This window comes from Coenobita brevimanus, chromosome 32, assembly GCF_032717465.1.
Source record: "Coenobita brevimanus isolate Jiangsu-jjx chromosome 32, ASM3271746v2, whole genome shotgun sequence".
NCBI classification, from domain to species: Eukaryota; Metazoa; Arthropoda; class Malacostraca; order Decapoda; family Coenobitidae; genus Coenobita; species Coenobita brevimanus.
In genome coordinates this window covers 4,068,425-4,212,603 of record NC_136985.1, presented here as the reverse complement: position 1 = coordinate 4,212,603, position 144,179 = coordinate 4,068,425, and the positions used below count along the sequence as shown (strand labels likewise).

At 42.0% G+C, this 144,179-nt stretch overlaps 2 protein-coding genes across 2 annotated transcripts; one reads left to right on the top strand and one right to left on the bottom strand.

Moving 5' to 3' along the window:
- Positions 1-27,281: 27,281 nt before the first annotated feature.
- On the bottom strand, positions 27,282-112,425 carry LOC145395654 (glutamate receptor-like). The gene is made up of 13 exons (XM_080269220.1): positions 112,347-112,425; positions 111,914-112,017; positions 70,497-70,619; positions 69,314-69,534; positions 67,160-67,318; positions 65,090-65,194; positions 44,315-44,405; positions 39,117-39,393; positions 36,705-36,922; positions 35,587-35,767; positions 28,385-28,484; positions 27,702-27,831; positions 27,282-27,404 (listed from the first exon to the last, which is right to left on the bottom strand). Exons 1-13 carry the CDS (start codon positions 112,423-112,425, stop codon positions 27,282-27,284), a joined length of 1,911 nt encoding a protein of 636 aa, XP_080125346.1.
- A 26,948-nt stretch (positions 112,426-139,373) lies between these two features.
- On the top strand, positions 139,374-143,443 carry LOC145395652 (glutamate receptor-like). The gene is made up of 6 exons (XM_080269219.1): positions 139,374-139,641; positions 139,845-140,062; positions 140,807-140,987; positions 142,135-142,234; positions 142,894-143,023; positions 143,321-143,443. The coding sequence occupies exons 1-6, from the start codon at positions 139,374-139,376 to the stop codon at positions 143,441-143,443; spliced, it is 1,020 nt and encodes a 339-aa protein (XP_080125345.1).
- The last annotated feature ends 736 nt before the right edge of the window (positions 143,444-144,179 follow it).

Genomic DNA, 144,179 nt, shown 5'->3' with positions numbered 1-144,179 from the left:
TTATGCTAATTTCCTAGATATGCTTTAGTGCGATAAATGCAGGAAAACGTTACTATAGAAGCCGTGAAAGCACACTGGGAGTGACAGCATTCATCTCATATTTACAAGTCTTTAGCTGCACCTTTGGTTTGAAAACCATAAAATTAAGTTTTCTAAAAGAACAATGCTTCATCTCCAAAATGCTGAAAAATATCTGTAAAGTTATTCACATGAAAATTGTACAATGTTTAAAGCCGAAATCGTGCAGAGACGAGACCGCCGGGCGAAATCCGACGATGCCGAGGGCTCCAAAATACCGTACATAAGTCTAACCAGCTGGGGTTTTGTGTACCCTGAACAGAGTATTCCTCTAGACTTCAGGAATAACTTCAGTCTAGACAATATCCATTTTTCTATGCAGTGGTTTTCCAGGATCTTTATACAGCAGATCCAGGGGGGCAGTAGACACATGTGAGTTTATTTTTGACCGTAACGTACGATCTTCAGCCGTGTCGTGCTATATTCCTTAACGGCGAATCGTTACACGTTTCTCGTAACACTATTTATTTTTGTTTTGACGGACAAATACATGAAATGGATGTAAAATAAAGCTTATCGATATTTAAGGAAGGAAAGACTAATAACCGTCCCAATACGGAGATGGTAGACTCAGCCCACCAATTTTTTATTCTGTTTGACTATATTAAGGCCTCTCTTCCTTGCAGCAATGAGTAAAATATTGTTGTTATAATTTCTTCCTTCCTTTTTGTGACAAAGAGGGCACATAAAATGAACGGGGTTCAGTTGACCGACTTTTTATCTGGTGAAGAGTGGCAGTTTTTCCTTGGTTAGTGACATCGGGAATTGGACCAATATGACCCTAAGTTGCCCTGACTCGGCTGACATGGCTGTGATGGGCTTCATTCGACCTAGGGCGGCAGTGATGAATTTCAGTGACCAAGTTGGTTCAAAATGACCCTGAATTAACTTACATTGACGACGTACACTGGAAGCAATGGGCCAAACTAAATAATATATGGCCTAAACAGACCTAATTGGTCCGCATTGATTCTGAATTCCCTCAGCAATCAATAGCTGACTTGACAACACTGGACAATGATTATGGTGAATGTAAATGAACATGAATAGGGGAGACCGGGGCAAGTTGGCAACAGGGGTAAGTTGGCACATCTGAAATATTTCCATTAATTACCGCTAGATAGCGTTGGTACTCACACAACATGATCACCGGGTGGATCCTCAATTACCAACAAACAGCCACGCGTGAAGGTCACATGACTTGACTGGAGTGAGGAAAGGTTCAATTTTGATGCTGCTAAGTAAATTTTCACTTCCCTACATTGTTTGTTGTAACATGCGTTCTCTTATATATGAGTGATATTCATTTTAGCCATAATTTTACTTAGTTAAGGACTGCTTACCCTTGAAACAGATCATACAAGATTTCTTAGTGTATACGAAAATCGTTTGTTAAGAATAATGTTACGGATGGGGCAAGTTGGCTCAAAGAAAATGGGGCACATTGGCACAGTGCCAACTTGCCCCATATTATATATGAATAACCTTTGGCTTATTTTTTCCATTTCTATTTTCAGATTATAATTGATTTATATTATTTTTGCGATATATTTATCTTGGTAAATTTATTGTTTAGCGTCTTGCACACCAGTAAAAAATCACTTGAAAAAGAATCAGAACACAAAACATATAAAACCAAAAGAAACATATTTTCAGAAACGAGAAAGAAAAAGCAATCAAAGATATCAAAACTTGTTCATGTTGACGAGGAAAACTCAGATGAAGAGGACACTCTCAGTTTGGTGTGCATGGAGCCTTTTTCCAGTAGCAAGCCACGAGTGTGTGGATCCAGTGTAGAATGTGCAACTTGTGAGCTCACGAAGATTGCCCCGATAAAGATTTGTTTTATAGATGCCATAACTGTGATTCAGATGATTTAATTAAGTCAATGATCTTATATGCCATTATTATCTGGAAATATAATTATTTTCACCTCAATATACGAGAAAGAGTGTTTATTAATTTTATAATAAAAAGTTGTTTACTTTCCTTACTAACAAAATATTTTCCTCTTACATTGGAACTGGATCTTCTTGAAATTAAGCTTCACGGATACTCTGTGTCTATACTAACAATTACATGGGTCGAGTTTGCTATTTATATGTATGTGATGTACCAATTTACCCCATAGTGTGTGCCAACCTACCCCGTATATGGGGCATGTTGGCACAGTTATTTTTTTCTAAAGAATGCTCTGCTTTAGTTTGGAAAGAAAACCATGCTTTTATTTCATGAAAAGTAAGAGGAATGTGTGTATTATTCAATGAAAAGAATAACAAACCAAAATTCTTCGTAGTTTTTCTTCTATCACCGAACAGGTAAAAAGTGTGCCAACTAGCCCCGGTCTCCCCTAACACGACAAATACATCCCAATTTACCAGCGGTCTATTCTGTCATCATGTAGTTCACTTAGAACGTATGATAATGATAACGTTGCTGACGACGTAAGACATGTCTGATAATGATGTTGTCGTTCTGAAAGGAGGTAACATCGAATAAGGATAAGAAACGGGTGATTATGAATACATATTTACATGTGTATTTTGGTTGCCAAATAATTATCCCGACCAATGGCACCAACTTTTAGGTAATGTGACACTCAGGCTTAGAATTGGTGGCAGAGGTCTACGGGATCTGCCTGGCCAGCCTATCAGAGCTACCACCCACAACCTATCATTATCCAGCACAGCCATCCATTACAAACCCAGCAGTAACACCTCTCATTTCTGGCCTCACCCATCATGACCGCCTCAGCTCCCACCGCAGGCCACCCACTTAGAGAAGTGGGTCTGGTTTCAGTACCGACAGTAATGGAATGGACTATTACATTCACAGGTGAAGAATCCTAAAGCCAAACCCTAACAAGAGAGGCAAACCACTCTGAGAAGAGAAGTCGTAAAGTCTAACCTTGTTGACTTAATACGAACACGAGGGAGTCAGCAAGATTCAGGCGGGAAATGTGACAGCACTTGATGAAGGCCCTGTAAATGGTTCTTCATACGCCCTAACCTCATTTTCCCTGCAGCACTCGCAGCCACAGCCACGTCCAACTGCAGCAGATACTTCAGCAACAGGACTCCTCCACACTTGCCACCATGTACATGGAACCTGTCCGTGCCTTCTACTGCAACAACGTGAAGGCCATGGCCAAACTGCTGCCAACAGTCTCACGCCCCTCATCGTCCCTTCGTTCATCTTCACTTCGTCCACCTTCACTCCAGCAGAGCACAAGCAAAGAACAATAAGAAGAAAAGAAAACAAAGAAAAACAAAGAGAGGAAAAAAGAACGAAGAAAAAAGAAAAATGAGAAAAAGAAAACAACAACAACAACAATAATAATAATCCATCCATCCATCATCCAGTCCTACTTCGCCCCATGAGGAGCGTAGGAGCCCGGGGCTAGGCAAGATGGTCCTGACATTTAAGATGAGAGTGACCAGCCTCGTTCATCCCTGAATGGCATCACATGAGCAATAATCCCCAACCACCCCTTGGATATAAACCTTCACCGGCTCAATCCGATTGGAATGCCTTAATTCCCCACTAAACCAACAGGCGCCATAATTTGGTTATATGGTTACCACCCAGCATAGTAAATGGTTTCCTGGTGTACAGGAAACCATTTGGCTTGTCACTCAGTGTATAGTCACCCACAGGCAGAAGGAAGAGGAAAGAATGAAGGAACGAAAGACAGAAGTGGGATTGTAAAGTCACCTGTAGGCAGAAGGAAGAGGAAAGAATGAAGGAAAGAGGATGGAAGGAAAGAAGGACGGAGGAGAGGAAAGGGCAGACACCTGAGAGCAGCACTACATCAAGTGAGTGAATGGTGAGCACCCTCACTGATGATACTACTACTACTACTACTACTATTAATTATAATAATAATAACAACGACGACGACGACGACGGTGACAACGAAAAGGACGAAAAGGAGGAACAACGCTTCCATCAACCACACCAAACATCATATTTGTGACTACAGCTGGAGAGGCCCCTTAACCGGGCCAACTTATCGCCCCTCCCCCAGTAGCCCAGAAGACAGCCAAGGAGGTTCAAGTACATGAGACAAACATCATCGACGACTGATACTACGAATGTCTGTGGGCCTTTGCTAAATTTTGGCAAAAATTTTGTCAAGAACTCCAATTACTCTGAGTGCAGGAGGATGTCAAACACCAGGAATGGGAGCTCGAAGAGGAAATAGATGAGGAAGCAGCCGAAAATAGCGCCTCTCACACCATATGCAGACCAGGAGCCGCACAAAGGCCAACACCATCAGGAAGTTACGGACCTGCCACTGCCACTAGCGGCCACCAGTGCCCATAGTCGTCTCCCAGACAGATCCAGCATCGATGACGACACCACAGACTGATCGAGAATGGCACGAAAATGAATACTTCTGAGAGAAGACCCAAGAATCCACATCGATATTCCACAACAACTCGGACAACCCCTATCTTGTTTACCTGCGATTGCTATTATTAATTATTAACTAACTAATTAATTAATTTAATATTATTATTATTATTATTATTATTATTACTATTAGTTAGTCAGTGATCATCATTGGTGATGATCATCATCACCACAATAATGACTGATGATAATGACCATAATGGGCTGTTTATACCTGCAGCTCAAACGAATCTTCCACGTCAAAGTTGTTAACGACGTATAAATAATGAACTGAATATGAACATACAAGATGCCCTGAGTGCCTGAAGTCAATTAATTTCTCCAGTACAATGGTGGTTTTATATTCTGCTTAGCAAGGATCTACAGTCATGTATGAGGTAATGAAAGGATACCTCTAATTCCTTTGGGTTAAAGAAATCTCCCCTCTGCTAAATAAAATCATCTATCTCCAAGGATAATATACCAGAATACGTCATCAAGGAGTACATTTATAGTAAAGGGTTTTAGTTAGGTTAACTAAATCATCAGGAGCTGTACCCGCCGCCAGGTAACTTGTCTCTAAGTTCTTTCACCTCACCCACCGCCCAGAGAATGAGAGGCCATGGACTTGAAATCACGACTTCAGGAAGTGAGAGGGGTTTAAAACTGATTAACTAATTATTAAGTATAATAAAAATGCCGTCGGACATGCCGATAAAAGACGCATCCCCCCCCCCAAAAAAAAAAAAAAAAAAAAATCCACACTCAGAACGTAGTTAAAATTTTTTGGTAGACATACAATACTGAAAATGACAACTTCTTGAAGAAGTCGAGGTGTAGAATTACTTGGAGCAAACACTAAAATTAATGAAAGACCATGAGAGCAAAATAAAGATGCATTACAATATGATGGAAAGCTTTCAGTAACAAATAGAGACATTATAAAAAGCAGCTTGCCAATTTATATGAAACGAAAAGCATAAAACGAATGTATAATTGCAGCTATGACGTACGGTTGTGAGACCTGAAAACTGACAAAATCTATGGTAAATAAACCAACCAGATCTCATAGAGCAATGGAAAGGTCAGTGCTGGGAATATCTTTAAGAGACAGGAAAAACATGGGTGAGAGAGTAGACTAAAGTCAAAGACACTATAGAAGTTATAAAAGAATGAATATGGAGGTAGGCAGGCCATGTAGACAGAATAAGAGATAATCGATGGAGCAAGAGACTCACTGACTGGACACCAAGAGATTGTAAGCGTAGCAGAGAAAGGCCAGACAGGAGGTGGACAGTTGAGACAGAGAATTTTGCAGGGAAAGATGGCTCAGTCAGCAGTGGACTTGTAATGTCTCTTTGAAGTTTTATATCAAAATAGAAAACAAAGTTATATCAACAAAACTCTATGATAAAAGACATTACTATAATTCTGAAATCGTATCATACCCAAATTTTTCGGCAAACATACCTAGAGTTCCAGCGTACCATGTATACATGTCTAAATTGCTACGGGTCACAAATGCACGTACATATTTGGAAAACTTTACTACAAGAATCCAGCAGTTCACAAGAGTATTCCTCAGTCAAGGATTTTTCAAAACAGAATTATGTAAGACATTAAAGAAAACGTATCATCGTCACAATAACTCCTTTGAACACCTGAAAAGAGAAATACACAGTCTTACAAGAGAAATATTTGATTCTGCTACAGATACAATCGTGTCCCAGGGCCGTTGACGGAGAGAGGGTGCTCACGGGATCCCCCCTGACTCTGTAGCAAATTAAGACCGACTACAACAAAAACCAATAATACCTACCAATTTGGACTCAACTGCATGCTTCATAATCGACCATAACAACAACAAACTGTTCCTCTCAATTACAACGACCAGTTACACCTACCAATTTAGACTCAACTGGGTGCAACTTAATCGACTATGACAACAACGAACCGAGCTCCACTGTAAATGTATTTGTCCTATCTTTTCATATATATATATATATATATATATATATATATATATATATATATATATATAATCATCATCATCAGCCGTTTGAGTATCCACTTCAGGACCGGCCTATCCCAACTGAAGCGGGGACGATACAGGCAATGTATCTCTACCAAGTGGCTTAGGCTGTCTGGTAGAGATTGTATGTACGGTAAGAAGTGCTTGTAAGTGAAACTGTAGTGTTGGAGTGGCTTTGGATGTGTGTGTAGTCTGTGAACCAAGTGGAATCGGCCAGCGCAAGCCGACTGGGTGCAAGCATATTTTATAGTAAGTGACACTGGTTCAACCACAGCACGCCTTGTGTCCGCCAATGCAGCACATGGCCGGGTGAAAACTCCCAATGTTTTATTACCCTGGCGGGGTGCGAACCCTGGCTGAACCGTGCACGAGACGCACACTCTACCACTGTACCACAGAGGCTCCATATATATGTGTGTGTGTGTGTGTGTGTGTGTGTGTGTGTAAGAAATACTGTTCATATGTTTATTGTATTTTTGTATATATGTACGTGTGTGCATTATATATATACTTAGGCACGTGCGTATGCATATTGTTACATAGCCTATGATTTTATCATCCTTTGTGTAATTCTAACGTACTGTATGCTGCATGTTTGATCACGAGCATGTTCTACCTCATTCCCCCCTTCTACCCTTATCGTAGAGTAAGTCGTTCTTTCTGTTGTGCAGAGCAGGAGTGTCAACTCTTTGTCCCCTCTGGCTTCATTTGCGCGTCCTTCTTACAAGTTGTATCAAGCTCTGCCGGCCCCTATATAATGAGCTCTGTCTCTGCATTATGGCCACTTAGATCTACTCCTCATTTTGTTCACATCTCTGTCCTCCCCTGTACAGTTGTTATTATTGTGAGTGCTCAGGAAGTCTCCAACCATCTAGCAGCTGTGTAATTTGAGTATAACTGTTATTGCATTTTTTCTTGTATTGTGTAGCGTGGGGTGTTAATTCTTAGGCCTAGTAAGGTTTTTGTGATTCATGTGTTTTGGGTGTCAGCCCTTATTAATGATATTTTGTATCTGTAATAATATATATTTCATTCACTGAGTATTATCCGGTATTATCATTTTATCAGGGCTGACTTAGATAAATTTACTCTTGCTAATTTCGTGTTAATAGAGGCTATTGTAGTTCGTCATATATTTAACCTGCTTTGTGCCATTACATTATCTTTATGAGTCCTGAATGTTTTGTTGTTAGTTTGAGCATTAAACTTTAACTTGTAATTTTACCTAACTCTTTTGTTTTGAACCTGGAACTTTACGGGACAGTAGTGATTTTTAGTATTCTCACTTAAAGTGTACATTATCTTATTCTGTTCCGTAACATAAATTTGGCGACCTCTTATCAGGATATTCAGGATATTATCATAAGGATATTGCTTGATATTTTGTGACTGTGATTTATTCATGATGTCTACTATTACTATGCTTGATGAAGCCAAAGATTTTTTGTCAAATGTGCAAACAGTCTGTGATGTAGAAAACAGAACAAAGAATGAACTTAAGCTTGTTGCTCAACAATTGGGAATTGCTGTTCGCTCTCATCATTCTAAAGATCAAATTGTTGACGTGATTAATGAAAGCTTGTTTAATGTAACTCCTCCAAATGAGCAAACGCAGATTGAATTAGCTAAGTTACAGCTAGCCCTGCAGGAGGCCCGTGCTAAGGAGGCTGAATTTCAGGCAAAAGCTAAGGAGGCTGAGTTTCAGGCACAAGTTGAACTTGCTAGGATTCAGGCAGACCATGAGTATCGCATGAAACAAGGTGGAACTGGATCATCTAGCTCTAATGATTTTGATGTGGCTAAAAATGTTAAACTTGTCCTTCCTTTTAATGAATCTGATTTAACAAAGTATTTTCAGTTGTTTGAGAGGGTAGCTACAGGTTTTAATTGGCCCAAAGAGTATTGGCCAGTACTCCTTCAAACTGTTCTCACCGGTAAAGCTCAAGTAACTTATGCATCTTTGCCTCAGGATCAATCTGATAATTATGATGTAGTTAAGAGCTTGATTCTTAAGGCCTATGAGCTTGTTCCTGAAGCCTATAGAGTAAAATTTGGGACAACTTATAAGCAAGATAAGCAATCCCATGTTGAGTATGCAAAAATCAAAGAAGATCTGCTAGAGCAGTGGTTAAATTCTAAGAATGTGGATTCTGATTTTGACAAATTTAAGCAGATGATTTTGCTGGAGGACTTCAAAAGGTGTATTAATAATGATGTAAGCCTATATCTTGATGAGAAAAGAATAGATAATTTGTCTGATGCTGCAGTTTTAGCTGATGAATATGTTCTCACTCACAAGAGATATTCTAAAGAAAAAAGGAAAGCTGAGAGTAAGTACGTTGCCTCTACTCAGAGTACAGGTAACAGGAAAGAGAATAAAGATGATGTTTCTCAGGAAGTAAATACCAGCTTCACCTCTAGGTTTCAGAAAAGTAAATGTACTTATTGTAGTAAGCTTCGTCATACTACGGAGAAATGTTTCAGGAGACAGCGTGCTGTGAACAAAAAGGAGCCTTTAAATATTCAGTCAATTGGTCTAGTGTCCGCCCTTGAGAGTTCCCAGAATTCTTTAACTGAGTTAACTGAACCTGCTTTGAGGGGTAAATTAAATCCTCATGATGAAGCTCCTCTTTTGAGCAGTAACTTGGGTGACACTCTCAAGAGTTCATGTGCTAATTTCCTGTCTGATGGGTTTGTCAGTCCTCTGGACAGTAATGACAGGAAATCAGTTAAAATATATCGTGATACAGGTGCTTGCCAATCCCTTATGCTGACCAGTGTTCTAGGCTCTAATGTTAATTCCTCTGATGAAACTGTAATCTTACAAGGTGTAGGGAATAATTACTTCTCTGTTCCTCTGTGCAGAGTGAATTTAGAGTCTGGTTTTGTTAATGGTTCCGTATGGTTCCGTTATGGTTGGGTTGGTTGAGACACTCCCAATGTCAGGTGTAACTTTCTTACTTGGAAATGATATTGGTGGAAGTCAAGTGTGTCCAGCTCCTCAGTTGTCTAGTGAGCCAGTGGCTGCGGCCCAGGATTGTGATGTCCCTGATGTGTTCCCTGCATGTGCTGTCACTAGGGCTAAGTCTAAAGTTACTGGTGACTTAGAGGATAATGATGATGATGATGTTATCCTATCTGACACTTTTCTTGCTAATTTGGACCACTCACCAGATGAGGCAGTACCCCATAGTGTTGATAATTTGTCTCGTCAAGAGTTGGTTGAGTTGCAGGTTGCTGACCCTGAGTTGAAAGGTCTAGCTAACTCTGCTTGCAGTGAGGAAGAGTCAGCTGGTGCTTCTACTTGTTATTATATAAAGTCAGGAGTACTTATGAGGAAGTGGAGACCCCCAACAGCATCAGCCGACTGTGAATGGGAGGTTGTACATCAAGTTGTCATCCCTCGTGTTTGTAGGCAGGATATCATTAGAGTGGCTCATGATTCCAGTTTGGCAGGACACCTTGGAGTGAGGAAGACTGTGGCACGCATTTTAAAACACTTCTACTGGCCAGGTATCTTCAGGGATGTTTCCTGGTATTGTAGGTCTTGTCACACCTGTCAAGTTGTGGGGAAGTGTAATCAGACCGAAAGGTTGCACCTCTAGTTCCCATTCCTCCTTTTGAGGCGCCATTCACCCGTGTGTTGGTGGATATTGTGGGCCCTCTTCCTAAGACTTCTTCAGGATTTTCTTATGTGTTGACCCTGATTGATATGGCTACTCGTTATCCTGAAGCCATTCCACTTAGAAATATCTCAGCAAAGAACGTGGTTAAGGAAATGCTAGGGTTCTTCACAAAGTTTGGTCTGCCCAAGGAGGTACAGTCAGACCGGGGAAGTAATTTCATGTCAAATGTTTTCAAGCAGTCTCTGAAAGAGTTGGGCATCACCCAGATCACGTCTTCAGCTTACCATCCCTAGACCCAAGGAGCGTTGGAGAGATATCATCAAACACTCAAATCGATGCTCAAGAAATACTGTTTGGAACATCAGAAAGACTGGGATAAAGGTTTTCCATTCGTTGTATTTGCCACAAGAGAATCTCCAAATGAATCACTGGGCTTCTCACCTTTTGAACTACTGTTTGGCCATGAAGTAAGAGGACCACTTAAGTTACTCAAGGAATGCTGGCTGTCGGAGGAAGATGTCAACTTGCTGGAGTATGTGATGAAGTTCAAAGAACGGCTGTCCACTGCTTTACAGCTGGCGAGAGAGAATTTAGGAGCTGCTCAGGAGAAGATGAAGACTTGGTATGATAAGAAGTCCAGGTTATACCACATTCAGCCAGGAGATCAGGTTTTGATTCTGCTACCGGTGCATGGGCAACCTCTTCAAGCCAAGTTTAGTGGCCCTTATTTCGTGGAGAAGAAACTCAGTGATGTCAACTATGTCATCGCCACACCAGATCGTAGAAAGAACAAGCAACTTTGTCACATCAACATGCTAAAGTTATATCACAGGCGGGACGAAAATAACCCAGTCTGCACTGTAGCTGTTCCACCCGAGTCTGCAAGTGAAGTTCTCCCATGCAGCATGAGCCTGAGTGATAGTTTGGGGAAGAATCCTGATATCATGAATGATCTCCAGACTAAGCTTTCTCATCTACCTCCCGAGGAAAGGCAGGAGTTTTCGGCATTACTGCAGGAGTACCCGCAAGTGTTCCTTGCCACTCCAGGAAGAACCACTGTGTTGATGCATGATGTCGATGTTGGAGACGCAAAGCCAATTAAATTGCCTCCTTACCGTGTGAACCCAGTGAAAGTTCCTCTCATCCAGAAGGAGCTTGGCTACCTGTTGGACCACAAGATGATTGAGCCCTGTCAGAGCGAGTGGAGTTCTCCTGTCACTCTAGTCCCTAAGCCAGGTGGGTCACAGCGGCTTTGCATCGACTACAGACGTGTTAATCAGATAACCAAAACAGACACTTACCCTCTCCCTCGTGTGGAAGATTGCATAGACAAGATCGGAAAGGCTAGGTACATAAGTAAGTTTGATTTGTTAAAGGGATACTGGCAAGTATCTATGACTGAACGTGCTAGGGAGATCTCATGTTTTTTAACACTAGGAAAGACTTTTGCATGTTCTGTAATGCCATATGGTATGAAGAATGCATCAGCCACATTTCAGAAGCTCATGAATGTTGTAACAGAGGGTTTGGCAGGGTGTGTTGTTTATATTGATGATTTATTAATCTTCAGTGACAACTGGAAAGATCACCTATGTCATGTCAGTAAATTTCTTGAGCGTTTGGTTCAGGCTAATCTTGTAGCTAATTTATCAAAGTGTGAGTTTGGTCAAGCTAAAGTTCAGTACCTTGGGTACGTAATTGGTGATGGACATGTTGCACCACCAGGTTATAAGTGATCTTCCCAGACCTAAAAGTAGGAAAGAGCTACAAAGATTTTTGGGAATGGTAGGTTATTACAGGAGATTTGTTCTTAACTTTTCAATTCTTATATCACCACTTACAGACCTACTGAAAAAGGGAGTTAAATTTGTCTGGACCGATAACTGTGAATCCTCTTTCAACAAACTTAAAGCTATCCTATTAAGTCAGCCAGTGCTCGCTACTCCAAATTTTGCTAAACCTTTTAAGATGGCTGTTGATGCAAGTGATACAGGAGCTGGGGCTGTTTTGCTGCAAGAGGATGATCAGGGTATTGAACACCCTGTATCTTATTACAGTAAGAAGTTCACTCCACCTCAAAAGACCTACTCAACTATTGAGAAAGAGCTTTTGGCCTTGATTTTGGGTTTACAGCATTTTTCATTTTATTTGTATTCTGGTTTTGACCCCATAGTCATTTATACCGATCATAACCCACTGAAATTCCTTAGTAAGTTTAAAGATAAAAATCAGAGATTGACAAGATGGAGTCTACTTCTTCAGGAGTATTCATTAGACATACAACATATCAAGGGGAAAGAAAATGTTATTGCAGATTGCTTATCTAGACTTTAGACAGATTGTTTTAGAGTAATAAGAAATTTCCTTTGTAAATTTCTTTTTCCTTTGTGAGGAGGTGTTACATAGCCTATGATTTCATCATCCTTTGTGTAATTCTAACGTACTGTATGCTGCATGTTTGATCACGAGCATGTTCTACCTCACTCCCCCCATCTACCCTTATCGTAGAGTAAGTCGTTCTTTCTGTTGTTCAGAGCAAGAGTGTCAACTCTTTGTCCCCTCTGGCTTCATTTGCGCGTCCTTCTTACAAGTTGTATCAAGCTCTGCCGGCCCCTATATAATGAGCTCTGTCTCTGCATTATTGCCACTTAGATCTACTCCTTATTTTGTTCAAATCTCTGTTCTCCCCTGTACAGTTGTTATTATTGTGAGTGCTCAGGAAGTCTCCAACCATCTAGCAGCTGTGTAATTTGAGTATAACTGTTATTGCATTTTTTCTTGTATTGTGTAGCGTGGGGTGTTAATTCTTAGGCCTAGTAAGGTTTTTGTGATTCATGTGTTTTGGGTGTCAGCCCTTATTAATATTTTGTATCTGTAATAATATATATTTCATTCACTGAGTATTATCCGGTATTATCATTTTATCAGGGCTGACTTAGATAAATTTACTCTTGCTTATTTCGTGTTAATAGAGGCTATTGTAGTTCGTCATATATTTAACCTGTTTTTTGCCATTACATTATCCTTATGAGTCCTGAATGTTTTGTTGTTAGTTTGAGCATTAAACTTTAACTTGTAATTTTACCTAACTCTTTTGTTTTGAACCTGGAACTTTACGGGACAGTAGTGATTTTTAGTATTCTCACTTAAAGTGGACATTATCTTATTCTGTTCCGTAACAATATACATGTAAATAAACAATGTATTGATATTGTATAATACATGTATTTAAACAGATTAACCATTTTTAATGGAACTGAAATTATCACTATTATTATTATTATTATTATTATTATCAGTCCATTTGTCTGTAGATAGATAGACATATAGATTATTATCAGGCGCCTGGTGGTTTAGTGGGCAATTACGGCACTCCAATCAGATTGAGTCGGTGAAGGTTTACAGCCAAGGGATGGGTGGAGTTTATTGTTCACATAATGCCACTCAGGGATGAGTGAGGCTGGTCACTCTTATCTTAAATATCCGGACTAACTTGCCTAGCCTCGAGCTCCTACGCTCCTTATGGGGCAACGTAGGATTGGATGATGATGATGATGATGATGATGATGATTATTCTCTCTCTCTCTCTCTCTCTCTCTCTCTCTCTCTCTCTCTCTCTTTTCCTCCACCTGAGAAAGTCAAAGAAGGGTATTGTTATCAGTGGTGTCCGTTAGTAAAGCTGGGCAGCTTGGCATAGAGATTTTCGTTTCCGTAGCAAATCTCAGAAAGTATTTACTATAGAGTTAAGAAACTTCACATAGTTCTGTGACTCATAGTGAACTGGTACCTTTTGATAGAATGCTGTGTCTTGTGTAGTTTTTTTTTAATTAAAAAAAAAATCAAAGAAATTTGTTCGTGACCTCAACAAGAAATCTCAAGCCATTAGTCAAGAAGTAGTAGTAGTATTTGTTGTTCCCTAGGTAGTTTGGCCGAAGAGCCCGAGTCCCTAAGGAAGGCCATGGCCGAGAACGGGCTTTCCCACAGAGCTCTGAAGGAGTGAATGTTGTGTTGTTGGCGTAGGTGATTGTGTGCAATACAGTCTTCCATTATGTGCTTAATAATATGGGGTGCTGTGTTACAACCTGGACAGGCATCAGTGACGGAGTCATCCAGCCTCTTCTGGTAACTTAAGAGGGCTGGATGATGCCCACATCTCAGCCTGGCCAGGTGGACCCTGTCCTCACGAGGGAGATAGGATTCAGAAGGGTGGGTATCAGGAGGTCGTGCATGTAGCTGTGTGTTGTCTTTAAATGACTGAATGGAGCGGCTAGTGATTTGAGTATGGATATGCTACTGGAGGCTGGTCTGAGGCGGGCGAGGGGGGAGAGATGACAATATTTGTGAATGATATCGTGTGTTGGGTGTTGTTTTGATATTCCTTGGTGTGTGTGGATATGCTGCCATGTAGTGTAGTGGATGTTGTGGGTTTGTGGAGGCTACAGCAAGAATTTGGGTGCCTTTCATGTCTAGGTGATCCTTGACTTTGAGGACTTTGGTTTCATGATGTAGGTGGTCTGTAGGTGTAGTAGCTGTGTAGCCTGTGATTATTATTAGGGCCTTGTTCTGTATGGTCTGTAGAGAGTTGTAGTGTGTTTAGGAGGGCTCACTGAACGTATATATTATTTGTATACTGTGGTGGTGGTTTCTTTGTTGTGTCCGAATGTTGTATGGGCAAGTGACCTCAAGGCATTGAGTCATAGTGTTATTTTATTTTTAATGTTTGTAATGTGTTGTTTAAGTGACATTGATGTATTGTATGTAACACCAAAGATTTTGTTCTTACCTTACCTAATTGTTCTTACCTAATTGTATCTTTACAGGAATGAGTCAAGCTCGTACTGTCCCGTGTCCTAAACCATATTTATCGTACATATCCTTAAATTTGTGAATTGTTTTGGCACACACTATTTCATTCGGCAGTGCATTCCATTGATCAATTGCTCTGTTTGGGAAACTGAATTTCCTTACGTCTTTATCACCTCTCTTCTTATGCAGTTTTTTGCAGTGTCCTCTTGCTGATGCTTCTCCATATGTTAAGTAATCATTTATGTCTATTTTCTCCTTTCCTGATATGCATTTATATAGCATTATCATGTCACCTCTTTTCCTTCTCTCCTGTAGTGTTGGTAGATTCAGTTTATTTAGTCTTTCTTCGTAGCTTAGGTCCCTTAAGCTTGGTATCCATCTTGTAGCGGCCCTTTGAACTTTTTCAATCTTGTCTATGTGCTTTTTGAGATGAGGACTCCAGACTACTGATGCATATTCCAGGGTTGGTCTAATGAATGATGTTATTATCCTTCTTAGCATGTCTTCATTTATGTATGTGAATGCTATTCTCATATTTGCAAGCAGTGTATACATGTGCCGTACCTTCTCGCTGATGTGGTCAGCCGGAGATAGTCTGTTATTGATAATCACACCTAGGTCTTTCTCTCTTTCTGATGTATATAGGGTTTTACTTCCTAACTTATAATCCCAATCAGGTCTTTTTCCACTTTTTCCAAACTTGATTACATGACACTTGTCCACATTGAATTCCATTTGCCATGTACTACTCCATTCATGAAGTTTATTTAATTCTTCTCGTAGCTCCCTACAAGAGTCTGTGCTAGTAATTCTCCTTTGTATTTTTGCATCATCTGCAAACATATTCAGATAGCTCTCATTTCCAGTGTTACTGTTTATATCATTTATATACACTAAAAACATGATTGGTGCCAGCACTGAACCCTGTGGTACTCCACTAGTCACTTCTTTCCATGATGAGTAGTTTCCTCTTAGTACTGTCCTCATTTCTCTTTTTATGAGAAAGTCTTGCATCCAACAAAACAGTTTGCCTCGAATTCCTCCTTGATGGTACAGTTTCCATAAAAGTCTTTGGTGTGGTACTGTGTCAAAAGCTTTCTTGAAATCTAAATAGATACTGTCCACCCATCCTTCCCTTTCCTGTATTGTGTTTGTTACTCTGTCATAGTAGCTCAACAGATTAGTAACACATGATTTTCCTTTTCTGAAACCAAACTGTCTTTCTGTTATCATACTGTGTTCTTCTAGATAATTTACCCAAGCTTTTCTTATAAGTTTTTCTAATACCTTGCTTACAACACTGGTCAGTGATACTGGTCGGTAGTTGAGTGGATTTTGTCTATTTCCTTTCTTGAATAAGGGGACAATATTTGTTTTTTTCCAAATATCAAGTAGTTTACCTTGACTCAAGGATTTCTTGAAAATTAAAAAAAATGGTTTACATAACTCCTTTGCACATTCTCGTAATACCCAACATGAAATTTCATCAGGACCACTTGCTTTTCCTCTGTCTAATTTACTTAACTCCTCCTGTATTACTTTTTCTGCTATTTGTATATCTGGTAGTATGTGTGGACATGCGTGTTCCACATAGTCCCTCTCAAAATTTTTTTCTTCTGTAAAAACTAATTGGAAATTCTTATTTAGTGCTTCACAAATATCTTTCTCTTGTGTATAAGTGATTCCCTCGTCCGTAATGGATTGTATTATATCTTTTACTTTAGTTTTGCTTCTGATATAGCTGTAAAACAGCTTTGGTTGATCACTACTTTTATTTATTATATCCTCCTCAAACTGTTTTTGGGCTTCCCTCCTTATTCTTGTATAGTCGTTTCTTGCCTGTTTGTAATTATTGTACGCCCTTTCACTATTGTGTCTTCTGTATCTATTCCACAACAAATCTCTTCTTTCTTTTGATTTTTTACATTCTGTATTGAACCATTTCTGTATTTTCTTATCTGCTTCTTTGTGCTGTGGGATGTACTTCTGGACTCCTATTTCAAAAATTCACAAAATTTTTTATATACAGCATTTAAATTTTGTCCTCTAAGCTCATTTTCCCAATCAACTTCTAAGAAATACTTCTTTAGGTCTTGATAATTTCCCTTTTTATAGTTTAGGCTCTTTTTGTAACTATCATTGCTGTTTACTATGTCATATGCTATCCTGAAGTTATAATTTAGTACTGCATGATCGCTTTTGCCGAGTGGAGGGTGATATATTAAACTGTCAATATCATTTTCTTGCCTTGTAAATATTAGATCTAGCACTGAAGGTACATCAAGTCCTCTTTTTCTGGTGGTTTCCCTCACATGTTGCGTTAAGAAAAACTCTTGTACGAGATCCAGGAGCTTTTGGTCCCAACAGCTTTCTTGGCTATTTATATCTAGAGTATTCCAATTTATAATTGTATTGAAGTCCCCAGTTAGTATAATTCTTTCCGATTTCTCTTCCATTTTATGTAGCAATGATCTTACACTCTGAATTGTACTTTCTGCCAGGTCTTCATATTCGTCTCTTTCCCATGTGTTTGATCTGGGTGGCATGTACAAATTGGCTACAATTACTTTACCTTCAGATGTGTCGATCTCTACTGCAATCAGTTCTACTTGTGATGGTATATCTAGTTTCATTTCCTTGACTTTTAGATTTTTCTTAGTTAATATTATAATTCCTCCTCCTTTTTTTTAAAATATCTGTCTCTTCTCCATATATTGTATTCCTCTAAGTTTAGTATGTCATTTGATATCCTTGGTATTAATTTTGTTTCAGTTAGGCATATTATTTGTGGTTCATTTTCTCTGACATAATCATTCATCTCTAGTAATTTAGATACCATTCCATCCACATTTGAGTACATCAACTTTATCATCTTGTTTATATACTTGTCATGACATGGTTCTACTACCTTCCTCCTTTTTCTTCCATCTTGTTTGTGTACCACTTTCGTACCTGCAAGCCTATTACTTTGTAAAAAAATTTCTTCTTGTCCTCTTCTGATCTTCCCTCATTTTTTGTTTTTGCTTCCTCCCTTTTCTCTTTCAGTAATTCCAGTTCCTCTTGTGTTAGGCATCTTTTTATCCATACATTTTTGAACTCCTCTTTTTCCTTAAGATTCTTTGCATTTTTTAGTATCTCTTCCACAGTGTTTACACTCTGGAAAGTCACCTTTAGAGGTCTTGTCTTGCTTCTCTCGTATTTCCCTAACCTTTTGTGTTCCTCTATGTCTTTACTACAGATTTCCTCTGATACTTCTTTCAGTAAGCTCATTACATTTGCCATCTCCTTTTTGTCTCTTGTGATCTTGTTTTTAACTTCATCCTCTTCTATACCGGTGATTACTATTGATTTGTTTATCTCTACTGAATCTCTGACTAACTTTGGATTGTTTTGGATTATTCTTTTCACCTCCTTTTTAATGCTTTTTTCCTCCACCCTTGTTTCTAAGTCTTTCTTTACTTTCACCATTTCTGCATACGTGGTTTCTACATCATTTTTGTAGCTTTGCACAACTTCATTTACTTGTGTTATCTTCTCCTCAATATCACTGCTCTGGTCAATAAGACTGTTAACTTGCCTAATTGTCTCTGTGTCATTTTTGAACTCTTCCATAACACTCTCGTGATTGACTACTGTACTTGCCATTTCACTAATTTTCTTCCCAAGTGTACTCAATTCCACGGTTAGTTCACCGATGGTTGTGTCTTTCTTATTGGCCTCCCTTCCTAGTTTTTCTATTTCTTCCTTTTGCAAGTGCATCTGCTTCTTTATTTCATCAATTTCATTTTTGAAAGCCATTTCTAGTTTGTTTACACGTTCAACCAGTCTATTGTGGGTCTCTACTTCAACCAGTTCTTGGTAGAAATCATCATTTTGCTTTTTACCTTTATCCCTTTTCTTTTCCAAATTTGTTTTACTGAAGTATGTATCCATTTTGCAATACTTAAAGTGCAAAGCATATACTTACAATCTCCGTCCTGTTGTAAACAAACCTCAGAGATGACTCAGCGTATTCTTTCGTCTTGGTTCTATTTCCTGTTTTTACAAGTCTTGTTGAAACTTATTATTTTTTTCCTTTTTATAATGAACAATCATTTAGTCTAACCTGGTACTGAGCTTGACTCATACAAAGATACTATTTAGGTAATGCCACTGGCCGTGATGATTTGGTACGGAGCGCCGGTGTCACACGTCCACCTAGATTGAATCCCTGTGTGTGTGTGTGTGTGTGTGTGTGTGTGTGTGTGTGTGTGTGTGTGTGTGTGTGTGTGTGTGAGTGTGCGCGGTAGGGGAGTGTTGTTTATGGTGAGGCGTGGGATGTGAGTGTGTTCTGCTGTCCAGTTTGTGAGAAGGGTCACTAAATTTGACTGGGGCTATTTTGAGCCTGTTTGCGGTGAACCATTCGTGTAGTGTGCTGAGGTAAAATTGGAGGATGTCTGCAGCTGTGTTTGTGTTTTGGTGTGTACATGTAAGTGTTATATCATTTACATAGGAAGCTATGTATATCTGTGGTGTGTGGGGTGTGGGTATGTCGTGCATGTATAGGTTAAAGAGTATAGGGGACAAAACAGATCCTTGGGGGACGCCATTTGTGAAGTTTCTGATGTTTAAAGACTGACCGGCAAATGTTACATGTGCACATCTGCCTGCTGAGTAGTTTGCCAACCATATTTTTGCGTTATTGTGCATGTTTGTGTTGAGTATTTTGTTTGTGAGGTTGTGGTGGGGGATGGCATGAAAAGCTTTGCTGATGTCTAGTGTGACTAGGAGTGTTCTGTGTTGTGGCCTAGCTGAATTCATGCTTTCAAAAACTCTCTGTGTAAGGTCGGTAAGTAGGGTGTTTGTGGAGTGTAGTGGCCTAAAGCCATGTTGCGATTGGGCTAGGGAGATATGAGGTGTGACTAATTGTAGTACCAGTCGTTCAGTGACTTTAGAGGGGGTGCAGAGGAGTGTGATGGGGCGGTGTGAGGAAGGTAACGTGGGGTCTTTGTTGGGTTTAGGGATAGTGATGATATTGCCATGCTTCCAGATGTTGGGTATTATGTTGTGTGAGTAGCTGTAGTTTGATATGTTAGTGCTTGGATGCCTTGTGGTCCAAGGTATTGAAGGTGAATGTTGCTTATGTTGTCTGGTCCACAGGCAGATTAGTGCTTAAGGTTGCTAATGATGTGCTTCGTCTGGCTGTAAATGAAAGGTGCGTAGTCTGGGTCTGTGAGGAACTGTCTCTTTCGTCAGATGATACGTCGGTCGTCACGACGGAAGTTTAGATGGCTGACTTGTGAAAAGTGATTGATGAGAGTGTTTGCTTGTTGTTTGTTTGAAGGTATGTTGTCTGTTGTTGTGATGGCAGCATGTGATTGTGTGGTGTTGCTGTCGGAGAGTGTGATGCTGTTTAGTATTTTGTAAAGTTTACTGGTGTTTGTTTTGTGGTCAAGTGTTTGGAGATAATTATTCCAGTTTAGTGTTTGCTGTTCTGATATTTTATTGTTTATTTGAGTGTTGAGTTCTTGTATTTGTTGTACGGTGTCTTGTGTATGGGGTGTTGGGGAGTGTCGCAGTGTGTCCCGTTGTCTGATGAGGCCTTGAATTTCTGGTGTGAAGTTGGGATTGTGTCTCATTCTGTTGCTTGTAGGGATGTGTCTCATGTCTGCATTTCGTATAATTGTATTGAAAGTGTGCACAGTGGTATTGACGTTTGTGATGGATGTACTGTTTAGTGTTTCGAAATGTTGTTCTGTTTCAATTGAGAAAGCCTCCCAGTTGGCTTTCTTATAATTAGTGTAAGTGTGTTTGTGGCCAGCTGGGATGATTCTGGTTTTGGTAGTGATGATGACTGGGAGGTGATCAGAACCAAGGATTTTTAGTATAACCATGAAATTTCACATAGTTATGTGCCTTATAGTGAAGTGGTTCTTTTTCATAGGTAGAATGCAGTGTCCTAGGTAGTTTTTTTTATTTTTTTAATAATGAAAAGTAAAAGAAAAATATTCTCAGAGATTTCAATGGTACCTTCTGTCTGTGTTATACAGAGGGAGGAATGGGGGTAAGGGCCGTTATGTGCTTGGTTAGGCGTACAGGGAGGTGGTGGAGTATGTGCTTGGTCAAGTGGAGGGTTGCAACAGCATAGCATTGATGATGATGGTGGTGGTAGTGATGATGCTGGTGGTGGTGATGATGATGATGGTGATGGTCGTGGTGGTAGATGATGATGGTGGTCGTGGTGATGATGATGGTGGTGGTAGTGATGATGTTGGTGGTGATGATGATGATGGTGGTGGTTGTAGTGATGATAGTTGTGGTGGTGATAATGATGATAGTGATGGTGATAATGATGATGGTGGTGGTGATGATGGTGGTAGTGATGATGGTAGTGATGGTTGTGATGATGATGAAGATGTTGGTAGTTTTTCACTTCCTAACACTTTTTCCTATTCCATATCACTGATTCTTGAAATTTTAATGTTTGTTATATAATGGGGGGGGGGGTTATGCGCTAGATTAGGTGTGCAAGGAAGCGGTGGTTATGTGCTTGGTCAGGTTGAGTGTTGCAACAGCATACTGTTGCCTATGTTTATACTGTGTTATCATACATATTTGTATAATAATGTGTGAAAGAATAGGTAGTAAGAGAGACAGTCTGTGTTCTAATGCAGGAAATTCCTATGAGCTGAGTCTGAAGTGAACCCTGACGTAAAACAGTGTTTTGACGATATGAAACACGAGCCTTGCCATCATGTTCTCCCATCTTCTTCTGCATCTGCTGCTTGAGATTATTTTTCTCCTCTTATTGTTAAACTGATTTAGCGTTGTTAGAAAGAATACTGGTATATTGTGGGGGCTGCAAGATGCATTGTATTTGTGGTGAAGTGGGCTCCATGTGTTACCAAGGGTTGTCGTGCCTTTAGGAGATGATTTTATGCCGGATCCGTGGCCACACCTGATTCCCTCTCTTGGATTGTTAATGAAGGACGCTCCCTCTCCATTCTGTGAGGATTGCTTGGTCCCCTTGATTTTTTGGCACATGCCAGTAGAGTGCCCTGGACTTTGGGATTTACGTAGTCAGTACCTTTCTGAGCACCAGTCGTCGGGATTTACGCAGCCTGTGCCTTTCTGAGCACAAGGCGGGTGTGGGTTGCACCGTCTTTCATCGGTGCTGGGGAGGTTGCTTTCTGTATGGGAGGTGAAACACTGAACTTTTTGGAAGCAAAGTGGTTTACATTTCAAGATTTAGTGTTCAGCTTTCTTTTCCTTTTTACAGTGTTTATTACTATTGTTTTATTAGTACATGTTTTGTTTTGTTTTTCCTATGTTTTAACTTATTGTCTGCTTTGGCTTTTTGGTACCTTTTTTTTGGGGGGGAGGGGGGGGGGTCAGGAGGACTTATGGCCTGACAGTTGCACCGTCTGGTTTGTTTCTGTTCAACAGTCAATATCCACGAGCCTAACCACATGTCATGTTCCTATTTCTAACGTCACATACACATATAAAAAATGATATGCTATGAGTTACGAGTTTTAAGTAGTCTCGTCCGGTGCAAGAGGAAGGAAGGGTCACTGCTTTAATGACTAGAACTGATATACGAGTTTGAGCTTCAAGAAGTCCCGCCTGGCGAGGACAGGGAGGGGGGGGGGGGGTCACTTCTGTAATGACCACATAACTTAGCTGATCCCGAAACTGGAAGACTCCGATTTTGATACTGTGGCTTGTCTCGCTGGTGGAGAACAGCTTTATGTCTCCTGTGCAGCTATATCCGGTTCTCTCATCCCCATTTAATGAAGGGCACTCCCCCTCCATTCTGTGACACTTGCTTGGTCCCCCCTCACTTTTTGGCACTTGGTGGTAGAGCGCCCCAGCCTTGTACTGTCACCTCTGCGATCCAGACTTTTACATGGTCAAAAGGAGCAGAAAACAAGCCACTATTGATGACCACTGTGTGCTGGAACGGTCAGGACTCAGATTGATGGAGACTCTCTCCCATTAGCGGCGTCTTCGGTTGCGTTTATTATATTTCAAGTGGTCAAGTTAAAAATGATAACATGCCAAAATGACGGGGCCAGTCTCCAACTAGGCCAACCCAAGTCCAACCTTCGCAGTTGTCCAGAATGCTTCTAAGTTGTACATTAATAAACTACTAGGTAAGCTCTATACCACCAGTTCTCAAGGGTTATACAAACAATAAAGTTCGAGTGGGAGGGAATGTGTATTAACAAGACCAAAAAGTAGAAATCTTCCCCAGCTACTTGCTTTACAGATTAAACCTGAATCAGTTGGCACATTGTTCGGAAAATATATCTCTATATAGTCCTAATATCAAATGCACAAAACTTAGCTCCTCTGTCCCGGTCCAATGTGTTTCTTCATAATTGTCCCTCTGAACACCTAGTTCACTGGTCCAGTCCTCTGCCACTCCCGACCTTAACTTCCACACTGGGACTTTGATTCACTGGGACTTCAACCTCCATGCCTGGACTTGGACTCTCACTGGTACTTAGACCTCCACACTTGAATTTTGACTCACTGGTACTTCAACCTCCACACTTGGACCCGCTAGAAGTAAATATGAATAATGAATAACTGCTCTCCCCAATGCAAGTAATTCCTTCACATGATCAGGAAAGTCTCATAATAAAGAAACATGAGTTACAACATTCGGCATCTCAAGTAATAGCAGAATAACACAGGGCACTACAGACACATAGGTCTGCTCAAAATAATACTTGTAGGGATAATATATAAAAAAAAAACTAACATACACAGTAAGCATAAATAACTGTAACTCTAACCATGAAAATCATCACTACATCAATATCATTGTGCTTCACAAAGTAACTACGTGAACATTTACTCACAACATAGCCCTAATAAGTACTAAATTGCAAAGTCACTTTAACACAATAATAAACAATTCACAGTCTCTGGGCACCTGATACTTGGCCTACAAAAATCACACATTTCTCTGAGGCTCAGACAGAACTCTGTAGCATTTCGTATTCCAGTCACTAAATAATAATATAAAGTATAGTACACAAAAATATAAGAAATACCTCACTATCCAATCAAAAATGTAGGGGAGTTGACCGGGAATACAGGACTCGCTTCTCCAAAGGCTAATGGCGTCACCGTTACACTCCCTGAGGAATGACAACACTTGACTCTACCCGAGTCCGTTTCTTAATTTCGTCACTATTATCACTTGTGAGATATCACTATTCGCGCTTCAACGTATCAGACATATCATTAATATCAAATTACTTACAGAATTCCTTGGAGGGGGGTGGGGAGAGGATGACGACAGCACCGTCCACCTGCCACCCATCACGGCCGGTGAGCGAGTGAGACGCCAAAATTGCGTGGTGCAAAGTGAAGGGGGGGGATGACGGCGTATGCAGTTTAAGATTTTAATTATTACAGACTCGAGATAGACTCAGAGTGATGTCTTTCCCCTTACAGTCGATTACTAAAAAAAAAAAAATAAAAATAACATTCTCTAGTTACAATAATTACTCAACAACACCTCTCACTTTATACCCTTACATCGAAAAATAATGAAAATTATCACGCTTTACATCACTTTGCGCACGCGTACATTATGCTGGATTATGTGAACAAAGGCACATGTTCCCATCGACTCGAGATTTTATATTATAAAGAGACTAATTACTAGTGAATTACAGTAGGAAAAAAACAGTGACTTAGCAACTAGGAAATTAATCTATGTTCTGGACACGTCCGCATGGTAACAGCCATGCCTCGGCCACTCTCTCTCACTTAACCGAACTTTTGGTCAGATAAAATAAACGAGATACAACTCATTATCACTTCCGGGCACAACAGCCTTGGAGATTTTCTCCGTCAGTATCTCTCCGAACACTGAACGTGTGACTAACTCTAATGGTCTTTCTTCGGTGCTTGAAGAGGGTGTCCGTTGTATGGTAGGGGAAACCCGCTACATTGTGAAGACAGCCAGGCTATTTTGAAGGATTTTCGTCTTTATTTTAATGCATCGCATTATTTATTAGCGGCCTGTAGCACCAGTCGAACAGGGAGATAATCCGAGATGGATGGATAGCTGGTGATTGAGAGAGGTGTGGCTCCCGTTCCATCAGCCCTCAGGACGTATTCGTGACCATCTCCCTTTGCTGAATATTGTCAGTGTTTTCACTATCATAGAGTAGGCCAGCATACTCTCATAAACCTCTGCCTCCAACTGTCTAAGCCACAGTACATGCACATTACGCATCACACCTTTTATTGCCATCCCCTTTGATATTTTATGAATGGAGACAGCCTGTAATATGGTATATGGATTATTTTAAAATTTATTTTGTTTTCCTTTCTCTGTTCATCTTCTGTAAGAAAATAATAATAAACACTGTTTTAACCTGAGTTCTAATTATTGTCCCTTGGTGTTGGCGGCATGAGACCCTGGCAGTTGTGCCACCAGTATTATTTTGACCAGTCATTCGATCAGGCTGGTTTTGATACTCGGCCTAGTCAGACTCTTGGAGTTATTTATGTCTCCCTTTGTTCCTGTTCATCGAACTGCACGATTTAGGGCCTATTGATGCAACATAGACTAATGCAGGGCGCATGATATGGGAATATATGGTATCAGCAAAGACTTGTCATCCATCTTTGATTGACACCTCGTATAATTTGATAATGCTTAAATTTGTAAAGAAATATTCAAAATATCGTAACAAACGTGAATTAACGAACTGATCATCGAGAACCCATTCAAGTTCTTGCTTGCTGTTAAAATAGACGATTTTATTAAGCTCTAAAGATGGTTATTGTACTGAAGGTTAAGACACTTGCTTTATAAACTCCTCCAGTAAGAAAGACCTCTAGTAACTCTAAAAACAAAATCTGAGAGTAGCAAGGAAAGATATAATAAATTGCATTATCTGACTCATAGGGTTTATTGATGTTGATTTCTGCGATAAAGTTGCACACAAATGTGAAACACAAGCAACGTCTTTCAGACACTTAAGGTTCAAGGTGGTTGAGTTTGTTTTCTGTCACGTCCTCTTTCCAGTCCATTTAACAGAAAATGAAGCTTGCTTCAGCATTTGCTCCTCAGACAACCAGAGGAAGTTTAGTATAATGTACAGAATATGCCGCAGAAGAATGTCTTACGAAATCACCAATGCCCCATGGAATATGACCCCATGTTTTCTCAGCGTAGCATTTAGAAGGGAAAGTTACAGCCAGCCATATGTGGCTGTCCTATTAAGCATGGTTGGCGAGACAGCACTTCTCGCTTTGTCTCACCAGTCCCCGTACACATTTAGGACAGACTAATTACAGGTTACAAGTTTAGAGGGTGAACTGCTTGAAAGGGTACAACAAGGAAGAAAGGTTGCTTGTTTCTTGAAAGCAGTGATAAGAAACAGGGAAGTAAGCATGGAAGTGAAAAAGTTACTACGTGATAGTATTGTGATACCAACTCTAACGTATGGAAGTGAAGCTTGGACCTTGTTGGAGGGACAGCAGTCAAGAGTGAGAGCAGTGGAAATGAGTTATTTGAAAGGAGCATGTGGAGTCACATGGCGAGACAGACTGACAGATGAAGATGTGAAGGAGCATTGTGGTGTGAATGTGGATGTGATAGGAAGCGTTGGGAGAAACACATTGAGATGGTTTGGGCATATGGAGAGGATGGAGAGTGAGAGACTGACGAGGAGAGTGTATGTGAGTGAGGTGGAGGGAGGGAGAGGGAGAGGGAGGACGAGATGGACGGAGGAAGTGGAGGGATATATGAGAGAGGGGGGCTGAGCTGGGAGCAGGGCAGTAAAATGGTGGGGGACAAGGCGACATGGAGGCGATTTGTTTGTGGTCACTCCTTACTGGATTAGGGCGTCTGGTGATAGATAGATAGTCTTTATCAAAAAAGGAAAATATCAGAATATGTTAACCATAAGCAGATATTAAAGACGATGGGGTACATAATTTCTGTATTGCAAGATGCAGTGAAATAATCAGGTATAAGACCGACTGCAGTATTTTTTTTTTTCACAGATTAAAAATGTACCCTCTCTATAATATGAAGATTGTTGTCTCAATACAAGAAATTTAATTATACGATTTTCCCATGGCTTCTAGCTGTGTAATATCTAATTATTGCTGTGCCCAACTCATATACGATTATCATGATGGTTTAGTCACATATGACAAAAGGTCCAGTGTGATGAACTTCCTTCTATCGGTAAGGGGACTCTCTTATGAAAATAGCACCTCGGTCTAGTATCTTTCTCAATTCTGGGTTATTTTAAGTATATTCAGCAGTGGAAATTAGTAATAATTATACATATCTACTACTCTGAACTGTTCTAGTCTTCTGTCTATGCAGCTCCAGCACTATTCTGTCCTGGAAATGAGTCAGCGTAGAAACGATGAGTCAGGAGTTCCAGGGTGAGGGAGATGAAGCTGGCAAATGCTCCTCCCACCAGCACAAGCAACATTCCCTGGTGGAAAGAGAAGGCTGATGAAATTCAGATTGTTCATTTGTGAAATATGGTTTTGTTTTAGCTTCTTCTTGAGGATGTCTTATTAATGTTATTCGTTTTACTTACAGACGATTTCACTCAACTTAATTTCTTGTAGAAAATGGGGTTATGGGAAGAAGCAATTAAATAAACAAATAAATGCCCTTAGCTGAATAAAATTTTCCAGGGAGTGTACTAAAAATTTAAGAATTTCTAGCTGAATGGGTGTGAACAACAGCTTAGGTAACTCGCTTTCACTGTTATCATGATCGTTACCCTAATGTTTGTAATGCCCAGGGAAGTCTTGAGAGCTACTCTTGTTGATGGGTTGAGACAGGAGGTGTAATTTGGAGTGTGCATCTTTGTCAGCTGATTGAACAAACCAGCCTCGTTGACACGCATCAGCCTGGTGGAGATATATTGGACAATGAATATTATTATGCATTATGATGAAAATGACTACACACACACACACACACACACACACACACACACACACACACACACACACACACACACGAGAGAGAGAGAGAGAGAGAGAGAGAGAGACAGAGACAGAGTTCATGTGACAAAAACAACAAACATTGGGTGAACTTAGATACACTATGAAAGAGTCTTAATTATACGGTTGGGATGTTTGTGGTGCTCACAGGCGAAGGCAAAAAAAGATGCAGAATATGTTGTTCTAGATTGTCACGGAAAACTGTAACCTCATGTCATTGACACTTGTCTCCCTTCAGTTCTAAGTGCCTCATACCATTTGATTAATAGAACTGCAGTATCCATTACCTAATAACCTTTTAGTAACTATGTAAGTCCGACAAACTTGCATCTGAGAAATAAAAAAGGGTGGCCATTGGATTGATTCACAGGAAGGAACAGTAGGCATTTATCCAGCATGTATGCAATCTGAAAAGTAGTTCCTAATAACCTAATATTTATACAGCAACCCAGCTAACCTGCGACTGAAAGCAGGAATCAGCGGGGAGCCCACTGGGCCAGCTAAAGACAACATCATGGGCAGAAACTCTTCCCGAGACAAATAGAAGTCACAGCTGCCTGTTAAGAGAAAGTAATTGTAGGGAAAATATTGAAGTGTATGTCTGTGTGTCAGCAGTGAAAGTACAGTACCAGTGACGATCCTTAATGTCATAACAGAAAGGCGCAAATGCTAGTTACTTTCGGGTATATGATCCACCTAGCACAGTTACTAAAATATCGGTCCACTTAATAGCCAAAGAATTGTGAAACTCTTCGACAATGTTGGCATAAGTTTTTTAGGCTCGAAAGATTGCTCCTTTAAACTCCAAAAGACACTGGTCACTTTATCATTATGCATCATTAGTATTGTATCGATATGATGTTTCACAACTGTACCTCACACTAGATTGGTAAAGTATCATAGATATCCCATGATTAGTCCACATTAACTCTTATTAATTTACTGAAGCGGGATTAACACCTTCATTCGGATAATGACGTGTATTGCACCATATCGCTACCACTAGACGAGGATATTTTGCCCAGGAAAGACATGCTATGTTGAAACGGAAGGGATTGCCATTAACCCATAATCCAGGAAAATCCCTACCATAAGATAAATACAACCGTTTAACGGATGAATAAAGCTCAGTATTGTTTAGTGCATAGTAATATCTAGTCATGTTGACATAGGAATGGTTATCTAGGTGCCAGCAACAACACTCCTACAGTAATGGACAGGACTCGAAATTATTGTGCAATAAAGTTATCTGTTAGACATTCAAAGTCAGACCTCGTCTATCTATCTATATACCTAGGCTGCTTCCCCCAAGGAAAGGGAGGTAGCCGAGACAGGACGACACACTCCCCATTTACTCATCCATTGAAACACATTCTTTCGCATCTTAGCTTCAAGGGGAGAACGGACAGATCCTCACCGCACCACACCGCACAAGGGTCAACTGCGCAATGCAATCAGTGACATCCGCAGCAGGATCCGACAGCAGAGCTGGTTTACCCCTGCCACATCATAACAGACCCATCCCCTTACCTGCACCTGACCTGACTAGCTGATCAGACCAAATGCGGGAGAATATCCCCTCAGGGCTGCGTCATCACTTATTCATTCACAATTTCTCCTCATTTATTTCTGTCACGCACAGCCACTCTTCCTTGCTCAACAGACATCCCTCTCGCATCCAGTGCTCTCTTCACACTGTCCATCCATCCTATTCGTGGTCTTCCTCTCAGCCTTACACCTCTCACATCAGATCTAGTTATCTTTTTCACCAATCGCTCATTATCCATTCTCTCCATATGCCCAAACCATCGCAACACCCTCTGCTCAACTCTACCAGCCATCTCCCGAACAACTCCAGTTCTCCTTCTCACTTCATCATTTCGCACTCGATCCATACGCGTCACTCCACACATACTCCTCAGACACCTCATCTCCATTACATTCAACTTTTCCTCTCTGCTACACCCATATTCCATGTTTCAGCCCCATATAACGCAGTCGGTACCACAACACCCTCATACAGCCTTCTCTTTACATCCATTCTAAGCGAACGACATCTAAACACTTTTTTCATTCCTCCCAGCACCTTTCCTACTTCATTTATTCTAAACTTCACTTCTGCATCTATTCTTCCATCCACAGCAACATGTGACCCTAGATATTTAAAACACCCTACCTCCTCAAGCAACTCGCCATTCAAAACTATATTCATCCCCCTACCATCTACCAACCTTGTACAATTCATCACTGTACTCTTATTCTCATTTACTTTCAATTTCCTCCTTTCACACACCCTTCCAAACTCCTCTACCAACTGTCTCAATCTCTCCTCTGAATCAGTCACCAGTGTAGTATCATCTGCAAACAGCAGCTGCTTCAGATTCCACTCTCCACCATCAACATTCACCAGACTCAGACCTCCACCTAAAACTCTTATATTCACCTCCCTTACAACACCATCCATGTTAACCCTCTCGCGCACGATAAGTTTCAGTAAGTTTTCTGGCTCACGATTTTTCACTACGAAGCCGCCCGGCCGGGGAGCGCGCGCGTGGCAAATTTGAGCGAATGAAACACATTCTTGCCTTATTTTCGCTACCCAAAAATCCATGTATTCCCATGAAACCTTCCTCAAGGTAGGCATCGATGTTTGTTCTATCTGATAAACAGGACCAAAACACAGGAAAACACCAGCAAAAAAAGTTATTAGCCCTGGAAGCATGGTCGAGTAAACTGTTTTCACTTCCCAACATCGCCGTTTGAATGTTTTCTATCATACAGGAAAATGATCTCATAAGTTTTTATAGAGAATTTCATCAGCTTTCTAACGAAACAAATCCGGTTGAGATATGATGTATACTTTTCGAGAAAATGGCCAAAAACTGAAAGCCATTTTCGGAAAAAATTCACTGACCTCTGATAGCTAAATTTTCCTAGACACCTTATGTTTTTATTACATAGTAATATGCCCAAATTCACCAGCTTTCCCCATCTCAAATATGAACCCCATACGCCTCATAGTTCTCGAGTAAATCGAAAGAAAGTACTAGGCACTCCGTCCGTGATTGACTTTCGTGATGCGCGCAAGTCGTACGCAATGTTCCTGCCTACGTAACAACGAATTCTGATCATAAATATTGCATAGTTATGTATTGTACATACGTAGAATTTACTGCTCTTTATTATGGTTCAAACGTGAAACCGATACGTCCAATAGTTTTCGAGTAATTGGCCGACAAAGTGAGAGTATTACTACGAGCGTTAATCAATGGTAACAGCCGCGAAGAGACACTCATTTCCACCGCCTTTTCTCGCACAACACGTAACATAATGCTTACATTTTGGTATTGATCATACGTAGAATTTAGTGGTATAGATCATGGTTGTTACAGAACATCGATAAGTCTAATAGTTTTCGAGTAATTGGCTGACAAAGTGAGGTTAGTACTCCAAGCGCTTGTCACTGATAACAAACGCGAGGAAAAAGAAAAAAAACCTCGCCTTTTACCCCCCAAAACGCTACCAAAGGCTTACGTTTTGGTATTAATTATACGTAGAATTTAGTGGTATTGATGATGGTTGTAACAGAAAATCGATAAGTCTAATAGTTTTCGAGTAACTGGCCGACAAAATGATGTTATTACTTCGAGCGCTTGTCACACAAAAACCGCTAGGAACAAAAACATTTCTCTCGCCTTTTACCCCTCAAAACGCTACCAAAGGCTTACATTCTGATATTGATCTTACGTAGAATTTAGTAGTATTGATGATGGTTGTAACAGGAAATCGATAAGTCTAATAGTTTTCGAGTAATTGACCGACAAAGTGAGGTTACTCTTCCGATCGCTACCAGCTTTTACACACACTGTTTTTTCCTTGTACACCTGCCTGAAGACTATGCTACCAACTTTTTTTCCCCCTATCTGTACAGACTGTTACATCTTCCATGGATGTTTTCCTATTGTTATAACCTACTACACATAAACATAACTCTTCTATAGTTACTGCTGTGGAGATTTACTTTCTTTCATATGTGTAATCTGTAGGAGAAAATGGTTATTTGTCTGAAAGTTGGAGAGGTAATGGTAATAGATTATTATATATATCAACAAAATTTGCAGAACTCACTTCCTCCAGGGGTGTTGATCCAGTTAGACCAGGGATTTGAAGATGAGGAGTTATGTAGTGTGTGTGTGAGTCAGCTTCTCCCTAAGAGTATGAGACAACGCTATTTTTAGCACACACCACACTCGTTCACGGAAACTTGCAGCTTGTTTGACGTATATTTCATACAATTCCATACGCATTTACACTATCAGAATCACAATAATTCCAGCCCTAAAACACCGGTAATTCTCCCCTCCCGACTTCAGGTTTGCCCCTTCACAACACTCTGTTTCATGCCGTACGTAACGCTTGCTGGCTCCATAATTTCACCAAGCCATCCACAGTAAGTTTCACACAATATATATTTATGCCTTGGCTTCATTTATATACGTATTTCCACTCACGCCATACGGCCTACGGGGGGGCGGAGTGGCGAAACCCCGCTACACTGACCATGCGTCTGGCTCCAAGACCCAACGATTGCTAACGGCCAGAATTGCTTTTCAATACATATATGTATGTTCCATCGACAATATCACGTCACTATATGTTCACATACAATGTATTATCTCACTGAGTCAATAGAGCCTTTGCCTCGGTAGAGAGGGGGAGAATTATTGACGATTTAAAGGGAACCACTAGCTGTCAAACACCACCGCCTGACTGCTCGACAAACACTGAGGTTGGAGGGAGCGGGGTGAGGGAGATGAAGCGACACAGCATTGCCAATGACTTACTTCGAGAGAGCTTTGGCGACCCTATGACGCGCCCAAAAATCACGCAAATCGGCCTATAAGTTTTTTTCTGATGAATATTTTGATGCTTAAACCACGCGATTCGAGTGACTGTGCCAGATCTAAAAGAAGGCGACGTCACGCGAATCGAGTGAGTGTGTCTGGGAGGGTAAATATTAAACAACCAAGGCGACATCACACATCCCTGTCACAGCCCCACTTTCACAGGAAACCAGTCACTCACAGCATTTCCCACTCTTACACACGCTCTACTATTTACATAAAAACTTTTCACTCCTTTTAGTAACCTACCATCAAGTCCATACAATCTTAAAACAGTCCACAAAGCCTCCCTATCAATTCTATCATACGCTTTCTCTAAATCCATGAATGCCCAAAACACATCCTTGCCTTTTGTTAAACACTTTTCACACACTTGTCTCACAGCAAACACCTGATCCACGCATCCCCTCCCTCTCCTAATGCCACACTGCTCTTCGCCTGTCACTCCCTCTGTACCCTCTCTAACTCTCATAATTAACACTCTACCATAAACCTTACCTACAACACTCAACAGACTTATACCCCTAAAGCTAGTACATTCATACTTATCACCCTTGCCTTTATACAACGAGACCACACAAGCACTTGCCCAGTCAATTGGCACCATACCTTTCACAAAGCACACATTCAACAATCTTACTAACCAGTCAACAATGGTCACTCCACCGCTCTTCAGGCATTCAACAGCACACCCATCCATACCTGCAGCTTTCCCTGTTTTCATCACCTTTACTGCCTTCTCCACTTCCTCCTTCGTGATCAAAGAATCATTCAACTCTCCCAACACATTTATTCCTTTCACCCTTCCATCTGCCACAATCTCAGCCACCCTTTCCTCCTCTACATTTAACAATCTTTCAAAATACTCTGCCCATCTCTTCCTTACTGCATCCATCTCAATTAACATCCTTCCATCCTCTGCTTTTACTCGTTCTTCCTTCCCAAACTCTCCCTTTCGCACCCTTTTCACCTCCTTCCAAAACATTTTCTTATTCTGTTGAAAATTTTTTGTAAGCTGCCTACCCCACCCCTCATCTGCTGCCACTTTAGCATCACGCACTGCCCTTCTCGCCCTATTGCTCTTTTCCTTATACCTTTCATATGACATATCATCCTTCCTCTGCAGCCACACTTCATATGCACGTCTCTTCTCAGCCACAGCCATACTTACTTCCTCGCACCACCATTCACTTCCTTTTCTTACACCACCACCCACACTCTCACACCACACACCTCTTCTGCATGCCCCACCACAGCACTCTTAAACAACTGCCATTCCTCCTCCACACTACCATTTTCCTGATCTTTCAGTGCGTTCCACTCATCTTTCAATTTCTCCTGATACTCTATCTTTTTCTCTCGTTTATCCAACTCACTCACTTTCAAAACCTCCCTGCCACACCTAACCCTCCTAGCTCTCACCCATCTCTTACCTACTCTTAACTTTCCCTCCACCGGGTAGTGGTCGGACATACCTCCACCCTCCCCTCTCAGAACTCTCACATCCAACAGTCTTCCTATTACATTCCTAGACACAACCACATAGTCCATCAAAGCTCTATCAACAACCCTTCCACTCTCCTGTCTCACCCATGTATACTTATAAATATCTTTCTTCTCAAACAGCGTATTTCCAATCACCATCTGTCGCTCAACACACATCGCTATCATTCGTTCCCCGTTTTCATTTCTTCCAGGCACACCATGCATACCAACTACACCTTCATCTGCTACATTTCCCACTCTAGCATTCAGATCTCCCATCATTACCACATTCACATTCGCTCCAAAACTCTGCAGACACTCATCAACATCATTCCAGAGAGACTCCCTCTCTTCTCCATCCCTTTCACTACCAGGCCCATATGCACTCACAAACACCCACAACTCACATTCAAATTTCGCTTTCACCCACATCAGTCTCGATGACACCTCCTTCCACTCAATCACACCCTGCTGTACTTCCGGACTCACTAACAAGGCCACACCTTCTCTTGCCCTTCCTCTATCAACACCTGACAATCTTCCATTCACACTTCCAAACATAGACTCACCCTTCCCTTTCATCTTCGTTTCACTCAAAGCTAACACATCCAACTTTCTTCTCACATACATTCTCCCAATCTCCTCCCTTTTAGGCTCAATTGTACTACATCCACGCACATTCATAGACCCAATCTTCAGGGTACGGGGATAACTCCATCCCCCATCCCTTTCTCTGGCCTGTCTCTTTTTAGGAACTAAAAAACGGAGGAGGGGATCCCTAGTCCCCTCACCCCGCCCCTTTTAGTCGCCTTTTACGACACGGAGGGAATACGGTGGCAGTATTCTTCCTAACACAACCTGGCTGCAGAGTAGTAGTACCACCCCATAGTGCGGCCAGATTGTGTCGCCCCCGCCACAGGGGGGCCCGTGAAAGACTGTATCTTAAATTACTGATCAAATTTTATGAAATAGAGGAGTAGGTTTAAGGATGAATAAGAGGAATGACAAAATCTTGAATAAGGGAAATGAAAAGAGTCTCACAACACATCCTTTTTGGAAATGACAGTCACATACAACACAGTACTTATTAATAAACTTAATGTGAACTTTATACCAGCACATTGGTAATTATGAGTCATCATCATTATAATCAGGCCTGATTTGGTGACGAGAATGTGGCAAAATATAGTACCTAAGAGGAGCACTGCTGTCACACAATATTCATAGTCCATCATCAGTAAATAATAATGAACCATTTCCACTGCATTACCTGTGTAAGTGAAATCATTGGCCATCATCGTCTTAATCTGGGTGGCTTCGGTGATGAGGATGTGGTCGCCCTGCCTTACAACTTTGTCTAACTTGGGTACAAACTCTGCTGCGTAAATTGTCTCAAGGCGACCTTTCTTCTGCAGGTCACCCACTTCACGCATAATGCCCTGTTCAGCACCCTGCATATCGGATAGTACCCTACAATAAAGCAATATGTATTCCCTTACGTAAATGTGGCATACTGTAACTACAAAGTAAACAATTTTTACAATTTGACCATGTTAAGTGGGTTAGAGCGCTCCGCTCTGACCGAAGGGTCGGAGGATTGAATCCACCCAAGGGTCTTTGGTAGACATCAGGAAGGACATCCGGTCATAAAATGCTACACGCTCCAGTCCAAAGTCCTCTACTCAGGGGCAACTCCTTAGCCTGTTGGGGATACCTGGCGTAAAACCAAATTATTATTTTATTTTAAGATGAAAATCCTGTTAGAATACAGACAGAGGTCGACATATCTCAAACCCATTCTAGTTCCAGATATGAATATACGAGTCTTTTAAGTCCAAGTCTGCTGGCCGTACCGTTTGTTGATGCAAAACAACTTTTCTCATATTTTAAAAATGAAACAAATGTCCATACTTGAACTCACTCATAGTCACACTCTTAGTCATAGTAGAGGCTACTATGACGAAGGAAGGTATATTTCATTTTCATTTATCTATATATATATATATATATATATTTTTTTTCTTCTGTTGAGTGGCCATATGAGAAATCATAATAATGCTATTTCATTGTGCCATTTGAACGTTAACATGACTTGACAGTATATTCAAAATGACAGTGAGGCAACAAAATAAGTATGCACCAAGGTGGCATCACAACCCATCAGCTAGGTACCACTGCTTTATACTCTGTGCTGCCTATACACCACATAATACTTATGTCTTTTATGCTTTCTACGTATTTTTCTTCAGTTTCCGAGTATTTTAGAGGTATTCATTAAAAAATGCATATATCCAGAGCAGGAAGGATAAAATAATAAATCAGGGTTTAAAAAGTAATGGCTTAAAATTGTAGTCACGAAACTGGATTGGAATATGAAAAAGTATATACCAGAAAAGCATGAGCGTGAGCAGAACCTCTATGTAGTAGAAGAGTGACGGGGTTGTCCACCACATCCCTGAGTGACTGTATTGGCATGGGAATGAATCTAATGGTCAGGAGGGACATGAGGTTGCCGGCGTAGCTCCGCGTGAACACCAGCGTGGCCAGCATCCACACACCCACCAACACACGCTCACACCACAACCACTTACCAGATTCATCTATATCTGCAGGAAGTACATAAATAATTAAAACATCCGAAAGAAGATGATCACCTCACCAAACTAAGATAAAAACATCTCTTGAACTGTCCACTTTGCATTAACTCCTACACCGCGGGCTTGTTTACCAATGACTTGCGTGTGCCACGGGGTTTTTTGGGCTCCGAGAGACTCTCAAAAAATATTTGCCAAAAATCAGTTATTAGTCCTAGAATAATAAAATTACATATGCTTATGGCACATACCTTCAGCTTTCTCCTGGAATGATTGTTGAGCCTTCGTCTGTTACCGTAGGACTTGTGGAGACCTCTGAAGTAGGGTAACGAAGTCTCCACTTTACACTTCCCGACAACCCGTAATATGATTACCACAGCCAGATACAAACACTATAAACACTATTCTACAATTTTCAAGTAGTTTGGGATCTATACTAAAAAAAAAAAACACTGTGAAAGCAATGGAAATTACGAGCGCGTCTGATCATCGCACTGGCACTAGTTACTGGCACTTTTGTCGCACTGGCACTTTTGTTACTCTGTCATTTATTATTCATAAAACCCCTCACACTTTATATTTCTATTACTATATAACACTTATATATATCTACAGTCTTTATCCATAAGTTTCCTTCAGTAGTATTAGTTTATTGTCACTGTAGGGATTCAATTTCTTTCAGTAAAATACGTAGGATTCACTTTCTCGTCCTGTATACTGGCATTGAGAGTGAATGTCACTTTCATCTTCACTCTCATAACTCATAGCATTCAGACATGCTAGAGTGAAACTTTCACTTTCATTACTCCTAGGGTATATACTCGTATTCTTATAATACTACTCATTTACATTTCTATTTACGTTCTCTATTTTATTTACGTTATTTACATTTCTATTTTATTTACACTGTGTTATGCACTGTCACTTGAAATAACTTATAAAACTATTTTCCATTGTTCACGTATATTTACATTCATTACTTTCACTTGCTGTTTACACATTATTTACACATTATTTACAATTCCACTTGCACTGTTTTACTCAATAGAAAGATCGTAGTCACTCTTTTATCAATTGTCAGCCCTTTACCTCTTTCCACACGAGGTTTAGTAGGGGGTAAAGGTCACAGGGCCATTTGCATGGGGGTGAAAAAAGGCCTTGAAGTCAGCAAGAAGAAACAGACGTACCCTCGCTTCGGAAGATGAGAGTAAACTGATAACGGAGGGCCAGCGTGGAGGCCTGCTTAGGGGTTATTCAGAGTTACCAATATTGGTTCTTGAAACAGCTAAGTCTAGCACTGATATGACTGGCAGGAAATCTAGACAATACATTATAAATTTGGTAGTTCCAGGTGAATGTAAATATCACTTAGGCTTCTCCCTTCCCTCCTTACATGTATATTTATTACGAAAATAGATTAGAGGCCTACTTAGGAGATATATATTCAGAGCTACCAATGTTAGATCTTGAAACAGCTTTGTCCAGCACTGATATGATTGGCAGGAAATCTAGACAATACATTATAAATTAGGAAGTTCCAGGTGAATGTAAATATCACTTAGGCTTCTCCCTTCCCTCCTTACATGTATATTTATTACGAAAATAGATTATACGGCATATTTCAAGGGGAAAAAAACAGCGAAAATTAGCGAACGAGTGCACGTGAGGTGTTGTCAGGTGATAATTAGCCAATTCCAGGTGTATGGCACTCTCACTTACCTTATTTCTTTCTTGTATATATTATTTGGTATAAGAATAGGACATAGGGCTTATTTCAATGGATGAAATCAGTGAAAAATTCCAGGGAAGATTTACTTAGTGTGGCACGGCCGGGCAGGCGAGAGGATAGGGTAATGGAGGGGGGGTAGGGAGGGGAGTCAAGAACGGGGAGAAATGGCTAAATTGTCAACAATGGATGGGAGTACAGATGAGATTAGGAGTGCTGACTAGTGTTGGACATTGGCAGTACTGATAGATGATACAAGCCCCCACTTGGAAGCCCGGGTGAATTCAAAATAACAGAATCACAAAAGCGACGCCCCGCAGTATGATCCCTTGCTCCCAAGCGTCACGAAAGTGACGCCCCGCGGTTAAGGGGTTAAACAATATGGGGTTCATATGACAATTTGCTACATTATAGTATAAATCCTCTCCATTAGTAATGACTACATGCGTTTTATTAGTTCATTAATTAACTATAGCTTACCTTGCTGTAAAAGCACACAAATAAAAATGCCTGCAATACTCCGAGTCCTCAAGTCTGCAGAATAGCAAGACTGAATCACCATAATGACAGCCAACACTGCAAGGATCGCCACCCAAACCTCTGGGGCTAAAGGCATCAAGAAGCCCCAGGGATCCACCTCTGGACTGCCTCGACCACTGATTGTCCTGGCATGACTAAAGAGGGCAGGGAATGTGAAGTCCACCACCTCAGCTCGTTGGGCAGTCACACCGAAGGGACCCACAGCCATGTCCACCTCCTGTCAGAATTGAAGACAATAAGTCCTGTTTGTGACTGATTCTAATGGCAAGTGGGTAAACTGAGTAAACACAAGATTTGTTCTCTAAACATTCAGACTAATTAAACTCAGTGTCACAAAGAAAATAACTGTATTTAATCTCGTCCATTGTATTCCAGCATTTAACCACAGTATTATCAATAAAGGTGTAAGAATCCTGCTAGATATAACAAGGCATTAGCATGAATTAAATATTGTCACTATATTCGTGTCCTAAGGCTAGTGAGGACCAGTAACAAACAAGCCAGTGTTGCATTTAGAAGTGTTGAATTGACATAGTAATTAGACCTCAGGAATTGGGTACCAATACGTTGGCTTACACTTTGGCAGGATATGAACCCTAATGCACTATCATACAAGTTGTAGTGGATTAAGGCATTGAAACGATCTATAATAATATCCAGAAACTTTTCTTATTAACTAAGAAAGTGTTTGAAATGCACTGGCTTAACGTAGTGAAAATATAAATTATTTAAACTGTTTTGTGAAGAATTTGGCGTCTTTATATGTATAGAGATTATAAAAAGTTAGGGTGCAACCATTACGTGATAAACAAATTACTCTTAATTAACTCTCAGTACGGTAAGATTCTATTCACCTCAAATGCAACTTTTCAAATCGAATGAGTTTGCTTTTCAACGATGAATAAAATGGGCTTCCTCCAACGCTTATAGTTGATAGACTTTATTTACCTTTCTTTGTATTATTTAATCATGGAAGCAGATATTGATTTTGTTCTAGTATCTTTTTTGGAGACATATGACAACATTTTTGACACAGTGATTTAGTAAATAATTCAGTTCTATTCGAAGCCGAGTCAGATCTCTGGGAAATACCACAACTAACACAATACATGTTGTTACTGTACTGAAAGAGTCAAGTTAAATATCCATGAACCAAATCAATTATAAAGACATGGAGGAGGATGCAATACTCCTGAGGGACGATTTGGGGATGTTTGAGTGAGTACAGTGAGATGAGTACAAGGTTCATGTGAGGTAGAGGCTGTTCCAAGAGTGATGGGTGATAGTCATTATCTGTAAATTAGGTTGTGGCAAGACTACAGAGAATGTATAGATAAGACAGCGAGAAGACTACAGAGGACATTAAAGATGATGATTATTATTATTATTATTATTATTATTATTATTATCATTATTATTATTATTATTTCTACTACTACTACTACTACTACTATTCTTGTCGTTTTTGTTGTTGATGAAGATATGGCCATTAATATTATTGTATTTTCTAGTACCGAATGCGGATATTCACCATAAAATAACACACCTGGAGGAAGATTTTTTTTTAATAGATAATGAATGGGAAAAACAAAGGGAAAAAAATAAGTCCATGTGCCTAAAGGCATCCTCCATTCATAAAATATTTATAACAATTGGATTTGAATTGAAGTGGATTAAACGTTTGTGGGATGCAACTCCCAGGAAGTGAATTCCAGAGAGTAGTAGTTCTGGGGATAAATGAATTTTGATAAGCTGAGGTTCTGCATTGCGGGGGAGAGAGTGTGAATTCATGGGCGCTCCCAGCTGACCGAGTATTTCGGAAGAAAATGTGACGGGGAGGAACAATTGAAGCCAGTTCGTCAGAACACTTACGATAAAAATATCTATAAAATAATGCTAAAGAAGCAACATATCTACGTACTGATAATGGAGGAAGGTCTTGCGCGATGGCAGGATTATTGATTAATCTAATGGCTTTATTTTGAATTTTGTCCAACTGCCTCAATGCAACCGCTCCACATCCACTCCACAGTGGTGAACAGTATTTGATCTGAGAACGCACATGACTTTTGTATATTGTGGCCATCTGCTCGTCAGTGAAGAACTCACGAACTCTGTACATAAGTTCCAATTTTTGGGAAGCATTTTTAGCCAGGGATTTAACATAAGCTGTCCAGCTTAGGTTGGGGTTTATAGTAACATCTAGGATATCAATTGTAGTGGATATGGGAATACTGACATCATTTAAAATTATGTGAGAGTCTGAGGGATTCTTTCTGTTGGAGAAATTAATGTAATTAGTTTTCTGAGCATTAAATGAGACCAGATTTGTTTGTCCCCATTGATTAATTTTAGAATGGTCCTGGTTCAGAGAAACTGCTGCGTTTATTTGGGAATTTATAGTATCATATTGTGTAAAGGTGGTACTAAATGTAAAAGAACTGTGAAGGGTCGAGTCATCAGCATAAGAGTGTATTGGGTTGTGAGTGACAAATAGGAGGTCATTTTTATGTATGAGAAAGAGGGTTGGCGCCAAAACTGATCCCTGAAGGTTGCCAGCATTTATGGCATGAAACTGAGAATAAATACCATCTACCATGACCCCTATTTTTCTCTCATGAAGGTAAGAAGAAATTAGAGGAACCAGTGATGCAAGGCCATAGTGTGACATTTTAGACAATATGGACCGGTGCCATACTCTGTCAAATGCTTTTGGAATATCAAATGCTATTGTGTGTGTTTCACAATGTTGGTCTATTGTTTTGTTAATCTGATGGGTAAGAAGGCAAAGAATGTCTATAGTTGAACGCTCTTGTCTAAATCCATACTGCCGATCATTTCTCAATTTATTGATTTCTAGATGCTTGATTATGTGTTTGGTAATTAACGTATCAAAAACTTTACTGAGAATGGAAGTTATTGCAATTGGTCTATAGTTTGATGGATCAGAAGTTGCCACCTTTTTAGGAACAGGATGGATATTTGCCTCTTTCCAAGAGCTCTGAGCTGAAATAAAATAAATCTTCTCTACGCTTGAGAAACTTGCTTTCTCTCAGCATCAATAAAATATGACATAGCCAAGAAGGGGCTAAAAAGAGGTTTTATAGTTTGCATCCCATGTAAGTATGACACCTTTACTACTTCATCAATAATAAGTCCACCACTGCCATGATGTTTTACTAGTTCAGTTCTTTTTGATAATACAAGGAAGAAGGAACCAAAGGCCAGAAACCCTTAAGACTGTTCCCTCCAAGAAAAAAATAAAAAATAAAAAGATAACAGAGAACCAAATTCAAAATATGTTCATTTCGAGATGCCTGGACACACTGCATTTGGAAGACTGGAGGTCGTAGGCAGTAGGAAATACAGACGTAGGAAGACAGTTTCAGAGTTGACCTGTTGCATATATGAAGGATTATGGAACAGTTAATGTAGACAGTGTACTGCACCGTCACTACACATACTTTCTCCAAAGATGAAATAGTTTGGTGTAGCAGAAACTTACCTAATGTCATTGGCTACACAGTGTGTGTGTGTGTGTGTGTGTGTGTGTGTGTGTGTGTGTGTGTGTGTGTGTGTGTGTTTATTTTGAGTTTGTTGTGTGTACGAGTACCTGAGTGTTTTGTATGTGTGTGATTTGTGTGTGCATGTGCTTTGTGTGTAAGTAATATCATATGTTTGTGTATGTGTGTTTGTATTTGGTGTTTGTGTTTGTACATGTGAGTTTTTGATGGTTACGTTTGTGTGTGCTTGTGTTTTGTCTGCATATGTTTGAGTTTGCTTGTTTGTCTGGTTGTGCATGTTTGTTTTTCTTGTTCGCATTTTTTGTCTGAGTTGTGTTTTTGTGTTTGCGTTTGGTTGTGATTGAGTGTTTGAGTATGCTTTAGTGTTTGGTTAGTAGTTTTTTCTTTTGTTTTTATTATGTATTTAATTTTTTTACGTTTTGTCTTTGTGCGTTTGTTTTCTTTTGTGTTTGTTTTGTTTGTGTTTCTGTTTTGTGTTTTTGTGTGCTGTAGCGTTGAGTTCGTTTGGTGTGTTTTAGTGTTTGTGTGTTTTTGTGTTTGTTTTGTGTGTTTATGTTTTGTGTATTGTTGTTGTATTTGTTTTAGTTTGTGTTGTGTTTGCATTTTGAATTGTGTTTCTTTGCATGTTTCTGCTGATTGTTCATGTTTTTTTGTTTGTGTGTTTTTTTTATTTTTGTGATTGTGTTTAGGTATTTGTTTTTATTTGTTTCTTGTGTTTCTGTGCTTCTGTTTGTGTTTGTTTTGTGTGTTTTTCTTGTGTTTGTGTTTAAAGTGTTTGTTTTCATGCGTTTGTTTGAGCATTTGTTTTTGTGTGTCTGTATTTGTGTTTGTTTTGTGTGTTTCCATGTTTATGTCTTCTGGGTGCTTGCTTTGTGCTATTGTTTTTGGTGTATTTGTGTTTTGTTCATCTGTTTTGTGTTTTAGTGTTTATGTTTGCGTGTATGAATTACGTGCTTTTTTTTAATTATTTTTTTGTTATTAATTCGTGTTTGTTTTGTGTTTTGTGTGTGTTTGTTCTTTGTGTATCTGTGTGTTTGTGTTGTGTGTTTGTTCTTTGTGTATCTGTGTGTTTGTGTTGTGTGTTTGTTCTTTGTGCATCTGTGTGTTTGTGTTGTGTGTTTGTTCCTTGTGTATCTGTGTGTTTGTGTTGTGTGTTTGTTCTTTGTGCATCTGTGTGTTTGTGTTGTGTGTTTGTTCTTTGTGCATCTCTGTGTCTTTGTGTTGTGTGTTTGTTCCTTGTGCATCTCTGTGTCTTTGTGTGCGTTTGTCTTTGTGATTATGTGTGCCTTGTATTTCTATGTTTGTGAGATTGTGTGTTTGTGTTTTTCTGTTATTAGTTGTGAATTGTTTTCTTGTGCTTTTCAGTTTCTTTTTGTGTCCGTCACTGCATTATTCTGTCTTTGTGTTTGTGTGATTGTTTTTGTGTATCTGTGTGTGTGTGTGTGTGTGTGTGTGTGTGTGTGAGAGAGAGAGAGAGAGAGAGAGAGAGAGAGAGAGAGAGAGAGAGAGAGAGAGAGCGTGCATATGTCTGTTTGTGTCTATATTTGTGTGTGTGTGTGTGTGTGTGTGTGTGTGTGTGTGTGTGTGTGTGTGTGTGTGTATTCTCCTCCTCACCTGCCTCGTCATCATGCCAATCATGCCGTTCCAAGACCCATCCTCTTGTTTGACGCCCCACAGAAAGTCAGCAGGTGCAATGTAGGTATATCTGGACAAAGAAAACATTGTAACATGTACATACAGTACACCCAGTTAACCCGCACATGGTCGGAACAACACGAGTATTGGTTCAGCAAACGCTAAGAGATTTTATCAATGCAGTAAGGAAGAGATGGGCAGAGTATTTTAAAAGATTGTTAAATGTAGAGGAGGAAAGGGTGGCTGAGATTGTGGCGGATGGAAGGGTGCAAGGAATAAATGTGTTGGGAGAGTTGAATGATTCCTTGATCACGAAGGAGGAAGTGGAGAAGGCAGTAAAGAAGATGAAAACAGGGAAAACTGCAGGTATGGATGGGTGTGCTGTGGAATTCCTGAAGGGTGATGTGACAATTGTTGACTAGTTAGTGAGATTGTTGAATGCGTGCTTTGTGAAAGGTATGGTGCCAGTTGACTAGGCAAGTGCTTGTGTGGTCCCGTTGTATAAAGGCAAGGGTGATAAGTATGAATGTACTAGCTTTAGGGATATAAGTCTGTTGAGTGTTGTAGGTAAGGTTTATGGTAGAGTGTTAATTATGAGAGTTAGAAAGGGTATAGAGGGAGTGATTGGTGATGAGCAGTGTGACTTTAGGAGAGGGAGGGGATGCGTGGATCATGTGTTTGTTGTGAGTCAAGTGTGTGAAAAGTATTTAGCGAAAGGCAAGTATGTATTTTGGGCATTCATGGATTTAGAGAAAGAGTATGATAGAATTGATAGCGAAGTTTTGTGGACTGTTTTAAGATTGTATGGACTTGATGGTAGGTTACTGAAAGGGGTGAAAAGTTTTTATGTAAATAGTAGAGCGTGTGTAAGAGTAGGAAATACTGTGAGTGATTGGTTTCCTGTGAGAGTGGGGCTGCGACAGGGATGTGTGATGTTGCCTTGGTTGTTCAATATTTATATGGATGGTTTTGTAGGGGAGGTGAATATAAGAGTTTTAGGTGGAGGTCTGAGTCTGGTGAATGTTGATTGTAGAGAGTGGAATCTGAAGCAGCTGCTGTTTGCAGATGATACTGCACTGGTGGATGATTCAGAGGAGAGCTTGAGACAGTTGGTGAGGAGTTTGGAAGGGTGTGTGAAATGAGGAAATTGAAAGTAAATGAGAATAAGAGTAAAGTGATGAACTGTACGAGTTTGGTAGATGGTACGAGGACGAATATAGTTTTGAATGGTGAGTTGCTTCAGGAGGTAGAGTGTTTTAAGTATTTAGTGTCACATGTTGCTGTGGATGGAAGAATAGATGCAGAAGTGAAGATTAGAATGAATGAAGTAGGAAAAGTGCTGGGAGGAATGAAAAAAGTGTTTGGATGTCATTCGCTTAGAATGGATGTAAAGAGAAGGCTGTATGAGGGTGTTGTGGTACTGACTGAGTTATATGGGGCTGAAATATGGAATATGGGTATACCAGAGAGGAAAAGTTTGAATGTAATGGAGATGACGTGTCTGAGAAATATGTGTGCAGTGACGCATATGGATCGAGTGAGAAATGATGAAGTGCGAAGGAGAACTGGAGTTGCTCGGGAGATGGCTGGTAGAGTCGAGCAGAGGGTGTTGCGATGGTTTGGGCATATGGAGAGAATAGATAATGAGCAACTGGTGAAAAAGATAACTAGATCTGATGTGAGAGGTGTAAGGCTGAGAGGAAGACCACGAATAGGATGGATGGACAGTGTGAAGATAGCATTGGATGCGAGAGGGATGTCTGTTGAGCAAGGAAGAGTGGCTGTGTGTGACAGAAATGAATAGAGATAAATTGTGAATGAATAAATGATTACGCAGCCCTGGGGGGGTATTCTCCCGCATTTGGTCTGATCAGCTAATCAGGTCAGGTGCCAGTAATGGGATGGGTCTATTATGATGTGGCAGGGGTAAACCAGCTCTGCTGTTGGGCTCTGCTGCGGCTGTCACTGATTGCACTGCGCAGTTGATCGTTGAGCGGTGTGGTGTGGTGAGGATCTGTCCGTTCTCCCCTTTGGGGCTAAGATGCGAATGAATGTGTTTGAATGGATGAGTAAATGGGGAGTGTGTCGTCCTGTCTCGGCTACCTCCCTTTCCTGGGGGGAGCAGCTTAGATAAATAGATAGATATAGATAGAATTTGAGTACAAGAATCTGAAAGTGATAGTACTGTTGTCAGTAATACTCAAAATATTAAATGTTTTGTCACATTCCATGATGCATCATCTAACAATACTAAATGTATGCCTGTAAGAGAAGTAGGTCTGAGAACTCGTTCAGTTAATTTGCCTACATTTTCTAGTATGCAAAATTTTACATTTTTACCATTTTCTCCTAAGAATTTGTAAAACTGTCGAATTAGACGTTAGTTTTAAGCATATTTCGTGTGGTTCTGTTTTTCCTTTATGTTTTCTATAAACTGTGGGAAGATTAATTATGTTTTTAGCCAGTCATATTCTTTGTTCTGTATTTCCTGCATGTTAACCACTTGAGCAAGATGGTTTTATTCACTTCTAGAGAGACTTTTTTAATGGCAGGGGCTATAATTATACCTTAGAATCACCTTGATCCTGGGAATGATCGCCTAAATACAGTATTATTGTAATTAGGTAACAAGAATATATAAAAGCAGGACGTCCTCGGACTGAAGGTTAAAGTCCCTCGCACACCCAAAAATGTCACGTTTCAGCTACTCAGTCCCACCCACTGTTGTGGTATGCATGACGTGTCACATTCAGGACAGGTGTGGTGGTATATCAGGCACGGGGTTCGATCTCTAATTCTTCAACTTAATTACCAGATATTGATATGAAGGTATGCAATATGGAGTTGCTTTGCAGGATCTGCAAACCCAAGAAAAACATAAATAAAGTTATATTTACAAAATATTTATAAGAACACGACACCATTACATAATATTAAAGGAAATAAGTGGAGGATTCACCTGGTGTGTGTTTCCCAGGTATAAAATGATAGGGCAACAAAGTGAACACTAATATGTTTATGTGGCATACGAATGGGTGTAATGTAAGTACGTCATGTATTGGTAAAGGTAGATTAGGTCTGTCAGTGTTTGCAGGTTGGGTGTGTGTAACGTGGGTATGGGTGCACGTTAAAGGCGTCAGGCATCTCTTCCGGGATTCCCTAAGTTTCAGACAACCAAAATAGGAAAAGAAGTGAAGATGGTGCCGAGAACTGACCGCTGTCACCAGGAGACTGCAGAAGAAGAGGCAACCTGTACAGATCATGGTGAGGGTATACGCAAAGCTGAATCAGGACCTGTATCGAGTCTTTAAAGCCTGAATGCCCATCAGTCCAGTGTGCACAATAATAATTTGACATTGTTCCAGTGTGTCCCGAGGGCACGTCCACACGTGTGCAGGAAAAAGTGTTGGCAACATGTAAACAACACAGTAACACAGTGGTTTCCAACCTGTGGGGTGCGCCCCCCTAGTGGGGCACGAAGGGCTGCCTGGGGGTGGGGTGAAGGCTTGATAAAGAGGGTAATTATATTTGAAAACTATGAATTACGATGGAATTCAGTAATTTCTAAATGTGGAGAAAATAATTCAGATATGAATAAGAAATCAAGTTATATGAATATGTAAACAATTTCAAAGATTAAGAATCTATGATATTTATTGACATGTGCCAACTATGCCAGTAAAATACAGTATTTCAGGAAGGGGGGCACAGGGAACGTGTCATTCAGTGAGGGGGGGAACAGAATTAGAAAAGGTTGTAAACCACTGCAGTAACCAATAAGCTGCAAACATGCTCTGAACACCAGCGTCCACATCATTTCGGCAACATCATGAAGTCTCATCTGCCTCTTATGGAAACATTTATTGCATCACATTGCTGCAAGTAAATTCAAACCTGCAGTGAAACATGTTTGTATAATATCTGTCCAAATACTGTTGCAATTACAGTATGTATCCAAACATGTTGCCTGTTGTGTTAACACATGTTCGAGGATACGTGCAGACGCGCCCTTAGATGAACTGGCTTTGTCAAAAACCTGCCTCTGAGCTTAGTCTGAACATTCAGTTGAATTGCTGATGTGAAGCTTTACCATTTCACGGGTAGCACTAAGCGCAGGTGGTTTTTACTGATAACTTCAAATGAGGAATGGGGAAGGTGACGCTGTCTTCATCTCGGAATGGAAGGTTCAAAAGTTAGACTGCACTCATTCTAGTTATCACGTGTTACAGCTACAGAAATATTGTCTTCCCAGTTGCAAGGACCATCATTGCCACTAGGCGTGACAGTCGGTTGAATTGTCGTCCACAGAGTCAGAAGAGGCAAAATGAAGACACTTCAGAACGTGTCATGACATGAGACCGTGTCTGCTATCCTTGTCTAATCCATTTCCCATTTAGATCATGAAGGAAAGCACTGTTCAGTTGTGAATCGTGCGGACTTGCAAAAATTACTCTCCACAGTCAGGTTATAATTTAAGACTGATGATACATGCATTGAAATACTGCGTGGGAAATATTTTCCCCCAGTGCGAGTATCTGTTCTAGTGGTATTTGTGCTCTCCTTTTGAAACAGTTGTCCCTGTTAAAAGCAGAGAAAAAAAAAATCTTGCGGTTTAATAGCCCAGAGATTTAACTTTAGTTCTTGTGAATAATTCATATCATTAATAAAGCAAATACTACTGCATTTAACCCTTGTGGACAACTATATTGTAAATACACGTAAATACTTAGGAAAATTCCAGTGTCATGACTGCGCCTGAGTTGTAGGATTATGTGTATCCTGACGAGAAAACGGAGGAAGGTCTAACACAACTTTACGTAAATAAAGTGAATATTTGACTTTAGTTTTATTTTAAACTAAAATTAACTTAAGTTGGATTTTCCTTGTAAATTACATGAAGTAATTGACTGTATTGATGTGCCTGTAATTAAATAATATTTGGCATCTCTGAATCTTATGAATGGAAAGAGACTCGCCAATTTTTTCACTCTGTTCCTGAAGCTCATTCGAGCCGCACCGTGTACAAATCGCACCTAAGGACGTTTGGAAATTCCCAGTCAAACCGACCAAGAATTAACTCCCGTCGTCATCTGTTATTTCAACTCTATGTAGCTATGTAACCTTTATGATTTGACCAAGTCGGGGGGATTAGCTAGGATATAAGATAATTATTGGTGACTTACAATATTAATTATACCCAAATTTCCTAAGAGACATGTTTTATTTAAATTCAGTGTTTGTCTTTGTTAGACTAACACTTGTCAGAGAAGAGTGTATAAAATTTTTGTCATTTTGGTGTCCCGAGCGAGGAATACAGATGTGTGCTGAGGCTTTAGGAGAGTTCAATGCTGGATTCGTGGGTTCAACTCTGCACTGTAGTATCAGACCACGAGCTCCGGGCAGAAAAGCTGGTTCCCTATCAAATGCTGAGTGGCTGTGTGCTGTGCAGGATTCGTGGGACAGAAACTGTATTATCCTTTTTGGGGAAAGTCCAAGGCTGTATTAAATTACCATCTGGTTCTGAGCTCAGGGAAATTTAGTTTATTTTAGAAATGATTGTGGGGTTGAAGACATAGCCCAAGGTGTTTAACAACTCAAGGAGGTTTAAATCCAAAACCCCATCCCTACAATCGTCAAAATTTGAAATGATCAAATTTGTTTTTAGAAAATTAAATGCAATAATAGTAAATCAGAAATCAGTCAAAATGTCTATTTCCTTGTTACAGAAGTAATGCAGTGGTAAGGCAGGATGGGTAACGAGAGCCATAAATGACTGTAAGGAATTATTAGATGAAATACTGTACCTATGTCAAGAAAGAAATTAAGCAGTATTATGAACATACTAAAAGACAGACGGACTAAGTATAAAGAAAGCTACACTAACTTAGAAGCAGCAATAATGAAAGAAAATTGTAAAGATCTGTTGGAGTCGGAGGCTACCAAGTATGACAGTAACTTAGAGGAATATATAACAATTGTGAAGCTGTTCAAGTCAAAATTAGCTAATACCACCACAGAAACTCAAGCTGCGGAATTGTTGAGTAAAGCTGCACTACCATAAATTATGTTTCCAGAGTTTGATGGGGAGCAAAATTGGAGATCCTTTTGGGATCAGTTTAAACCCTTAGTCCATGACAGAACAGACCTCTCCAATGTAAGTAAACTCTTCTATCTGTTAGGACAGGTTAAAGGCACACCTTACAAGCTGATAAGGAAATTATCTATTGAAGGAAATATTTATGAGGCGGCCTAGACTATCCTTAGAATTACGATGATAGGGCTCTAATTGACTGAAGGCTCTAATTGACTTACCAATGCCTAACCATGATTTTGAGTCTTTGCAAATTTTTCGGATTGCAGTGAACCGTAATTTAAAAGCTTTAGGTACTTAGGAAGATCTAAAAGCAGCAGATTGGGTGCTTTCTAGAAATGTATCCTTAAAGCTGCTATCTAGAACCAAGGATTCCTTGTATGGAAGGTACCTAAAAGATGATTTCTCCTGTGAGGAGATTGAGGAGAGCTTAATGCAACTATGTAAACATTTGCAAGGAACAGTAAAGCTCGCTGAAAGTAAACAGAAGGCTCAAATATGGAAAAGAACCGCTGAGAAACCTAAGTCGGGGACTGTTAAGCCTGTAACTAAAGAAGAGGTTGGTACTTTTCTTAGTTCCTTAAAAACTGAGGGGAGAGTATGAAAGACAAGGAACAGACAAGGTGATGAAAATAAGGAGGTAAAAACTTCCATGGTAAAGGACAGGAAGGTTTGTGCGTTTTGTTGTAAACAACATTCCAATATATCTTGCTGGTGTTGTCTTGATAACGCTTCTAGAACAGTGAGGCTGCAGGAATTGGGGTTTTGTATGATTTTCAGGAATTCAGGACATACAGCCACGGACTGTGAAAAATTACATTTTTGTTTCAAGTGCAAAAGCGATAATCATCATAGTGCTTTAAGCCCAAGTATGAGTTTCCAAAAACCGCAAGTGTCAATATGACGGTTCCAAAGGCAAATACCCCAGTATCAATGACAGCTGAAGTTCCAGCAGCAGATGTGAAAGTTATGACAGAAAATAGATGTACAGTATATCAGCATGTACTCTTTTTGATACGGGTGCACAGAAAACCTTCATCTCTGCAGACATTGTGGGGAAATTAAAGTTATCTATTATTGGCAAAGTAAATCTAGCCATTACAGGATTTTTTAACTACTAAGGAAACACATCCCTTTTAGTTAGACCTTTAATACAACTTGGCAGATATAAGTGCCATATAACAACAGCTGTACTAGATAAGATGGAAACAAGTACATACTGTGTGTGTGTGTACACATACATACGTACATGCATACACACACACACACACACACACACATATATATATATATATATATATATATATATATATATATATACACATTGTTACGTCCTGGTCCCCACACTGCCACAGGCTCCAACAGAAGTAGTACAGTACAGGAAGGACGTTGCCCAGTGAGTTGTTCTTCCTAAGGTCAGCCTTTCGGTGTGCAGTACACAAGATCAGCTGAGGCGAAAATAAACACTGGCTTCTTAAAGTTCACTGTCTTTATTTTCCAAGTAATTCCACTTTAATGCTCTTCAGTTTCACTGTTCTCATAAGCACTGGAGCTATACACACTTTACTGATTGCCGTTACACTTAATGTTTAATAACACTTCACAGTTAGTACAGTTAATGCTTGCTAAAACTTCACTTATTACACAAGTACTGAAAATAATCTTCACTGACAATAAGTACACTTAATACACTTCACTGTCTTCTCAGTTCCAGTGATATACAAACTTCAATGACCCGTCACTGTTTGCCACTGTTTTCACAAGTACCAAAACTATACAACCTTCACTGACACTGACACTGCACTAAACTCAAACTGAACCAAAACTAACTGCACTTCGCTCAAACTGACTTGACACCCGACTAAACCTGTAATAGTCTCTACACAATCTTATATAAGCTTGCATTACTCTCGAAACTTCTACATTTTACAAGAACAACAGTTGCCAACTCGGATATCAAAACATGTAAAGAATTTTCTTACATTACATAACACTCTAAATCATTTACCATACGAAGTTAAATTACATAATTTAACAAGCAATCACTTAAACAAAACATTATTGAGAAAAAGCACATTAAATTAATGCATAACTTACGAAATAACTATGCTCACAAACAGCAGGCTAACTGGCAACTTTGACTCGTACAGGAACTTACGGTAACAGAAACGTCTCGAAGGTACGAGACTTCCTAACTGGCAAATCTCCCTTCATAACACAACCCCCTCCCTAGTTCTTTTTCGTCCCGACAAAACTATACAGTATATACAAACATAAACCTTAATCCTACTGAAATCTCTAACTATACACAAAATAATCTTTCAACTTATCAGGTTTTCTTCTATGCCGCTTCTGACGATGTCCTTGCTCCTCCATACAAACCACTCCTCCTGGAAGATCTTGGTCCTCTTCTTGACACAGAACACATCACAGGTCTGACACCACTCTTCAACATCCTGACGCATGCCAATCCAGTAGAACTTGAGTCGCAGCGGGCTTAGAATTGTCTTCACTCCCAGGTGCCCACTAGTGATCTGGTTATGGGATTCTTCCAAGATCTCAGGCCTCATCTTTGTCAGAACCACTAGTTGCCAATACTCGTTGACGCCATTGTGTACTGTCACCTCTGCGATCCAGACTTTTACATGGTCAAAAGGGGCAGAAAACAAGCCACTATTGATGACCACTGTGTGCTGGAACGGTCAGGACTCAGATTGATGGAGACTCTCTCCCATTAGCGGCCTCTTCGGTTGCGTTTATTATATTTCAAGTGGTCAAGTTAATAATGGTAGCATGCCAAAATGATGGGGCCAGTCTCCAACTAGGCCAACCCAAGCCCACTTTTTCAGTGTCTCAGTTACACAGAGAGTAGGCCAGCATGCTCTCCAGTACAAATTTCTCTAACTATCTACACCAAACTACATGCACAGTACACACTACACTTCCTATTCAAAATTCAACAAAAATGGCGTCTCTTCATCAAGCCTCGGAGTCTCCAGGGGGGGGGGACTATAAAGGCCCCCACCATCCGCCCCTCTCCCGGTGACGACTCGAGGTGCCTGGAACCACTGTCTGACTCTCTTCATTTCTGCAACATTCGCGGCCTTTCCTCTAACTTTCGCTCTGTTGAGCACCACCTCTCCTCCTCTAAACCTCACCTTCTTTTTCTAACGGAGACTCAGCTGTCTGAGTCAACTGACAGCAAACCCTTTTCTGTATCCTCCTACTTTCTTTATAATCATTTCAAAGCCAAAGGTGGCTGTTGTGTATATATACGCAACGACTTATCTTGCTCTCGTCTTTCTGAACTTGATTCTTCTGAATTCTCTACACTCTGGCTTCGGCTTTCCTGTCATTCTCTAACTAAATATATCTGTGCATTTTACTTATTCCCTAATTCTACTGACTATCAAAAATTCTTCGACTATCTTACTTCTACGATAGAACACATTCTATCCATTTCTCCTTTCTCTGAAATCTCCATTCTAGGAGATTTCAATGTTCACCACCAACTTTGGCTCTCCTCTCCTTTCACGGATCCACCTGGTGAACAAGCCTAAATCTTTTCTATCTTTAATGACCTAGACAGCTTGTACAGCACTCTACCCGTATCCCTGACCGCCTTGGGGAGAGCTCCAACATACTTGACCTCTTCCTCACAACTAATCCTTCTGCTTAATCTGTTAATCTTTTCTCTCCATTGGGCTCCTCCGATCACAACCTTATTATCTTAACCTGTCCTATCACTCCGGTACGGCCTGTGGACCCTCAAGGGAAACGTCGTCTGTGGCATTTCGGAGCTGCGGACTGGGAGGCCCTCAGGCAGTACTTCTTTGATTTTCCCTGGAATGATTATTGCTTCCATGGCCGGGAGCCATCTGAGTGTGCCTTGCGCATTACGGAATCGTGCTAAGTCTGTTCTTCGCTCTACTAAAAATAATTTCATCCATACTAAATGCTCTCAACTCTCCAACTCGAATTCTTCCCGCTCCTTCTGGCACCTTGCCAAAAATCTTTCTAACAACTTTACCTCATCATCCTTCCCTCCTCTTTTCTACTCTGATGGTTCTGTAACTATTTCTTCTGCTGATAAAGCAGATCTCTTCGCACAGACTTTCTCCTCCAATTCCACCTTAGACGATTCCGGTGCTGTTCCTCCATCACTTCCCCCCTCTGACTTCCTCATGGCTGACATTAAAATTTCTTCAGTTGATGTATTTTCTGCCATCACTGGCCTCAGTACTAACAAGGCATATGGGCCTGATGGGGTCCCTCCTGTTGTTCTCAAGAACTGTGCTTCTGTGCTTACACCCTGCCTAGGCAAACTCTTTCGCCTTTGTCTGTCAACTTGTACCTTTCCTTCTTGCTGGAAGTTTGCTCTCATTCAGCCAGTCCCAAAGAAGGGTGACCACTCCCAACCCTCCAACTATCGTCCAATTGCTTTAACGTCCTGTATTTCAAAAGTTTTCGAGTCAATTCTCAATAGGAAAATTTTAAAGCATCTTTCCTATCACAACCTTCTTTCCGATCGTCAGTACGGGTTCCGTCAGGGACGCTCCACTGGCGATCTTCTCGCCTACCTTTCATACTCCTGGTCATCCTCCTTTCTGGACTTTGGCGAAAGCTTTGCCATTGCACTTGACATCTCAAAGGCTTTCGATCGAGTCTGGCATAAATCTTTAATTTCCAAACTGTCCTCCTACGGTTTCTATCCTTCTATCTGTGCCTTCATCGCTAGCTTCCTTTCTGGTCGTTCTATAGCCACTGTTGTAGACGGCCATCGTTCTTCTCCTAGATCTATCAACAGTGGTGTTCCTCAGGGCTCTGTCCTATCACCAACTCTCTTCCTTTTATTCATCAATGATCTTCTAAGCTGTACATCTAACCCTATCCACTCATACGCTGATGACTCCACCCTTCACCTTTCCATTCGGTTCCCGCAACGCCCATCTCAACAGTTACTTCAACAAACAAGGGATAAGGCTATGGCACACCTAATGTCTGACTTGGCTCGTATCTCTGTCTGGGGTAAAAATAATATGGTTGTTTTTAATGCATCTAAGACTCAGTTCTTACACCTATCAACCCGACAAAATCTTCCACAGGTATACCCACTAATGTTTAATAATATTCATCTTAATCCTGCATCATCCTTGAACATGCTTGGGATTTCATTTACTCGGGACTTATCTTGGAAAGATCATATTACATCTCTTGTAAAATCTGCTTCCAAGATATTGGGTGTGCTAAGCCGACTCCGCTCTTTCTTTACCCCTGCACAATTGTTGACTCTATACAGGGGTTTTATCCGCCACTGTGTGGAGTACAACTCTCATGTGTGGGAAGGCTCCCCACATACAGCTCTTCTCAATAGGGTGGGGTCAAAGGCTTTTCGTCTCATTAACTCTCTTCCTCTTACTGACTCCCTTCAACCTTTGTCTCTTCGCCGCACTGTTGCATCTTTATCTCTTTTCTATCGCTACTTTAATGGTCACTGCTCCTCTGAACTGTCTGCTTGCATTCCTCCACCTCTATGACGGGTGCGTAGCACCCGTCTGGCAGCAAACTCTCATCCCTTTTCTGTCCAACTCTCTAATGCAAGAGTTAACCGTTACTCCCAGTCTTTCATTTATGCAACAGGTCAGCTCTGGAACTGTCTCCCTCTGTCTGTATTTCCTGCTGCCGATGATCTCCAGTCTTTCAAATGCAGTGTGACCAGGCATCTCAAAATGATCGGATCTTGAATTTGGCTTTCTTTTGTATTTTGTTTTTCTCTTGGAGGGAACTGTTACTGCGGGCTCATGGCCTTTGGTTCCTTCTTCCTCGCATAAAAAAAAAAAAAAACTTCGCAGTTTCCCAAAATGCTTCTAAGTTGCACATTAATAAGCTACTAGGGAAGCTCTATACCACCAGTTCTCAAGGGTCATACAAACAATAAAGTTCGAGTGGGAGGAAATGTGTATTAACAAGACCAAAAGGTAGAAATCTTCCCCCAGCTACATGCTTTACAGATTAAATCTGAATCAGTTGGCACGTTGTTCAAAGAAAAATATATCTCTATATGGTCCTAATATCAAATCCACAAAACTTAGCTCCTCTGTCCCAGTCCAATGTGTTTCTTCATAATCGTCCCTCTGAGCACAAATTTCACTGGTCCAGTCCTCTGCCACTCCCGACCTTAACTTCCACACTGGGACCTTGACTCACTATTCAGGGACTTCGACCTCCAAGCCAGGATTTGGACTCACTCACTGGTACTTAGACCTCCACACTGGGACCCGCTAGATGTTAATATGTATAATGAATAACTATTCTCTCCAATGCAAGTAATCCCTTCAAATGATCAGGAAGGTCTCATAATAAAGAAACATGAGTTACAACACTCGGCATCTCAAGTAATAAAAGAATGACATATGGCACTACAGACACATAGGTCTGCTCAATATAATACTTATTGTAGGGATAACATAAAAAAAAAGTACTATAACAAATACAGTAAGCATGAATAACTGTAACTCTAACCATGAAAATCATCACTGTATCAATATCATTGTGCCTCACAAAGTAACTATGTGAACATTTACTCACAACATAGCCCAAATAAGTACTGAATTACAAAGTCATTTCAACACAATAATAAATAATTCACAGTCCCAGGGCACCTAATACTTGGCCTACAAAAATCACACATTTATCTGAGGCTCAGACAGAACTAGCTAGCATTCTCTTGCCTCAGTTACACACTAAATAATAATATAAAGTACAGTACACAAAAATATGGGAAATACCTCACTATTCATCTAAAAAATGTAGGGGAGGTGAGTGGGAACACAGGACTCGCTTCTCCAAAGGCTAATGGCGTCACCGTTACACTTCCTGAGGAATGACAACACTTCGATTCTACCCCGAGTCTATTTCTCTATTTCGTCACTATTATCACTCGTGGGATATCACTATTCACGCTTCAACATACCAAACATAATTAATATCAAATTACTTACAGAATTCCTTGGAGGGAGGGGGGAGGATGACGACAGTACCGACCGACTGCCACCTACCAAGGCCGGTGAGCGAGAGAGCCACGCCAAAACTGCGTGGTGCAAGAAGGAGGGGGGGATGACGGCGTATATAATTTAAGATTATTATTATTACAGACTCGTGATAGACTCAGTGTGATGTCTTTCCCTTTACAATCGATTACCTGATAAAAATGACATTCTTTAGTTATAATAATTACTCAGCAACCTCTCTCTCTTTATACCCTTACATCGAAAAACCATAAAAATTATCGTGCTTTACATCACTTTGCGCACGCGTACATTATGCTGGATCACGTGACCAAAGGAACATGTTCCCATCTCACTCGAGTTTTTATATTATAAAGAGACTTAATACTAGTAAATTACAGTAGGAAAAAAAAAGTGACTTAGCAACTAGATAACTTAATCTATGTTCTGGTCACGTCCGCATGGAAACAGCCATGCCTCGGCCACACTCTCTCAATTAACCGAACTTTTGGTCATATAAAATGAACTAGATACAACTCATTATAACTTCCGGGCATTACAATTGGGTGTCTCCCACTGACGCTCCAGTAGTCCGTTGCAATGAAGAAGTTCCCACTGACACCAGCAGCTCCCGGTTGCAGGGCCCAACCTGGAAACTTTTCCCCATGATGGTCACACTGCACTCCGCTGCAGCCACTCCAGCACCAGTTGCAAGTCTGCACCCTCCATCTGCATCCTCCCCAGGTCTTCTCCGTCCGTCGCCGGCCCCATTACTACGGTACAGCTGCATTTCTTCCTACGATTCCCATTCCTACTACACTCCCTGCAGTCTGTTTCTCTGTCTTCTCGCACACTATTCATCAAGGTTCTCCTGCATTTCTTCGGTGGTGGTTCTTCTGCAGCCTTCTTCTTATCATCCCAACCATTCTGATCCGCAAGTAACTCAAACCGTGCAGGGTAAGCTTCCCAAGATACTCTACCATCACTTTGTTGAGGTTTCTCTTTAACTGGACTCCCATTATAGCCATGCACTTCACTGGTTTGGGGCCTAAAAACTGGGGCATCATAATTAAGGTCAGGACTTAAATCTCCTGCATTCTCATTATTTAACCCTATAATGCCATCTTTAGATGCTTGGGATCTGTCAAGATTCACCATACACTGTCCATTCCTTTCATATGCTCTCTGTACACCAACCTGAGGCCCAACAGTGCGATATTTCTCTACAGCCTCCATATTCTCACTAATTATCTTCTCATGATCGACTGCATGCTTCAGCTGGCTATCTTCATGCTGTCTGCACTCTATCACAGTTCGCTTGCTAATCTTCAGTGGGTAGTCCACATGCTGTTTGCACTCCGTCACTATTTCCTCACTAACTGTCTTCAGCTGTTTGTCTACATGCTGTTTACACTCAGTCACATTATTGCTTACCTCATACTTCTGCTGCTCTAGCTTGGCATCTACTTCCTCTTTAAGCTGTTGCTGTTCTTCCTTCATTTCCCCCATGAATGCATCTGGCTGTCCTTGCATCCTCTGCTGTAATTCCCTCTGTTGCTCCTCTGATTCCTCTTGAAGTTGCTCATATCGTTCTTTTTGTTCTTCACGTTGTGCCTCTAGTACTTCACTATTTGCCTTCAACAGTACACTTCATGCCTGAAATAGTTCTGAGTTCTTTAGTTTGTTCCTGTATTAGTTCTTTGATTTTGTTTCTGAGCTCTTGATTTTGTGTCTGAAATAGCTTCACGATTGTCGCCAGGGAAAATTCCTCCTCCTGTCCAGCTCGAGACCTTGTCTTCACACCTGCTGCTTCCATGTCGAAGGTTAGACTCACTGCAGCACTGAAATAATCCCACTCCTGACACCAGTGTTATGTCCTAGTCCCCACACTGCCACAGGCTCCACCAGCAGTAGTACAGTACAGGAAGGACGTTGCCCAGTGAGTTGTTCTTCCTAAGGTTAGCCTTTCGGTGTGCAGTATACAAGATCAGCTGAGGCGAAAATAAACACTGGCTTCTTCAAGTTCACTGTCTTTATTTTCCAAGTAATTCCTCTTAATGCTTTTCAATTTCACTGTTCTCACAAGCACTGGAGCTATATACACTTTACTGATTGCAGTTACACTTAATGTTTAACAACACTTCACAGTTAGTACAGTTAATGCTTGCTAAAACTTCACTTATTACACAAGTACTGAAAATAATCTTCACTGACAATAAGTACACTTAATACACTTCACTGTCTTCTCAAGTTCCAGTGATATACAAACTTCAATGACCCGTCACTGTTTGCCACTGTTTTCACAAGTACCAAAACTATACAACCTTCACTGACACTGACACTGCACTAAACTCAAACTGAACCAAAACTAGCTGCACTTCACTCAAACTGACTTGACACCCGACTAAACTTGTAATAGTCTCTACACAATCTTATATAAGCTTGCATTACTCTCGAAACTTCTACATTTTACAAGAACAACAGTTGCCAACTTGGATATCAAAACATGTAAAGAATTTTCTTACATTACATAACACTAAATCATTTACTTAAATTACATAATTTAACAAGCAATCACTTAAATAAAACAGTATTGAGAAAAAGAACATTAAATTAATGCATAACTTATGAAATAACTACGCTCACAAACAGCAGGCTAACTGGTAACTCTGACTCGTACAGGAACTTACGGTACCAGAAACGTCTGGAAGGTACGAGACTACCTAACTGGCAAATCTCTCTTCAAAACAGTATATATATACGGAATGGAAGAAACCTTTGATCACCTACAGAGCTCAGAGATAAGATTGGCTAAACAGAATGTGAAATCAGATGGGTCCCATAAAAATGATAACTGGTTCAGATTACTGTGGAAGATTCCTACATAGGATTTTCAAGAAGAATAAAGTACAGTTGTTCAAGAGTCCAGAAGGTAACCTTATTATGGGTCAGCTGCCTTTCCCAAAGCAAGCCAGAGGAGAGGCCAAATTAGCAGACTCAGTCTCTATCACCCCCATACAGTCATTGATGGTAGCTAGAATAGGTGCCGAAGTAGAACCTACCTGTACACAAATTGTGGGACCTAGACAGTGTAAGAATACACTCTGAAGAACCAACGCCTGAAGATAAAATAACTTAAGATTTGTATAACCAGTCTGTGGAATTTAGAGATGGACAGTATTGGGCTGGATTACCATGGAAACAAAACCATTTGGAGTTACCAAGAAATTACCATGCAGCTAAGACTAAATTAAATTCTCTTCTAAAAAAGCTGCGAGACAAACCAGAACATCTATCCATATCTGATAATATTATGAAAGATCAACTGAAGAATAAATTTAGAGAAGAGGTAGAATTCCCTATTGACCATAAAGATGGACTTTATTTACCACATCATGCTGTAAGCAAGGTTTCAGGAACAACTCCCAGAAGGATAGTTTTTAATTATAGTATTAAAGTGTCCACAGGATAAACTAGCTTGAACGACTGCCTATACCATGAACCTAAACTAACAGAGAAGTTGGAGAATATGTTACTAAGATTAGAAAGAAACCTTATGCTTATTCAGCAGACATTAGTAAGGTTTTCTTTGAACAGGAATGAGAGAAAGGATAGGATGTTTACAAAAATCCTCTGGTCTCAAGACCCTCAAAATGAGGGTAGTCCATTGGAAACTTACTGTTTCCGATCGGTGCTCTTTGGCTCTTCTGCTAGTCCTTTCCTACTTTGCAACACTTTTAAGCATAATTTTGAAAATGCCAAATGCCCAGAAATAGGGCAGGCTTTCTATATGGATAATTTACAAGGTGCTGCTGAAACAAAGACGGAAGCATTGAAGGCTTATGAAGTTGCCAATTCTTAATGTGGGAAGGCAAATTTGCCATTAAAGAGCTGGAATATAAATTCACCGTTTTTATGGAATAAAATACGAGATTACTATCCAAATAATGACATTCACAAAACTCCAAATGTGTTGGGTCTTAACTGTGATACAAGAGTGATGAAATAAGTTTGAAATTAAGTACTTTGATGTCACTCTTACCGGAAGTCCTTGACCCGTTAGGATTGGTCAGTCCTATAGTTATTGGGGGCAAATGTTTAGTGCAAGAGGCTTGGCGAGAAAAGTTGGACTGTGATACCGAATTAGGTGATGCATATTTTGAACAATGGGAACAGATTAGAAAGGAATTTAAAATAGACATCAAGCATATGTATTCCTGGGCAGATAAACAGCAGTGAGAAGTCACATTTGCACATATTTTGCGATGCTTCTCTAAGGACATACGGAGCAATAGCTTGTTTTGCAACAGGAGATGATAGTATGATTTTTATGTCCAAAGCCAGAGTTGCACCAACTAAAGGAAGAATCCTGCCTCAAATGGAATTAGTTTCCATAGCAGTAGGAAATAATTGGCCAGGTGTTTAACCACTACTCTTGATATTCAGTTTGAGGATATTTACATATGGACTGACAGTGAGATATATTTTTACTGGATAGGAATGGAAGACAGTAAAATTCCTTTCGTCCGCAATAGAGTAAAGACCATCAGAGAACTGTCTGCCCAATTTAAAGTTATGCATGTATCCTCCAAGCAAAACCCAGCTGACCTGCTCTCGAGAGACTCTACAGTAAAGAGACTAATCAAAGATGACTTATGGTTTAAGGGTCCTAAACGGTTACTTACTAAGGAATGGTTTGAGCAGAAACAGTATATCATTGTTGACGTTTGTGTTGTAAACTTGGACCCTGTAGTACCTGAGCCAGATGTACAATAATAGAAATCAGTAGATTTTCATCAATACGACAACTCAACAATACTAAAATAGTTGCAAAATTTTTGAACAAGAAAGTGGGGTCTGAGAAGCTTGATTTCATGGAATATAGGCTGAAAAAGCATTAAGAGACATATTACGGAGAGATTTTTGATATTTTATGCCAAGGTACTCGCAGCAATAATAAGCTATCTATCTATCTATTGCCAGACGCCTCAATCCCGTTTGGGGTGGCCACAAACAAATCGCCTCCAAGTCGCCCTGTTCCCCGCCATTTCACTGCCCTGCTCCCAACTCACACCCCCCTCTCTCATATACCTCTCCACCCCATCCCTCCACCTCATCCTCGGCCTCCCCCTCCCTCTTCCCCCCTCCACCTCACTCACATACACTCTCTTTGTCAGTCTTTCACCCTCCATCCTCTCCACATGGCCAAACCACATCAGTGTGTTCCTCATAACGCTTCCTATCACATCCACATCAACACTACAACGCTCTTTTATATCCTCATTCGTCAGCCTGTCTCTCCACGTGACTCCACAGGCTCATCTTAAATAACTCATTTCCACTGCTCTCACTCTTGAATTGTGTCCTTCCAGTAATGTCCAAGCTTCACTTCCGTACGTTAGAGTTGGTATCACAATACTTTCATGTAGTAACTTTTTCACTTCCATGCTCACTTCCCTGTTTCTTATCACTGCTTTCAAAGAACCAGCAACCTTTCTTCCCTGCTGTACCCTTTCAAGTACTTCACCCTCCAAACCTCCATCCTTACTCATCACACTACCCAAGTACTTAAACGTACTCACATTTTCCAATTCCTCACCATACAACCTCGCTGTACATTCACTAACTTCACCTCCCTCAAAGACCATCACTTTACTCTTCCCTACATTCACCTTTAGATTCCGTTTCTTACACACTCTCTCAAACTCATCCACCAAGCCTTGCAGCTCCCCTTCGTCTTCACTCAACAACACAGTATCATCTGCAAACAACAGTACAGGGAGTTTCCAAACACTATCCTCTCTCACCAGGGCTACTCCAACATCCACTACCCTGCCTTGTACCTCTTTTATTACCCCATCCATGTACAGATTGAACAACCATGGAGACATGACACATCCCTGTTTCAAACCAACTTTCAAAGAGAAAAATTCACTTAGTTCACCATCCACACGCACTGCAGCCTTCGCACCATCGTACATACTCTTCACAGCATTCAACAACTTCCCATCTACTCCATATATTCTTAACACTTTCCACAATCCTTGTCTATCCACCCTGTCATATGCTTTCTCCAAATCCATGAAAGCCGCATACAAATTCTTTCCCTTCTCTAGAAACTTTTCCAGTAAAGATCTAAGAATGACTATCTGATCTACACAACCTCTTCCCTTCCTAAAGCCTCCCTGTTCTTCTCCAACTAATTTCTCTGTTCTTTCTCTAACTCTGTCTATAAGTATCTACCATACACTTTTCCTATTATACTAAGAAGACAAATGCCCCTATGATTACCACACACTTCTTTTTCCCCTTTTCCTTTGTACAAGGGAATAATTATACCCGACTTCCAATCCTCCGGGACTCTACCTTCCTCCCAGGCCAATCTGCACATCTTCCACATCCATTCTACTACTATCTCTCCCCCATGCTTCAACATTTCACCATACACTCCATCAATTCCTGGGGCTTTCCCCGATTTAACTTTCTTCATTGCTTCCACAACTTCTATCCTACTGATTTCTTCCTGTCTTCTCACCTCCCTCCTTCTCCCAGCCATTCCCCAGCCACTTATACTCGCATTACTTCCATCCTCTACGTTCAACAATTCCTTAAAGTGTTCTCTCCATCTGCTCACTTTTTCTCCCTTCTCCACTAGTAATCTACCATTTTTATCTTTCACTCCCCTGCTAACTTCACTTCCACCCTGTCTTACTCTTTTCACTTCTCTCCAGAACATTTTCTTACAGTCCCTCCACTTTACACTCAAATTCCTTCCAAATTCCTCATCCATGGACTGAAAGGGTCTAATTAGATGCCGTTGCAGAATAGTAAAGGCTGATTTGCTTCTCCAAACTAGACATCCTATATTGCTACCCAAGAATGACTATTTTTTACAGCTAATTGTTAAGGAAGCCTTTGAGTTAACCCTTCACGGAGGTGTGCCACAGACTTTGGCCCAAATCCGAGGAAGGTATTGGATCCCTAAGGGCAGACAGGTTGCAAAGAAGTATCTCAAGAGGTGTATTATATGTAGGAGGTATGAACAACGACCATATGAGTATCCAGGACCACCTGCATCACCAAAGGATAGGGTAAATGTAATTCGGCCGTTCAAAGTGGAGTTGATTACACAGGGGCTATAACTGTTACGGGTGAGGGAACACCCCATAAGGTGTACGTATGTTCGTTTACTTGCACCTACACTAGGGCAGTCCATCTAGAAACGGCAGAACATTCAAGTTCATTGACATTTCTGAATTTATTTAGAATTTTTGCAGCTAGGGTCTTGTCCGCATAAATTAATATATGACAATAGAATCATTTTCATTGGAGCATCACCTCTACTTATAAATATAATGAATGACCCAAAGGTTAAGTCGACGCTGGGAATCCGAAATTGTACTTAGCTGTTCATAGCTCCTAGAGCACCATGGCAAAATGGATTTACAGAACGAATGATTGGTACTGTGAAGAAGTGCCTTAGGAAAACCTTACGCAAAACTAAGATCACCAGAGAGGAGCCGAGAACAGTAATAACTGCAATTATTGAGGCTAGGATTAATGGTAGTCCGTTAACCTATCTGGATGATATTAGCATACCAATTGAGGCTTTAACATCAGCTCATATATCGTATGGCAGAAAGATCCATCCTGTGCCTTGCGTGGATATCCAGGAGGAAGTAGATGATCCCACGTAGAGAATAATGGACTAGGACAACATCTGGGTGAGGGATATCAATATCTGAAAAAAGTGCTGGACACCTGGAATAGACAATGTGGTGAAGATTATCTTTTGAGCCTAAGAGAGAGATTCTATGGGGCTCAGGCTGCCAGCAACAAGTCTGTCATAAACATAGGTGTGGTCTTAGTAAAAACAGAACAACCAAGATCTCAGTGCCCATTAGCTAAAGTGATCTCCACGCACCCAGATTCAGAGGGGGTGCTGAGACTTGTAAAAATAAAATGTAGGGGACACACTATTATAAAAACTATTGATAAACTGGTACCCCTTAAGTTAACGGCTACCCCGGGCACAGTGGATGGTGGAAAACAATTGGGTCAAGATGGCGACCTAGAAGGGCCGCAGCCCAGGGTTTTTGAGACCTATGGAGAGAACTCCTGGGTATGGATTACGTTACATGATACAGCGTATCATTTTACGCCCGGCCCCAAAACTGTGGGAAATATTTTCCTCCAGAACAGCACACTTTACCTTGTCTCTGGTTAAAAGCAGAGGAAAACATGGAGAACTTTAATAACTAATTCAAGCGGTTATATAACTCAGAGATTACATTCTCTTCAATAATTTTTATTATTAATAAATTAAATGCTACTGCATTTAACCTTTGTGGCCAACTATACTGTAAAGACATGTACACCCGGCAACAGTTCCGCCTGGGCCCCCCAGTATCGAGATATAGTAGATGTGGCAGAAGTGTGTGTGTTTGTTCGTTTGTACATGCTCGAAAAATGTTCGGATCGTCAACTCTCTCACTCCATTGTGAACGTGAATCGGCCTTTGTCAGCAGTTTTAATTAAAAGACAAATCCTCTTTAATCTGTGCTGATAATGCTATATACTGATTACTTAATGACCTGAGAGAGAGAGAGAGAGAGAGAAAGAGAGAGGGGGGGGGAATAAGTTATGGAGGATATCCAATCATCGTGGAATATATTGTAACGGGTAGCAATGCAACAATATTTCATTTTTTTTTATTGTTGTTAGGAATACAAAGTGTCAGTAACCTGAAACGATCCACAATAATGACTGGGAAAACTATTATCATGTCCAATACAAACAGCCTAGCTGTTCGTCCCCCCCAACTCCGACCCACCTACCGTCCTGACCTCCCGTCTCTCCCCCATAACCACACACCGCCATCTATGGAGTGAACTCAAAGGCCGAATCACGTTCACAATGGAGTGAGATAGTTGACGATCCGAACATTTTTCGAGCATGTACAGAAGAACAAACACACACACTGCTGCCACATCTACTATATTTCGCTACTGGGGGTCCCAGGCGGAACTGTTGCCGGGTGTACATACTTTGGAAATTTCCCTTGACATAACAGTGCCTGCATGGTGAGTATGAAATGCCTCACGTGAAAAACGAATTAGGGTTTAATACATATTTAATAGATAATGGGAACATTTGGTTTTAGTTTTAATTAAAACTATGATTAAGTTAGATTCACCTTGTATATATCATGAAGTAATTTAACTGTACTTAGCATTGTAATTAATAAATAGCTGGCACCTCTTCAGTCCTATGAGGGACCAGAGACTCGCTGTGCTCACACACTCTGCTACCAAAGCCCGTTGAATTTGCACACTGCATAATGCGCACCTAGGGACGCTTGGATGCCCAGGCAACCGACGGAAGCAGGCTCGTCGTCATCTGTTGTTCGACTCTTTCTAGCTAAGTAACCTTTGCGATTTGGCCAAATCAATGGGGAATTAGCAAGGAGATAGGAGAATAATAACTAGGTGTGCTGGAATATCAATTATACCTAAACCTCCTAAGAGACTTATGTTAATTTACTTAAAGTCGTGTTAGACTAACACTCGTCAGATAAAGGAGTGTATATATATAATTTCTGACTCCTGGTATTTTCTCTGTAAAGCCCCGTCTACCTTTGCCACCTGGCTTATACCACAGCATCAGGAAATCTGATAATACTGATAAAAAGTGCAAATACCAAGCAGGAAATAAACACAGACTCACGAGAATCCCATAGCTTCAGCGATGATTTCAAACAGCGTGAACGTGGGATCTGTAACAATGACCCTCTTGCCCCCAGGTGCCTCAGGGTCATGCACCACTGTTGTCTTGGTTGACGGAATCATCACTCGAGCCACGCGTAGGGTCGGCCTTCCAGCAATACTGTTAAGAAAAGCGATATCATACTTCCCAAGGGAAAGAAAAACATTGACAAAGGTATGAACATTTAACCATTTTCTCTTTGGTCTGGAACTTTGGAGAAAAAAATCACAGAACGAGACAGGAGGTCTTTACCTATACAAAACAAACTTTTTCTCTTTTTTGTGAAACTTATTGCAAATCACGAACCAACACATCATAATCTTAACAATATTTTTACGTGTTTCTTTCTCTTTCACTCATCTTAAATGTTGGGACCAACTGCCTAGCCCTGGGCTCCTACGCTCCTCATAGGGCAATGTAGGATTGGATGATGGATGGATGGATTCTTCTCTTGAAAAATAATTGACATGGATAAAAACACATTCCAACATATATGAACAGCAAAAACCACAGCAACATGTTGCATGTCAAAGCTATCATGGCAATAATAACTGAGCGAAATAATAGCAGTCAGTATCTACTAGTCTTGCTGGTCATGTGTCCGAGTCTGCGGGACCTACGTAAGGGATTCCTTCATCGGCATAAGGGGGCAGATGGTGCCTACTGTCTGTCCACGATGCTTGGTGGAGCCTCTAGCGACTATACTTATGTTTTTAGTTTTCTGCAGGAGGCGGGCCTCATTTCTCTTTTATAAGTAACTGATATTTTATAAACTATTTTTTGGTTATTTTCTGTTTTTTATTTCTACTAACAGGTATTAACTATATTTTGATTACGCACTTTATATTTCCTGCATCATTTACTGTGTTGTCCGGTGGCATATGACCCTGGCAGTTGCGCCGCCAGAGTTTACTTATATTCAATCAGTCAATCAATCAATATCTCACCCAAATATAAACATATTGCAGATAAGTCACTGGCATGAAATTCTTACCAATATCCCTTTCCTCCAACAATCATCAGGGAAAAGTCACTCTAAAGATATACAGACCTCAGATTATTACCTCTAATTTGTAAAATTTCTCCGAGAAAGGTAGCTAACCGATACATATAAACACTACCAATATCTCTTTCCTGTCAAACTTATCCGGGGAAAAGCAGTGACACTGATATGAAGACCTTACATCTGTATGAAACCTACAAGGAAGTGATGTGGACCAATTCTGCTTGCTCAGTACGGGTATATAAATAGCACTCAGACTCACTTTTTTTCTGAGAAACGGGAGACGATCTTAATGACATACAGCAAACCCTAGGTTGGATTATTTTAGATGGCAACATAATTAATGTATCCCATTCAGAATTGCTTGATATTGCCTTAAAATACAGAGAAACGCTGGATCTGAGCATTCTTGGATCTGGGAAACCCCCCAAATCTGAATAAGACTTGGTAAGACCTTGTCAGTGCTTCATACACGTGAGTCTTTCCAAATGTCATATTTATTATATTCACACTATTTGAAGATGGCGATTGTAAGAACCTCAGGAAAGTGTTTTTGAAAAATTTGTATAAAATCTTTCCTGGCCCCTTTATCCCCCAAAATCTTTCACTGAACAAGATGTTCTGAATGTAACATGAACAGAATATGTCAACTGGCTGAGGTTGTAATTTTAGTACTGACTCACCTCTTAAAAAATCACTGGCAGTAGTCTAAACTCTATATCTTACATGTGAAACTTATCAGGGAAGAAGGATGTGTATGAAGTGAGGGTTAGACCATGTGAGGAAGACCAGACCCCAACCAGCTTTGGTTTGGCTCCGGAGGGTAAGTATGGCAGTTCCACGTAGACATTACACCTGGCAACAGCAGTGATGGGTAAGGCTTTTTGGTTATGACGGGAATTTATTGGTGGTATATGAAACTACGATGACTGATTTTTCTGGCGAATGAGTAAAGTGGGTGGAAGGGAAACAAAAAAATGTGTTTATATGTATATAACCTACTACTGGACGGGGCACATACTTATATACATTTAGTTCAGTGTCCTCCTGGTCGTGACATAAAATTATGAGCTGTAATAGCACATAGTAAACACTCTCATGGTTTTCTCAACATTATATTCGGTGTATCTTTGAAGTGGAGTAGCATGGAGTTGGTCGTGGCAAGAGTATGGCGGAGGTCCTGGAGATGAAAGAACTGAATATGGGTGAGGACTAGAAGCCTTGTTGACCACACTAAGAGTCGACCTTCTAGGGACCACTTGGCGAAGGCTCTGAGGAAATCTGCGTCGTCACTCATCAGCACCACCACCACGGACCTAGATACCCGCTCCAGCTGGAAATGTTATGGTAAGATTATCCGAGTGTCCTTCCCTCCTAAAGGAAGGTACAAAATACTAAGTACCTGCCATTGTACTGGATAGACTGGGAGGCTAGAATAATATAATTAATGGATTCCATTAGTATATTTTGTTTGACAAAATTAGAGTATAAAATTTGGAAGAAAGAAAATTACACTATATTGGATTTGCAAGGCACTACAAAGAAATGAGCCAAAGCAATTTTGGGAATGTGGTCCCTTAGTGTTTCACTGGCAACTCTGGCTTAGCCAGGAGTGTGGTGCACTGAAAGAAGAAAGTGAACCTTGCCCCTGATGCCCAGTGCATTGCTGTGATATGATCAATGACCTGAAAATGACTGGACCTCAAGATGAAATGCGAGGAAGAAGTAATTTATCTATACAACTGGTATGCCTGTTCCCTGTGTGCCTGCGGTTGTAGTGTATTATGATAGTATACCGGCAGTGAGGCTAGTGCCAGAGGGTTCCATATCCAAATAACAAATTAGGATCTAGAAGACTGTGCTCGAATACTGTACATGTGTGATCTACTGGGTCTGTACTTTCTTCATCACCTCTAGACATGACGCAGTCATAGGTAAAGTTGGATTAACTGAGACTGTTTCTTTCTCCTAGAAATTTCAACCACATAAAGAAGACTGGCTTGGTTGAGTGTATAAGGGGGGACCATTAGACACCCAAGAAATGTAGACTGTGTCGGCCAAGTCTTTCGCCATATATTTACTACCTTCCCCGGGCCCTGTGGGAAATGCTTCATCGGTCATGAATTACTCTGTAATTTATAAGTTCTTAAAAAATGGACTTCAGGATTAAGGGACTACAAAGGTTACTGTCGAAGATGTTGCATAATAGTGTCCATCAGGTAAAACCTTACAGTTGCAAACAAGACACACAGCCGTTCATAACTATAAAAAAAAGTGTATGGATGTATGACTCACCCTGCGAGCCTGAACGATGACCCTGGAGATGTGATCCTGTGTTGTATTAGCATCCTTGGCGACCCCATTCACCTCTAACACACTGAGACCCCAGGACGTGCCTAGCTCAGCCAAATCACCAAGCTGTTAGTAGGTATCGTTATATGGATGTATATATTAACCACTTTAATGACGTCAGTAATCAGAAGGAAGAGGACAACAAGCACTGACGTGAACAGCATCTTTATTACAAGCGTTTCAACATTTAAAATGTCATCATCAGTGATTAAAAAAAGGGAAACAAAAAGTCAAGTCAAGACACTAAAAATCAGTCAATATACTGTGTAAGTGATAAAACACAGACACACGATTTGAATACGAAGAAATTAAAAAAGGTCTCAGTGCACACAGCTCGTGAATTCCACATCTTTTAGTCATGGATATTTGGTGAAATCTCGTGTACACCAGTATTCACCAGATTTCTACATCTTTTCCACGTGGAAACTTAGCTGAGAAGATCTCGTGTAAAGCTGAATGAAGAATTCATGTGAAATCTCTCAGAATAGTATGAGATGTATATGAGGTGGTAGAATTCACATGAAATAGATTAGTTCCGATTGTGATATTCTGTATATAGCAGTGACGTGAGTTTATGCCTTTTTTGGTATATATGAAAGTAATTATGTAGCCTGCCTATTAGCACTTTATAATATTTATTGATTGGAAATTAAGATACATACTTACATATATATATATATATATATATATATATATATATATATATATATATATATATATATATATATATATATATATATATATATATATATATATATATATATATATAAGGATATTCCCAACATTGTCGTTTCTATTGCTCTTTAGGAATATCTTTGAGGGACAGAAAAACATCATCTTTGGTATTTGATCGTCATCCCCGAGCTAGGCAACTATGGCCATATAGCCCCACTAAGTTACAGGAGCGCGCTACCAATCCCCCCAACGCGTACCCATGAGAGGCTCGAACTCCCAACCTCGCGATTGCGAGTCGGACGCTCTACCTCTGAGCCACCGCACCCTCTTCATCTTTGGTGAGAGAGCAGACTAAATTAGTAAAAGATATTATAGAACTTATAAAAGAACAGAAATAGAAGTGGGCAAGTCATGCTGCTGCTGCTGCTGATGATGATGATGATATAGATATATATATATCATCATCAGCCATTTAGTGTCCTGAACAAAGGCCTCCCCAAACCTTCTCCACGAATTCCGTATTTGACAGACAGACAGACAGACAGAGTGAAATGGTTGTAGATAATTCGTTACCTAAAATGATCATCTCTTAATAAAGCGATATGATAGTACAGTAGATATTCATGATATTCAAAGTAATACTTTTTATGTGCTTATTAAACATTTTATTTATTATTATTATTATTATCTTTAACGAATGTGAAATATGGATCACCAATATCAACGTAAACAACATGCCTCAAACAAAGTGTTGGCATGTTCGTACAATCTAGCTATACCTTCTCGCTAGATATAGAGGACTTGACTTTGATCATGTATAAATATTTACTTTTTACATCTAATGACGTTCTATATGTGTTATAGTTATTTGAGCTATTTTAAATGATATTTTAATATCTGTGGCATTATCCTAGATATTTTGCCATTCCATCTTGCTACCTATAGCGAAGTTTGAGTATTTTCAATGGTAACCTTGCACAAACATTCAAACCCCTCATTTACCATACGTACAAAGGCACAAGCTTTGAGGGAAGGTAGGATTTTTGTAGTACTCTATCAATTTTCAGTATCAAAAGTTAAACATATATAAGCTTTAGGTATAAGGACTAGTGTGTTGAAGAAATTTGCCTTAACCCGCAGCATCCCGTCGACGTGAATTAACGTCCACACGTTTTGTCACTGCCAATCCCGTTGACGTTCATAAACGCGAATCAATTGCAAGGTCCCCAATTTACACAATTTTCAATTTTCGCAAGTGATTTTTGGTATGTATACACGGGACACCTTCCTCTACAAGATGCCTGGCAGGGACAATGCCTTACCCAGCATGACCTCCCCCCCCAGCACGCCATTGTTTCATCAATTCACCTATTACCAATGACCTGGCCAGTAAAGCCACGTCATGCCACGGTACGAAATTCAGGGCCAGAGTGATTCCCCAGTCGATGACAATGTGGAGGCCAAATATTACATAGCATTAGAGGAAGAAATAGTCAGAAATAATGAACAGGTAATGTCGCCAAAAAAGGTCAGGTATGTTGATGTGTTTCATGAGTGAAACAATGCATATATTGCCTATATTACTGTGTGAAAACCAATATTCTCTCATACTACATATAAATTCGTACCAAATAAATAAATAAATACCGTTCATGGGTGGTGTGGAATGGTTACACTCCCATAGAACTCGTTTTCTTTGGAGCCAGCCTGATAGAAAACACAGTAAGGTGAGGAGGTACTGCTACCTGTTTCGAGTATTTTAAACCCCAGGTGAGCGATTTCTCTATGATTTTTCAATGTTTCTCACCAAAAGCGGAGGTTTGAGCCAAAAAAATTTTTTTCCAAAAATGGTTGGGATTGGAGGGAGTCAGTGGTGGAAAAGTGGTCGGGATGAGGCGGATTAAATAAACTATTCAACCACACAGGCTCGGTCTAAATACCCTAGCCTATCCGCATGATGTATAGGGCCTAGGCTAGCCTTTAGGCTAGGCATTAATTCTGTCAGGTGCCTGTATAGTGCTAATTTAGGTAGTATTACATTTCGTTTAGTCACACCCTAGGGGAATTCCAGCCTTTCCAATGATATTTACTCCTCAGCTTAGGGGGGGTTTCATATATGACATTTTTCTCGCAAATATGTCCTTTAGGTGTTTTTGTTCGTGCAGTAACAACTCACTGTATAGTCATGGCTTGGGGAGGGTGACGTTAGCCCGTCCCTGCCCTCAAATTTATGAGCTTTCACAGTTAATGTAGGTTAGGTTGAGGATTAAATTTGGTTGGATTAGGTCTGATTTGGTAGGTTAGGTTAGATTAAAAAGCACTTTGTTCGATTTTAATTCCTTTTTTTTTATTTTGTACTCGTATATGTCTTCAACCACATACAGGGATTAGGCCACGTTAGGTTAGGTAAGATGCTTTTGCAGTTAATGTAGGTTAGGTTGGGGGTTAAATTTTGTTGGATTAGGTCTGGTTTGGTAGGTTAGGTTAGTTTAAATAACCCGATAGCTGCTACGTACAGTCTCCAGCAAAAGTAAAGCGACCGACTCGACGAGAAGGTTGGTATATGTGGCACCGCCGCACCCCCAGTTTCACTCCCCCCCTCCCTCGTTCCCATTCATTCGTCTACTCTCAACCCTTCCCACATCCAAGGGCCTACTCGCATTGTCTCAACCACTCTTCCATCATCGATTTGTCTTTGGAAATAATGGTTTTGTTATGATAACGAATAAAAACACATTACACAGTATTTTACTCCATACCAAATTTATACACAACGATCTGAACGCAGGGTAATATAAAATAGTAATACTGTATATTCGTATGACAGTGAGGTCTGTAATCATAGTTTATTTTAACGGTTGTATCCAGTCAGTGTGTAACATTAAACAGTCGGAAGCTATAAGTAGATGTTTGTAGTGGTCGGTGGTGTGTGTGTGGGGAGGGGGGGACTGGACATCACACGTTGTGGTGGCATGGGGAAAGGGAGATGGACCCATGGTCGACGGCTCTTTCCAGGGTGGATAGTGTGTGTGTGTGTGTGTGTGTGTGTGTGTGTGTGTGTGTGTGTGTGTGTGTGTGTTTTCCACCAATGCTCATAAACACATCTTTATTATCACCATGAAGTGTGCATTACAATATTGTCCACTGCATCATATAACAGTGATATTTAGAGTTTAACGATATGGCAAATAAGCATTTAATGATCAGTACACAGTAAGACCTTATTTTCTGAATGTTATTCAGACAGATATGTAGTGCAGTATCAGATTATAATACATTAGTTTGAACGTAGCCTTCAACTCTGCAGGGTAAGTCAGGCTAAAACACCGGATCTCTAGTAAAACATTCACTATTGTCACTATACCACATGTTATTGTAGGGCAACTGGAACAGGGCGATAGCAAAGGTGGTGGGTGGTCCTACTCGGTGTTAACAGGGTTACCTTTTCACTCCCCTAGTTACACACCTTCCAGTATCATATAAATCCAATGTCCGACCCCGTTGTTTCATATCGTTTGAAAATGTGTTCTTAAATATACCGATAGTCAGTTAGTCTTCCTTGTTAAATATTTGCGAAACCAAAACCGTTTGTCCATTTTAACATCCTTCCCTCTCTGAGGCAGCTGACGTTTCGGCTGACAATATTTAATGGGAAAAACCATGGCTACACAGAGATATAGGAAAGTAGTAAGGGTATGTCCACACCAAGGTTATGTAACCTACTTAACAGTAACATGTTACAGTAACAAGCTTAGGCGAAGTTACTGCACGTTCCAAAACACTGTCAGGAACATTATCGCACACCCAGTGGTAGCTGTGGCCTGGTTACAGAACTCCATAAATGTTCTGGAACTGTTTCAAAACGTGCCATAACATGTTACTGTAACCTTGTTCCGTAACACAAAGTTACGGAATATTCGGCAGTGTGGACATACCCTTACAGACATGGGACACAAGTTGAAGAGGAAATAATCATAAGCTTAACCTGACCACTACGCCTATTACGTTTTTTATAAGTAACACTGACCAGTGTGAACTGTAACTCGTCAAACCTTTGTTGAAAACGTTCTCACTGAAAACGAATAAACTGAATTATCTGTTGTATGGCACGATAATGTTTATCAGCGTAAGCTGCAATCGAGACAAGATTGTTTGGTTACCATGCAGATCATCCATTCGGCCAATTCAGTTACTGGTTACCTTTTTCGAAATACGTCGTGTTATAAATGTGTGAATCGCAAATTACACCTTATTGCAGTTATAACTATATAAGGTGGTGGCGGGTCTCTTGCTGCAGTGAGTGGTGATAAGTGGCTGAGGCAAGGGGTGGAGGGGGTTGGTTGTATGCAGTGCCGGATTAACCAAGCTGTGGCTTGGTAGGCAATGCAGACTGTTGGCCTGCAACATACAGATCTCTTTTTTCCGTTACTACCATTGAAATTTTGGCATGACCTATAATGGCCTTTTGTGACGGCCTGATGAGTGATGGCCTGATGGGTGATGGCCTTTATTTGGACGCCCAAAGCATATATTTATTTGCTCTGGAAGTCTGGATGGCCTGTGACAGGCCATGGCCTGGTAGGCAGTTGCCTGGCTGTATGGTGTACGCGGGGTCAGCACACCACACGACTCTACTGTTGGCTGTCCTGTGTATGAAACTGACCTTGATACTTATACTACCATCAGTAGCAATGAATAGCATCTAAGTATTGACTGATCTTTGGTAATGCCAGCAACCTCGTCATGGCCTCGGCTTGATCAGCTTAGTTTGTTTAACCACCAGACAAGCTGTCACTCAGTCCCTGTTGCCCAGTGTTATCCGATATCATGTATTAAGACATCAATAACCCAGATAATACTGATCATGTGTTTTACTTATCAGCAACACTTTGTTATTATCACACATGGGGTATTAGTTGTAACTAATGTTATTGACCTATACTAGAGTTTGTAAAGTAACAGTGATTACGTCCAGTAAGGGATGGAGCACACGACTGACCACTACAAACATACAGCTTCCGACTGTTGAATGTTACACACTGACTGGGTAGAACGTTCAAAATGATAAACTGTATCATTACAGACCTCACTGTAACACGTATATATTTTACTGTTTTATATTACTCTGCATTCAGATCGTGGTGTATAAATAACTTTACTGTGGAGTAAAATACTGTGTAATGTGTTTTTATTCATTATCAAAACCATTATTTCCCAAGACAAATGGATCATGGAAGAGTGGTTGAGAATGCGTGTAGGCCCTTGGATGTGGGGAGGGTTTAGGGTAGACGAATGAATGGGAACATGGGAGGGGGGGGTGAAATGGGGGTGCGGCGTTGCCACATATACCAACCTGCTCGTCAAGCTGGTCACTCTACTTTTGCTGGAGACTGTACATCATTTGAAAAATAGCATGCAACTGTACCCCCTCCACAATATGTCTACCCCCGATGTATATATGTCCCCCCCCAATGCATACATGCCCCTACTAAATTTGCTAGGTCAGCATGCTCTCCCACGCCTGAAGACGGCGTTATTGCATCAGTTCTTAGCAGACAGCTGACACGGGTAGACTGTTTTACTGTGAGCTTGTAATAAACTCCTTATCTAGCTGTTTGTACACGGAGTTTCTATCACCAAAGTATTGCAAGTTACATTTGGTAGCAGCGGTGTTTCGAACCATCACATTCTGACCGCCTCCTTGGATTTTTAGTGATACAACAAGATACACGACGCCTCGCATCTGCCAGCCTCGCCCCTCCTCCGTGCCTCTATACCTTGGCTGTGCTTTTCGAGTGTACCATTTTTCTCACCGGTGCTCACCTCTCAAACCACCGCACCCATACACCTTGTTCCTGACCGCATGTGTCGCCGTCGCCGACCTACGCACCTGTTGCACCTGTTCCCAGCACCTGTTCCGGACTCATCATAGCTCCTGCCCCCACGGTGCCACTTATCACTGTCTGCCCGCTGCCTGCCCACCACCATTCTCTGCATTTGCAATTCACCAGCTCTACACCTGCCTTGCGCCGACATCTGCCTCACCACCCACCACCGGCCTCCGCCGTCGCCCACATCTGGTCTGCATTACGGAGCCTCCTAAGACCGCCACTCCCTGCCGGTGATTCATCGCGGCGTCTCCTCTCCTCTCCGCCCAGCTGTCTCTCCCCCACAGCCCAGCCCCGCCCAGCCCCGCCCAGCCCCGCCCCGCCCCGCCCCGCCCCAGCCCAGCTACGCCCGCCACCCTGCACGTCATACCTCTCGACACTCCCGTTTCTACTGTGTAACTATAGTATATCTTTCCTTTCTCTAGAGATTATCCTCGATTTTCTCTACAGATTGGTTATTGTAAATATTCCATCTCATTTCCATTACCCCGTTTTCATCTTCACCTACGTTATTTATTATCCATCTCATCCTTCGCATTTTATTTAAACCATTCATCCCCGCACCTTCATTCATATTTTCACACCTAGTGTATTCCATTCTCTCATTGTTATTTATACATTTCCACCTACGTATCCATCTTCATCCTTTCATCTTCCATTGCCGCATTAAATGTCATACTTTCCACGTCAACTGCTTACCACCAGCCCTCTCGACCCGGAAACGTCACCTGCTCATACTCCGTCTGCCGACTCTCACACAATCACTCATTTACGAAGTGGCAAAGAGTACCACCGCCCTGTACCTGAGACTCCCGTTTCACTTCCTGCAGAATCACTTACTACCCGTCCTACCTTCGTAAATCCAGATACTTCCTCCTCTACTCCTGCCTCTACTCTCCCTTCTTCTTCCTCTACTCCTTCCACTGTCGTTACTTCTCCTGCCTCCCTTCATACCCCGTCTTCCTCGCCCTTAACTGCCACTACCTTCTCTCTCTCCCACACCTCTCCTGCCGCCACTTCTGCACTTCCAGCCATGGCCAACCCTCCACAGTCTATCTATCTCGACGATGCCAATCGTCCCAAATTTACCGGCCAGGACCCAACTTGGTCTGTCTATGATTTCCTCAGAGAAGTCGAAACTGAAATAAATAATAGACAAATTACCGAGGAATCGCTCAAAGTAGCTTACCTCCTCGGTCGCTTGCATCACGGTAAATCAGACATCGGATCCGCGATCCATGCAGGACATTTCGATAGCATTCGTACCTTTGCTGATTTTCGTACGGAACTCATCAGCCTTTGTTGCCAACATTCAAATACCGCGTCTCTCATGGGATTCATTAATCTCCTAAACCAACTAGATGAGGACTTGCGCGTCCCAGCGCAATATGCCAAGCTCCGCGAAGCTGCTGCCGCCATGAAAGCAAGTAGTAGCGAGATGCTCCAATTACTGGTAGGCACGAAATGGTTAAAAGACAAGAATGACGTTCCAATGCTTTCACTCACCAACTTTGCTGACTTAATTGGTTACCTCAGATTCCTTCACTGGCTTACTCCTAAACAGCGAGAGCTCGCCTTGGAAATCGGTTTCAATCCAGGAGATAAAATTATTCAGGTCACTAAAGCCATTCATGAAAGAACAGGTTCGAACTACACACGTCAGGGCACCACCCAACCCTTGGCCTCCTCAGTCTGTCACACCTCCACTACCCCAGACCAATCTCGCTCCCGTCCTACTACACGCGGCAGACCTGCCACACATCGCTCTCCTACTGCAGGTCGTGATCAATCTAGTGCCCGACGGAACAGACAATCTTCGATTCTTTGCTGGTACTGTGGTCATCCTGGACATCGAGCATCCAGTTGCGACTGTACATACAGACGTCCTCACTCCCAAACCAGACAGCGTACGCCTTCCCGCTCCCGTCGTCCACACTGCAAATACCACAAATCAAGCACGACTCACACCACTGAGGAATGTCGTTACCTCAACCGCCCACAGTCGGGGGAAGCGCCGCGCCCGTATCGGACCAATATCACGTAGAACCAGAAACCCAACTCCCCATTCGCCATGTAGGTCCCATAACATCCTCGGGTTTAGTCATTCTCGGAAGCAGTCATGACATACCAACATCATTCTTCTTGGACACAGGATCTATAGTAAATCTCATCTCCGAAAATTCCTTATAAATTATTCATCGCCATCACAACCACGTCAGTTTCCTAGAACCACCAGACATTCACCTATGCGGTGTTAACGGCTCAGAGTTTAAGGTTAAGGGAAGAGTCACCCTTGAAGTCAAACTCCACAGCAATTTGCCTCCTATCCTCATTGAATTTCATGTCACTAATGACTTGCAGTATCCCGCAGATGCCCTTATTGGTTTCTCCACCATGGCACAACATTCCATTGCATTATTACCTGCTTGTGGTAGTATAGACATTTCTGGATTCCCGGTTTACACTATGGAATGTCCCCGTCCTGTTCTTACGATCAAATCAGTCCTTCAATTACCTCTGTCCCTATCACTACCAAAAAGTCCAACCCAGCCCAAACCACCACTCTCATCATCTGAGAATACAGAGATCATTCCTTTACTGACTGCGAGCAAGGACATAAATTCCTCAATGTCTCCTGATACATCATCTCAGCCCTCGAACATGGCTCTTACATCCTCTCCCGACAACACTATCGCTGACTCAGACATGTCTCAGTTACCTACCTCACAGTCTGAATGATCTTCTCCAACACGCAGAGACGAAACGTGCAGTAACGAATACGTGCACAATTTTGTTACCGCATGAGTTCACCAAAGTCTCTGTTTGTGTTGCCGGTGCGAAAGAAGGAGTGGATGTACTAACCCTACCTGAGACGTGTTGTGTGAATGGCTTGACTTATGAGTCAGCGTGGTGTATAGTCTTAGAGGACAGTTTATGCTACCTGTACTTGCTCAATGTCACAAATGCTCCACTACAACTTAAAAGTGGTGTAAAGATTGGAGACTTCCTAGTATACCCAGTGGCCGTAAAGGTGTGCCTGGATTCCTCAATTCCTACTATTCAGACTGATGATACGCCAATCGGTGTATGTACTATTAACTCTACGGGATCTGCGCCGACGCATTCACCCGATATGCTCTCACATCTCACTTGCACAGATTTCCCAGAACATACGCCTCAACTCCTCGACCTTCTGACCTCGTACAGAAACGTGGTTGCCTTACCCGGTGAACCGATGGGTAGAACAGACCTTGTCAAACATACGATTGAACTACTCCCAGGAACTCAGCCGATTTACATACCAGCGTATCGATTGCCTCACAGCCAGAGAAAGCAAACAGATCAAATGGTACAGAACATGTTAGACCAGGACATTATTGAACCCTCCGTCAGTCCATGGAATAGCCCACTTTTCTTAGTACCAAAGAAGGACGGCAACTTTAGACCAGTAGTCGACTATCGTAAGGTCAATTCTGTCACCGTTCCAGACCGTTTCCCGTTACCTGTCCTCACTGATTTGCTAGAATCCCTTGGTGACAATAACGTAGTCTTTTCATCTTTAGACCTCCTCAGCGGGTACTGGCAGGTCGAAATGGAAGAGTCCTCTCGCCCAGTTACAGCCTTTAGCACCCCTTCCGGACATTTTCAGTTTAAGAGACTCCCTTTTGGTCTGAGAAATGCTCCTTCCGTGTTCATGTGACTTATCCATTCAGTCTTCAGCGGTATGATGGGACACTCTCATTTTGCTTACCTAGATGATATCATTGTTGTGAGTAAATCCATCCCTGATCATTTTACCAAACTCCAGCAAGTCTTTGAACGCCTCCAGCTCGCAGGCCTGAAAATCAATCTCAGTAAATGTGACTTCCTGCGAAAGAAAATGAAATTCCTAGGCCATGTCATAGATGCACAAGGCATTCATACTAATGAGGATAAAACTACTGCGATCCTTAACTTCCCAGAACCTACCACTACCGACGCTGTACGAAGTTTCCTGGGCCTCAGTGGCTATTATCGTCGCTATATCAGGAATTACGCGAAGATCGCCGCTCCTCTGACCCACTTACTCAAGCAAAATGTGCCCTTTATTTGGACTAACGACCAGTCACAGGCCTTCCAAAAGCTAAAGACAGCTCTTGTAAATGCCCCTGTTCTAGCGTTCCCTGATCATACCACACCCTTCCTTCTCTGTACAGACGCCTCAGGCACTGGACTTGGTGCCGTTTTGATGCAACTCGATGAAGCATCAAGGAAGCGCGTAATAGCGTATGCTAGTCGCACCCTTACAACCGCTGAACGTAACTACAGTGTCACAGATCTCGAAGCGCTAGCGATAATCTGGTCCTTGAAACATTTCAGAGATATCGTCTATGGTTATCCAGTGCATATCCAAACAGACCACCTTCCACTATGTGATTTGTTCAAGAATCGCAACCTAACAGGTAGACTAGCTAGATGGTCTATCATCATCCAGGACTTTAATCCCACTTTTCAATATGTACCAGGCAAGTTGAATGTAGTCGCAAACGCACTCTCACGTCACGTAACAGCAGCTATAACATCACTGCAGCCTGAAGTAACTGAAAATACTACACTAACGTCAGAAGTTGTTCGAAACTTTCAACGCCAAGACCCCACGTGGTCCAAAGTCATTTATTTCCTAGAATCTGGCGATGCCTCGACCTTACCTACTCTGCCAGTATTACTAGATGAGTTCATGCTAGACAATGATCTCTTGTACAGGAAAACACTGCTAACAGGCAAAGATATGCCCAATCACGAAGTACGCCAACTTGTTGTCCCCACTGCCCTGTTACCAAAGATTCTTCATATTGTTCATAATACTCCTCAAGCTTCCCATCCAGGCAAAGACCAATGCTTGCACCAAGCACGTCTCAAATACTATTGGCCAACCATGCGCCGCGATATCAATGCCCACTGTGACTCTTGCCTCTCCTGCCACCGCCACAAAGGATCAACCAGCTTACCAGCACCTCTCTTACAATACCCAATCCCATCACGACCATGGGAAACTGTCTCAATCGATCTCTTAAAACTACCTCTCACAGAATCTGGCGCTGAGTACTTGTTCGTAGCGGTCGACCACTTCTCCCGCTACTGTGTCCTCGTCCCCCTCTCCGACAAGACCGTGAAGAGCGTTGCACGTGCCTTTGTAGATCACGTAATTTGCCCATTCAGTACCCCTCATAGCATTCTTACTGACAACGGTACAGAATTCAACAATAGCCTTCTCGATGAGATCTGTCGCCACTTTCATATCAGTAAGTGCACTGTTGTGCCTAACCATCCGGCTTCCAATGGCCTTGTAGAACGCCACAACCATAAAATCTTAGATTGCCTCAGACATCTATGCTCCCATAGTTCGTCCTGGGATGACTGGATTCCCCAAGTGGCATCCTCCATCAATACGTCCATCAATGCATCCATTGCTGAATCTCCCTTCTTCGTCCTCTTTGGTTTTGACAAGGACCTCCCATACTCTCTCTTATCCTCAAAGCCAGAACCCATCTACAACATGGATGATTATGTTAAACTAAAATTGGCCAACTTCCAGACAATCCACCAGTATGTCCAATCCACTTTGGCTTCCTCTCAGGAGGACATGCTGCAGCGCCAACATAAGTCCGCCTCTCCTATCACTATCTGTGTAGGCGATCTTGTCTTTGCTCATTCCCATACGCGTTCCTCTAAGTTGGATGACAAATTTACAGGGCCCTACCGCGTCCTCACTCAACAAGGCAACAAATTTCACCTCCAGGACCTGTCCACTAGGGACACCAGATGGGTCCACGTCGATGACTTAAAGCGAGCACCCCGTGGCCTCGTGTTGGAAGAGTCACTTGCACAACCTCCTGCCCCCTCTTCCCCTCCTCCCATCCCTCAGTCTACTTTGTCTCCACCTATCCCTCAGTCTCCTTCCTCTCCATCTCCACCTGCTCATTCATCAATCAATCACTATCGGTCCAAACTGCGCTCTGCCCATCAACCTCTTCACGACCTCCCCCATTAACTCTACCCTGATTTTCTAGGTACGATGTTAGCGATCTCCCTGCTGGCAGTGCTGACCCTCCTGGGGTCTGGGTCAGGTCAGGACGATGGTGGAGTACGTCCCGGGGCCTTGGTCGGCTCGGGAGGCGAGGTAATGCTTATCGACGACATCGTCTCCTTGCGCTACGATCTTGCGCCCCTGGCCGACGTAGCCATTGCCCTACCTGCCTACGCGCACCAGCTCCACGGAATGAGGAACCATCTCACGGCCCTCATGGGGACACACAACCCGAATGAGTATCTCTATAACCTTTTCCTCCCACTCTCCTGGCAGTTGCAATACATAAGTAACAGATTCACTGAGCTCATTGACACATTTTCTTCTTCTACCTCAAACTCAACATGGATAATCTTCAACTGGCCGTTGACTCTCTCCTGTCTCAAGTCTCTACCTTGGTTCGTATCCTGGTCGATGCTATCAATGGACGTGTCACTGCCGACTTAGTACCTGTCTCAGCTCTCCGTTCTGTCCTGGAATGGGCTCACTCCACCTTCGGTCTCTCCCCAGTCCTCCCTTACTCCTCCCTTGAATATTATTATCCTGTTCTCGAAGCCACTCTTCTCACTACATACGTCGTCGTCCATATTCCTCTCCGTTCTGCCATAACCTTTACCCTTTTCCACATCATTCCCTTCCCTTTCCGTCTGAACAACTCCTTGTTACAGGTATCTGTTCCTTCAGAATATTTCCTCCTCTCCCATGATCATCTTTCCGTTGCCTTCCTTTTTTCCACAGACCTCCAGCAATGTTCCTCCCTTACTCCGACCTCTCGTCTCTGTGCTGCCCACCTTTTCGCTATCTTCCCTAGCAGTGCTACACCCTGTGAGTCTGCTTTAGTTCACAACCATTCCATCTACTCGGCTTGTTCTTTTGTCCCAGCTCCTGACCTCCTGGTCCACCATGCTCACCTCAACCATGTCCAGTACTTCTTCTTTGCTGTTCCCATCTCTGTCACAATCATGTGTCCTGGTTCTTCCGTTCGCTCCGTCCCCGCTAGTGGTCTCTACAAAGCACCTGACTATTGTACCATCAAATCAGAGTCCGTCATCACTTACGCCACTCGCTATCACCAAGCTGTTCGTAACCACTCCTATGACATCTTTCAACCCATCGACATGCCTTCAACCCTACCATCTGCCAACATTACCATCACCTCCCCTCACTTGCGCATGCTCACCTTCCTCAATGACAGTGATTTCATTATGGATCAATTTTCTCTGGCCTTCAGCCGTTCATGGGTTCATCCAACAGTTGTGTTTCCCCCTGTGGTTATCGCTTTCATAGGTTTTCTACTCATCCTCTGTGCAGTGCATTGTTGTGTCAGAAAAATGGAACGTCGACTCCAGGAAATCAGAGTCGCTACAGGCATAGTAAGCCCTACACACGACGTCGAAACTCCCCGTACTTAGTGCCCTCACATTTAGTGCCTACCATTGCCATCTAACCATTAACCAAACTGTGAACAGCACTCTGCCTACTAGAAAATGATGGTATTTCTTTCATGCATTACTCAGTGACGGTGTATCCTACAGAAAATACAAAAAAAAAAAAAAAAATGAAGGAAGAACAACAATAGAACTCTCATATCTTCTCCTTGTTTATCATGTATCAACCTATTATTGTGTACTTCCCATTATGTTTCTATATCCCTTCGACCCTTCCTGGATTTGTACCTATTAATCCTTGTATATCTTATCTGTATATATCCTTCTAATTCCCTCCCCTCAACATGGCCATGTCTCCCCTACTGCCCCTGTATCATACTTATCCCTTGTACAAACCTCCCGGTCCTGCCTTCCTACTATACTCAAACACCATTTAACTCCCGGTGTCAGGAGACACCATCTCAGCTCCCCGGGGGAGTAGTGTACCCCCTCCACAATATGTCTACCCCCGATGTATATATGTCCCCCCCCAATGCATACATGCCCCCACTAAATTTGCTAGGTCAGCATGCTCTCCCGCGCCTGAAGACGGCGTTATTGCATCAGTTCTTAGCAGACAGCCGACACGGGTAGACTGTTTTACTGTGAGCTTGTAATAAACTCCTTATCTAGCTGTTTGTACACGGAGTTTCTATCACCAAAGTATTGCAAGTTACACGACTACTACGTACATCAAATGCTCAGGCTCCTATTTTTCTTAAAAATGCACGCTATATTTTTCACCCAAATGTCCGCAAATAGCGCACCACAGCCAAACTAAGGTAAATAATGAACTCATATTTGGTTTCCTATTCCTTTCCATGCACTCTCTCATTTATTAGAGCAAAAATGATTTTTGAGGAAAAAAAATCCCATTTTTTTGTGCATGGGGGGATCGACCATGAAACATAATGCCACAGTTAACGGGTTAAAAAGCACTTCATTCAGTTTTATTTCCCCTTTTTTTTTATTTCATATGACTTCAACCACGCACAGGGATTAGGCCAGGTTAGGTTAGGTTAGGTTAGATTAGATTAGGTTAGGTTAATAATAAAAGGTAAATAATTTGTTCGATTTTAAAGTTTTCAACTATTATTTGACTTCAACCCCTTAATGGGAGTTAGGACAGGTTTGGGTATGTGATCATTTGTGGTTGAAAGTATTGTCAATTACATTCAAAATGTGGGTAAATCCTCCCTGCAGAGAAAAAATTATATATATATATATATATATATATATATATATATATATATATATTTAGTACCAGTTTAACCCCTACACCACGGGCATGTTTACCAATGTTTTGCGTGTCCCGCGGGGTTATTCGGGCTCCGACAGACTCTCAAAAAATATTTGCCAAAAATCAGTTATTAGTCCTAGAATATTAAACTTACATATGCTTATGGCACATACCATCAGCTTTCTCCTGGAATGTTTGTTAAGCCTTCGTCTGTTACCGTAGGACTTGTGGAGACCTCTGAAGTTGGGTAACAAAGTCTCCACTTTACACTTCCCGACAACCCATAATATGATTACCACAGCCAGATATTAACACTATAAACACTATGATTTTCAAGTAGTTTGGGATCCATACTCCAAAAAAAAAAAAAACACTGTGAAAGCAATGAAAATTACGAGCCCGTCTGACCGTCGCACTTCCGCTAGTTCTCTCTTGGTACTCTGTCATTTATTATTCATAAAACCCCTCACACTTTATATTTCTATTACTATATCACACTTATATATATCTGGAGTTTTTTCCCATAAGTTTCCTTCAGTAGTATTAGTTTATTGTCACTGAAGTCATTCAATTTTTCATTCAGTAAAATACGTAGAGAGCCACGGATTCACTTTCACTGTTATAACATAAAGTATTTGTACTCATATTCTTATATTACTAATTACTTACATTACTATTTACATTTTCTATTGTATTTTCAATATTTACCCTTCTATTTCACTTACACTATGTTAGTCACTGTCACTTTCAGTAAGATGAAACTATAATACACTGTTCAATCATATGTACTGAACATCCATTGCTTTCACTTGCTATTTACACATTATTTACACATTATTTCCACATTACTCTCCTTTCCCACTTGCACTTTTAGAACTGCTTCTGGCTGTTGTAATCAAAGAAGCAGGTAACACAGAGGGGAACCTGGCACTCAGCGCACTGCCAAGAGGTGCGTTTGTGCTCAGGTGTGCATCGGGTGGTATGTGCACACACCTGGCACCTGTGGATCGCAGCCTTCCTTTTACCTGTGGCAGGCATTAGCTCCAGTCTGTGCCGATCCATATACGTCATCTGCTCAAGTCGGTCGGGAAGTGTTACTGGATGGCGCCTTGGAGTTGCTGCTGTCACCCTACCATATCTTTCCAGCAGCTGCTGGACACAAGTCCTGGCGAACAACCTCAGGGAGAAGGACTTGGGTGGCTTGACCTTCATCTTGTACAGGATGAAGGCGTTCAGCATCGTCATATCTATGAGATGCAGAAAAACTTTCCTGTACCACCTAGTATTCTTCCTGAGGCAGTCAATCTCACCAATCATCATGTCGGACTTGTCCACCAGCCGCATGTTGATATTGTAGTCTAACACAGCATCAGGTTTCATCACAGGTTCGCCCACTGTCTGTCATTTCCCCCTTATGTACGGTGGTGAGCATGTGCACGACCCTCTTGTCATGCCACCATATTGCCAGCATCTTCTCAGACTTGCGTAGGTGCACGTCTCCTCGCTGCGAGTTTCCTGCCTCTGTGAATTTAGGGAAGTGGGCACGATTACTTTTGACAGTGCCGCAGGAGCCAATGCCATGCTCTGAAAGGTATTTGGCAAGTTTCGGTGCTGTATAATAGTTGTCTGTATAGAGCACATGATTCCCACCAAAATACTTTTCAAGGAGCACTTTCACTACACAGCCTGAGAAGCCAAGGGGGTGTGTTTTATCCAGATCAACAGTGCTGGCTGAATAAATGACGAAGTCAAGGATGTACCCCATCTTACAGTCGCACAGTACAAAGAACTTAATTCCAAAGCGATGGCATTTGCTTGGAATGTACTGTACAAACCAAAGACGTCCTCTGAACAAAACCAAGGATTCGTCAATGACAACCTTCTGAAAGGGGTGGAAGAATGACATAAACTTATCCTTCATTCTGCTCAGAATCTCCCGGATCTTCCAGAGTGGGTCGGTTTGGGAAGGTACATTGTTGTCGGCAAAGTGCAGGTTTCCCATGATGTTCCGGAAGCGATCTCTGGCCATGTACTTATTGAAGGTGGGTGAGGGTAGTAAGGGGTCCAGTATTCTTCCAACTCATGCTTCTTGGAGTGTGGCATGAAATGCATGAGGGCAAAGAACACATACAGCTCCTGTACTCCCAGCATGGACCACTGTTGCATCTTGGCTGCACCTGTACCACTTGCAGCACGTTGTGATTCATACCTGTTGGTCTCATCACATATGTGCTGCATGACTTCGTCATCTAGGAAGGCCAAAAGGTAGTCCACACACTCAGCATTATCGTCAAGAGTGAAGGCAGGCTGTACTCCTGAGGAGCTCTCATCAAAAACTAAATGTTCTGGCACAAAATCTGACCCTTCCGTCCACGCGAAGGCGTCCAGGATTCCCTGTCGTGGCGGTGTAGGGTGGGTGGTGGTGGTGGGTGGCTGTGAGGCAGATTTACCCAATTCAAGGTCACTCGCACTGACCCTGGGTTGCCGTACAGCACTAGCAGCCCTTACTCTAGTTCCAACTCTACTTTTACTTGTCTGGGATTTACCTCTTCCTCTACGGCCTGCCTTCACTGTTGATGCTGGTGGTGACTCCGACGACGAAGACTCCAGAGATAACTCAGCAGAAGAAGAGGAAGAAATGAGTGAAGTGGGGCTTGGGGAACGGGGAGGTGAATCAACTCGGGACTCATGGCGGGCTGGGTCATGCGGGGCCATTGTTCTGTGGCTAACATGCCGCCTTTTCACTCCCTTCCCAAATTCCTTCCCTTGCTGCACTAACGGCTCCTTTCCCTTGGAGCTAGATACTACTTCCGACACTGAAGCACTCGTACTAGCACTTTCTGGCACGATTACCTCACCCGGCTCATCACACAATTCACCCGAATCGTCAAAATCACTATCCATCATCACCATGGACAATTCTGCTAGTTCACGTGCCACTGCAGTCACTAAGTACTTTCCTGCTTCCCTCACGACTTTTTTATGGGTGTAGAGGTCACGGGGCCCTTTGCAATGGGCGCAGAAGTGGCAGAAATGGCGGGGCGCGAGTGCGACATGGTTTGACCACAGCGGAGGACAAGGAACTAAATGCCGCGGCTTATCTGAGAAGGCAAGGGTTGGCAATGACACTGAGGCTGACAGCTGCTAACTTACATGCTGATAAATTATTGGTAGAAAATCTCGGCAATACATAAAGAAATAGGTAGTTCCAGGCGAATGTAAATGTCACTTAGGCTTCTCCCGTCCTTTCTGATATATATTTTTATTACAGACATAGATTACAAGGCATAATTCAAAGGGGAAATTACCGTGGTAATGTAGCGAATGAATGCACGTGAGGTGTTGTCAGGTGATAATTAGCCAATTCCTGGTGTATAACACTATCACTTACCTTTTTTTTTTTTTGGTATATATTATTTTGTATAAGTATAGGGCATAGGGCTTATTTCAGTGGATGAAATCTGTCGAAAAATCCGGGGGAAATTTGTGTAGCGCAGCGCGGAGTGGGAGGTGAGAGGACAGGGTAATGGAGGGAAGGTAGGGAGGGGAGTCAGGAAGGGGGAAAAATCGCTAAAATGTTAACAGTGGATGGGAGTACAGATGAGATTTGGAGTGCTGACTAGTGTTGGACATTGGCAGTGCTGATAGATGATACAAGCCACCTCTTGAAAGCCCGGGATAATTCAAAATAACACAGAATCACAAAAGTGATGCCCCACGGTATGATCCATTGCGCCTGAGCGTCACGAAAGTAACGCCCCGTGGTTAAGGGGTTAAGGATATTATTTCGAATTTCACTTCACCCAATTACAGGCCTTAGGATGTGTTCGCGGTGGAACTTGTTCCCTAAATCATGCAAAAAAGGGTTACTTCTCACCAATACTGAAAAACAAAATAAATAAAATACAGTGGGGTTGCACAGTACAAGAGTGGATGGGCAGTCCTTGTCCTTGCGCACTTTGAAATTGCGCACTGTGAATACATAATCTTATGAGAAAAATGACATATGGGCAGTACCCCCTCATAGCTTGACATTTTTTGACCTTTAGAGACATAATAAAGGGAAAATTTTTCAGATATATACTGCAGATATAGCTACAATAACAAAAATATGGTCAGTCACCTTAACAACAGTAGACAACATGCCTGATGGACGTAAACAACAGGGGTTCCGAGGCACGGCAGCACATTTAGAGTGTCCCCGCTGCACCACCCCCCACACCGCACATGTTTAACAGTTGCCAGTGTTGTATTATTCCAGGCTTTGATGAAGAAATTTATGGCCTTTTGAATGTTATATTTCTTCCAGAATGCAGCAAGTCATTATGATGGGGGTTGCAGGTATGCCAGGTGAAGCAGGTGGAACTGTGGAGGTGGAGGTGGCTGGTGAGTCGGGGGTGGCAGTGGAGGTGGAGGGGACGGTGGCGGGCGAGTCAGGGGAGGTGGTGAGGGGAGGATCCTCCATCTCACTGTTGCTCACATTTTTGGCAATTTCCTTCATCTCTGCTTGTTTGTCTGCTTCATTCCTTAACTTGTTATGGATGTATTTGCTGTATAACAACTTGGCATTCGCGAAATAATGTCATTCATCGAATCCAAACATTATTAAAGACTAAGTCTACTAATACTAAGTCCGTTCACATCAGGGAACAGGGAGGCGTGGCTTGTGTGTGACGTCAGCTGGCTTAAGTAACAGAAAATGTATAAAACCGCAGATTCAAATTAAACATTTATAACAAGGGAAAACCAAGCAGGGGAAAAAGTGCTTCGTTCACACCCCTACACCTTTCATAACACATTTCAGTCCCTTCCCTCACTTCACCGAACCGAAAAATATGTTATGGTCTGAGTAGTGGAGCAAACATCCATCCTCCATCATGGTCAGGAGTCAACTGAGCTGGTGTTTCGTGCCAGAGCCAGTCGACGTCACTCCGATGCTCTGCCCCATGCGCGAGCTTGGAGACGTTTTAGAAGGAAATGAACCGACTTGGTATTAGCAGACTTAGATTAAAGTAACTCGGTTTCTGTTCTAACTTACTGTTATTGCTGAAATCATTGTCGAAGTCGTTATTGGCGAGATCTTACTGTAGACTCCTCTTGAGCACCTTCCCCAAGAAGCTCTGAATTCGCAATGGGCCCATTGTGCGGGGAGGAGGGGGTCGCTTAGTCATTGAAAATAGTGGTTTTGGGCCACTCCTTGCCTCTACCTCGCGGATTGTGGGCTAAACTCCCGCAGTGAAGGGTTTTAGGTTATCATTTTTTTCACTCACATACTATGCGATTCGCGTACTGTGAACTCACGTACTGTGTGAGCCCACGGTACTATGAACTAAACAAAAAAAAATTCCCTAATTTACTGTACTTAGTGTTGTCTTGAAACTAATATCTGTTTTATTCTTTCAGATAATTTAACACTGTAATTCTCCTACATGTATAGAACCGTATAGAACCGCACATACCATGCAGCCAGCACTGTCCTTAAGAGGATTGTGGACAGCTTCTCCATTTGTCACACAGAACCTACACTGTACATTATTATTCTTGGTGGTAGCACCTAAGTAGGGTTTTGTTTTTCACAGTGCTCCCAGGGTTTCTGATTAATTGTTTGTAGTCTTTATATTTTCTTTTGTACTCTAAGAGGAGCAATGGATCTGGCTACTGACACAAACACGCTGCTGAATGTGCTGATGGTTGTTGGTTGTCTACTTTCCTTACCGTCCTATCTGATCCCCTGTTAACTTTTAGTATACAGTTAAGTTCCCCTATGACATTTTATTTTTTCCCTAATGAGTTGCCTCAATTAATTTTCTAATTACTTACTTTTTATCACATTGAGCTCTTCTGCAGAAGGTGGAATCCAAAGCTTTTCACCTCATCAGCTCTTTAAGATACCAATGTGAATGATTTTTCTGTAATACACAATATATAAATTTAACAACTACTCTGTATATTAATTTAAAACTTACCTATATTCATTAGTGTCCAATCTTGTGCAGACTATTGATGTATTGCACCTTATAGTCACCACAAGTTTCATGAGTTCCGTTCACCATTAACTATACCTTAACTATACTGTACAGTATAGTACATATACTGCATACAGTATGGTAACTATAGTTACAGTACTGTATGCAGTATATGAATCTTGCAGGACATTTATATAGTTTGCACATTATTGAAAATTAACCCGTTGATGATTATGATGAAACTTGACTGTTTATTTTATCTATCATTAGACAAGTTTATATGATTTAAATTAGGAAGGCTCTCTAGAAATCAAATGGATAAAAATAATTTACATTCAATCCCTAGATCCCACAAGTTCTTCCCAAGCTGAATAAATTATAGTCTATATGAGTTAATCGACTTATAAGCTAACAGTGCTTTGATGATTGATGAATTTGACAATTTATACTAGCTAAATTATTACTTTTATTCAGCATAGGAAGAACTTGTTCGAGTTAGGGAGTGAATGTATACATAAATATTTTTTTACCCATTTGGCTTCTAGAGAGCCTTCCTAATTTGCATGCATGTGATTTATTCCACCAGATATTACTCGTGAATTTCAACACGTCTATTACACGTGTTTAAATTCTCGTGAAACGAACTATCAAAAGAGATCAGATATCCACATCTTTTAGACATCTCCAGTCCACATCTTTTCCACGTGAAAAATGCGACATTTGCCCCCTGCGGGGGATTTTTTTTTTTTTTTTCATGGCCATCACCCTGAAGGGGCATTAGGCCAGCAAGAATCGATAATCATGAAAGCCAAAATAATGATATGAAATATTTGCATCTATTTCATACCAATATTAAGTTATTGTTCGTGATTATGAAACATAATAAGTAATAAAGAATACATCAGTATACATGGATAGTACCAAGACAAATACTTCCATCTATACATCACATGTAGACTTATTACTATGCTACTACAAAATAATCAAATAGTTATCAAATAGATATATTAAAAAAATAAAAAACAATAAAAGGAATAATTACAAATTTACTGGTCCTGAACAAAAGAAAAAAAAAAACATTTATATATATGTCACCTCCTCCTGCGGTTCACAAATATATAAAAGTGTATTGACGTATTTACATATGTACAGAAACCATATCCCTATATACAAATATATATATATATATATATATATATATATATATATATATATATATATATATATATATATATATATAATAAGGAAACCACAACCAAGTTCATAAAATAAATCACAACTCTCTGAGTAATCTGGTCTCTTTCAGGAAAGTCATTAATTTATTAGCCACACCAAAGTCCCCATCACCCAAGACAGAATCAAGTGTGAAAGGGAACGCATTTGTCCTACAGTAGGCAGCCAGAGAAGTACGTTCCCCAGCATACCTACAGCAGTACAAAAGGATGTGACTAATAGATAACACCGCGTCACAGGTGGTGGCAGCCAGAGAAGTACGTTCCCCAGCATACCTACAGCAGTACAAAAGGATGTGACTAATAGATAACACCGTGTCACAGGTGGTACAACGCGATGGAAATTGTCTGTTAATATATGGTAACATATGTGTCAATAGGGTGGAATTCATGTGGAGGCGGGCTAAAGCGACCTCCTCCCATCTGTTTTCTCGGGAGGAACTGGACCAGTCACATATGGTCCTTTTGACAAATGGAGTTGCCAGGTCGGTCCACTGACTTTGCCACAGAAGATTAATTGATTTCTTTCTGAAAGAGAGACTAGACTGTAGCTCACGGGGAACGTCCCAAGTCTCCTCGAGTTTTACAACCAATTTAGCTAGTACGTCAGCCTGCTCATTGCCGTAAATACCGCAATGACCAGGCACCCAGATCAGAGAGAAGGATTTAGCACATGTGTGCAGCTTATTGATAATGCGGCCCAGGACCTCATGTGAATCAGTCCTGCATGAATGAATTGCCAGAAGGGCTGACTTAGAGTCCGAAAAAATGACAAAACTGTCGTGATCTGAACACAAAGCAAAGTCTATAGCTTGATCTATGGCAAATAATTCGGCAGTGAATACAGACGTATGGGGGGACAAGCGAAAACGGATGCGGCACTCTGTAGACCACACACTCGCACCCACACATTCATCCATCTTAGAGCCATCGGTGTACAAGTGGAATGATGCTAGGTGTATAATGATGATCATCCGGAACAACCGTCGTACCTCCACCTCTGGTGCCTTGTACTTTGCAGCGGGGAGCCAGTCAGTATTAAATGTGGTAGCAAGAGATTCCCAGAGTGCTATTTTTGATGTCAAAACCTGATCCCCATTAGAAAGGTCGTACCCTAACACCTCACAGAGGAAGTGAAGCCTAACAGCCACCGGCTTGAGGGCCGCATACAGCAGGTATTCCCACTGTAGGAGGATCCGACAAGTTGGAAGGCCAAGTGAGCATTTACGGTGGGTAGTGATACCATAAGAATATAGCAGGTGGTCACGTCGTAAACGGAGGGGAGGCACATTAGCCTCCACTTCCAACCACTCCACACGAGTACATCGAAGGGCTCCGAGACATATATGCAAGCACACGTTCTGAAGCACATCAAGTCTATGGAGTACAGCATCTGATGCCGACCCATACACTTGTGAGCCATAGTCAAGCTTGGAACGGATAAGGGACTTATACACCATCAATAAAGACGTTCTGTCTGCTCCCCACGATTTACCGGGAAGAAACTTGAGGACGTTTACTTTTTTACTACAAGAAACAAGCAAATGATTAATATGTGTTCTCCAACTGAGCCTACTGTCAAAATGTAGACCCAGGAATCTTACTGAATTTTGAAAAGGTATCGGCTGATTGTCTAAAGTCAAATGCAAAGGAGGTACGTTAAGTTTACGAGTATAAACAACACCGACACACTTAGGGACGGAAAATTTAAATCCCCACTCCAGGGCCCAACGCTGAACAGATTCAAGTGCCAGTTGAATCTGCTCTGCCAAGGACTGTGCATTGCGGGAAGAGTGCCACACTGCACAGTCATCAGCACAGAGTGAGTATCTAATCGTCCTGGGGACGGAAGCAGATGACAGAATGTCATTAATGGCAACGCTGAACAAAGTAGGGCTAAGCACACTTCCTTGTGGTACCCCGTTCTCTTGGACAAATATGTCCGAAGTTACATTACAGGGTAACCTGACAGAAAACGTTCTGTCAGTAAGGAAGTTCTGAAGGAAAATGGGCAAATTACCTCTTAAACCATAAGCGTAGAGTTTACGTAATATTCCGTTTTGCCAGGTCATATCATAAGCCTTATGAATATCCAGAAAAATTCCTATCATGAATTCGCGATTGGCAAAAGCCTCGGCTATACAATGCTCCAGGTGCACTATCGGGGGATGGGAAACGATACTGAAATATATAACATAAAGAGGTACTGCAGACATAGTGTTATTTTGAGATGGATTGTGGGTCATTATATACATTGATTCTAGCAATCTTAATATTTGATGAAGAGGCTAATATTTTAAAAAACTCTTTTTTTAAGTATAATAGCACAATATTCACAATGGCCTCTTACTGCTGAGTGAGGAGGGGTCCAGAGTCTTCGGCCTGTACTGATCGACTGACCCATATGATGCTGTGTCCTAACCTTGAAAGCACGGATTGTGCTACCAATATACCCGGCCTGGCAACCTGGGCAAGTGAAATAATAATCAACAGATGAACGTAGGTCGGTAGGAACAGGGTATTTAAAGTGAAAAAAAAAAAAGCCAGTTTTGAACGAATTACTTAGTATAATCTTGGTTAATCTGAGAATAAAACCTAACAAGGCTGTGAATTAAAAGGTTTTTCATTTGAACCGAGATATCACCCAAGTGGGGTACACTAAGATAAAATAGCTCATTACTAGCAGTCCGGATTGGTTGTTTAGGCATGTAATGGTTGTTAAGAAAATTCCTTACAAGAAGACAGAGCAAGTTATCACTAAGGTCATTATTTACAAAATATTTCTGTAGGAAGCAAATCTCGTCATGGAATAGAGAATGTGTAGATGCGATATAAAATGTCCTATACAACAAGGTCTTAACAGCATTGATTTTAAACATTTTACTACAATAAGTGAAAAAACTGCTACCCAAATCTGAGAAAGTAGGCTTACGGAACACAGAACACAGGAATTTACCATTATCTCTCCTAACCAGGATATCTAAAAATGGGAGACAACTGCTGGACTCAGTTTCACTCGTGAGCTGTATCTTATCATGGCGAATGTAAAAAAAATGCTTTAAAATAATCCCTTCCCGTTGAAGGAGTTTTGATTTCCATCGGTTTTCAAACAGATTCCCTTGGAAAGGAATGGAAAATGTTCAGGTTGGTAGCCCTGTTAAGCCCGAAACGACCCATCCTACTGATAACTGGTACAGTGGAGCATTAGAATTAAAAACTATCTATCTATCTACATACCTATGCTGCTTCCCCCAAGGAAAAGGAGGTAGCCGAGACAGTACGACACACTCCTCATTTACTCATCCATTCAAACACAGTCATTCGCATCTTAGCCCCAAAGGGGAGAAGGAACAGATCCTCACCGCACCCCACCACACAAGGGTCAACTGCGCAGTGCAATCAGTGACATCCGCAGCACGGCCTGACAGCAGAGCTGGTTTACCCCTGCCACATCATAAGAGACCCATCCCCTTACCCGCACCTGACATGATTAGCTAATCAGACCAAATGCGGGAAAATATCCCCTCAGGGCTGCGTCATCATTTATTCACAATTTCTCTCCATTTATTTCTGTCACACATAGCCACTCTTCCTTGCTCAACAGACATCCCTCTCGCATCCAGCGCTCTCTTCACTCTATCTGTCCATCCTATTCGTGGTCTTCCTCTCAGCCTTACACCTCTCACATCAGATCTAGTTATCTTTTTCACCAATCTCTCATTATCCATTCTTTCCATATGGCCAAACCATCGCAACACCCTCTGCTCAACTCTACCAGCCATCTCCCGAACAACTCCAGTTCTCCTTCGCACTTCATCATTTCACACTCGATCCATATGCGTCACTCCACACATACTCCTCAGACAACTCATCTCAATTACATTCAAACTTTTCCCCTCTGCTACACTCATATTTCATGTTTCAGCCCCATATAACGCAGTCGGTACCACAACACCCTCATACAGCCTTCTCTTTACATCCATTCTAAGTGAACGACATCTAAACACTTTTTTTCATTCCTCCCAGCACCTTTCCTACTCCATTCATTTTAAACTTTACTTCTGCATCTATTCAATCCATAGCAACATGTGACCCTAAATATTTAAAACACTCTACCTCCTCAAGCAACTCGCCAATCAAATCTATATTCATCCCCCTACCATCTACCAACCTCGTACACTTCATCACTTTACTCTTATTGTCATTTACCTTCAATTTCCTCCTTTCACACACCCTTCCAAACTCCTCACCAACTGTCTCAATCTCTCCTCTGAATCAGCCACCAGTGCATTATCATCTGCAAACAGCAGCTGCTTCAGATTCCACTCTCCACCATCAACATTCACCAGACTCAGACCATCACCTAAAACTCTTGCATTCACCTCCCTTACAACACCATCCATATAAATATTAAACAACCAAGGCAACATCACACATCCGTGTCGCAGCCCCACTCTCATGAGAAACCAATCACTCACAGCATTTCCCACTCTTACTCACGCTGTACTATTTACGTAAAAACTTTTCACCCCTTTTAGTAACCTACCATCAAGTCCATACAATCTTAAAACAGTCCACAAAGCCTTCCTATCAGTTCTATCATACGTTTTCTCTAAATCCATGAATGCCCAAAACACATCCTTGCCTTTCGCTAAATACTTTTCACACACTTGTCTCACAGCAAACATCTGATCCACGCATCCCATCCCTCTCCTAAAGCCACACTGCTCATCACCAATCACTCCCTTTGTACCCTCTCTAACTCTCACAATCACCAATCACTCCCTTTGTACCCTCTCTAACTCTCACAATCACCAATCACTCCCTTTGTACCCTCTCTAACTCTCACAATCACCAATCACTCCCTTTGTACCCTCTCTAACTCTCACAATCACCAATCACTCCCTTTGTACCCTCTCTAACTCTCACAATCACCAATCACTCCCTTTGTACCCTCTCTAACTCTCACAATCACCAATCACTCCCTTTGTACCCTCTCTAACTCTCACAATCACCAATCACTCCCTTTGTACCCTCTCTAACTCTCACAATCACCAATCACTCCCTTTGTACCCTCTCTAACTCTCACAATTAACACTCTACCATAAACCTTACCTACAACACTCAACAGACTCATACCCCTAAAGCTAGTACATTCATACTTATCACCCTTGTCTTTATACAACAGGACCACACAAACACTTGCCCAGTCAGTTGGCACCATACCTTTCACAAAGCACACATTCAACAATCTTACTAACCAGTCAACAATAGTCACCCCACCACCCTTCAGGCATTCCACAGCACATTCATCCATACCTGCAGCTTTCCCCGTTTTCATCACCTTTGCTGCCTTTTCCACTTCCTCCTTCATGATCAAAGAATCATTCAACTCTCGCAACACATTCCTTGCACCCTTCCATCCGCCACAATCTCAGCCTCCCTCTCCTCCTCTACATTTAACAATCTTTCAAAATACTCTGCCCATCTCTTCCTTACTGGATCCATCTCAATTAACATCCTTCCATCCTCTGCTTTTACTCGCTCTTCCTTCCCAGACTCTCTCTTTCGCACCCTTTTCACCTCCTTCCAGAACATTTTCTTATTCTGTTGAAAACTCTCAGTCAGCCACCTACCCCAACTCTCATCTGCTGCCACTTTAGCATCACGCAGAGCCCTTGTCGCCCTATTCCTCTTTTCCTTATACCTCTCATATGACACCTCATCCTTCCTCTGCAGCCACACTTCATATGCACGTCTCTTCTCAGCCACAGTCATACTTCCTCACACCACCATTCACTTCCTTTTCTTACACCACCACCCACACGTCTGCATGCCCCACCACAGCACTCTTAAACAACTGCCATTCCTCCTCCACACTGCCATTTTCTTGATCTTTCACTGCGTTCCACTCATCTTTCAATTTCTCCTGATACTCTATCTTTTTCTCTCTTTTATCCAACTCACTCACTTTCAAAACCTCCCTGCCACACCTAACCCTCCTAACTCTCACCCTTCTCTTACCTACTCTTAACTTTCCCTCCACCAGGTAGTGATCAGACATACCTCCACCCTTCCCTCTCAGAACTCTCACATCCAACAATCTTCCTATTACATTCCTAGACACAACCACATAGTCCATCAAAGCTCTATCAAAAACCCTTCCACCCTCCTGTCTCACCCATGTATACTTATAAAAATCTTTCTTCTCAAACAGCGTATTCCCAATCACCATCTGTCGCTCAACACACATCCCTATCATTAGTTCCCCATTTTCACTTCTTCCAGGCACACCATGCATACCAAGTACACTTTCAACTGCTATATTTCCCACTTTAGCATTCAGATCTCCCATCATTACCACATTCACATTCGCTCCAAAACTCTGCAGACACTCATCAATATCATTCCAGAAAGACTCCTTCTCTTATGTATTAAAAACTAATACATCAAAACACGCATATCTCGTGCTGGATAATGAAAGCACGACAAATTTGAGATGTGGGAGGTCACCACCACAGCCATACTGTTGATTTGTATTCAGTCATAAATACTATTCTGACCAGCACCACAGCAGTGTTCACTCCTCAAGACAATATTCTTAAAATAACCTATATTCGAGGAATATTATTATCTTTAATGTTGATATTCGTAAATGTAAGAATGGCTTGTTAACGTCCGTTTCATTTACTGGCATGGCGGTGCTCACTTGTTTTTTCCAGTTGGAAGACATGAGCCGAACGAGTCGTGTGACCTTGATGGCAGAGTTTCCTTTTCCTGCCAAATTAACAAACAAAATACTTCTTGAAAAAAAAAAAAAAATCCTCGTGCGACCCTGGCCATAATATGTAAGATTTGTCAGTGTCAGATCATAATCATAAGACTGGATGAATATCGGAGGTAGTACGTCGTCTGCTCTGTTTATATCTGACTAAACATTCAGCACATGGGTAACACTTTTAAAGAGATACAAATAGCACTTTAAAAATCAGTATATCGTTGTAAATCGTATTAATAATATTGCACAGCAGTTTTCATCGATTTTTTTAATAATATTTAAGACAATAAACTACACAAGAACGGACAAAAATTGCGAAGGGATTTTTGAAGAGACGGGTCAAATGATTCCGTCAACTTCCAATAACTGCAGCTGCTCCAAGGCAAGATCCTGCCCTCCAAGCAGCTCAGAAAGAGAAGGATTTTTTTTCAGAATACCAATTTAGTGAAGGAAAAGGTTAATAATACGGGCATAAAAATCAGCCACGATACTGTGTACGTGAAAAAAAAAACACACACAGACACGATCTGAATACGAAGAAGATAAAAAAGGGGGATGTGAAACGATGCTAAAACAGTAATGTAACATAAAGAGGTACTCCAGACATTGTGTTATATATAGAGATGGAATATGGGTCTTATATACATTGATTCTAGCAATCTTAATATCTGAAGAAGAAGTTAATATTTTAAAATACTCTTTATTTAAGTATGATATCACAATATTCACAATGGCCTCTTACTGCTGAGTGAGGAGGGGTCCAGAGTCTTCGGCCTGTACTGCTCGACTGACCCATAGGATGGTGTGTCCTAACCTTGAAAGCACGGATTGTGCTGCCAATATACCCGGCCTGGCAACCTGGGCAAGTGAAATAATAATCAACATCGGAACGTAGGTCTGCAGGAGGGTCTTTAACGTGAGAAAATGAGCCAGTTTTGAACGAATGACTTAGTATAGTCTTGGACAATTTGAGGAAAAAATTTAACAAGGCTGTGAATTAAACGGTTTTTCATTTGAACCGAAATATCACCTAAGTAGGGTACACTAAGATAAAATAACTCCTTACTAGCAGTAGAGATTTGTTTTGCAGGTATATAATGGTTGTTAAGGAAATTCCATATAAGAAGATAGAACAAGTTATCGCTGTAGCCATTATTTACAAAATATTTTTGTACGAAGCAAATCTCGTCATGGAATAGAGAATATGTAGATAAGAGATAAAATACCCTATGCAACAAGGTCTTAACAGCATTGATTTTAAACATTTTACTACAATAAGTGAAAAAACTGCTACCCAAATCTGAGAAAGTAGGCTTACGGAACACAGAACACAGGAAAGTACCATTATCTCTCCTAATCAGGATATTTAAAAATGGGAGACAACCGCTGGACTCGGTTTCAATCGTGAATTGTTTATCATGGCGAGTGTTAATATAGTGTAAAAAATTCTGAACACTGCTTTTCTCTCTAAATATGACAAACGTATCATCAAGATACTTTCGGTACATCCATGGTTTAATATTGCTTGGACAATCACTTAGTCATAATTCATCAAAATAACATAAACAGATGTTGGCAAAAGTAGGTCCAAGGGGTGATCCCACAGCAACATTATTAATCTGTAGAGTTCGTTATTGAAAATGAATAAGCCATCCTTAACACAAACGGCCAAAAGTTCTTTGAATACATTAATTTTCTTTGAATACAGTTTGTAAGTAATGGCTAAAATGATAACTTCTATCGTCTTCAAAGAAATTTTCTTAACATCCATTACATGCCTAAACAACCAATCTCTACTAAGAAGATATTTTATCTTAGGTTGCCCTACTTGGGTGATACTTCAGTTCAAATGAAAAACCGTTTAATTCACAGCCTTGTTCGATTTATCCTCAAACTGACTATGATTATACGAAGTAATGCATTCAAAATTGGCTCATTTTTTTCACTTTGAAGTCCCTGTTCCGACAGACCTTCGTTCGTCTGTTGTTTACTGTTTCACTTGCCCAGGTTGCCAGGCCAGGAATATTGGTAGCACAAGCCTGGCATTTTAGGACAGACGAACATATGGGTCAGTCGAGCAGGACAGGCCGAAGACATGGGTCCCCTCCTCACTCAGCAGGAAGAAACCATTGTGAATATTGTTATATCATATAAAAAAATAGTATTTTAAAATATTAGCTTCTTCATCTAATATTAACATTGCTAGAATTAACCCGTGGCGTCCCGTCGACGTACTTCCACGTCCTCACGTTATGTCACTGCCAATCCCGTTGACGTACTTCAACGTCCTGCAATTGCAAGGTTCATAATTTCCACAATTTTCAAAATTCGTGCGAGATTTTCGATTCGCCCACGTACCCAAGCCTTCCCTACCTGCCCCCAGGCAGGCAGCGTCCCAGACCCCGCGTGACCTGCGCTCACCCTTGTCTCGGTCACTCACCTGTTAGCAGTGACCCAGGTCAGACATGGCGCGTAAAGGTCTCTCAGACGACGAAATACAATCCGCCCTGGATGCCTTCACTGGAGATAGTGATTCTCCACTTGATGATGATGTGGTGGATCGAGATTATGTGCAGCCTGAGGAGGAAATAACAAGCAGTGATGAGGAGGTCCCTTCGCCCCGGAAAAAGCGGTATGTCACATATCGTAAGGCAAGGGAAGGCCAGCCTGCACCCAAAACACCTGCATGGACCTCTCTCCATCCCCTAGAGAGAGATTCTGATGAGGACAAGGATGAGGACGATGACGATGACGGCGGCTTAGGACGTGATGTTGCCTCGTGGTTGGGGAAGGAAAAAATCTCACCCCGAGGATCAGAAGGTGTGGCGAGAAGGCAAATAAAGTATGGCCTAGTGTTTTGTCTGGGGAAGACGAAAGTGGTGTGGTGGGAGTGCGGGGTGAAAGGGAAGTGGTGTGAGGGAGGCAGCACGAGCACGTGGTGCACGTAGGCCTAGGGGAGAGGAGGTGGAGCCACTCCCCAGCACGTCTTTCGCCATACAATATTCCCAAACTTCCTCCACACAGCCCCAGGATGTGGGGAAAGGAAGGAAAGGGAAGGGAAAGGGTAAAGGAAAAGGGGGAGGGAAGAGAAGTGCGAGTGATGAAAGGCGCCGCTCTCCACCTCCCCCACCACCACCAATGTTGCCTTGTGCCTTCAGCCATGTTTCAGAGAGTACCATAACTTCCTACACTACTGAAACTGTGTGGGATGGCGATATGACGCTCAGTATAATGGTAAGGCCAGTGAGTATGTGCCAAGTCTTATATAAACTTGAAACGGGTGTAACGTTTGCAGGAAAGTAATGTATAAGTTGAGAAATAGTGTAAGTTGAACGAAGTGATATGAAAACTACACCCACTGTATAAATCTGCGAAAATATGACGCTCAGTATAACACTCTGGTCAGTAAATATGTGATAGCAAGAATATAAAGTGGAAACGGGTGTAATGTTAGCATGAATAAAACGTATAAGTTGAAAAATAGTGTAAGTTGTAATAATTGATGTTACGAGTACACCTACTGTGTAAATCTGCGAAAATATTATGCTCAGTAGAACATTCTGGTCAGTAAGTATGTGATAGGAATTATATAAAGTGGAATTTGTTGTAATGTTAGTAGTAAGGTAATTTACAAGTTGAATACTAGTGTAAGATGAAACAAATGATATCGCGATAACACTCACTGTGTAAGTACGCCCTAATATGACGCTCAGTTGAATCGTAAGGTCTGAAATTATGTGATATCAATTATATCAAGTGTAAACATGTGCAATGTTAGTGGAGAATTATTATATAAGTACAAAAATAGGTTGTAAGTTGAAATAGTAGTCATAGCGACTTCACCGTGTGTTATTATGCGCTATTATTACGCTAAATATTTACATAAGGCCTGAAATTATCTCAAAACAGTTCTATAAAGTTGAAAAGTGTATAATGTTATTAGGGAAGTATTATGTAAGTAGAAAAAACACAATACGAGTTGAAACAACAGTCACAGCGAGTTCATTCACTACGTAAATATGCGCTAACATTACGCTAAATGTTATCGAAAGGCCTGTGAATACATAAAAACAGTTCAATAAAATGTAAAATGGTATAATGTTATTGTAGAAGTATTTTGTAAGTAAAAAAAATGATATGTATCATGATTTTAGAATGTTAGCGATTCATCGTGACCAAGTTGCCCGATTTTGCTCGTTTCGCACGATGGTACAATGCTTATTTCTGCTCTATTTTTGTATAAAATCCAATATACTCTTTTATCACATGTTTTTATGTTTGTAATAAATGCATATCTACTTACTTTCATTGGTTTCCCAGACTTATAATACCATAGAAAACGTTAGAGGCTCAGACCGCCTACGGAGAACACGGGGCCAGGTGGGACCAAGGCATACCTGGTTAGGGTAATTATGGACCCTGGGGAACAATTTCTTTGCCACTGACCATTGTTTCTGACCAAAAGCGAAAGTTTCAGCAAAAAAAAAAAAAAAGGGTCGAAAAATGGTCGGGATTGGGGGGTACCAGTGGTCAAAAAGTGGTCGGGATGGGGCGGGTTAATGTATGTAATGACCCATAATCCTTCTCCAAATAACACTACGTCTGCAGTATCTCTCTATGTTACGTAACTGTTTTAGTATGCATTCCTCGTATATATATATATATATGTATATATGTGTCAATGTATATACATATATATATATAATTTTGCCTTAATGACCAGGGGCTCCGGCCTCAATGGTCGATAGGCAAAAAAAAAATATATATATATATGTATATATGCATTCCGAGGGACTTTTCATGGATGGCTGTGGAGAAAGCAGACGTGTGCTGATCTATCCTCTAGCTGCAGGGTTGCTTCACTGGCAGTAGTTTTGTGTTTGCATTAGCTCTGTTAAAGTTAGGCTAGCTAGCACTAATACCATTCCTAGAATTATAGTAGGTGTCTATATCTATTTACTAAGATTACCTTTACTTACTCGCCCACGGAGGGTCCCCCTCACTGATCGCTATGGGGAGTGAATCAACACGGTCGGGCCTCCCTGGAGTGGTTTGAAAGGGCAATCTTAGCCTTAGGTGCCTTGCCCAGTTTTTTTGTCCCTTGTTTGTTTCTTCTTCTCCTTCCCACTTCCCCCTTTGAGGGAAGTGGTTACTATGGCGGACACCCCTACTGCCTCCTCCCCTTTCAGGGGGGAATGTGGTCCTGATGACTCGACTGTTCAATGGACAGACAGTCCCCAGACTGAAAGGCCCTGGACATGCCCTCCACTAGACATTGACTTAAAAAAACGCCTGTTTTGTTTTGCAGCACGTGGTTGATTCTACTCCCCTGTCCAGCTTCAGTCCCTTCCTTATCAAGAAGGTGATTGATGGATGTGCAGGAGAAGTGGAACAGGTGAAAAAACTTGCCAGCAGAGATCTTCTCGTAAAGACTGCAAACTCGTCCCAGGTTAAGGATTTGATGAAGTTGAGCAAATTTCATTGTTATGATGTTGAGCCGAGGATCCCTTATTCCATGAATTCCTGCAAAGGTGTTATCACCTGCAGGGACCTCATGGTAATGGAAGAGGACAACATCATCCGTGAACTTACTCAGCAAGATGTAATAGATGCCCACTTTATAACTCGTTTTCTGGAAGGTAAAAGGACGAAGACAGCCACAGTAATCTTGACATTTGGAAAAGTATCTCTTCCTACTAATGTGAAAGTAGGATACGAAATTATCAATATGAGACCATACATTTCCAATCCCCTTCGTTGTGGAAAATGTCAGCTCTATGGACACCACAAAAAGACTTGTCAGGCTTCCAACTTTGTGTGTGGCAAGTGCGTGGCTGTAGGTCACTCTGCTGACGACTGTACATCCGAGACTGAGTGCTGCTTTCACTGCAAGGATGCTCACATCCACTTCCTCGAGGGTTTGTCGGAAGTGGAAGGAGGAGAAGGATGTCTGCACAGTGAAAGCGACAGAGGGCATTTAATTCTATGATGCTAGGAAGAAGGTGGAGTTGTATGCAATTCCCAAGCCTAATACCTCCTATGCATCGGCGGTTGTGTCCCGTCCCGTGATGTGCACCATGGAGACACAGACTGACCTTACCTTCGCTCCTCATGCCACTCGCCCTACCTCTCAGTCTAGACCCCCTGTACGTTCCAACTCTGTTACGGACATCCCTATTGCTACTTCCTACTCTCAGGCTGCCGCTGCTCCTTCGCAGTCGGTGCGACCAAAATCGAAGTCCGACAAGTCTGATAAGATTAATCTGATCACCCTCACCAAACAATAACGTCCTCATGTTCTTCCTGCTCCTGGTCCAGCGAGGGAGAGAAAGTATAGCTCTTCCTCGGTGGAGTCTGGAAGCCTTGTTATGGACGAAAATATGGAGGTTTCCGTCAGCAAGCACCGAGAAAGGTCCCCCGGTAGCCACTCGCCTGTTGACGGGCGGTATAAAAAAACTAAGAGCACTGGCCACCCTCGTATATCTTAAACCATCGCATTCACTGCTTTACAGTGGAATTGTAGAGGCTTTGGGAATAAATTACACAATATAGCATTCTTGCTTTCCATACACAAGCCAGACGTTGTTTGTTTACAGGAGACGTGCCTGGAGGATCATCCTGATCCTCCACAGATCAAACACTACCTCTTGGATAGAAGATATGAAGGTCACAGAGTTGCCATATACACCCACATATCACACCCACAAACGGAAGTGATTCTAAATTCTGCTCTGGAAGCTGTCACGTCCAGAGTAAAATTTAATAACACATATCTTTCTATTTGCTCTCTGTACTGTCCTCCACATGGCCTCATTGATAGTGATGCTTTAAATTCAATATTTGAACATCTTCCTGGGAATAAGTTAGTGTTGGGCGACTTTAATGCCCATCACTATCAGTGGGGTAGCTTGAGGATTGATGGTCGTGAGGAGCAAATGGCCGACCTAATATTACGGTCCAACCTCTGTCTTCTGAATGAAGGTAGAGCGACTCGTGTAGATGATCGTACTGGTAACTTTTCGGCAATTGACTTATCCTTGGCCTCCCCTGGTATACATCAAGACTTCTCGTGGGACTCTTATGACGACTCCTTGGGAAGTGATCATTTACCCATCTGTCTTTCTTATACACGCAACATCGTTTTGGACCCTCCATCTCCAAAATTTAACTATAAGAAAGCAGATTGGGGATCCTTCCCAAGGATCGCCAATTTAGATATATCTGGGGTGACCATAGATGTTAAGGTCGACAATTTTACCAAATCCATAGTACATGCAGCTGAGGCTGATATTCCCAAGGCTTCTACAGTTCATGCGAAGCATAGAGCACATTGGTGGACGCCGGATTGCCAACAAGCATTAAGGACACGCAACAGAAGATAAAGGATTTTTGATAGTCAGCCCACTAAGGAAAATTGTATTGCATACAAATAGGCACGGGCCGAGGCAAGGAGAATAATAAGGGCCAAACGTGACTCCTGGCAGTCCTTTGTGTCCACGGTGATTCGTACTACACCATTAAGTAAAGTGTGGTCCACTATAAGAATATCAAATAATAAAGGCCCATACTTCCCTGTCATCACCCTATAGGTTAAAAATAACATCTATGACGATCCCGTGGACGTTCTTAACATCCTGGCCAGTTTTTCTCATGTAAGTAGCTCAGCCAATTATTACCAGAGTTTCCAACATCATAAACGCTGAGCTACAATTAATAGACTTTGCCACAGAAGACGTAGACTCCCAGTACAACCAAGAGTTTATGCTAGATGAACTGCTCCTTGCCCTTAAATCCTGTAAAGACACCAGCCCTGGACCAGACACCATCATGTACGGTATGATCCAGCATCTTAATCAGGACAACCTGATTAAGATGTTAGCATTGTACAATGAGATTTGGGCGTCTCGAACGTTCCCAAACTCATGGCATTTTGCACACGTCATACCGATACCCAAAGAGGCTGGTCGTCTTATGAATCCCACTTCATTTCTTCCTATTGTGTTGACTTCTTGTCTATGTAAGGTCATGGAACGAATGGTAAACAATAGGCTTCTTTTTGTTTTAGGGTCGAATAATTTGTTATATGATCAACAATGTGGCTTCCGTAAATACAAAAGTTCACTAGATCATTTAATGAATTTGGAGCATTATATTTCAGAGGCATTTGCCAATAAAAAATTCATGATAGGGATGTTCTTGGACATCCATAAAGCCTATGACATGACATGGTGACATGGTATACTAATTAAGCTCTCTGCTTATGGTTTAAGAGGAAATTTGCCTATTCTTTATTTCAAATTTCTTAAGGGACAGGACTTTCTCTGTCAAACTGCCCCATAATGTAACATCGGATATTCTTATCCAGGAAAACGGGGTGCCGCAGGGAAGAGTGCTTAGTCCTACTTTATTTAGCATTATGATCAATGATATTCTGTCATCAGCTCCCATCCCCAGGAATCTTAAATACTCGCTCTACGCTGACGACTGTGCAATATGGCACTCCTCCCATAATGCACAGTTTTCGGCTGGGCGGATTCAAGCCCTTGATTCCGTCCACCAATGGGCCTTGCAGTGGGGATTTAAGTTTTCCATCCCTAAGTGTGCCGCTGTAGTTTTTACGACTCGTAACGTACCTAATTTGTGCTTAACTTTTGATAATCTGGCGGTAGCTTTTCAAAATTCTGTAAAGTTTTGGGGAATACATTTTGATCGTCGTTTGAACTTCAAAATTCATGTTAATAATTTGATTGCTCGTTGTGATAAACCTTTAAATGTCCTCAAGTACCTAGTGGGTACTACATGGGGTGCCAACAGAAAATCTTTATCAATGGTGTATAAGTCCCTTATTCGACCAAAGCTAGACTATGACGCACAAGTGTATGGCTCGGGATCCGATGCCACTCTGAACGGATTGGATGTGTTGCAGAATAAATGTTTGTGAATGTGTCTTGGAGCCATCTGGTGTACCCGTGTAGCTCATATTGAAGTGGAGGAGAATGTGCCTTCCCTATGTATTCGCTGTGACCACCTGGACTAATCATACGGTATACAAACATTAAGGAAAAGTAATATCGGCAATATGGCCTGTACACTCCTGCGTCAATATCACCACCTCATGCGGGGGGTGCGTTGGTCACTTGCCATTCGCCTCCACTTACTGACTCAGGAGCTTGGTGTGGACCCCAGTGACTATGACAAGTTGGTGTTAAAAAATATAGTGACTTGGGTGCCACCCAGCTTTACTGTTGATGTAACATGGCTCCCAGCACCAAAGGCCAAGGCACCGGAGGCGGAGGGCCACCACTTGTTTCGTAACATCATCGTGATCACTTGGGGTCCCACCAATTGTACACTGATGGTTCGAAGTCGAGTGAATGTGTGGGTGCAAGTGTATGGTCGACAGAATGTGTCCTCATGTATTGGTTGCCGACTCATATATCTGTGTTTACCCCCGAACTTTTTGCTATTGGCAAAGCCATAGACTATGCTTTAAATTCTAGGCATGACTCATTTGTCATATTTTCAGATTTAAAATCATCCCTTCAGGCGATTGCTTCTTGCACTACGGATTCTAATGAGATCCAGGGCTGCATTGTTAATAAACTGCATTCATGCAACAAGTCATTCACGCTGATCTGGGTGCCTGGTCATTGTCGTATCTACGGCAATGAGCAGGCTGACTTACTTGCAAAGTCGGCTGCGGAGTTCGAGAAGACTTGGGACGTTCCTCGTGATCTACGGTCGAGTCTCTTTCTCGGAAAGAAATCAATAAATCTTCTGTGGCAAGGTCAGTGAACCAGACTAAATATTCCAACATGCAAGCCATACCTGGGCGACTGGGACACTGCCAACCATCCCAGTCACCTGCAAGAAAAATTGTTGGCTCGTTTGTGGCTTAATGCCACCATCCTAATGCACATGAAATCTTATATGGAAAGATGATTCCCACTGCACTGTCACGTCTGTGATGCGGTGTTATCTATCAGTCATATCATCCTGCGCTGTCGGCGATTTATTCGTGAACGCGCATCACTTATAAATTTCTGGTGCGCAGCAGACGTCTCCTTCATCCTTTCCACCATCCTGGGTGATGGGGACATTGTTATGACATAAATTGATGGCTTTCTTGAGAGAGACCGGACTGATCAGTGATGTGAATTTTTTACTGTATGGGTATGATTTTTATCGACTGTAAATATGTATATATTGTACTATTAATTAGGGTTCACAGTTGACATACTTGAAATAGTTCCTCCTTCTCACTGATCTATTTCTAATATTGATGTCTCCTACATTAAACCCGGCTCCTCGCCTGACAGTCGTCAGCTGATGAGTGCAAGTGTGCAATATAGAAAGGTACTGGGCACTTGCAGTCGATGGTGGTCGGTTGGGCGAGGTCCTTCACTTTTTGTACATATTATGTAAATATATTATGACAGAGTTAGAGAAAGAACAGAGGAATTAGTTGGAGAAGAACAGGGAGGCTTTAGGAAGGGAAGAGGTTGTGTAGATCAAATATTCATTCTTAGATCTTTAGTGGAAAAGTTTCTAGAGAAGGGAAAGAAGTTGTATGCGGCTTTCATGGATTTGGGGAAAGCATATGACAGGGTGGATAGACAAGGATTGTGGAAAGTATTAAGAATATAAGGTGTAGATGGGAAGTTGTTGAATGCTGTGAAGAGTATGTATGATGGTGCTAAGGATGCAGTGCGTGTGGATGGTGAACTAAGTGAATTTTTCTCTTTGGAGGTTGGGTTGAAACAGGGATGTGTCATGTCTCCATGGTTGTTCAATCTGTACATGGATGGGGTAATAAAAGAGGTACAAGGTAGGGTAGTGGATGTTGAAGTGGCCCTGGTGAGAGAGGATAGTGTTTGGAAACTCCCTGTACTGTTGTTTGCAGATGATACTGTGTTATTGAATGAAGACGAAGGGGAGCTGCAAGGTTTGGTGGATGAGTTTGGGAGAGTGTGTAAGAAAGGGACTCTAAAGGTGAATGTAGGGAAGAGTAAAGTGATGGTCTTTGAGAGAGGTGAAGTCAGTGAACGTACAGCGAGGTTGGATGGTGAGGAATTGGAAAATGTGAGTACGTTTAAGTACTTGGGTAGTGTGATGAGTAAGGATGGAGGTTTGGAGGGTGAAGTGCTTGAAAGGGTACAGCAGGGAAGTATACCTAGGCTGCTTCCCCCAAGGAAAGGGAGGTAGCCGAGACAGGACGACACACTCCCCATTTACTCATCCATTCAAACGCATTCATTTGCATCTTAGCCCCAAAGGGGAGAACAGACAGATCCTCACCGCACCACACCGCACAAAGGTCAATTGCGCAATGCAATCAGTGACATCCGCAGCAGGGCCCGACAGCAGAACTGGTTTACCCCTGCCACATCATAACAGACCCATCCCCTTACCCGCACCTGACCTGACTAGCTGATCAGACCAAATGCGGGAGAATATTCCCCGGGGGATCTGTCCGTTCTCCCCTTTGGAGCTAAGATGCGAATGAATGTGTTTGAATGGATGGGTAAATGGAGAGTGAGTCGTCCTGTCTCGGCTACCTCCCTTTTCTTGGGGGAAGCAGCCTAGGTATATAGATAGATAGATAGATATATATATATTCTTTCCCATTCCCCCCCCTTTTTTTTTCTTCATGTTTATCTGGGCCCTGTGTCTCTGTGTTTTTTTTTTTTACTTACACAGTATTGTGACTGTTTATTGATGTTTTGACTTGATTTTTTTGTTTCCCCTTTTAGATCACTGATAATGACATTTTAAATGTTGAAACGTTTGTAATAAAGATGCTGTTCACATCAACGCTCGTTGTCCTATTCTTTCTGGAGTTGAGATTCCCTTCGAACACCCAACTACCTGACGTCAATAATGTTTTATTCCACATATTTTTTATTTGTCAGCAATTGAGGGTTTATGTAGTCCAAATAATTCAGCACAAATAAGAATTTTGGAAATATAATTATTAAATATAACCATCATTAACTACTCACAAGAGATGTGCTACCTGTAACTCAATCAAATCGCTCTGTGGTCTCAAAATGAAGAGACTGTGATGATAACAGCCAGATTACCTACCATGGAACGTGCTTTCATTACTATGATAATGAAATAATCATGTTGTGAGATGGCTTCTAATACAGCACTCACAACCTCGGCTTCCACACCTGTGCTACTCTTATCTATATCAAAAGAAGAAATACGTTCAAGCAAGAGAACACTTCTTAGTTTCGAGAATAATTTGCATTTTTTTGTTACTTTCATTAAGTCTTAAATGAAGTTCACAGCTCTATAAACTAGGTTTGCGCCTTTATGAACTAGCAATGACACTGTCGACTTATTAACATTACTTGTATTAACAGTGTTGTTATACTGTTCAAAACATCATCAGCCTAAACCAAAGAGTGATTATACTGAACACTGACATGAATTCATTTCAGTATCCAGGATATGTCGGTGCTTAAGCAAAGAACCATAGGGAAACGAGTGTTATGGGTACATAAAAACCTACTTTTAAGAGGCATTGGTCCACCAGCAACCATCACAAGTAGGAGAACTTGGAGAGTCACCTGAACTGTTGCTTCATTCATCTCTGAAAAAGGTTAGTTGAAGAATGTAAAACTTTATTGGAAGTAGTTCTCAGTCTTACGTTCATCCATCCATCATTAATTTCATTCTTGATTATCTCATCAGGAGCAACACAGCCCAATGTTAGACAACTTAGTCAAGACACTGAAGCTGAGACTGGTCTGTTGCAAACTTCCTACTGCCATTATCTGAGGAAAAAAATGAGATAATACTAAGCCTTTATGTGATACATCCAGATGATGCACCTTCCTACTAAGCTAACATGTGTCGTTTCTTTGGTTATAGAGCTGCTTCCCATCTTTGTAAATCATCGTGTTGTTACAGGAAACCATGTGATTTTAGCTTGTCACTCTGTGTAGAGTTACCTGACGGTACCACCACTTAGAGTGAGTTGACTGGGGATGCTCTCGCTTAATAAATCTTTTTTAGTTATGCCAAATAGTACTGTAGGATGATAAAAATTCTTAAATTATACACGAATTGACCAAGCTAGGCCTAAACACACCTGGCTGCACTTACATGTTGATGGGCAAAGCAACACAGCTGCACAGTTGTGTTGTATTGGAGTTACTATTGCTGCTAAACATGTGTAAAGATTGTGACTCTTCTCAGCTGCTTTACTTCTCTATATTTTTGATTAACTAATGAACATTCACGAAACTGATTCACTATGTCATTAATAATACAAATGGCAGCAGGCCTACCTTTTTCTGACATATCATTGGCACACAATATGCAAGGGAAGTGAAAACCAATGGATGTCGACGTGAAGTTGAATAATATTTCGAGGAAATTAAATGATACGAACTGAATTAAATCAGCCAATATAACAAGCAGGAAATTCGTGAAGACAGCAGAATCTGATGAATGATTACTATCATGTTTGTCTCATCAACTAGGAGAAACCAAGAGTTTTTGTTAACGTTGACCATCATCCTGTTGTTGTTGTTGTTGTTGTTTGATATTTACCCACACTTGGTGGGCACGGGCAAACAAAGAGCCCGTCAGGGAAATTGGCAGAAAAGAAGCTCTAAAATTAGAGCAAGGCTCGGCCGACAGTGGCGGACGGGGAAGAGCAGCGAGGGCAGGAGAACAAGCGTAGAGAGGCTGCGTAAACAGGGCGGTAAAGGTGCAAACTAGCGCGGAGCAGTACCCTGCATCAAAGCGGTCACGATGAAGGCAGTAGCTGCTACGTCGTCAGGGTGGGTCTGGCTGGTGCGGAGACAATCGCTGTGTGTATCGCGGAAAGTCCCAGCATGGAGGCGAAAGACGGCATCGATGATATCCTCAAAGTTGTCCTCAGCATAACGATCCTGTTGGGCGAGCAGCTCGTCGTGCGTCAAAGACTCGAGGTATGCACGAATGCCGTCAGGCAGAGGAGGAAGCTGAGCGAGAATGCTCTGAGGCATCATGGAGGAAAAAGAGGCAGGAGGTGGAGACGAAGCGCGTTCTGTCTCCATGGCGATGGGTGGTGAACGCTTTTGCTTCTTGCCCTTCTTCTTTTTCTTCTTTGGAGGCTCAGACTGGACGTCATCCTCGGAGGTCGGTAAGGCATCGGCAAGAAGAATAGTGGGCTGAGGGGGAGGGACGTCCTCGTCCTGGGTGGAAGGGACGGGAGAGGGGGCCCTCTCCTCCTCAGCTGCTGATGGAGGGTGGTGTGGAGAAGTGCCGGTCTGCTCGTTTGCCGTGTCTAGAGGTGGGCTCGGCGCGTTGGCGGAGGCAGCAGTTGCCCTGTTCAGAGGGGCGTTAAGCTGCAGCCGTTTCCACGGTGTTTTGCGGGGATGGAAAGGCTGCAGCGTAGGGGCACGACACTCTTGATGAGGGGCAAAACGTGCACCACGGGCGAAGCTCGGCGGGATGACAAGGCTCGGTAGCCAGTTCTTCTCAAAAATCGCAGGGAGAAGAACGAGCATTGCCTCCTTGTCACCACCACAGAAAGCCTTCGCCGTCATGGTGACAATCGTTTCCACTCCACTAGAACTGCCAGGATCCAGTGGTTGGCGCCACCAGGACGTGGGGCGCCACTGTGCAAAAGCAGAGCCTTGCACAGCTGCACCCCCTGGCCTGGTGACGTCCCTTCGGTGTCTGGTGCAGATGGAATTCGATTGTCTCTCCCTCACCTAGGGAGTGCTGAGGGCGCCGTGAAGCGGGAACAGCGATCCCCAGACGGTGTACAAAAACATCGGCACCAGTGTCCTGGCGCCTGATGAAGCCGTACCCCGCCCTCACGCTGTACCATTTCACGACGCCAAAGATGGTCTGTGCCCTGGTCGACTCCTCACTGCCACTGGTGGCCCCCCTCGACGGGTCGTAGGCCGAGTGCATGGAAGAAGGCATGGCTAGGCAGGAGATGCTACTGCTACTGCTGCTGGACCGTTGACTCGTATTTTGGTAAGAATATTCTGTATTGTTTTGGAGGGATTCAATACACAAAATATTTTCACGAGCTACTTTTCCTCACTGACACTAAAGTTAACTTAATCGAAAAGTAAAACAGGAGTTTAATATTGTCATAGTAAAATGGCAGCGATGCATGTACTCGTATGTATCACATGCGGAATTGCTTTCACCTACCGATATTTTAGTATCGCCGTAAACGCTTTCCGAGTAGAGATGTTTGGTATCGACTCAGCCAGCATCAGTGATAGACATCCATTCGCTAAACTATCTGACGGCATCGGATGATGAACCTAATTCACCTGAGTCAGCTGCAAGTACATGATCTGTGCGTTCTTCATGTGTGCTGACTAAACTGGTAGCTTCAGCACTTTTTTATCTTGCAACTATTATATTAGCATTAAAATCCGTTTTCTTGGTAATTTAATGCCTGTATTATTAATTGGGTAGGCTGGGCAGTAGAAGGAGAGGGAGAGAGGCCAGGAATGTGAGAAGGAGAAGACACAATGGCACGTTTACGTTTGCTGTCACGGGATGAAGAACGTGAGGGAGGAGAACAACGGGAACATACTGCATGGGAAAGAGGGAGGTTAGATGGAATAGACATAACAAGAGGGGAAAGAGAATGAGGAAGTAGAAAGGGAGACAAAAGCAGCGGAAGAATTGGAAATAGGTATGGAACTGCGGACTCTGGAAGAGCTGAACACTGTAACAGAGGAGTAGGTCGAGTCGCACATGCATAATAGATTGTGCTTGTCGACAGTCATCCATAGAGGTAACCCCAATTTTCCCATGGATGTGTGACACTTAGGCTTCAATGCTGCAGACACGGCACATTCTGTAGGAGACCGTAATAACGACCCCCACAGTTCGTCCAGGACTGGAAGGTTAGTATACATGTGGATGAAGAGTGTCTTACTTGTGATCACTTGGGGCAGACAGCCTGTGATCCGCAGTATTTGGCTGGATGGCCAAAACACCAGCAAGAAATGCATTGATGAGGGGATGGAACATATTCTTTGACTAAAAGGACAGCGTCCGCGATGGTGACACAGGAAGGAAGATCACGAGATGCGAAGATAAGTTTGATAATGTTATCTGTTGTTGGCGGCATGCATAGAAAGGGATTGTATAACAAGAATGAGTTGAATGTCCTTTGAACAGTCAGGAAATTTTGATTACAAAAGGACGACAATGAGGAGAGATGGACAATACCTGTTGTTGAGTTTAACTGCATCTGGAGAGACTGAATTTGGGCAAATACAGACTTAGCTTTTTTGGGTGTGGGGGGGTTCCATTAAGCACTTTAAGATGACGATAGCCATTGGGTCACACAGACAAGATAACACCAGTGCCTACTTGCCATAACAGAGAGAGGTGAAGCTAGAGGTCATCCGTTTATGAGATGATGTTAAGATACTGAGACCAGGTCTGGGGTCCGGAAATAGAGGTGATCAAGTCAGGGATGGTAAGTAGGGAAAACTATGCGGATGGAACAAGAAAGAAGAATAAACAGGAAGGGTAGATGGAGGAAGGGGTGGAGGCAAATAAGGTTAAAACGTTACTATAGAAGCTGAACTGGAGGATAGTGCTATTGATATAAGCGACTGTAAAGTGAAAGTTGGAATAGTTAAGTGGGATGAAATAGTAGAGGTGAGTAGAGGTTTAGAAACAGTAGAAACAGCCAGAACAGTACCAAGAAGAGATTCTGGGGTCATCATCTGGGTCAAAACATCACCAGGACAGGAGGAGGGAGAACTGGAGGTAATTTCCATAATCGTACGTGGTAATGAAAAGGCTCATTATGACTGTTGAAAAAGAAAGGATCATGTGGGCGTAACCCGGAGTGAAGAGGTCCGGCCAATAACCCAAGCAGGGAATAGGCTACTACCATGCACTCCCTACACTACCCAAGAATGTATAGCAACATCGTGTGGGAGAATAGAATCTCTCAGCACAATGTTGAGCTATTGACCAATGTCCAAGAGATCTACAACAAAGCAACTGTCTCCGTGGATCCAAAGCTGTAGCTTAGCAGCCCCCCCGTGGGCAGCCACCTTGTCGTGGTGGGGGGGCTTGCGTGCTCCTGTGATCCCACAAGCCTGCCCATGGATGTAACGACATCCAGCAGGGTCTCCCATGCGGGTAGGGTTGTGGGTGAGGGGTCTGACTAAGCGCTGCCTGAAACGTAGGTTACCCGTAAGGGTCATCGGTGCCACCCTCCAGAGGGATTGCCTCGGTGCTGTCCCGAGTTGGTTGGTTGGGTGTCTGGTCTGGGGGTGCTGGGGAAGGGGGTCTTTGAACTGGTGGGAGCAAACTTTCACATCACGAGGTGTCCTTTTGGGGACACCCTCTGGGGACGAGGTACCCCACTCCCATCAGACCGCGCTCGGTTCCCTCACTCCCTGGTAGGCGGTTTCCCTTGGCTCCTGGTGCCAATTTTTTTCACTGATGTATTTATGGATACACAGAACAATTCTTTACCTACTCGTGAGGTCGGTGACCAGCCGCACAAGTTGGCATCAACTGGTCACTCTCTGGCCGATGACCCTGTACCCTCTGGGTCGTCTGCCAAAACTGTGAATCACGATGCCCTTTCTATGGAGCTTTTACCTGGTGTTTTTGTGAATCACTCTTACACAAAATACATAGTCCTCAAAATGGATAATGGTACTTCCTTCTGGAACCTGAATTGTTTTCATATTCACAGTGGTCTAGTTACAGCATGTGGATTTACCCCCAAGGTCTCTTTGCAGGGCGATGGTTCTCTATTGTTAGAAGCCAGGAATGAAGAGAAGAGTTCATGCATCCAGTCTCTAACTGTGGTCACCGGTTATCCTGTACCTGCCTCTCGTCATTTGGTCCTAAATCAGTCCCGGGGGGTTGTGTATTCTCGTGACTTGATCTCATATTCTGATTCTTCCCTCTTAGAGGGGCTGGCTCCTCAGGGAGTTGTAGCAGTACAAAGAATAATGAAGAAAGTTGATGGGATTTTAACCCCCACGCCCACTCTTATCTTGACATTTGATCGTCTTACTTTGCCAGAGGTCATCACCACTGCATGGTGGAAGCTTAAGGTTAAACCTTATGTTCCCCGACCTAGAAGATGCTATTATTGTCAAAGGTTTGGTCATGTTCGCTGTTCTTGCAGGCGGGAAGCGTCTGGCCTTCCTGAGGTTTATGGAAATTGTGGTGGAATTTCTCATGGAATAGATGATTGTTCTCAACCCTCTAAATGTTTGAACTGTAGAGGAGCACATGCAGTCTCCTCAAGGGATTGCGAAGTATACAAGTATGAATATGAGATTATTTCTATCCGAACGAAGGAGAAAATTTCCTTTTCTGAGGCAAAGGTCAGGGTAAGGGAACGGTTCATTCACCCAGGGGTTACCTTTGCTGCTGTATTGTCTTGCCATAAAGCTACCCGGCAGGTGCCCCTGCCATCACACAATGCCCCATCAATTTCTCTGGATTCTGCTTCCCAGCCTTCTCACCTGGGGGGTTCCACTGAGGGAGTGCAGCCTGGAAGCAGCTGTGCTTCCTCCCGGGAGGTGCCTCCTGTCTCTGGGGGTGTCCCCTCTGCGGTGGTTCTTCCAGCATCTGGGAGTGCCTCCCCATCCCAGTTCCTCTGGTTCCTCCTGTGACAAACACCCGTGTCGATGCTACACCTTGCTTTGACACATCCAAAACTCCCGATGTCCTTCCTGTGCATCCTTGTCCTGACATATCCAAAAAAAACAGCGTCTCTCATACTTCTGTATCGGCTGCTACTCCCTTACTGACTGCCGCTCCTGTACCATCTGCCCACTCTGCTACTGTTGCTCACTCTTCTTTACAGTGTGGCACTATGGTTTCTAATGCTTTAAGTTTTGGTGCAGAGATGGAGGTTCCATCTGCCAACCTCAAACGAGTGAGAAGTGAGGAGTTTTTGGGTGACTCCCTTCCTTCTAAGGTTCAAACTTCTGTACCGCATGAGGATTCTGAGGGGGCTCTTCGCTCAACAACCCAGCCAGTGGTGGCGTCTAAGTCTGTGGGTGTTTATGATGGCTCTTCTAGGATTCCCGTCCCTGCCTCTTCCTCAGGTGTGGTGGAGCCTGGGTCTTTAGATACTCATAGAGCTCAGTCGCTTGCTCCCTCTGATCCATCATCCAGCGGCCAACCTTTGGTTGATTTGGTTGGGGGGGGGGTTCGGTTGGCCCCGAGGTGCCAGCTGAACCCTCACATGGTTGTGCGGACGGGGTACGTGGGTCTTCCAAGAAGGTCTCTGTGCTTCAGACTCATTCTGACGATGGGCAGGACATGTCTCGGGGTAAGGGTACTACCACCCATGGAAACTCTAAATCTTCATTGCCTTCTCGGTTGGTGAGGCAGAGCTCCACGCCTAGGAAGAAGGGCTTTCACTCCCTTCCCAACGAGGTTACTACATTGCTTTGGTGTTTCTAAGTTCATGATATTTAATACCAATCACTATGGCTCAATTGGTGCCAATCTGTCTTCAGTGGAACTGTAGAGGTGCCATGGCAAATTAGGAGGAATTGCAGTTATTACTCTCTGCTCTGAACCCACTATGTGTGTGTCTTCAGGAGACAATGGTGGGGGACAGACAGTTCCCTTCCATTAGGGGGTATAAGGCCTTCCATGCATCTCTTCCTGATGGTCACAGCGGTGAATATGCAATTTTGTGCCGTTCTGATGTCCCATTTATTTCCTTTGAGATTCAGTCCCCCTTTCAAGTTCTAGCCGTACAGATGCACGCTGGGAGGTGCTATACCATCTGTTGTCTGTACCTTCCACCTTCCGTTCCTGTTATACATGCTGATCTAGAAACCCTTATCAGCCAACTTCCACCCCCTTTCCTACTCCTTGGTGACCTTAATGGCCGCCATCCTTTGTGGGGTGACTCACTTTCAAATCCCTGGGGTGATCTTCTTGTCTCTTTGGTTGAGGATTTAGATTTGGTTGTCCTAAATGATGGAAGGCCGACCCATTTTCATGTTCAGACTGGCACGTATTCTGTCATTGACCTTACCATCTCCTCCTCTGACTGTGCCCTTGATTTTTCTTGGGAGGTTTTGGATGATCTACATGGTAGTGACCATTATCCTGTAGTGGTCCAGCCTACTCGCTCTGTTCCTGTAGCCCGTCTGCCACACTGGTGTCTGGACAGGGCTGATTGGTCTCTCTTTGAGGAACTATGTGTATTTGCCAACAGGGTTACTGATTTTTCAACTATCGATGATGCCGAATGTTATTTTACTAAGACCATTTTCTCAGCAGGGGTTCATTCTATCCCACGGACTTCTGGTTTTTTTTCCTGGAGACCTGTGCCATGGTGGAATGATGGCTGCTTCATAGCAAAGGGAACTTGCGAAGTCGCTGCTCGTCGGTATTTTGCCAATCGTAATGTTGTTTTTCTAAAAATACAGTTTCACAAAGCGCATGCTCACTATAGATGGGTCATGAAGAATGTTCGTCGTAACTCGTGGAGGTCGTATGTTTCTACAATTACATCTTCAACTTCAATGTCTGTGGTGTGGAAAAAGGTGCACAAGATTTCTGGTAGGTTCTCGCCCCCCTCCCCTCCGGTGTTGCGCCTTCACGGGGAACTTGTGTCTGCACCAGATGCAGTAGCCTCTGCTTTTGCAGATCAGTTTTACGTTGTCTCCACAAAGGATCCTTCTCAGCCATTTGCTACCTTTCGTAGGTATCAGGAGAGGCTGGGTCTTGACTTTCGCTCTCGTTGCGGAGAGCCGTATAATTTAGTTTTCAGCCTCCGTGAGCTGCGTGCTGCCCTTTCAGAGTGTCGTGACACTGCTCCTGGGCCTGACGATATTCCGTACGCTATGCTGCGTCATCTTCTGACTGATTCACTTCAGTTTTTATTGGACCTTTTTAACAGGGTTTGGAGTGAGGGCTCTATTCCAAGGAGTTAGAAGTTGGGTATTGTCCTCCCCTTTCCCAAGCCTGGTAAAGACCAGTCCCAAGTCTCCAACTATCGCCCTATCACTTCAACATCATGTGTGTGCAAGCTGTTCGAAAAGATGGTCAATGTCAGGCTGATATGGTTTCTGGAGAAGGGTTGCTTTCTCTCTCCGTCACAGAGTGGTTTCCGTAAATTACGGTGCACTTCAACCTTATCAGGCTCGAGGCGTCAATCTGTGAAGCTTTTGCCTCCAAGCATCATCTTGTGGCTGTGTTTTTTGACCTTGAGAAGGCTTATGACACTGCCTGGCACCATGGCATCCTCCAACAACTTCATGCCTTTGGTTTACATGGTCGCCTGCCTGTGTTGCTTGGAGACTTCTTGACTGTGCCAGGAGGAAGGTGTTCCACAGGGGAGTGTCTTAAGTGTTTCCCTGTTTGCAGTGGCCATTAATGGTATCATTGACACTGTGCCTGCTGGGGTATCCTCATCCCTTTATGTGGATGACTTAGCTATATGGTTTTCTGGCTCCTGCATGTCTGCTATTGAGCAGTGTATGCAACTTGCCTTGGACAAGATTTCTGCCTGGGCCACTTCCAAGGGTTTTCGGTTTTCCCCTTCAAAGACTGTGGCTATGCACTTCTGTAGGATGAGAGGGGTACACCCGGACCCTGATCTCCAGCTTTGTGGCAGGAGACTCTGTTGTGTGACAGAGACGAAATTCTTGGGCCTGACTTTTGATTGTCGTTTGACATGGGTCTCACACTTGGCAAATCTTAAAACATCATGTATGAAGGCTCTCAGTCTATTGAGGGTTCTGTCCCATACCTCTTGGGGTGCTGATCGAAGGACACTCTTGCAATTGTTTCAGGTATTTGTAACCTCTAAGCTGTCATATGGCTGTGAGGTATATTCCTCTGCCACAGAATCAAGACTAAAAACTCTAGATGCTCTCTATCATGCTGGCCTTCGCCTTGCAACTGGGGCTTTTCGGTCCTCTCCAATTCCCAGCTTATTGATGGAAGCTGGTGTGCCTCCCTTAGATCTACTGCGTCAGTCTGTTGCAGTACGGTGCTGGCTCCGGATTCGTCGCCTTCCAGACTCACTTGTCTGTGAGGGTGTGACGAAACAGTCTTGTCTTTTGTGTTATAGTAGACACCCTCGCATGCCTCGTCCATTTGGGTATAGGGTTCAGGATATAATGGAGGAGTTTGGTTTGTCGGCAGTACTTGTCAGTCCTGTTCGGATCCCGAGGGTTGCACCTTGGATATTGCCCAATGTAACTTTCTGCAGGCCTATTGCAGGTTCAAAGGATTTTGTCACTCTTCAGTGTCTTTTAAGGTTATTTTTAGAACATTTTTCTAGTCATGGTGGTTCTGTGCCTGTGTATACTGATGGGTCTAAATCCGCATCAGGTGTTGGTTTTGGAGTGGTATTTCCCAATTTTAGCCGTGGAGGTAGTCTTCCTTTGGTTGCCTCAGTTTTTACTGCGGAGTTGTCAGCCATCATTTTAACCTTGAAGTTGGTGTTTGTTCACCCTGACAATTATTTTACTATTTTTAGCGACTCTCAAGGGGCGCTTTTGGCCCTGGACTCTTTTAACTCTTCCCATCCCTTAGTTTTAGCTATTTTGGAGTGGCTGTTCCTCATTTGTCATCGGGGGAAGAGAGTGGATTTTTGCTGGGTTCCCGCACATGTTGGTGTGGTGGGCATTGAAACTGCGGATGCATTGGCCAAGGCTGTGGCTACTCAACAGCCCCCAACAGAATATCCGCTTCCTGCATCTGATCTAACACCTTACTTGCGGGACAGAATGCATGTGTGTTGGCAGAGATGGTGGGATGGTGTTGCTCATAATACACTGAAAGAGGTCTTCCAGAGAGTGGTTGTGACAAGGGTTCTCCCTTCCATGCCTCGGCGATTGGAGGTGGCTCTTGCTAGGCTTCGCATTGGGCACTCTCAGCTGATGAGTGGCGAGACTCAACCGTACTGTGATGATTGCTTGGTTCCCCTTACTGTCTGTCACTTGCTGGTCGAGTGTCCAAGTTTGGGGGACCTGCGTCGGAGATTCCTCCATAGGCATACAGGGGTAGATGGTGCCTACTGTCTCTCCTCGATGCTTGGTGGAGCCCATAGCGATTTTACTGATGTTTTTGGTTTTCTTCAGGAGGCGGGCCTCCTTCCACTTTTATAAGAAATTGTTTTCTCTTTTAACTATTCTTTTATTATTTTCAATATATTATTTCTAGAAAAAGTTATTAACTATGCACTATTTATTTCCCATGTGTTTTAGTTTCTTGTCCGGCGGCATATGACCTTAGCAGTTGCGCCGCCAGTTTCTACTACAATCAATCAATCAATGTAGCTTAGCAGCATTTCTGCCTCTGCAGAGATCCAGAGTGTTGGGTGTTGCCAAACCACCTTGGTCCCCACAATTGGACCGACCATTTAGCCCACTGGTACACACTAATCCTTCCTGTTGCAACATGCTAAGGGCTGTCGATGAAAATTTTGGTGAATGTGGAAACCTCCACTCTATTTATCGCCGAAGGTAGAATAGAGAGGATAAGAGGAAAAGGAAGGAAGAACCAACAGTAGAAGAAACAGACCTACAGAATTAGTTGAGGCAGCAATGCAAACGTAATGAAATGGGAGATGAACCTAAGGAAAGGTCAGAGTGGAGATGCAAATGCAGCATCAGCCCAGTAAACGAACTTACACACAACATGGGGTCCAGTAATGTACCCTGTTGTCGCTGTCACACAAATCAAGTCTCACCGCACGTTTCTAAACTCCCCCATCGTGATGCCAACGAGTAAGGAAACATGAGGGAGTACCTAGGGTAACACCTGTGGAGGGTAACTGTGGTACTGATAATGTAGTGGCCTCATATTCCAGGATGGTGGGTGAATAACATGCCACAAGATCAACGGTCTAAGATATGAAAATTAGCACACTGCCAACACGCTTTATGACATGTTTCCTCAGTCACCTGGTTATATGCCTAATAAATTTAAGTTACCTGAATCTACTCTGAACCTGTGCTGCAGGAAGGTTGTAAACTCATTGTCATCAAGAAGGTTCACGAAACATCTCAGATTTGCTAGTGAATGTATTAAAAGTTTGTCTAGTTCTGTTACGTTGTTAGCTGGAGAAATATGTTTTAGGGTGGTATTCACCCACGATGGCGATCAAGACGCATCATCACCTTTCCCTGTTAGCAATTACTATAGTTTACCTAAAATTTGCCCTGACTTTTTTCCTTTTCAACCTTACTAGCTCAGTGGTAGAAAAAGACAAAACAGTGGCTCTACACCCCTCCCATGGATATTCTTTGTCACTTGCATCATATTCTAGTATTAATTTCTTTTTACAACTGAATACTGAACATCGAGATTTGGCAATTTTAAATCAAGTTAGAGTGAAACAGGTATAAACAAATATATCAAAACTGGATATACCACTTCCTGGCTACACTTGCTCGTAAGACAAAAATGCTAACTCAAAAGATGCATTTACCTACACCCGTAGTTTGTCCTGAGTAATTTACACATACCTATGAAATTTATCTTTGTCGAAGATGCGGGACACTTCTAATGATGGCCAATGAGAGTATTTTTTTTATGACCAGTAGAGATATGCTTAGAATGTCATCATTTTCGTACTGAACATTTTGGCCACCTATGGATAAAGAGAGTTGGGGTCATGATTAAGGGAAAAACATGTTAAGTGAAAATAAAAACATGTTAACTAAAATGTCTAACTGATTTGCACGCCATTCTACCTAGTCTCACCTCGCTGGCATAAACAACATGCATTATTATTATCATTATTATTATTATTATTATTATTATTATTTGGGGATGCAGGGCTGGGGGACGGTGCTGAGAGATATTTTTATTAATAGACGACCTTAAAAATCACAATTTCATATTTACAGTAAAGTACAAACCAATCAGTAACCTACTTAGTAATAGTAAAAGGACTGAGGGAACTCAGGTAGCTTCATTTTTATTCCTGTTTATCACATAACATTATAGAATGCAGTACATAGAAGTGAGCTACACAACAATAATTTTATAAATGACTCATCACTTTATTTCTAGTCTTTCATGATCGGATCCGAATGCAATTTTCACTGAAAAAGAGCAAAATATGCAAAAAATATGGATAATGATGAGCGTCAATATCCAGAGGAGTGTTAAGACATTTGTTTGGTAAGCTAAATGTATCAAGCTGACAACTTCTTGGTCTTAATTCCACAGCCCCAGTCGACGGCTGACTTGATCTGCTTTCCAGTTTACATCCACAGCCCCAGTCAGAGTTCTAAATTTTGTATGTGTCATATGAGTTGATGATTTAAACTTTGTGTCCAGAGCCCCACATGACCTTTCGTTCCCCATGTTCCACTTGTCTGGCAGTCTAAAATTCTTGTGCCTGAGACTGCACCTCTTGGAACGCAGGTCACCATCCTTCTGCCATCGTCTGATCCATCTGGCTACGGTGGTGTAACTGGTGCCTGTATTCTCCGCTATGGCCCGCAGCGACCACCCGCCCACCCACATCCATATAAACCTCGCTCGTTCGGCCAGAACAGTTTGCCGTAACAGACGTCGCCGATGGTGCGCTTCCATACTGTGTGCGATTTTGAAATGTTTAAGTCCGATTATTTTAAAGTTGCTAAGCTGATTCCTGCTTATACTAGTGACTTTCACTTAATCCTTTTCCCTTTTAAGGACAGATTAATATATTAAGACTGTCAGATGACAATTTTGGTTAGGTGGAGACATTCCTGTAGTCACAAGTTAAAAAATAATAATAATAAAACAGGACTCAAACGGGGTTCTAAATGTTAACAAAGTCTCTTGAATGTCGGATGTTACTCGGATCTAAGCTAGAACATTCCCAGTGTAAGGAAATGGAAACAAGTGATCAAGTTTTCATGCACACCAATGAAATTTCAAGGTCACAGTTCCTTAGGGACGTGGTTTCACCTAGCACTCTTGATCCAGTGTCATTCCTTGCTAGACCCATATGATTCCATTAGATTTAGTACAGGTCTCGCGTACTGAAAGGGTTAATGGAGGCTGTATCTAGATCTTCTAGCTAAAACGTTGAACAGAAGGGGCAGAATGAAATAAAATGCCATTATATTGAAGGGGTTCATATTTTATCTATATTTCCTCGTTTTCCAGTACTATACCTCACCCTTCAGAGTGATGCATTTTTTTATATTGCATGCTATCTTCATACAGTCTTATTTAACACACAAATGTTCAGCGAATGCTGTGTCTAACCCTTTCCGATTCGAAAACTGGTTCCTTAGCTGAATGTAGCCTTATCGAACTAGCAAAACTAAGATAATAAAATCATTATATTAAAGCAATTGAAGTTCACCTCATCTCCCATATCTTTTCCACCACCGTATAAAGTTTCGTCTCATACTACCAACAGACGACTTGATTAAGCGATGGAGAGAATTACTAAATTGGAGGCGTCATATATAGATTTCTGTAACACCTTCAGTAGATCAGATCTGACTTCAGTCGAATAAGATGATATGAGGATTTAAAGCATAAACTGTCAAGAGTAAAATGAAATTCTTGGCCTGAAGTATTTATTTGCTTTACTTCGATGACGTCTTTTCATACTTTCCATCTCCTGGTAGGTGACTGCGCTGTGCTCACTCATATGTCGTTAACTTCAGGTAATTTTGCACCTACTATCGTACTTTTGTTGGTGGTGGTGTTGTTGTAGCCCAGTAAACTACTTACTACAATGCGTGGTAAATATGTACCCAGATAGATGTCTGGTGGTTTAGTGGGTTAAGGCAAAAGGGATGGTATCCGTCGTGTGGTTAGGGTTCAGTGCTCGCAGTACTGCTCAAAGGTGAACAGATGGTCAGCCCCGGCTCCTAAGCATCTAATGGAACAGTAAAGGGCCATTAGATGCCAGATATTCGTTTTTTGCTGCTAATTTGAAGCAGCACTGTAGCAGAAAAGTGACTAGCATCGTCTATCTATCTATCTACCTATTGCCAGACGCCTCAATCCCGTTTGGGGTGGCCACAAACAAATCGCCTCCAAGTCGCCCTGTCCCCCGCCATTTCACTGCCCTGCTCCCAACTCACACCCCCCTCTCTCATATACCTCTCCATCCCATCCCTCCATCTCATCCTCGGCCTCCCCCTTCCTCTTCCCCCCTCCACCTCACTCACATACACTCTCTTCGTCAGTCTTTCACCCTCCATCCTCTCCACATGGCCAAACCATCTCAGTGTGTTCCTCATAACGCTTCCTATCACATCCACATCAGCATTAAAGACGGAAGGATTGCAAGTTTTGGTCAAAATATTTTATTAAAAAAGTATATATACCGTACAGCCCTCATTAAACTTTACATGTCGTGGGACTCTCCAAAGATGAAAATAATAGAAGTATGCTGGTGATGGGAAAGAAAAAAAAATAGTTTCCTCTGCTGTTAATTTCTACAATATAACGATGCCTTAGTATATTTTTGCTATCTCCCCACCTCATACCCGACTCCTTCCATGTACAGAATATTGATATTATATGAATAGCAATCATTAAACTTTCTCAGCTTCCTGGGACCTCTAGGTTGATGGATAAAATGGTAAATGGCAGGAGGTGACAATTCCTCATATGCTTTTTTTTTTTTTTTTTTTTTTTTTTTTTCCAAGAATACTCGTATTTGGTGTTGTCTGTTATTTCCACTGGACAGTTTTTTTTTTCCGCCTTTGCACAAATGTTAGTGCAAGCTAGCCACGTACGTGCCACGCTTCTTCAAGTGTTGCCACTTTGGCGCCAGTACCCACTGTCCGTGATGAATATTTGCTAGGGCTGTTTCATTCAGGACTGGTATGATGGTTAGTGTTATTTTTCTAATACAAATGACATGGCACTGGGTCTTGAGTAAGTAAACTGACTATTTTAACGCAGATCAAACTATCAAGCTGTTAACTGCCTCTGCCTGGAATCTATCTTGCAGTGTATTATATCACATACTTTCAAAACAACTTCCTGCAACTACTGTATTTATGTTTTACTGATAGCTGGGTTTTCATATTTATCCTCCTGTGTACTGTACGTCTTTACACTTTCTTACTCGATCTCTGCACAAGCCCCGACCACCTCAATATAGCCGGCTTTCATTTAGTTTAAAGTGATATATTAAATGGTGTATCTTCTTAACTTCTTCAGTCTAATTACATATTTTCCTCTCCCCAAGCGAGTGTATTCAACATCGGCAGAAAATAATATATTGCTGAAAGTGCCAACAGACTGAAAAGTCAATAGTAAGGTAAAAAAAAAAAATAAGAATAAGAATAATTGCAAGATAAAAATAAAATATGAAATGAGTCATCTTCATAAAGTGGCTAAATTTCCTGTCTTATCTGGATCTGATATCTTTGGCTAGTAACTGGCCTCTGTCCTCAGTCCTACAATAATCCCACAGTGTCGCATTTTTCATTCTCTCTCATGTGCTGATTGCATCAATATATTGTTTTTCTATTCTTCGATATGGATTTTTTTATTTACTGTAGCTCTGATTTTGTTGTCAACTGATATTTTCTGTTAAAGATGCTGACATTATGAGGCTGCTCTGCTCACTCTTGGATGAACCAAATCGTGTCGCTATCTCTGGCATAACACGAGAGGAATGGGCGTAAGTCCTTGTTTATATACTACAATATTTTTAGTTTCATTGGGGTATTCTTCACACTCGTTAACTACGTTGCAGCAGTGACGTATACTTATTATTATTACCTCTAATTTCAAAGGTTATTCCTGGGCTGAATGAACTTCTTTGGAGGCAACAAGAATAAAAAAAAAAAAAAGAACCCATCGTATGGTTGTAGCTCCAGGCTCCTCTGGACCTGAACCCGGTGAACTACAAGCTGAAGTTAGTTTTCATACAGTTCATAATCTGTCATTTAGGGGGTAGGCAGGAAGCTGAGCGACATTTGTATACCCTGACAGAGGAGTTGGCCAAACATATGAAGGTGTCCCACACTAGCACCGCCTCATTTTGAATAGTCTATCATCCTGATTAGTCCTTTTCTCAAAATAATTATACCACCGACGATATTATACTGCACTGGAGAGACCTTGTAGAGAAAAGGAAATGAAGGTTACATCTAACTCCTCCAGCTTGAAAATCCTTCCATGAGCTGGAACAAAGTGAAAAGTGCTTTCTGGGATTGAACAGCCTAAGCTTTCTAACGTACTGACAGTTTTATTATTTCCTGCTTTCATCAGACGAACTTTTCCAGCTTTGGAAGATATTTTATGATGAGGAAGCCCTAGATACTTTCATTATCTGGGCTGTCTTCTAAGATGAGTAAAGTTGTGTGATAGCAGAAATAATGATACATAAAAGACGTCATCGGCGCCAATTCTCTACCCTTTTAGTACTACGATAAGGTGCTGCAGGGAGAACGCAGATAAAGGACAGCTTCATTCTGCAGTCCACCCTGTTTACATCCAAATGAACCTATGGGGTTGCAACTACTACTACCACTACCTCGCCAATAGGCATTGTATTCGTACGGTATGCATACAATTTTTCAGCATATAGTGAGACGTTCTTGAACAGGAGAGGATGAGACTGCATTTAACTCCTTTATTACTGGGGTAATGTAAGTGAAGTAACATGACTTGTAGTCGCAGGAATAAAGTCTATATAACATCAACACAGTGAAGGAGTTTGGAATACAACCTTGGACTGTATTCAAAAGCATGATTACGTAACTTTCGTTTGTTTCTGTTGGAAATATAACGAAACAAATTTCTCTTGGTTTTGCTGTTTCTGATTGTTTCGAGAAGAACAAGGAAAGAAGCGTGCACCAGGAATGACAGGGAAAGAGGAGTGCAGAAGCTACCATCTCTTGTTCTTTCTTCAGATCAGAGAATGACTTACGAGGGGGAACTGATATTTACTCGTTCATAGTCCTGACAACTTTGGATTTTATTCCACACAACGCCAGACGATCTTACTCAACGGAGTGAGTACAGGAGTCCGGGAGTGTTGTACTGTTATTAACCCTCTCGTTATCAGAGGAACTCTAGTTTTCTTTTACACCCAACATTTTATTGTTCTGCCAATGCTTCACTGAAAATTTAGGGGAACTACCTTTTCTCCTATGACTTTTTGCCTTTTATCTTGCTGCCTCTAAATGAATAACTTTACAGAAACCATTTAGGGTGACAGGGTAAGATACAGACTCAGTTACCATTTTACAACCTGATTATTCTTCCCTTCCTATGTAACAAAAGTAAAAGAAAATGAAATAAACATATAAAATACAGGTACTTATTTTCAGGTAAGGAAGAGGCTTGTTTCCGATTTCCGATCCTGATATCCTACACAGAGACGCTCTCAAAACTGACCTGCAAGAGATGAGGGTCAGCAGTGGTGGTGATGGTGGGCCAAGCAATACCAGGCAGGTAGTGTGGCTGGCACGCAGGGGGACCGCTTATGTATCAGGCAGTCCCCACCCTCCGCCCCTCCCTCAGTCCAAATCCACCTCACCACCGCAGTGAGCATGTGTGGCAATGGTATTACCATTTCCTTTAAGAGTAAAAGACTACTACACTGCCTTACGAATAAATTAAATGTTTTTTCCATTAACTTTAGTACGTGTGATGGGCTAGTCTACTCTCATTTATTTAACGTTCTCTCCACTACTGGACTATCATAATTATGCATTAAACGTTCTCCCCAGTAACTTCTCTAGTACGTGTAAAATGTTACTAGACACTTTCATGTCGTAAATGATCTTCCCACTAACTCTCCAGTATGTGTGAAAGGCTACTGGAATCTCTTATGTATGAAACGTTCTGCCCATTAACTTCTCCCATACGAAGACTCTCCCCTAAGCTGCATAAACTGTATGTAGGTAGCATATTTATGCGAGAAAATAAGTCATTAAACTTAAAAGTGTACAAAATTATTGATTCGTGGTTGCACCTTCTGTGTTACTGTGTTTGAGCTAACACCTAACAGGTATGATTAAGAGTAGCAGGAGCCTGAGAGAAGCGGGACAGTTAACTCTGCCATGGTCTCATCTGTATTATTTTTCTCCAGTTAACATCAGACGATAAATTCAGCTGAGTGAGGCATAGGTGTCTGTGTTAATATTAGTACCATTAACACATTCATGGTCATGACAACTCTCGCATTCTATTCCACATAATATTAAGCGACACGACACACCAAACCCCACCCAACCCAACCCCACTGAATGACTGACAAACCCAACCCTACCATTTTCGTGACGTTAAGTTTTAAGATAATTTAACTAATCTTTAACGTACATTGACTCTTGGACTGCTGATGTTTGCACGAGCACCAAAACTCGAAAAGAAATTGAATATCGCGAATAGTAAAGATGAGTCAAGTTACTTCCGAGGTATTTTGACTGGTACTGACTTGATACTGACATCTCCGTAATGTAAACACACTGAGTATCAGCTTCCTAAATGAAATATAGCCTCCTGTGGTGAAGTAAAACAGTCTAGTGGACATCAGGCTTAATATGAGTGGTATGGGTGGCAAATTAACACTGTAGGATATAATGAAGGGAAGCAAGTGGTCACATGATCAACTGATTTACTGTTTCGGTGACACTCTCCACATTCAGTGTTTTCAGAATTAATTAAAAAGGATTATGCCACAGTTCTCGCCAAAACCCGCCTCTAATCCGTCAGTCAGTAATTCCTTAACCAAGTCAATATTATGGCTGCCCAAGGGTCTTGCACTGACATGACTTACACGGAGGGCCTGTGTTTGGAACATAAGACGTCCAGTTGAAGGAGTGGTCCAGTTCTATTAGATGAAATCAGCAGATTTTAGTAACCAAGGAGATTGAAGAGGTACCTGTATGTTACAAGGGGGGAGGGGGGTCTAAAACAAAATTGAGACCAGCTGTCTCCTCCCTTACCTTAATTGAGGTAAAGATCCATCAAATGAAGTTAACAGTCTCTAGTTACCAAGGAGACTGAAGAGGGAAGATACAAGGCTGGATTATGGAACAAAAGCAAGCCTTTTTTTTTTTTTTTTTTTTTTACTCCTAGTCCTTGATTTAATAATATAGTTCTGGGAGTGGCCCAGTTCCGTCAGGTGAACTTAACAAACTAGTAACCAAGGAGACTGAAGAGGAAATAACCAACGAAAACTAAAGAGGGGAGTTACACCAAGCATTGCCATAATCTACACAGGCTTTGACTTCATCATTCCAAACATTCTTGTTTAACGGCCATGATGACAGAACACAATGCATCATTTTGCTACAACTACTCTTATATATATATATATATATATATATATATATATATATATATATATATATATATATATATATATATATATAAAATGCAATATAAAGTAGTATCACCGAGGGCAACCCAACACCCCCAGAAGGAGCCCACAGAGGAGAACATACAACGCGACTGGACTCCGGGCGACAGGGACATAAGTCCGTCTGGGCCGCGGGCCCCTATGACCTGGAGCTCGCCCGCCACCACCATAGCTGGAAAATGAGACTACCTTCCGGGCGAGCCGACCACCGACAACCACGGGGTGGAGCTATTACTCTAGCTCCAGTCAGCACCTTGAGACGGCCAGTAGCCACTCAACCCTCCTACAGGAGACGGCCTGCAGCCACTCCGGAGGTAATGAGGAGACGGCCGGTAGCCGCTCGACCCTCCTACAGGAGATGACCTGCAGCCACTCTGGAGGTAACGAGGAGACGGCTAGTAACCACTCCCGCCTTTGTCGGGACGGCCGGTAGCCGCTCAGAAGCTGCCCCTTGAGTGACGGCCTGTAGCCGCTCAACCCTCCTACAGGAGATGGCCTGCAGCCGCTCTGGAGGTAATGAGGAGATGGCCAGTAGCCACTCCCACTTTCGTCAGGACACGGCCGGTAGCTGCTCCGAAGGTGCCCTTGAGTTGGCCTGTAGCCGCTCCCTTCCCCAGACCTCGGCCAGTAGCCGGGCCTTAGTGACGGCCGGTAGCCGTGCCCCTAGAAGGCCATGGCCAGTAGCCGGGCCCTATGGCATGAGACAGCTGGTAGCTTCCTCCGTCGGGTGCTGACTCCTACCCACCAACCTAAGACCCAGAGGGAGACCCCAGCCCGAGGAATATTGAAGAGGCCCTGTAACTACCACCGGGCTCTTCTTGCTACAGCCAGTTCCTGAGAGGACCCACCTGACGGACCCCAACAGAGCTTGACGCCACAGCCCACTCCTGACGGCATCCCCAACTGCCAGAGACCACAGCCCCTGGGACCTCTGGACCGCCCCCAGGACCCCCGGGAAGGACATCCCTTCACCCCAACGCCAGAGATCTTCGTCCTCCGTCAGGTGCCTGAGCAAGAAGTTCAGGCAGCTGTTTGGCCCCAGCCCTGAGGGCCAGATTCCCACCCTGAGCCCTGAAAGAACGGGACCCTTCGCCACCAGCAGCCCCGGACGGAAGAGGACACTCCTACGCGTGATCCCGTGGCCCCTGAATATGGAGGCCCCTGGCGGAGCTCAGCCCCGTCAGTAGTGAGGCTGAGCCATTCCCGCCGCCCTTGTACCTGACCGCCAGTACACCCAGTTCCGAAAGTGAGTGAAAGTGAAAGCACAGTGTTCGTGACATAGTGAAACAAGGGCAGAACAGTGAGTTATCAGAATATGGAAAGTCAGTGAGAAAGAATCGGCAATTATATAAAAGAGAAGTGGAATTAATAAGATAGTGAAACAGTGAACACGGCAAGGCAGTGAAATAAGAATCTGTCTCAAGTGAACACGCAACCATAATTATATAGTGACTCCGCCTTGCATTAAAATCATATAGAGGCCCCAGTGCATCACTAATAATTAACGACACTACAGACAAACCAGTTAGCCTGCCAGCAGTGAAAATAGTGCCACAAACTCCACCAGCACACAGAACCTAGACTTTCCCAAATAGTAGTGTTTAGCTTCACTGCCCTAAGTGCTATTCACCTTATCCGACCTTGTTCTAAACAGTATCCAGTGCGATACTAACACCCGATATCTAAGCCTTAGAATTATAATTGTCCAGCATAACTGTATTTGTGATGTGCCCGTTCCACTGTAGAATTTAGTAGGGGTGGGCATATCGATACCAAAATATCGATACTTTCGATATCAGCTATTTAAGCTTAGGTATCGATACTGGTGCCAAGGTATCGATATTTCGATTACTAAAGAAAAATGTTCCAATTTGGTAGTTTTTAACCCTTACACCGCGGGCATGTTTACCAATGTTTTGCATGTCCCGCGGGGTTATTCGGGCTCTGACAGACTCTCAAAAAATATTTGCCAAAAATCAGTTATTAGTCCTAGAATATTAAAATTAAATATGCTTATGGCACATACCTTCAGCTTTCTCCTGGGATGTTTGTTGAGCCTTTGTCGATTACCGTAGGACTTGTCGAGACCTCTGAAGTTGGGTAACGAAGTCTCCACTTAACACTTCCCGACAACCCGTAATATGAGTACCACAGCCAGATATTAACACTATAAACACTACTCTATGATTATCAAATAGTTTGGGATCCATACTCCAAAAAAAACCCACTGTGAAAGCAATGAAAATTACGAGCGCGTATGACCTTCCCACTTGCACTAGTTCGCTCTTGGTACTCTGTCATTTATTATTATAAAACCCCTCACACTTTCTATTTCTATTACTATATAACACTTATATATATCTGGAGACTTTATCCGTAAGTTTCCTTCAGTAGTATTAGTTTATTGTCACTGAAGTCATTCAATTTTTCATTCAGTAAAATACGTAGAGAGCCACGGATTCACTTTCACTGTTATAACATCAAGTATTTGTACTCATATTCTTATATTACTAATTACTTACATTACTATATACATTTTCTATTATATTTTCAATATTTACCCTTCTATTTTACGTACACTATGTTATTCACTGTCACTTTCAGTAAGATAAAACTATAATACACTGTTCAATCATATGTACTGAACATCCATTGCTTTCACTTGCTATTTACACATTATTTACACATTATTTTCACATTACTTTCCTTTCCCACTTGCACTTTTAGAACTGCTTCTGGCTGTGGTAATCAAAGAAGCAGGTAACACAGAGGGGAACCTGGCACTCAGCGCACTGCCAAGAGGTGCGTTTGTGCTCAGGTGTGCGTCGGGTGGTATGTGCACACACCTGGCACCTGCGGACCGCACCCTTCCTCTTGCCTGTGGCAGGCATTTGCACCAGTCTGTGCCGATCCATGTACGCCCTCTGCTCAAGTCTGTTGGGAAGTGTTACTGGATGGCGCCTTGGAGCTGCTGCTGTCACCCTACCATATCTTTCCAGCAGCTGCTGAACACAAGTCCTGGCGAACAACCTCAGGGAGGACTTGGGTGGCTTGACCTTCATCTTGTACAGGATGAAGGTGTTCAGCATCATCATGTCTATGAGATGCAGAAAAACTTTCCTGTACCACCTAGCATTCTTCCTGAGGCAGTCTATCTCACCAATCATCATGTCGGACTTGTCCACCAGCCGCATGTTGATATTGTAGTGTAACACAGCATCAGGTTTCATCACAGGTTCGCCTGTCCTACGGTCGACCTTCCCACTGTCTGTCATTTGCCCCTTATGTACGGTGGTGAGCATGTGCACGACCCTCTTGTCATGCCACCGTATTGCCAGCATCTTCTCAGACTTGCGTAGGTGCATGTCTCCTCACTGCGAGGTTCCTGCCTCTGTGAATTGAGGGAAGTGGGCACAATTACTTTTGACAGTGCCGGAGGAGCCAATGCCGTGCTCTGAAAGGTATTTGGCAAATTTCGGTGCTGTATAATAGTTGTCTGTATACAGCACATGATTCCCACCAAAATACTTTTCAAGGAGCACTTTAACTACACAGCCTGAGAAGCCAAGGGGGTGTGTTTTATCCAGATCGACAGTGCTGGCTGAATAGATGACGAAGTCAAGGATGTACCCCATCTTACAGTCGCACAGTACAAAGAACTTGATTCCAAAGCGATGGCGTTTGCTTGGAATGTACAGCACAAACCGAAGACGTCCTCTGAACAAAACCAAGGATTCGACAATGACAACCTTCTGAAAGGGGTGGAAGAATGACATAAACTTATCCTTCATTCTGCTCAGAATCTCCCCGATCTTCCAGAGTGGGTTGGTTTGGGAAGGTACATCGTTGTCGGCAAAGTGCAGGTTTCCCATGATGTTCCGGAAACGATCTCTGGCCATGTACTTATTGAAGGTGGGTGAGGGTAGTAAGGGGTCCATGGACCAGTATTCTTCCAACTCATGCTTCTTGGAGTGTGGCATGAGAAGCATGAGGGCAAAGAACACATACAGCTCCCGTACTCCCAGCATGGACCACTGTTGCATCTTGGCTTCACCTGTACCACTTGCAGCACGTTGTGATTCATACCTGTTGGTCTCATCACATATGTGCTGCATGACTTCGTCATCTAGGAAGGCCAAAAGGAAGTCCACACACTCAGCATCATCGTCAAGAGTGAAGGCAGGCTGTACTCCTGAGGAACTCTCATAAGAATCTAAATGTTCTGGGACAAAATCAGACCCTTCCGTCCACGCAAAGGCGTCCAGGATTCCCTGTCGTGGCGGTGTAGGGTGGGTGAGGGTGGTGGGTGGCTGTGAGGGAGATTTACCACGTTCAAGGTCACTCGCACTGACCCTGGGTTGCCGTACAGCACTAGCACCCCTTACTCTAGTAGCAACTCTTCTTTTATGGGTCAGGGATTTACCTCTTCCTCTACGGCCTGCCTTCACTGTTGATGCTGGTGATGACTCCGACGACGAAGACTCCGGAGATAATTCAGCAGAAGAGGAAGAAATAAGTGAAGTGGGGCTTGGGGAACGGGGAGGTGAATCAACTCGGGACTCATGGCGGGCTGGGTCACTTTGGGCCATTGTTCCGGGGCTAACATGCCGCCTTTTCACTTCCTTCCCAAATTCCTTCCCTTGCTGCACTAACGGCTCCTTTCCCTCAGAGCTAGAGATAACTTTGGACACTGAAGCACTTGTACTAGTACTTTCTGGCACGATTTCCTCACCCGGCTCATCACACGAATCCCCCGAAGAGTCAAAATCACTATCCATCATCACCATTGACAATTCCGGTAGTTCACGTTCCACTGCAGAGTCACTTAGTCCTTTCCTGCTTCCCACACGAGTTTTTCTGGGTGTAGAGGTCACGGGGCCCTTTGCAATGGGCGCAGAAGTGGCAGAAATGGCAGGGCACGAGTGCGACATGTTTTGACCACAGCGGAGGACAAGGAACTAAATGCCGTGGCTTATCTGAGAAGGCAAGGGTTGACAGTGACAATGAGGATGACAGCTGCTAACTTACATGCTAATAAATTATTGGTAGAAAATCTCAGCAATACATAAAGAAATAGGTAGTTCCAGGTGAATGTAAATGTCATTTAGACTTCTCCATTCCTTTCCGATATATATTTTTATTACAAAAATAGATTACAAGGCATAATTCAAAGGGGAAATTACCGTGGTAATGTAGCAAATGAATGCATGTGAGGTGTTGTCAGGTGATAATTAGCCAATTCCTGGTGTATACCACTATCACTTACCTTATTTTTTTTTTTGGTATATATTATTTTGTATAAGTATAGGGCATAGGGCTTATTTCAATGGATGAAATCTGTGGAAAAATCCGGGGGAGATTTGCGTAGTGCAGCTCGGCCGGGGAGGTGAGAGGACAGGGTAATGGAGGGGAGGTAGGGAGGGGAGTCAGGAAGGGGGGAAAATCACTAAAATGTCAACAATGGATGGGAGTACAGATGAGTTTTGGAGTGCTGACTAGTGTTGGACATTGGCAGTACTGATAGATGATACAAGCCACCACTTGAAAGCCCGGGATAATTCAATATAACACAGAATCACAAAAGTGACGCCCCGAGGTATGATCCATTCCGCCCGAGCGTCACGAAAGTGACGCCCCGTAATTTCAATATGCAGAGAAATAATAATTTATTACGCTGAAAGACAGGGGATAATATTTTCGCGTCCGGCAGCCCGGTGTCTTTGTCTCCTGTCGTCCCACGTCACTGGGCATGTGACCGTACGTATTGTTTAACAGCCCACCACACCACTGACCCTGACCGGAGACCATCATCACAGCAGTGCTGGCACCCCTTGGCTATACATAAAAAAATACCATTAAGTAAAGGTCGAGGTATCGGTATTGGTAATCGATACCGCCGATACCAGCCAAAAAAGTAATCGATATCGTATCGATATGAAATAGCTGGTATCGCCCACCACTAGAATTTAGCAATACACATGTAAGGTTGTTGCCTCGAGTTTCTGTGTCCTGCCTCTCTTATTTGTCTAAGCTCCAGTCTAGAAAGAGAACCCAGTTACACACTAGGCGTTAAAGGGACGGGAAGCCGACCCAAAACACCTAGCATTACACTGGTGGACAGCAGTGGTTCTTGACCCGGGCATATGATAGAGGTAATCAGGAAATACCAGGAAAATGGCAAGCAAACTGCACGTGCAATTGCCTAAATTCGACCCCGAACAGTATGATGTTCACACATACCTGGCAATTATTAAACCTTTACTAGATATCGGGTTCGAGGATGACACGCAAAAAATCGTGGTCACACTCCCGCTACTGGGCAAAGCAGCAGCTAATATAGCACCCAAGATCGTCCCGGGGCTCACCTGGCAGAATTTCACGAAACTCGTGATTCAGGCCATCACTCTATCACAAGGTAAAGTGGTGGCGCCATTTCAATTGGATAGCCTAACTTTTATGGCAATTTGGATGACACTCTAATCCAGGCCAGATGCCTGGTCACTGCTGGCTACTCAGAGGCAGATGATGAAACCCAGGAGCAACACACCTTTAACTAAAACCATTGAACGAAGCCCATTTTATTCATCGTTGAAAAGCAAGCTTATTCGATTTGAAAAGTTGCATTTGAGGTGAATAAAATATTACCATACTAAGAATTAATTAATAGTAATTAGTTTATCACTTAATGGTTGCACCGTAACTTTTTATAATCTCTAGTCATATAATGATACCCAATTCTTCACACAACAGTTTAAATAATTTATATTTCGATATCCTAAGCCAGTGCATTTCAAACACTTTCTTAGTCAATAGAAAGAGTTTCTGAATATTATTATAGATCATTTCAATGCCTTAATCCACTACAACTTGTATGATAGTGCATTAGGGTTCATATCCTGCCAAAGTGTAAGCCAACGTATTGGTACCCAATTCCTGAGGTCTAATTACTATGTCAATTCAACACTTCTAAATGCAACACTGGCTTGTTTGTTACTGGTCCTCACTAGCCTTAGGACACGAATATAGTGACATTATATTACCATGCTAATGCCTTGTTATATCTAGCAGGATTCTTACACCGTCGTAGATGATGCTGTGGTTAGAAGTTGGAATACAATGAACAAAATCTAATATAGGAGTTTTCTTTGTTACATTTAGAGAACAAATCTTGTGTTTACTCAGTTTACCCACTTGCCATTAGAATCAGTCACAAACAGGACTTATTGTCTTCAATTCTGACAGGAGGTGGACATGGCTGTGGGTCCCTTCGGTGTGACTGCCCAACGAGCTGAGGTGGTGGACTTCACATTCCCTGCCCTCTTTAGTCATGCCAGGACAATCAGTGGTCGAGGCAGTCCAGAGGTGGATCCCTGGGGCTTCTTGATGCCTTTAGCCCCAGAGGTTTGGGTGGCGATCCTTGCAGTGTTGGCTGTCATTATGGTGATTCAGTCTTGCTATTCTGCAGACTTGAGGACTCGGAGTAATGCAGGCATTATTATTCGTGTGCTTTTACAGCAAGGTAAGCTATAGTTAATTCATGGACTAATAAAGAGCGTGCAGTCATACCTCACGGAGAGGGCTGACGACTATCATGTAGCAAAATGTCATATGAACCCCATATTGTTTAGTGCAAAGTGGACAGTTCCAGAGTTGTTTTTAACGTTGTTTGGCAAGGTGATCATCTTCTTTCGGATGTTTTAATTATTTATGTACTTCCTGCAGATATAGCTGAATCTGGTAAGTGGTTGTGGTGTGAGCGTGTGTTGGTGGGTGTGTGGATGCTGGCCACGCTGGTGTTCACGCGGAGCTACGCTGGCAACCTCATGTCCCTCCTGGCCATTAGATTCATTCCCATGCCAATACAGTCACTCAGGGATGTGGTGGACAACCCCGTCACTCTTCTACTACATAGAGCTTCTGTTCATGCTCATGCTTTTCTGGTATATACTTCCAATCCACTTCCATGACTGTAAGTTTAAGCCATTACATTTTGTACCCTGATCTATTATTTTATCCTTCCTACTATGGGTATATATATTTTTTACTAAATACCTCTAAAATACCCGGAAGCTGAAGAAACACACAAATATCATAAAAGACATAAGTAGAATATGGTTTATAGGCAGCACAAGGTACAGAACAATGGTACCCAGCTGATGGGCTGTGATGCCACCATGATGCATACTTATTTTCTTGTTTCACTGTCATTTTGCATGTTCTACCAGCTCCTGTTAACGTGCAAGTGGCACAATGAAAGAGCATTAATATGACATCTCAAATGGTCATATATATATATATATATATATATATATATATATATATATATATATATATATATATATATATATATATATATGAAAATGAAATATACCTCCCTTCGTCACAGTAGTCTCTACTATGACTAAGAGTGTGACTATGAGTGAGTTCAAGTATGGACATTTATTTCATTTTTACAATATGCGAGGTTGTTTTGCATTAATAAACGTTACGGTCAGCAGATATGGACTTTAAAGACTCGTATATTCATATCCGGAACTAGAACTGGTTTGAGACCTCTGTCTGTATCCTAACAGGATATTTCACCTTAACATCATCAATTGTAAAAATTATTTACTCTGCAGTTCTGCTACATTTACGTAAAGGAATACATATTGCTTTATTGTAGGGTATTATCTGATGTGCAGGGTGCTGAACAGGGCATTATGCGTGAAGTGGGTGACCTGCAGAAGAAAGGTCGCCTTGAAATAATTCACGCAGTGGAGTTTGTACCCAAGTTAGACAAAGTTGTAAGGCAGGGCGACCACATCCTCATCACTGAAGCCACCCAGCTTAAGACGATGATGGCCAATGATTTCACTTACACAGGTAATGCAGTGGAAATGGTTCATTATTATTTACTGATGATGGACTATGAATATTGTGTGTGATGGCAGTGCTCCTTTTAGGTACTATATTTTGCCACATTCTCGTCACTAAATCAGGCCTGATTATAATGATGATGACTCATGATTACCAATGTGCCGGTATAAAGTTCACATTAAGTTTATTAATAAGTACTGTGTTGTATGTGACTGCCATTTCCAAAAGGATGTGTTGTAAGACTCTTTTCATTTCCCTTATTCAAGATTTTGTCATTCCTCTTATTCATCCCTGAACCTACCCCTCTATTTCATATTTAAAGCCATAAAATTTAATCAGTAAGATAAGGTACAGTCTTTCACGGGCCCTGCAATAGTTTAAGGGGTAGGTTCCAGTCTCACAATTTTCGTGATTACAAGGCCTGACTTTGAATGTCTGACAGATAACTTTATTGCACAATAATTTCGAGTCCTGTCCATTACTGTAGGAGTGTTGTTGCTGGCACCTAGATAACCATTCCTATGTCAACATGACTAGATATTACTATGCACTAAACAATACTGAGCTTTATTCATATTCCACTCTTCATGCCAGTAAACGGTTGTATTTATCTTATGGTAAGCATTTTCCTGGATTATGGGTTAATGGCAATCCCTTCTGATCGTTTCAACATCGTATGTCTTTCCTGGGCAAAATATCCTCGTCTGGTGGTAACGATATGGTGCAATACACGTGATCATCCGAATGAAGGTGTTAATCCTGCTTCAGTAAATTAATAAGAGTTAATGTGGACTAATCATGGGATATCTATGATACTTTACCAATCTAGTGTGAGGTACAGTTGTGAAACATCATATCGATACAATACTAATGATGCATCATGATAAAGTGACCAGTGTCTTTTGGAGTTTAAAGGAGCAATCTTTCGAGCCTAAAAAACTTATCCCAACATTGTCGAAGAGTTTCATAATTCTTTGGCTATTAAGTGGACCGATATTTTAGTAACTGTGCTAGGTGGATCATATACCCAAAAGTAACTAGCATTTGCGCCTTTCTGTTATGACATTAAGGATAGTCACTGGTACTGTACTTTCATTGCTGACACACAGACATACACTTCAATATTTTCCCTACAATTACTTTCTCTTAACAGGCAGCTGTGACTTCTATTTGTCTCGTGAAGAGTTTCTGCCCATGATGTTGTCTTTAGCTGGCCCAGTGGGCTCCCCGCTGATTCCTGCTTTCAGTCGCAGGTTAGCTGGGTTGCTGTATAAATATTAAGTTATTAGGAACTACTTTTCAGATTGCATACATGCTGGATAAATGCCTACTGTTCCTTCCTGTGAATCAATCCAATGGCCACCCTTTTTTATTTCTCAGATGCAAGTTTGTCGGACTTATATAGTTACTAAAAGGTTATTAGGTAATGGATACTGCAGTTCTATTAATCAAATGGTATGAGGCACTTAGAACTGAAGGGAGACAAGTGTCAATGACATGAGGTTACAGTTTTCCGTGACAATCTAGAACAACATATTCTGCATCTTTTTTTGCCTTCGCCTGTGAGCACCACAAACATCCCAACCGTATAATTAAGACTCTTTCATAGTGTATCTAAGTTCACCCAATGTTTGTTGTTTTTGTCACATGAACTCTCTCTCTCTCTCTCTCTCTCTCTCTCTCTCTCTCTCTCTCTCTCTCTCTCTCTCTCTCTCTCTCTCGTGTGTGTGTGTGTGTGTGTGTGTGTGTGTGTGTGTGTGTGTGTGTGTGTGTGTGTGTGTGTGTGTGTGTGTGTGTCTGTGTGTGTGTGTGTGTGTGTGTGTGTGTGTGTGTGTGTGTGTGTGTGTGTGTGTGTGTAGTCATTTTCATCATAATGCATAATAATATTCATTGTCCAATATATCTCCACCAGGCTGATGCGTGTCAACGAGGCTGGTTTGTTCAATCAGCTGACAAAGATGCACACTCCAAATTACACCTCCTGTCTCAACCCATCAACAAGAGTAGCTCTCAAGACTTCCCTGGGCATTACAAACATTAGGGTAACGATCATGATAACAGTGAAAGCGAGTTACCTAAGCTGTTGTTCACACCCATTCAGCTAGAAATTCTTAAATTTTTAGTACACTCCCTGGAAAATTTTATTCAGCTTAGGGCATTTATTTGTTTATTTAATTGCTGCTTCCCATTACCCCATTTTCTACAAGAAATTAAGTTGAATGAAATCGTCTGTAAGTAAAACGAATAACATTAATAAGACATCCTCAAGAAGAAGCTAAAACAAAACCATATTTCACAAATGAACAATCTGAATTTCATCAGCCTTCTCTTTCCACCAGGGAATGTTGCTTGTGCTGGTGGGAGGAGCATTTGCCAGCTTCATCTCCCTCACCCTGGAACTCCTGACTCATCGTTTCTACGCTGACTCATTTCCAGGACAGAATAGTGCTGGAGCTGCATAGACAGAAGACTAGAACAGTTCAGAGTAGTAGATATGTATAATTATTACTAATTTCCACTGCTGAATATACTTAAAATAACCCAGAATTGAGAAAGATACTAGACCGAGGTGCTATTTTCACATGAGAGTCCCCTTACCGATAGAAGGAAGGATGCATCATCACATTGGACCTTTTTTCATATGTGACTAAACCATCATGATAATCGTATATAGTTGGGTACAGCAATAATTAGATATTACACAGCTAGAAGCCATGGGAAAATCGTAAAATTAAATTTCTTGTATTGAATCAACAATCTTCATATTATAGAGAGGGTACATTTTTAATCTGTGAAAAAAAAAATTACTGCAGTCGGTCTTATACCTGATTATTTCACTGCATCTTGCAATACAGAAATTATGTACCCCATCGTCTTTAATATCTGCTTATGGTTAACATATTCTGATATTTTCCTTTTTTTCATAAAGACTATCTATCTATCACCAGACGCCCTAATCCAGTAAGGAGTGACCACAAACAAATCGCCTCCATGTCGCCTTGTCCCCCACCATTTTACTGCCCTGCTCCCAGCTCACCCCCCCTCTCTCATATATCCTTCCACTTCCTCCGTCCATCTCGTCCTCCCTCTCCCTCTCCCTCCCTCCACCTCACTCACATACACTCCCCTCGTCAGTCTCTCACTCTCCATCCTCTCCATATGCGCAAACCATCTCAATGTGTTTCTCCCAACGCTTCC

Excerpts from the sequence above, each read along its gene's own strand:
- LOC145395654 (XM_080269220.1), bottom strand. The coding sequence starts at position 112,425 with ATGAATGAAGCAACAGTTCAGGTGACTCTCCAAGTTCTCCTACTTGTG. Across the intron at positions 65,195-67,159 it reads GCTGAAGCTATGGGATTCTC|GTGTCCAGCACTTTTTTCAG; the intron begins GTGAGTCTGTGT and ends TGTCTATTCCAG. Across the intron at positions 39,394-44,314 it reads TTGGCATGATGACGAGGCAG|GAGGTGGACATGGCTGTGGG; the intron begins GTGAGGAGGAGA and ends CAATTCTGACAG.
- LOC145395652 (XM_080269219.1), top strand. The coding sequence starts at position 139,374 with ATGGCTGTGGGTCCCTTCGGTGTGACTGCCCAACGAGCTGAGGTGGTG. Across the intron at positions 140,988-142,134 it reads CAATGATTTCACTTACACAG|GCAGCTGTGACTTCTATTTG; the intron begins GTAATGCAGTGG and ends TTCTCTTAACAG. Across the intron at positions 142,235-142,893 it reads ATTCCTGCTTTCAGTCGCAG|GCTGATGCGTGTCAACGAGG; the intron begins GTTAGCTGGGTT and ends TATCTCCACCAG.